Raw genomic sequence first — 139,762 nt, forward strand, 5'->3', positions numbered from 1 at the left:
CATCCCAAAATTTTCATACATCTATCTTGAAAGAGAATTATCATAAACATCAAATGCGGAAGATAGAATTGAACCTAACATCTTAACATGAATCATAATTCAATTATTACATCCTCGTTAACCATAAATAACATTATACATCATTATTCCTCAAAACGTTCAGAATTCAAAGTAGTAGAACTTAAATACATGAGCTACATAACATACATTCAATTCATCATGCACTTTGCTAAGTGCCATTTCTTGCCCCTTCATCCTCGTTTCTGCTACAATCTCCATCTAGAACATTTAAATATTCTAGGGATAAAGCCCAAATTAGATGATGAATCATCTAAGTAAGGGAACAAAACATTTAATGCACGTGTATGAATGCAATGCACATAACATCATTACTCTTATGTTTGGGTCGATCACACCCAACTGTTACCCGTCATTTTTTCAGTCTCCATGCCAGACCGAGGTTTATGGGTGCACCATTGGAAAAGCAACAGCACCAGTCCCTAATCCCAAACCCATGCAACGTATGACCGTCAATCTCATTGTGCTCATATGCATATTATATTATCAAAAAATGTAAATGCACTCTACATGATGCATAGCATACCAAAACATGACAATATGATAACAAAATGCTTACATGAAACTGAGTTTTTTGGGTTGAACCACTTACCTTTTTAAGCTTATCGGCTACATCGAGATTCTTGCCTTGCCTCGAAATACGCGCATCATCTCGATTTACGTAACAATCTCAAAATTCGCATAAGTCACTTCAACTTAAGTCTCAAAGTACCCTAATCATCATATTTATTTAAATAAGCATTAAAACCTATTTTTCCATAATTTCTTGCATTTTCTTTATTTTTCTTCCTTTTTTCCTCAATAAATCTAAATTAAATATTTCACTATAAAAATTCATAAAATAACATTCCTAAATTTCTAAAATTTTTTAGGAAATTTTACTCACCTTAACTTAGCTTCTCAGGCTTCCACGATATGCGTGCCCTGACCTCGAAACACGTATAAATCCTCGATTCTCGCACAACACCTTGATTTTCTCACACTGTCTCTATTTTTGTGCACCATCTTGATTCTCATGCATTATTTTGATTTTCGTACACTACCTCGATTTTTGTGCACACCCTCAAAACGCATGCCTAAACAATTTTTCTTACCAAAATCTCCGAAATATTACTGAAACATAATTTCCTATTTTTCTAAAATTTTTTAGGATTTTTTTCCACATTTTTCTTATTTTCTTTCCTTTTTTTTCCTTTTCTTATTTTTTTTCTTTTTCTTTTATTTTCTTCTTCTTCTTCAACCTTTCTTCTTCCTCCTACAGGGCCTTCTGTGTGTGTACCAGCTCATTTACCATGCCCAGCCACCTTCGCAGCTGCTCCGCCCATTGCTGACCATCGTGATCGCCCCCAACCTCGCCAGCCACCACCATGGCCATCACTAGCCTCCTACGCGCGCTACCTAGCTTTGCCGTGCTTGCTGCTCGCGGCCATGGTCGCGCCTGGCTGCTGCAACAACAGCTTCTTGATTGCCATGGCCACACCCCTGCCTCTCCGGCCGCCACACCGGTCTTTTCGCTGGTTGACGCTACTCCGCCTTGCCGCCCTTGGCCCCTTGCTCATGCGCTATTCGCAACTGCCATGGCTGTTGCCCATTTTGGCTCCAGCTCTCTCTCTCTCTCAATTTCTCTCTTCTAAGCTTTCAGCTACTCACTCTTTGCTTCTTCTCTCTGATTCTCGCTTTCTCTTTTCTCTAATTTCTTCTTGCTTTCTTTCCTCTTCAATTTCCTCCCCTATTTATAGAGAACCCACAGTAACCTCAAGCTTGCCTTGGCCAATCACCCCGACCAAACTCTCGATCTCTTTGCAACCTTTTGGTGGAAATTACTCTCAAACGAAGAGCTAATTCTTTTGCAATTTCTCAGACAAAAATACTAAATTAAAGAGCCAACCCCACATGCAGAAATGCTTCCCATGCCTCACTAGCATGCATATACATATTATATATATATAATATATTTCACATCCCCATAATTATTCCATCTTAATTACACTTAGAAATTTCTCAAATTACAAATACACCCTTTAACGTCGAATTAATTTGCATTACGATACAATAAATCCAAAATTAATAATTCTAAACTTACTTAATAAGGATAATTTCGTCCATGTGCCATTACCTGACGTTTGTTTCATCCCAAAACCACTTTAGGATTGATCCTTATGAAAAATTGGAGCTCCTTCAGGGTTCCATTGATTTCCTAGGAGTCCCCTACAATGATTCAATTTTTCAGCCTGAATCAAAGCTGTATTTTAGCTGTACCAAAAATCGTCTCAGTTCTGATTTCTTTTAATACCATAAATCCTATCTCGAGATGCTCATCTATACCATATCTGTTTTTTTAGACAATTACACTCCAAGTCATTCCTTGTAGTCGATTCAGTATTTATAACTATAAGAATTTATACTTAAGCCCCTAATCTTTTGATAATTTCACATTTGGCTCATGTTAAAATTACTCTTGAGCCCTTTAAAAAATTTGGGCTATTATAGTTTGTATATCAATTCTTGGGTGCTAGTGTCAGCATTTTATGTGTGCATTTATGCATTTATGTAATGGCTAGGTATCGTGTTATATAACCACATGGCATGGATTGTGTGTTGTTTATATATATGAGATTGGTATGTGTTTCCATATACGGCATGATATGCATAATGTTCAGGGAAGGTCCGGTCATATCCATTTTTCGTTATTTTCATACACTTGTTGAGCCTCATCCTTCACTTTAAAAATGTGTTTTTGATAATTTTAAAAACGAATTTTTGTGAGAATTTTTTCCTGACTCTAATAGAGGCAAATTTAAAGATGAATTTAGAAAAATAATTTTTGAGACGGATTTAGAGATGGAATCAAAGATGGATTTTTTCTATCTTTGATTTTTTTTTGCTCAGAGACGGATTAAGAGACATAATTTTTTAGTCTCTAAAATCAATTATGGAAATTCCTATATGTTTTTTCTCAGCCAAAAATGGAAATTCCGTCTCGACGAATCTAATTCCATCTTTGCCATCAGATACAAAACTAATTATGTCTCTTCCCTTATTTTAGAGATGGAATTAATTCCATCTCCACCATTAGATTCCATTGAGACAGAATTAGTCTCGTCTTTGTTTGTACAAAATTAAAGAAAAAATAAAAATAATCAAAATTGAAAGCATGTGCGCAATAATAAAATAATTGATATTTTAGAATATAAATAATTAATATTTTAGAAAATAAATCATGCGCATAATAATAATTGATATTTTAGGATATAAAATAATTAATATTATAGCATATGTTGAAGCATATGAGTTCAAAAATAGAAAAATTTCCATCTCTAAACTCTATATTAAGGGTTTTTTATTATATAATAAAATAATAAATATTTTTCACATATGATAATTTAATTAATCATTGGTAGGACCAAGAGTCAGACGTAAAATTGTGATTTTATTATGGAGAGTAGAAAAGAATGGCTTAAATATAAGTTGGGTTGAATAAATAATTAATTGGGTTCATAGTCCCATGATTAAGTGAGCCATGTTAGGGTATTTGGTTATTCTAGGTTTTGGGTTCAAGTTGTGGGGGAAGTATTATTTTTTTAAAAAAAAAGAAAGAAACAAAGAAAGATATATGCACGGGTTTGAGCCTCACATCGTGTTGCGTGTGGGCTTCGTGGTAGGGCTACACGTGCGCTTGTACCACACGTGCCCGGGCCATTGTGTGTCAAACTCCTCTGTTGATGTTGTTGCACTTGTTATTAGCGATGGAATATATATTTTAATCTATCTTTAATAATAGTGATGAAATTTTTACATCTTTAAGAATTTTTTTCCTATGTAAAACCAAAATGTGATCGATTCTATAATCAATTTAGCGAAGGAATTTTTTATTTTAATGACAGATTTTTTTCATCTCTAATTACCGACAAATTTAAAAATATGTCGCTAAGTAATTAGCGATGCTCGCTTAAGTGACGGATTACTTAGTGATGGAATTTTAGGCATTTAGCGATGAGTTTTTTTTTCATCACTAAAAGTTAATTTTTTTATAGTGCTTTCCTCCACCCTCGTCTCCTTTACCTTTTTTCTCTCCCTTTCCTCAGCCATATATGTCCCAATCTAATGGGCTCAATTCAACATTGGGTAACCATCCAAGAACTTCAATGGATTTGACCAAACCTATTGTGGTAGTGGTTTTTTTGAGCCATAGGCCTGTGATAAGAAAGAGATTTTAATATATAAATCTTCAATTAAGGAGAGGTTTACCTTATAGTGATATAACTTATAAAAAAAAATAATTAGGAATTTAAGTCCATTTGACTTTAAATTTGAGTTGCATTGAGTTGAATTTATTGTTAAATGCAATAAATAGAATGTCTAATAAACTTCAATTCAACTAAAATCAAGTCACATTAGGTGTGTCAGAGGGTTCAAATTCAAAGTGTTATATGTTGGGTTGAGTTCAAATGTTTTACTAAACAATTATAAGTGAGACTTAATTTGACCAATTTACTATATAAATACTTTTATACAATTAAACTCACTTCACATCACCTTAATCCCAAACAAGACTTTAGTTGAGAATAAAAATATGCTAAAACACACCAACAGCATGACAAAAGTGGTCATCATCGTGTCACTTAATATCTTAGTTTATAATTTATTTAATTATTTGAGTCTTTATTATTTTAGTAATAAATATATTTATTTATTGCTCGTTAAAAAAGAAAAAAATTTAGAAGTATGGTTAATATCTAGTCAAACTCTTTGGTTATCGCTTGAGAATGTTACTGCGTCAACTGTTCATGGCATGCTCACATGTCTATCTATGAAAATTTAGCGGCTTAATGCATTTTTTCGTCATTGGACTAATTAAAAAAAAAAATAGTTTTAAGGACCTTTACTAAAAAATGCTCATGATTTATTCCTGGATCAAATTAATTTCTACGCTTTTCGTCCCTAACTTAACAATCGTTAAAAGAGATGTTCAATTTGCCTCTTCAGAACTGTCAAGTCACTCCTATTATCCTCGTCAACACTATCACGTCACCACACACACACACACAAATATATATACAGACACAACACACCCAACCATGGTCGCCGCCACAGTTGGGCTCCCCGACCACAGCCATAGGGAGGCTGGGTTCCCCAACCTAGTCGTGGCTGGGTCTGGGAACCCAGCGGTCAGGCAGCTGGGGATCGGGGAGCCCTGGTTTCCCCGACCCTCAACAGCCCTCTCCATCATCTCAACAGCTTAAGCCACCATCTGAGAGAGGGCGACGCTGCTCTCCCTTTCTGCCTGGCTCACTGGGTTGAAGCCAGCGGCCACGACGAAAGAATTACTGAAGTGAATGGTAAGGGAAATGGGGAGAGAAAAGAACAAGAATTGTCGCCTGTGCGTGGAGAAATTGATGATACTAATGGGTTGGGATTTCAATTGGGTGTTAGGGGAGGGTGTTGAGGAAGAAAAAGATTGGGAAAGGAGACGATGACAAATGGCAATATGTTGGGGGGCAGGGAACCTTGGGTTCCCCGACCCCCCAACCATTAGACTGCTGGGTTTCTAGACCCAGCAACGGTTGGGTTAGGGAACCTAGTTCAAGCGGCAACCATGGTTGGGTGTGTTGTGTGTATATATATATGTATGTGTGTATATATTTATATATATGGTGACGTGACAGTGCTAACAAGGATAATAAGAGTGACATGGCATGACATGGCAGTGCTGACAAGGCAAATTTAACGCATCTTTTAACGACTGCTAAGTTAGGGATGAAAAGTGTATAAATTAATTTGATTCAGGGATGAATAGTGAGCACTTTTTAGTAAAGGTCTTTAAAGTCATTTTTTTTATTAGTCTAGGAACGAAAAAATGCATTAAGCCAAATTTAGCCTATGCACACTGTTGGCTGAGCTGATGAGGCCGAGTTGCTGAGTTGATGAGTTCGAGTTGCCGAGCTGATGAGGCCGAGCTGCCGAGCTGATGGAAGGCCGAGCACCGAGTTGATAGAAGGCCGAGCTAATGGCTAAGCTAATGGCGGGCCGAGTTGCAAAATTACTAAGCTAATTATCGGCTGATTTATCCTCTGTGATTTATCTTGATTTATATTGTTGTTATATCTTATCTTTTTTTTTATTAGATTTGTTTGTATTTAAGGTTGTAATCTAGTCCTACAAAATATGAATCTAATCTCTAAAATCTAGCAAAATTCTTAGGAGAATTCTTAGGATCCATTGTATATATATTTGTGGCATTCCCAAGGGAATAAAACGAAGGGGATCATTCTCTCAAAAAGGAAGATTTCTACATGGTATCAAAGCTTGCTCTTCGATCCTAAAGCAGCCTCTATTCTATTTTTCCTTCCACACCTTGCTTCACTAATCAGTTTTATTTGTTTCTTCCGTTTGTACCCAGCTTCATCAATGGCGAATACTCAACCTAGCCCACTCTAACCGAGGCTTCTGCCACAAGTTCTCCGATCAATCTGTCTGTTCCACCTTCGAGTTCTGTAACAAATCTTTTGCAGCAACACAATTGATCATCTTCCTATACAAATTACTCACCATAAGTTGAATGGGAGTAACTCTAGAGAATGGTTTCAGTCAGTTATGTTGGTTATCAAGGGAAAAGGTAAGGCTGGTTACTTAACAGGCTCTACTTCTTCTCCACTAAGCATAACAACCACATATGGTACCTGAGAAGCCGAGAATTCCACCATAATGGCCTAATTGGTCAATTCGATGGAGCCTAGAATAGGAAGAACTTACCTATTCTATAAAACTACAAAGGAGATACGGGATTCGGTCCAATACATATACTCAAATTTGGAGAACTCATCTCAATGCTTTGAGATCAGATCTGCCATTAGGACCACACGATAAGGTAATCTAAATGTTACTGATTACTTTAATGTTTTGGTTGAACTTTGGCATGAGATGGATCTATTTTACACCATTAATTGGAAATGTTCTGCAGATAGTACAAAATATAGTAAGATGATTGAGAAGAATCGGGTGTTTGATTTCCTACATGGCCTTAACCATGATTTGGATGAAGTAAGAGGCAGAATCTTGGGTACAAAACCTCTACCTTCATTTCGAGAAGTTTTTTTCTGAGGTTCAGAGGGAGGAAAGCTGAAGAAAGGTAATGTTAAATCAGCAAGGTGAGTCCCCTTTAACTCACCAAAATTCTGTTTTAACAAGTTTTAAACAAGAAGAGAGTCAATCAAGGAATCTAGGACTGGAGAAGTAGAGGTGTGACCACTGTAAAAGGCCATTTGATCATACCAAAGAAACATGTTGGAAAATTCATGGGAAACTGGCTAATTGGAAACCAAGAGGAAAAAAGAAGAGTGGAAGGACTACCTACATTGTTGATGCACCAAAGGAAGCAGGAAACAATACCAGCCTTAATCTATCAGAGGAGCAGATTCAGACATTGTATAAGCTGTTGAATCAATGTATATCCTCTCCAAGTCCTCCTATGACAGCTACTGTTTTACAAGGTAATCCCCATTACTCTCTAAATTCTAGCAAACTCTCTGAGAATACATGGATAGTAGATACGGGTGCTTCCGACCATATGGCATGTTCAACATGTTCAATGACAGAATACACCCTGTGTGACAACTCTATAAACATTTCAATGGCTGATGGTACCACTTCTCCAACCAAAGGACATGGAACAATTTGTATTTTTGTTTTAAAACTTAAATCAGTTTTACATGTTCCTGGTTTAAGATGCAATTTATTGTCAGTCCATAAGATTACTCAAGATATGAATTGTTGTGTGACCTTATTTCCTTAATATTGCTTATTTCAGGACCAAGTATCGGGGATGATGATTGGCAATGCTAAAGCTAAGGATGGGCTTTATTATTTGACAGAGAATATGCTTTTTTCTTTTACAAATAAGGCTATTTTGACAGCCACAACGATGCCAAGATATTGTTGTGGCATAATCGTTTAGGTCACCCAAGTTTTCCTTATCTTCAATTTTTGTATCCGCATTTTTTCATCAATAAAAATCAAACTTTCTCATGTGAATAGTGTACCATTGCCAAACAATCTCGTTTTTCTCATCCAATTCAATCTTATAAGCCATCTAAACCATTCCATTTAGTTCATAGTGATATTTGGGGACCATCTAAAACTCTTAATATCTCTTGTTCTAAGTGGTTTATAACCTTTATTGATGATCATTCTAGGGCATATTGGGTGTACCTTATAAGGGAAAAATTTGAAACTTGCAACATTTTTAAGAAATTTCACAAACTCATCTTAAATATGTTTCAAACTTCTATTCAAATTCTTCATACTGATAATGGTTGAGAATATTTCTCTCATGACCTTACCAATCATCTATCCGAACATGGCATTCTATATCAAAGCACGTGTCCATACACACCACAACAAAATGGTGTGGAGAAAAGAAAAAATCGCCATCTTCTAGAAATGGCTCGCGCTATGATGTTCACCACCCATGTCCCACATTTCTATTGGGGGGAAATAGTCATTACAACTGCATATTTGATCAATAGATTTCCCTCAAAGACCCTAAAATTTTAGACCCCTCTTGCTGTCCTTTGTTTTCTCTACCCAACTGTTAACCATTTACATTCTCTTTCTCCAAATTTTTTTAGCTACACTGTGTATATTCACAATAATTAGCTTAACTGTACAAAGTAGGACCCCCAAGGCCCTTAAATGTATCTTTATTGGGTACTCCCCCTCCCAAAAGGTTTACAAATACTATAACCCTCTCAAAAGACAAGTCTTAGTCTCCACAGATGTCACATTCTATGAAGAACAATCATTTTACCCCTTACCAGTTTCAATTGCTGCATCTCCTTCCCTCCCGGATCCTACTCTTATTTCCTTTCCTTCCCTTAATGCTCATCTGCCCTTATGTTCTCAAAGGGGATAATTTAAGCCTTCAAGTTTCGATAACACAAGGGTAGATCCTTCAAGCTCTTCTTCTATTTCTCCTAATCCAATTCTTCTCAACCATCCTCTCAGCTAGAAACTACAGTCGAACCTCATTTTCCAACTCCATATTCAGCTACTAAAAATCCCCTACAAATGTATTCTAAGGGTTCAAAGGCCTATCCTAAGGGACAACAAAACCAATCATCACTTCCAGATGCTGGTCTATCAGAAAATAACACTGAGAATGAATATAATAGTAGTGATAATTTGGATTGGGCTATGCCTATTGCTCTAAGGAAAGGGGTAAGATCTTGTGTCAAGTATCCTATGTTTAATCACTTGACTTACGCTAAGTTATCCCCTCAGTACAAGGGATTTGTTGCAAGTGTTGATAGCATTGTCATGCCAAGAAATATTCAAAAGGCTGAGTGATCCTAAATGGAAAGTTGCAGCTATGGAGGACATGAGTGCCTTGGTGAAAAATAACACATGGGACATTGTTAAACTACCTTCAAATAAAAGGGTGGTTTCTTATAGATGAGTTTTCATAGTAAAACATAATGCAAATGAAAGTGTTGAAAGATACAAGGCAAGATTGGTTACACAATAATTTACTCAAACATATGGGATTGACTATGAGGAGACTTTTGCTCCTGTGGTCAAACTCAACTCAATTCGGGTATTAATTTCTCTTGATGTTAATCTTGATCGGCCTCCACTTCAATTTGATATTAAAAATATTTTTTTGAATGGTGACTTGGATGAGGAGATATATATGAGAATACCCCCAGGATTTGAACAGGAAATTGGCAGTGAAAATGTGTGCAAATTAAAGAAATCACTATATGGATTAAAGCAGTCTGTAAAGGCTTGGTTCAAGAAATTTAGTATGACTCTCAATCGCTTGGGATATAAGCAAGGGCAAGCTGACCATACCCTGTTTATAAAGTCTACAGTAGAAGGTAAAAATATCATATTGATTGTTTATGTTGATGACATTATTATGACAGGTGATGACTTACAAGAAATTGAAAATTTGAAGAAGCAATTAAAAACTAAATTTGAAGTGAAAAACCTAGGATCGAGTGATGAGATACTTCCTGGGAATGGAGGTGGCTCGGAGTAAATAAGGGTTGTTCATCTCTCAAAGGAAGTACACACTTGATTTGTTAAAGGAAACTAGGATGTTAGCATGCAGACCGGCTGGTACTCCTTTAGAAAAGGGTTGGAATGTCAAAGAAAAAGAAGACACTCTTGTTGAAAAAGAAAGGTACCAAAGGTTGGTTGGTAGACTAATTTATTTATCACTTACAAGACTAGACATAGCCTATGCAGTAAGTGTCATAAGTCAATACATGCATTCCCTTACAAAAAACATATGAATGCAATGTTCCATGTTCTAAGATACCTCAACGGAACGACTGAGAAATGGCTCATGTTCGGGAAAACTAATGACAAAAGAATTGAATGTTTTGTGGATGCTAATTTGGCTTATTCACGTGAGGATAACAGGTCAACTTCAGGTTATTACACCAAGTTATGGGGTAATGTGGTTACTTGGAGGAGCAAAAAGCAATCCGTAGTGTACGCCCTTCTTTCCCTGACGCGTTATAAATTGGGACAATTCTGGGACAATTTTTTTTTTCTTTTCAAACTTAATTCTAAACCACATCATACCTTGAATCCGTCCCAGAACTTCCAATCATTTTTTTCTCGAGAGAGAATCACTATACACATCAAATGCGGAAGCAAAGATTGAAACTTAATATCTTAACATTAATCATAAATAAATTCTTATATCTTCAACATTCCTCAAAACGTTCAGAGTCTAAAGTAGCAAGACTTAAATACAGGGGCTACACAACATACATTTCATTCTTCATGCACTCTGCTAAGTGCCACTTCATGCATCATTTAACCTCAACCTTGAATTTGCTACGATCTCCATCTGGAACGTTTGAATATTCCAAGGGCAAAATCCAAGTTAGATGATGAATCATCTAAGTAAGGGTACATAAAGCATATTTCGTGCATGAATGCAATGTCTTTCATCGTAGGTGTCAACTACACCCCTCATGCTACCTATCATTTTTACGGCCCGGTCTTTCGAAGCCTAGGTGTATGGGTGCACCCTTGGTAAAGTAGCGGTGCCAGTTCGTACTCCCTACATCCTCAAATGCAAGTGATCAATGATATTAATGTGTATTCATGCATTTCATAGTCATGTCATGTATGCAGTCTACGTGACGGATACATATCAGGGCATGTCAATATGATGAAAACATTTTCGAGGAACATAAACCAAGCATTTTCCATAAAACTATCTTTAATTGGGGAGTACCACTTACCTTCTCAAGCTTATCGGGCTTCCTCGATATCCGTGCCTTACCTCGATTTGCGTGCCAACCTAAAAATTTGCACAAGTCTCTTCAACTTACGCCTCAAAGTGTTCTAATCACTATAATTATTTAAATAAACATTAAAACCTAATTTTCCATAATTTCTAGCATTTTCTATAATTTTTTCTCTTTATTTCTTCCTATTTTTCCTTAATAAATCCAAACTAAATATTTTTAAAATATTTCCTCGAATATTTCACTATGATAATTCATCAATAATATTCTTGAATTTTTGAAATTTTCTAGGTAATTTTGCTCACCTTAACTTAGCATCTCTGACTTCCTCAGTATGCGTGCCTTGATCTCAAAACGCGTGTCGGACGATTTTTTCTGCCAAAATCTCCGGAATAATAATAAATCACCAAATCCTATTTTTTAGGATTTTTCCAAGACCTTTTCCTATTTTTCTTCTTTTTCTTTCTTTTCTTTTCTTTTTCCTTTTTTCTTATTTCTTCTCTTCTTCTCCACCTTCTTCTTCTTCCTGCTCCCGCCTACAACTCCTTCTTCTTTCTTTCTTTTTTTTTTTTCCTTTCTTTTCTTCTTCTTCCTTCTCTTCTTCTTCCCCTCCTTCTCTTTTTCCTCTGCTTCTTCTTTCTTCGTACAGCACCCGCGTGAACAGAGCATCGCGGCTGCCAGCCTTGCCGCCGCCCACGCTGGCTGCGTCTGCCGCCTCCCTCGCTACCTGCTGGCGCTTCCGCTGGCCGCACCGCGCTCGCTGCCGTGAGCTGCCATCACGGCAGCTCCCTACCTCGTGTCCAGCCGCGAAGCTCGCGACTATGGCCGCCTCCAGCTTCCCTCGAGCAGTCGCCCCTTGCCTCGGCCTCCATCGAGCCCATTGATCACCGTCGCACACCCCCAGCATCACCGCGGCTGCCCCTGCTCACTGGCTTGCCGAGCTTGCTGGAGCTCTCAACCATGGCTGCCCCTGCTTCCTTCTTCTTCATTTTTGATGGCTGCTCCTTCTAATCCTTCTCCTATTTATAGCCGATTAACCATCACCCTCGTGCCTTGCCCATTTTCTTTGGCGTGAAGAACACTCCTACTGGCAACCATCAACTATTGCGTGCCAACCTATCCAAGTCTAGCAGGGCATGGCTTATTGCAGAGAATAGGTGAAATGGCCTCATACGCATGCCCACGTACATATATAAATATATATACACTTTACATCACAATTAAAACCCCACTTTACTTGTCCATGTTGCTGGCGTGAAGATTACTCAATTCCTATACATGATTTACTCAATTCCTATACATGATTTGGCAGAGGAATGGGTTAAAGATGCAGGGAATGACCATACATACGCCTACATTTATATATTTATATATATATACATTATATATTACATTAATATATAAAAATTACACAATTAAATTCTAATTTTCTCATAATATCACTTGGGCACTTCCTAATAGCAATTATGTCCTCAAACATTTAATTAATTTGCATTATAATACCCGAAACGCAAAATTAATAACTTTAAAGTTACTCGATATAAACGATTTCGTCCTAATGTCCTCACTGGACCACCGTTTCATCTCGAAACCACTGAAGGGTTGCTCGTTATGCAAAACCGGAGCCACCCTAGGGTTCTGTTGATTTTTCGGGAGTCTCCTACAACGATTCGGTTTTACAGCCTAAATGACAGTTGTATTTTAGCTGTATCGAAAACTCTTCTCGATCCGATTTCTTTCGATACAATAAATTCTATCTCGATACGCTCATCGAGACCATATAACTTTCCTTAGATAATTTCACTCCGAGACATTCCCTGTAGTCGATTCGGTACTTATAACTGCTATCAAATCAATTTTTCGGTATTCTAAACTCATCGAAATTACGAGGCATCTTCATACAAACATGGGGTATTACATTCTCCCCTCCTTACAAAAATTTCATCCTTGAAATTTGCCACATGTCCTAAATCTCAAAATTAGAACTCTTGGGCCGACCATACTTATCAATCCCTAGACAAATACACTTGTTAACCATGCATACCTTCTACTACATAACTTGGTTCTTGGGCCACAAATCTTAACCTGAACTCTTATCCAAGTCGGTACACATATCATCGTAATGGGCCTGGAACTCTCATATCCACATCATAAATTTTCAATTTGCTTTTCACTAGGTCATCCAATCGATATCCTTAATCACGGCACTTCCCTAATTCCGATTTCCTACAACGTCATTCATCTTGAGCCAATCAATCATACTTAACACAAAAGTCCCTGATCTTGATACATCTTGACTCTTATCTCAAGGAAATATTTTTATGTCATCAAACTATTTCATGTACCCTTGGACCCAAAAACATCACAAGTATACATCATCACATATCCTTGAAACTAGCTATGCCTTACCTTAGGTCATCTCAAACTTAATCATTGCTTGATCTTTACCCAAGCTAACATATTCGAGGTTTCTTATAACTATTGTTTTCTCATTCTCGTAGATACTCATCACCTGATATAACCTTAAGTTTCTGCTAATTGACCACAATCATCTTCGAATCATGTTATGTAATTATTTTCTCCAGAAATCTTTATTAATAGATTCTATCTGTCTCCAAAGCTTCCTTCCGTAATTTAACTTTTAATATCAACCGATATCAAACAATGTCTTCCAAATTTAGCTAGCAATATTAATATCCTTGCATTGCTTGCTCATTTGTTACTTAGTCGCCAACTAATACCCATTCATCCATATATCCATAACTTAAATAACTCATTGCACTTTTCAAAGTGATCCTCAAATAACATTTTATATCATCAGATTAATCATTTGATCCTCAAATTTGTTTGAATTAATCCTCGAGTAATAACGTTTCATGTCAACTAACTTTAATCATGCTTGATCCTTAAGGCACCATCTCATGCTAATTGACTATAATCATACTTTACCATAAATAAATCATCTGATTACTTTTCTCATATCTGACCATCGGCTCTTTTGACTTCCAGTCAACCGTAACACAAGTTTACTTGCCAACTCGCAATCTCTAGACTTGCTCCCTGACTCTAATGTCTAATCGTCTTGACAATAGTGCTATCAACTTATTTGTATTATTCTAGCCTCTTAGTCCACACAATTTATGACATCATTATTATCCAATCAAAAATCTTGGGACCCTTTACTCTCAAGTATTACAATGAAGAGCGTCACACATAATCTTAATATTACCAGGGTCTACTTTACTCCTTGATTGTGCATCAACATCATAGCCTCTTGCAGTTATTTAATAATTCATCAAATTTGAGATAAAGATATCAACTCTTAATTATCACATCTTTGATAATTTACGTCCTCAATCAAGCATCCAATAACCTCAAGCTATTATTGGCAATTAAGAAATAATCTCGATAAATCTTCCGAGAGCACATTCTGACATTTCTCTTACTTCCTCAACTTTTTCACGGCTTTTCATTGACCACAAGTGCCCGTACCACATATTGACAGGCTCCTTATTTTTATAACTTGCTTACATCACTTTAGTGATCGTTTAGCTACACATCTCTCGATTTGCCCATCAGGTTTATCTAGACTAACCGTTTAGTCATACGAGTTCTATTTTCCAAAATCAAAAATCTCGGATTTCTAATCGATCTAGGCCTGCAGCTTTTCCTACTATGACTCGTTATCCTGGCACATCTGTTATTACTTGATTCTCTAAATCACGTCCAAGATTTTCACAATCTTTAAGACGACAATCTGTAACTATATTGCTAGCTAGGGTAAGCAGGTACTTTCGTCACCTACGATACTCCAATTCTTGTAGGATTTCTTCCTGAAACTCTAAAGTTTCATCACGAATCCTTAGATCCTCAATCAATTCTTTCAAGAAATTCTTCAAGAATCTCGAGCCGATTTATCTCCAAAAGCTCGAATCAGATCACAATATCTGGTTTTAATCATCTTCCAAGAACTTTGCAACGATTGCTCTCAATTCACCATTCATCATGGTGCTTTCGAGTTCTCCTCGTCGGGTTGACAACTGACAACTTTACCTGATTTCGCAGGTTACAATCTCCGTTGACTTGACTTTCCTATCATTCCTTTAGGGTCGATACGACCTATCAAGCAACTCTTTCATTTTTCAATACCCGAACTCTACGTTGAACCGAGATTGCTATTTTACTACTCATCGTCAAGGCCTTGAACTAGCCATGTTGTATTACCCGAAATCTCATTTACCGAGGATTCACTGACTCTCGCATTTCGATCTTTGGATCCCGCTGACTATTGATGCATGAGCATTCATGATCTCACTAGATACCGAGGTATTCTACTCCTTAAGCTTCGCACTGTTCGTCGTGTCACCCACTCCCAAGATGACTGTGAACCCCAGTACAATTCTTTAAATAGGACACTTAGTCTATACTCAATCCATTTCATTTCAGATTAATTCTCTGGCCTTGATCAATCACAGCTAGTGGTACATGTCGCTCCTAAACCATTGGGACTTAGACACATACAAGGTACAGACCCTACTGGGCTATCCCAGATCTTCAGCATCTGATCGTCTCCTAGGCAATCTGCTATGATGCTTTGATCGACGGGCTTCCTATACCTTATCGCAAGCCATCCATCAACCATCTGCAGGTGGCCCCTAAATCCAAATTTGTCACTGCGAACACCGAACCAGTGCTGCTAGGGTTCCTTATCCCATCTATGCGAGTCGCAACGATTGTACCATCATCACCTCATCAATATGCGCAACTCTTACGCCATCATTTGGCCATCTTCGGCCTCTTGCTTGACCCAATCTGTTGGATCCTTGATTTTTACATCTCATTTCCGAGATACTAATTGATCCTCGTAAATATTTATCATTTGATCCTAACTCTTTAGCTAAGCCATGTCACATCAGATTAATCATCTATGATTCGATCATCCACAGTAACCACAGTTATCCTATCATTTCTCGCAATGATTTCGACTAATGACCTCAAATCAACAGTCTCTAAATCTCTCGGATCCATAATCATGGTTACCGAGTCAGCCTTACACCCGAATCATATCATCGGTTCCTAACTTCAATAGTTAGATCATTGTACTAGCTTCTATCAGGCTTTTACTATTCATCGAGAATAGTAATCATATACTGCAATTGTGTTTATACGTGAATGGTACACCAAGTAAGTTCCCAGGAAAGAGAGGTGTGTCACAAATAGACACACTTAAATACCAAATCTTTCCTTAGCCAGAACTTACCTAGACATGCACTTCCACAACAAAACACTTAATCCAATAACCTCTAAGCATTTAATCGACAATCTTCGAATCTCCAAATAGGGTTTAACTCCGATATTAGCTACATTCGAGTCACTTAGGGCTTCCAATAATCTTAAACTCTGATACCAACTGTAACGCCCCGCTTTTCCGGGCGCGTTATAAATTGGGACAATTCTGGGACAATTTTTTTTTTCAAACTTAATTCTAAACCACATCATACCTCGAATTCATCCCAGAACTTCCAATGATTTTTTTCTTGAGAGAGAATCACTATACACATCAAATGCGGAAGTAAAGATCGAAACCTAATATCTTAACATTAATCATAAATAAATTCTTATATCTTCAACATTCTTCAAAACGTTCAGAGTCTAAAGTAGCAGGACTTAAATACAGGGGCTACGTAACATACATTTCATTCTTCATGCACTCTGCTAAGTGCCACTTCATGCATCATTTAACCTCAACCTCGAATCTACTACGATCTCCATCTGGAACGTTTGAATATTCCAGGGGCAAAACCCAAGTTAGATGATGAATCATCTAAGTAAAGGTACATAAAACATATTCCGTGCATGAATATAATGTCTTCCATCGTAGGTGTCAACTGCACCCCTCATGCTACCTACCATTTTTGCGGCCCCCTCTTTCGAAGCCGAGGTGTATGGGTGCACCCTTGGTAAAGTAGCGGTGCCAGTTCGTACTCCCTATGGCTCCAAATGTGAGTGATCAATGAAATTAACGTGTATTCATGTATTTCATAATCATGTCATGTATGCAGTTTACGTGATGGATACATATCAGGGCATGTCAATATGATGAAAACATTTTCGAGAAACATAAACCAAGCATTTTTCATAAAACTAACTTTAATTTGGGAGTACCACTTACCTTCTCAAGCTTATTGGGCTTCCTCGATATCCGTGTCTTGCCTCAATTTGCGTGTCAACATCAAAATTTGCACAAGTCTCTTCAACTTAAGCCTCAAAGCGTCCTAATCACCATAATTATTTAAATAAACATTAAAACTTATTTTCCCATAATTTCTGGCATTTTCTATAATTTTCTCTCTCTATTTCTTCTTATTTTTCCTTAATAAATCCAAACTAAATATTTATAAAATATTTCCTCGAATATTTCACTATGATAATTCATCAAATAATATTCTTGAATTTTTGAAATTTTCTAAGAAATTTTACTCACCTTAACTTAGCATCTCTGACTTCCTCGGTATGCGTGCCTTGATCTCGAAACGCGTGCCTGGACGATTTTTCCTGTCAAAATCTCCAGAATAATAATAAATCACCAAATCCTATTTTTTTAGGATTTTTCCAAGACCTTTTCCTATTTTTCTTCTTTTTCTTTCTTTTCTTTTCTTTTTCCCCTTTTTCTTATTTCTTCTCTTCTTCTCCACCTTCTTCTTCCTCTTACTCCCGCCTGCAACTCCTTCTTTCTTTCTTTCTTTCTTCTTCTTCTTCTTCCCCTCATTCTCTTTTTCCTTTGCTTCTTCTTTCTTCGCACAGCACCCGCGTGAACAGAGCACCGCAGCTGCCAGCCTTGCCGCTGCCCACGCTAGCCGCGTTCGTCGCCTTCCTCGCTGCCTGTTGGCGCTTCCGCCGGTCGGGACACCGGCCGCATCGTGCTCGCTGCCGTGAGCTGCCATCGTGGTAACTCCCTGCCTCGCGTCCAGCCGCGAAGCTCGTGGCTATGGTCGCCTGCAGCTTCCCTCGAGCGGTCGCCCCTTGCCTCGGCCTCCATCGAGCCCACCGATCACCGTCGCACACCCCCAGCATCACCGCGGCTGCCCTTGCTCACTGGCTTGCCGAGCTTGCTGGAGCTCTCAACCATGGCTGCCCCTGCTTCTTTCTTCTTCATTTTTGATGGCTGCTCCTTCTAATCCTTCTCCTATTTATAGCCGATTAACCATCACCCTTGTGCCTTGCCCATTTTCTTTGGCGTGAAGAACACTCCTACTGGCAGCCATCAACTATTGCGTGCCAACCTATCCAAGTCTTGTAGGGAATGGCTTATTGCAGAGAATGGGTGAAATGGCCTCATACGCACGCCCACGTACATATATAAATATATATACACTTCACATCACAATTAAAACCCCACTTTACTTGTCCATGTTGCTGGCGTGAAGATTACTCAATTCCTATACATGATTTGGCAGAGGGATGGGTTAAAGATGCAGGGAATGGCCATACATACGCCTACATTGATATATTTATATATATATACATTATATATTACATTAATATATAAAAATTACACAATTAAATTCTAATTTTCTCATAATATCACTTGGGCACTTCCTAATAGCAATTATGTCCTCAAACATTCAATTAATTTGCATTATAATACCCGACACGCAAAATTAATAACTTTAAAGTTACTCGATATAAACGATTTCGTCCTAATGTCCTCACTGGGCCACCGTTTCATCTCGAAACCACTGAAGGGTTGCTCGTTACGCAAAACCAGAGCCCCCCTAGGGTTCTGTTGATTTTTCGGGAGTCTCCTATAACGATTCGGTTTTACAGCCTAAATGACAGTTGTATTTTAGCTGTACCGAAAACTATTCCCGATCCGATTTCTTTCGATACGATAAATTCTATCTCGATACGCTCATTGAGACCATATAACTTTCCTTAGATAATTTCACTCCGAGACATTCCCTGCAGTCGATTCGGTAGTTATAACTGCTATCAAATCAATTTTTCGGTATTCTAGACTCATCGAAATTACATGGCATCTTCATACAAACATGGGGTATTACACGTAGTGGCTTGAACAGTGCCGAGACTGAATTTTGTGCTACTGCTCAAGGGACATATAATACCCAGTATTTAATATTAAGAGTATTTTCAGAAATTACGGGATCAAAATTGGTATTTACTATAGTTTCGGGCCTATGTGTAATATTCAAAATGCAACCAAAACGTGAGGGACTATGTCAAGCAAGTCAATGAAGGTAAAATTGTCCAAATAAGCAATATTTGATAAAACCAAGAGCTTCGCGAAGGTTTGAAGTCAAAAACATGTGATTAGGGGCATCAAGGTAAAAGTACAGATTTTGTAAATTATCCGAGGGAGGTTGAAACGAAGAATTTTTCAAAAATTCTTGAGGGAAATGAGAATTTTAGAACTTGTGGGCAGTCAAGGAATCAACGAGAAGTTTAGGGGCATCAAGGATTGGGAAGAAATACAATTGGAAGTTTGTTGGGGGCTAAAATGCAAAAAAATAAAAGTTTCATAGTGGGAAATCGACCGGCCGCTTTGTGGTCGTTGGCCAGCCACCTAGAGGCGTCAGGAAGGTCACCTGGGAGGTGCTAGAGTAGCTCCAGATGATGATGAAGCCATTGGCCCGAAATGGCCTTGATGCGACTGGATTTAATGGCGGAAGTGACCGCCGATTTGGCCAAACTTTTCGAAGGCCAAATCTCATGATTTAGGGCTAGTTGATTAACTTGGAAGCTAGATTTTGGGATAAGGGGATAAGAACAAGCTAGACCTGGGGTAAATTTGCGTCAAGACTGGGTATAAAAAGGGTAGATGGCCAAGACTTTAAAATCCAAATCGAGCGAAATTTCTCACGTTTTGGCTTGAATCGAGGTTCACGGATAAGAGGCTTTTGTTCTTTGAATCATAAGGATCTTTTCTGGAAAGTTTGGAGGCTTTTGGTATAGGTTTAGTGGGGTTTTGTGAAGCTCATCAGAAAAATGGGTGTTGCCATACCGAGACCTGCAACTGCCGTTTAAGGCATCTTTCGGCGACTTTTTCGACCACCTAAAGATGCCATCGAGGTCACCTCTTCAAGAGCTTCAAGGCCTTACAATTGGATTGACCATCAGAGGCTATTGTAGATCGTCGAACTCAGAGAAGAAGGCCGGAGAAGACGAAGTGCGTGGCTGCACACGCGGACTCCAGCTGCACCCACTCGCCAGAGCGTGAGGGTGCGTGATGCCCAGGTTTTCCTTGAATTTAATTCTATAATTTTTGTAAAATTATTTTAGGTGGGTTTATGCAAAAATATTTGAAAAAAATTTGGTGTTTGATGGGTGTCGAATCCAACAAATAATAAATTCTTGCTCTTAAAAATATAAATTGTGATAGTGATGAGCAAGGTAGTATCCACAGGGATTAGTTAGATCTATTCTTTTGAAAACTTAAAATAAATAGAAGAAACAATTGGGGGGTTTTGAATTTTAAAATTTAAACAATTAAAAACAAGATATTATTCTAATTTAATAAGGCAAATTAGAATGTAAAAAGATTAAAATAATTAATAGAAACGTTTCCGGTAGAAGGGATTGATCCACCAATGGTTATAACACTGATCATTGATGCCAAAATCACTAATTTTCCTTGAATACTTGACCTTAGAAAGAACAACAAGTTTTGTTCATTCAATGTTTCCTATACTTCTTAATTAATTAAAACAAGCTCTTCAATTAACCCTTACCTTCAAACAACCCTAGAACAAGCTCTCTAGAATTTAATTCAATAGTAGCATTAAACTTTGTGGAAACAAGACCAAATCTGAACAATAAACACACAAGCTCGGTTTATTTAATTCAACACATGTACTCCCTAGGAATTGAACGAAAACTTATCCATAATCATCAACCCTAGTTGCTGCTTATGCAAGAAAGACCAAACAATTACGGATTTGATATTCAAGCTAGCAATAGATCATGTATTAAGAATTGAATAGCGGTCGTCTATGCAATCAAAACACAATCATAAACATTAAAATTAGAAGATACATGAATATTCAAGAGAAAATCAGATTGCAAATAAACTCAAAAAGATCTCACAATGTTCTTCACTATGGCTTCAAAATATCCTTGTACCGAAAAACCAAAGTTTAGCCACACATAATGAGAGAAAGAACACAAAAAGAAGAGAAAAATATGAAAATGATGCTTCTTTCCCCTCTTGGATGTGCTTCTCTGCCTCTTTTTCTTCCTGGACGTCCCCCCTCTCAAGCTTGGATCAAGACTTTAAATATCCCCCAACAAAGAATCCAAATCAGCCAAGGAATTAGGGCTCCTAGACTCCCGTAAATTGTGAGCCCGTTTTGGGTTGGATAACGAGAGTTTTGGGCTTTAGACCATCTTAAGAATTGTAGTTCAGAATGTTTAGATGAATTTAGGCTTTTGAATCACTCGATTTGGACATAAGAAGCTCAAGTTATGGCCTTTTAAAGATTCCATGTTTGTGTAGAATTCTAATCCAATTAGGATTTGGCCCAGCTTTTCGGCCCTAACTTGAAGCAATATTTGGAAGCCCAAACGAATTCGGATTTGGACAAATCATACCATTCTGGAAAGCCCAAGAAGTCCTCTACAAAATCTCTGAAGACCGAATTCATGTTCTTGAACTCTAACATGTTCAAAAATCTGCAAAAAGCCCGAAACGTCAAAATATTAAAAAGCTAAAATTTTGTAAGTAAAGGCCCAATTTATTCTAACCTATCCAAAATTGCCTTAACCATAAAAATAAGTATAAATCAACACAATAAGGCATAAAGCTCACCCAAGAGACCATATGTAAGGGAAATAAATATATGAAATTATGCACTCATCAGTGTTTGGTATTTATTATGATTTTTTGAGAGGGAGAAATGTTTGAAAAATAGGGAAAAAAATAGGAAAAATTGAGGAAATTATAGAAATATTGATTTCTAAGGTTTTAATAGTGAATAGGAGACGATTGGGTTGTTTTGCAAAGACGTTTCTCTTATGTACTTGTGACATCATTTGCATATTAAACATGTGGTATATTGCATCAACTATTTTTAACTTATAAAAGAGTCGGTGCATGACGTGTGATTTTCATATCATCGGGATGTTGATTTTTGTGTTGTTGTTGGGTCCGTATGGGACGGGATGGGGTCTTCTTGAGAATGAGACAAGGTTAATCCAGGTGAACGGGTGACACGGTAGGGCACTCGAGGGATTAAGTATGTCGCGGCAAGGTCAACCCCAATGGTGTATGGAATGGATTTTCCACAGGAAGTTGAGTATGTCAGGGAGATTTCTCAAGTTAAATGTGTTGGATGTCGTTTTGTCTGTATATGCCATGCTCATATGTCTTTCATACATTATGTAAACTGTTTCATGCCATCACTTAAATGTTTTATCATCTAACCTGGGTTATGCCTCTGGAATATTCAACGTTCCAGCCAGGGACTACTGCGAGAGTGAGGATGTGGCCAGTCGAGGGCCAATGATGCTTAGTTTGATAGCCATTGCGTATTTTGGAGGCATTAGTATTTATATCAGTATTTATATGAACAGTTGTATGACAATGTTGTATCATTTGGTGGTTTTGTAATATGCATTTCGATGTGGGAACATCTTGTATGAGACTCGTGGTAGGCCATGATATTTTAATGTTAACTATTCCGATGTGTTATAATATGTCTCGTTTAGTTGTTAAGATTATTGATCTTATTAGTTAAACGGGCAAGACTGGGGTTCTCGGGATTCGTATCTGTATGTGAAGATTGTTCTTAAAATCACCGCACATGATGAACTTGAAAAAAAAAAATTCTCGAAAATACTCTTATAATGACACGCCTGCGAGGCGGGATGTTACAAGATATGTGAAGTAATTTGGCTGGAAATGATGATGGAAGACTTGGGGATATCCTTATCCCAACCAACAGAAGTTTATAGTGATAGCAAATATGCTATCAGTATTGTGAAGAATCCGGTTCAATATAACCGAATGAAACATGTAAGAATTGGCAAGAGTTTTATAAAGAGGGAAATTGAAGAAGGAGGAATCAGCTTATCCTACATTCCAACTACTAATCAAATAGCTGATATTTTCACAAAAACTGTTACAAGGCTAGGGTTCGAGTTACTAATTGACAAGTTGGGAATGACTTGTATCTATTCCTCAGTTTGAAGGGGAGTGTTGGCCGAGCTGATAGAAGGCTGAGTTGCTGAGTTGATGAGGTCGAGTTGCCGAGCTGATGGAAAGCCGAGCTAATAGAGGGTCGAGCTGCCGAGTTGATGGCGGACCGAGTTGCCGAGTTACTAAGCTTGTTATCGACTGATTTATCTTTTGTGATTTATCTTGATTTATATTGTTGTTATATCTTATCTTTCTTTTTTTATTAAATTTGTTTGTATTTAAGGTTGTTGTAATCTAGTCCTACAAAATAAGAATCTAATCTTTAAAATCTAGCAAAATTCTTAGGATCCATTATATATATTTGTGACATCCCCAAAGGAATAAGATGAAAGGGATTATTCACTCAAAAAGGGGGATTTCTACACACATGATCCCTTATTTCTCTTGAAAAAAACTTGCTAGCTACTAGTTGTAAGGGCTCCTTAATAACATCATAAATTCTAACCTCAATGAACTTATGAATTTTATAATCAGGATACAACCAGTCTCCACCTTAATAGTAAATCATCGTGTGTCCCAATCAATATACCTGTTGCATGTAATTTTGAAAGCATATGCTGATATGATTTGCTCACCCTCACCAGCCCTTTGATATTATTTTTGTAATGAAAATTATACTTTCAAAAAGTGTAATTTTTACAAGAAATTTCGGTTGGGGAAAATATTTTTTAATTTTATAACTAAATATATCTTAACATTTTATGTAACGTAATTAACTCCAAATGAAATTAATTTAAGATCTCCAATTAATATCCATATGATGCTAATGTGCAACATGAACTTGAGCAACAAAAGACACGGTCACACGGATTTTGAACAAAACATTTGGACAGGAACCAGTCACCATTACTGGTTCTCAGCCTGAATTGGCTGCAGAATACAAACAGACTCAGAGAAAAGTGGCCATTATTTTAATTTGCTCATCATCTTCTGGCAATAACATTTTTCGGGCCAGAAGCTTGTTTATTTGGTTTAATTAATTAAGCTGTTGGTGAAATTAGGCGGAAATTATATTATATGGAAGAAGAAGGTACTAAGGATGAGCCTCTCTACTTTGATCTCAACACCGGAGCAAATATCCCGGCCGTCGGCCTGGGAACATGGAAAGCTCCTCCGGGTGTGGTCGGCCAAGCCGTCATCACCGCTGTCAAGGTCTTCTCCTAATCTCAATAAATTAAATCTTGTAATTTCTTCATATTTAATTCAATATAATATTATATATTCTTTCTGAAACGAGGATTAGGGTCTTGTTTTGAATTGCGCAGGCTGGTTACAGGCATATTGACTGTGCGCCAGTGTACGAAAATGAAAAAGAGGTGATTATGTGTTTTAGTTATATATGCTCATGATGCTCGTAGAATTCGAGTTATAATTTTGAGCTTTTGTTAAATAACCATGGAAGTTTGCAGATAGGGGAGGCCTTGAAGGAGCTGTTTTCCACTGGGGTGGTGAAGCGCAACGAGATTTGGATCACATCAAAGCTATGGTACCTATTTCTTAATTAATCTTATTAATTATTAGAGCTGTTGAGCTAGCTCCTTAATATGTTTCAGTGAACAGATCATGATCTTCTTATAAATTATTCCTAAATTAGCTTAAAGCTCATCAGTTCAGTTGTTTGTTCATTAATGAATATTGACTGCAAAATCATGCATCTCCAGGTGCAGCGACCATGCACCGGGCGACGTCTCGAAGGCGTTGAGCAAGAGCCTGGAAGATCTACAACTTGACTACATCGATCTCTACCTTGTATATATATATATATATGTAGATATATATCGTACAATTTCTTCATCATCAAGAATTAAAGCGTCTCTAATGTTTCCACAGAAAAGTTGCTCGTAATTTGGTGCAGAAAATCAATAATAGTGATCATTGAATGATGAGACTATCACTTTAATAGTTTGATTCAAATGCCATTGCTGGGTTTGAGTTTATCCGTCAACCAATTTGTGCTGCATTTGTAAACTGAAGCAAATAGTTTGATGACGAATTAGAAATCTTGAGTTAAAAAGTTTCATAAATCTCAGTTATTTTCGGGACCACATATCATTGTTCTAACCATTGGTGTTCCAATACTCAGATACACTGGCCATTCCGAACGAATCCCGGGACAAAAGGGTGGGCTCCCGAGGTCATGGCTCCCCTATCTCTCCAAGAAACATGGGCTGCAATGGAGGGCTTGTACGCATCCGGCCAAGCTCGCGCCATTGGGGTGAGTAACTTCTCCACGAAGAAGCTCCAAGACCTGCTGCTGTACGCGAAGATTCCGCCGGCCGTCAACCAGGTGGAGTGCCACCCAGTCTGGCAGCAACCCGGCCTTCAAAACCTCTGCAACTCCACCGGCGTTCATCTCTCGGTAAAACTTTCCGTTTAAATTCAGATCACTTGCTACCGCCTCTTGTTAATTACTAAGATAAATGCGTTTGGCGGGCGTGGAGGCGTACTCCCCTTTGGGATCTCCAGGGTCGTGGGTGAAGGGCCAAATCTTGAAGGAACCGGTGCTGGTTGAGATCGCCGGAAAGTTAAACAAGACGCCGGCGCAGGTGGCTCTAAGGTGGGGGATTCAAAGCCGTCACAGTGTCCTTCCGAAGAGTGTAAACGAGTCAAGAATCAAGGAAAATCTCAGCCTATTTGATTGGAGCATCCCTTCAGAGCTCTTTTCCAAGTTCTCTGGCATCCACCAGGTATATATATATATATATATATTTATATATATGTATATGCGCAGTCTGATGCATATTGCAGGGGAAGAATTGGTCGCAAATAGTGAAGGTATTGCTATATGTATGGCAGCAAAGGCTTCTTCGTGGGGATTTTGCGATCCATGAGAGCTGTAGCCCCTACAAAAGCCTCGACGAGCTGTGGGATGGTGAAATTTGAGAGAATAAGTTGTATGCCGGACCCCCTTCAAGTTCTCGGCTATGAAAGCTGACCCCCTTCAAGTTCTAAATTACTTTTGTCAATCAAAATGACATATAACAATACTAGTTTGTGTGAATGCTTAAGATATTGGAATGGAAAGAGTCCCATAGATTTTATTTCCATCATTTTTATTTGTTGAGTAAATGGTTAATCTACTGTAACCTTTTGTTTGCTCTATCAAACCTTTACAAGGAAATATAGAAGGGGTATTGAAACCAAATAATGTAGGGGCAATATATATGCTTGAAAGTGGTCTGGACCAGCTGTCTCAATGATTTGAGATTGTCAAGAAATGGGAACCGATTAAGCACAAAAATATTTGTTTTGAGAGCCAGTAACTTGTCAACATCTGGGGCTGTGGCCCTATTGTCTCTCCACCGAGAAACTTCTCCATTCCAAGGTTGCCTTTGAGGTCCATGGCCGTCTAGGGATTCACAAAAATCATTCACCCATAGATGGTGAGTGGCAATTTAAAAACGGAATATAATATATTATATATATATATATATAAGTAATGGAAGTAACGAGGTTGCTCTTCGGCTCCATGACAAGTGGCTCAACCCAGATTGTTTATTTTAAGGTTTTTAAGCTTTTCTCTGTTACTTGTTTACGGGAATCCCTATTCTATTCTATTCTATTTATTTATTTATTTATTTTTACACCTTATTACTGACGTCCTCAGCTACCTCACCCCTAAAACTACATTGAAAAAATAAATCGAAAAATGTGCCCAAATGATCAGAGTGATAGGTCTAAACACCACTAATATCACTCTTAACGTCCTCCCCCAAAAGAAAATATTTTGTTTCCCCAAAAAATCGAACTCATACTAGAAATCTCCAGACAAACTTTTCAACCTACCCCTTTATCACTTGGTTATGCCCCGACCCTATCGTTCTCTTTTGGTTAGCTTATTGGTTGCTCACTTCCTTTTAACTCCTCGTTAAGTGACATTTGAGGAAACATTTCAAGTGATTTAATTTCTTTCTTAATTTTGTTTTTTTGGACACTTGGCCTTTCAAGTAATTTTAAGATTTATATATTAATATATTTCACATCAACTTTTGTTAATAAAATTTGAACAAAAAAAATAAAAAAGTGATTGAACCTTTTAAGTTTAATTAGTAGTTGTAGTGACAAAAAACAAAGTATAATGGTTAAACTTCGATAAATGCAACTTATTTTTATAAAAACCATATTATTTTAAGTTTCAAGACAATTTTATTGATTAATATTTGTTGTAAAACACGATGTATTTAATAACAACTAATAAAATAGTATATATTGTTTAAAAATAATTAAGATACATTTATTGAAGTTTAATAATTATTAGGGGTGCAAAGTTGAATTTTATTTTATGTTAAAAATAATATATGTTGAGGCCAATTTTGTGTCAAAAAAATTAGTTTAGAAAGAATGTAAGTCGTTTTGTAGTGCGCCATTACAAGAAGTCCAACTATTAATTAGTTTCAATATAAACCCGTCCAATCTCTTCACTTTCATGCCCTTAATCTCGAGCCTTCCATTGCAGGGAAACACAAAGCTGCAGATGGCTCCGGTGCCAAGAACCACCATAGACCACTTCCTCCATAAAGGGCATCCATTGATAGAGCTCCATGCCGAGACTGAGTACCACTGTGATGGCTGCAAAACCCTCGGAGATGGCGCCAGATATCGCTGCAATTCCTGCGACTTCGATCTTCACAAATACTGCGGCACCTGCCCGGCGATTCTCCCTTCGTTTATGCACACTCATTCGCTGAATCTGGTGGTCCGAAAGCCACAAGAGACCTGCCTTTTGGACCGCTTCTGAGATGTCTGCGGCGGCGAGGTGCTAGGCTTTTATATCGTTGCAAGAACTGCGACTTTGACGTGCACCCTCTTTGCACCCAGCTGCCGCAGCACCTCCGCCACGCGCTGCACCAGCTCCACCCCTTGCGGCTGCAGGAACCCTTCTTTGGTTCCAGCCGCTGCGCCGTGTGTGGTGGCGCGTGCACTCGTTGGTGCTATGGTTGTGGCCCTTGTGGTTTTGCTCTTCATCTGGAGTGTGTTCTAGTAGCACTACCACCGCCGCAGCCGCCACCTCTAGCACACTGGGCAGTCCAGCATAGTCATGGAATTACGTATCCATACGTGAACCAGGGTCAAGGAGGTGGTGCAATAGGCGAGAGCAATGGAAAAATGGTGTCTGAACTTGTAACCAAGCTAGCACTTGGAGTGCTCTCCAACATGGTATTTGGAGTGCCTGGGATGAATTTCTCTTCTTTCCTGTGATTTGTATAATTAATAGTACTTGCAGCTTTCTTTTGCAGTTCAACGTTGGAGAAGGTATCTTTGCTTCCCTTGTATTAAATGTTAAGACTTCTTGCTGCATATATGTTGATTACTTTCGATAATTAATGGAGAAATAGAAATTGCTGCAACTGCTTCTATTCTAAGTGTATCAGCTACATTAATCTTCGATGTACCCCTCCTATAGTTTGATTCTACCTAGTATGGTTTACTAGGTAGTTGTATCAAAGGGGAACATTAATGTATTTCTAGTTTGATTCTCTGGTTTAGTTCAGTGGGTAATTGTTACCATCAAATTAACTTGCTTCTTCTAGTTTAGTTCGGTGGGTAATTGTTACTATCAAATTAACTTGCTTCTTCTTGATTGTATTGTTCTCTCTCCTGGCGTTAATAACCAATAATGACTAGGAAGGAAACAAAGACCATCGATCCTTGCTCCATGTTGTTGCTTGTTTGTCTCATCATATGTTCTTTTTTCTTGAAATTAATATGTTGTTGCTTTCGTTACCTATTATTATATGTATATATTTCTTTTCATTTGGTAATGTTATGTTGCTAGTCACTCTCAAGGGGTGAATGGTTTTGTCAATCCAAGACAAGTATGGACCTCAAAGCAATGTTTTAAAAATCAAACTATACATATATATATATTATTTACCTTCATTTAAATTGGTCAAACTATATATACATATTAAAAATTAAATTAATATGTTCAATCAATCCAATTATTAATATATAGACATTCGGTGCAGTCCATGCGGCACTTGCCTTCTAACCTTACTGCTAACTTCCAAGGATGGGTGATCTTCCCCCTGATGCACCTTTCTAAATAAATTTAGATGCAGACACAGTCTATACACATTCAGAACTAGATATTCGGTGCAGTCCATATGAGACTTACCTTCTAACCTTACTACTACCTTCCAACTAAATGATGTCTTCTAATAAAAATTTTGTTTTCTAAATCACTGCACTGATTCGAACCCGATACTTTATATGAAACTCTGAGTACTTTACCACTACACCATGCCCCTACATTCTTAATTCTTATTTAATAAAATTAAGTCAAATTTAATACCAAATAAAAATTAAAACTAAAAAAAAAAAAGTCTTCAATCAATTGTTTTGTTGGAACTTCTTCTTCTTCCAAATCTAAAATCCCTATCCTCTTCCTTCTGTTCTACAATCGTATCCCTCTCTCTCTAATTATGGCCACCAACTATGTATACAATCAATTGGATATGGAGATGGGTTTATTGCATGGTTATTTTAAAAAAGTTCAAAAAATAATTTAACAAAAAATAAAATAAAATAAGAATGTACAAGTCAAAAGTTCAAAGTAGAAGTAAATTTATATTTTTTAAGACGATCACACTTGCTACGGATTTATCTTGATTTAAGAAACTTTTAAGAAATCCAAATTCCTTAATTAAGCACCCACAAGATTTGATTATCTGCTATGCGCTACTGTCGAGGGCAAAACCTGATTGGGTACGTGCGTTTGCACCGGAAGTACATCTCCGACATTTTATGTTTTGTCTCAACCTAACAGTATATTTTGACATCTCCAACATTTTAAGTACTTGCTTCAAGTTCTCGCAAACGAAAGCTGCTAGCACCATACAAATCACAGGAATGAAGAGAAATCTGTATCTTCAGGTCTTCCAAATATCATACTAGAGTAGAGACCACTCCAATTGCTACGTACCCTGGTTGCAATTCGATCGAGATCACCACTTCTCGCACCACCTCCTGGTTCACATAAGCATAGCAACCGCGCGCGGTAAGGTGTTGGAGGCCGCGATGGCAGCACCGGAGGTCCGGATGACACGAAAAAAAGGCCCATTAATGCGGCGGAAGGGAGGCCTGTGGGAAAAATCAAACAGAAATTTAATAAATGGTGAAAGTTTTTCAGAATTACCTTTTTTCACCACTTAATGAAATATAAGTAGAAATAAAAAAAAAAATCTCTAATATTGAGAAAAAAATCACATAACAAGCTCCAAAAAATATTTTATTATAATAAAGATAATTACAAATATCCTTATTGATAATGATTTTTAAGACCGACCACCATGTGCCACCTCTACAACTGAACATTGGGAATAGAACCTCGGACTTGACGATGTCGGACCTTGGGAATAAAAATTGCAAGACAATGGAGTGACGGGGCTAGGATCCCCCGGGGTGGACTCCCACGCTCAAATCAATAGAGTAAAGGAAATAGTAATAAATGTAAGAGTTGGAGAGCTTGGTTATACCTGGTGAAAACTCCTACTTTTTATAGGCGGGTCCATTATGGGATGCTTGAGATACGAGGGCACAACTCCCGAGGAACCCAGTCAAGCTAGAATGGGTCTCACGGTCAGGCCTAGATTTTTCGAACTCCGCTTTGGATTGTGGACTTGCCACGTGTCAGTCTCTCGAGCAATCCACGCGACGAGTGAGGACACTAGCGCGTAGGGGTATTATTATAATTTTAGGTAGTGCCACATCACTTGCCCCCCACTCCTTGCGCTGAGCTAAAAATCATGCTAGGTCGAGGAGTAGCTTCATTTCTGAGGCTATTTGACTGTAGATTTTTTCTGAGATGCACATAAGTGTTTTTAAGCATGAAATTAATATTTAACAACCCCATCTATTACCTTAAAATTATAAGGGGTCTTTGGTTTGAGGGAAACATTCATTATTTTGAACTTTAAAAGGGTATTTGGTTGGAGGGCTTGGATCCCTCTATATAAGCCCTAAGGCCCTACCCCTTAATTATCACTTCAAGACAAGCCCAGGCCGAGCCAGGGGTTTGGTCATGGCTGAGGAGCTTGGCCCCGCCAAGATCTAGCGAGGCCTAGCCCAGCCAAGGTTGGTTGGCCATGGCCTGGGTTTGGCTAGGCCGACCTTTGCTTGGCTGAGGAAGAAGACGCAATGCTTTTTTAAAAAAAAATAACAATACAAAAAACAGACAAGTAGCCAAAGCAATGCAAAAAGAAAAGCAAAAGAGGGAAAGAAAAACTAACCTCAAAAAGTTGGAAGCTTGTCTTGAAGTGATAATTAAGGGGTGGGGTCTTAGGGCTTATATAGAGGGATCCAAGCCCTCCAACCAAATACCCTTTAAAAGTTCAAAATAATGAATGTTTCCTTCTAACGAATGTTTCTCTCCAACCAAATATCCCTTATAATTTTAAGGTAATAGATGGGGTTGTTAAACATTAATCTCGTGCTTAAAAACACTCATGTGCATCTTGAAAAAAATCTACAGTCAAATAGCCTCAGAAATTAAGCTACTCCTCAACCCAGTATGATTTTTATCTCAGTTCAAAGAGTGTGGGGCAAGTGATGTGGCATTACCTAAAATTACAAGAATACCCCTACGCACTAGTGGCCTCGCTCGCCACGTGGATTGCCCGAGAGACTGACACATGGCAAGTCCACAATCCAAAGCGGAGTTTGAAAAATTAGGGCCGGACCGTGAGACCCGTTCCAGCTTGACTGGGGTCCTCAGGAGTCGTGTCAGCTTATCTCGGGCACCCCATAACGGACCCGCCTATAAAAAGCAGGGGCCCTTACCAGGTATAACCAAGCTCTCCAACTCTTACATTTATTACTATTTGCATTTACTCTGTTGACTTGAGCATCGGAGTCCATCCCGGGAGATCCTAGTTCCGTCACTCCATTGTCTTATAGTTTCTATCCTCAAGGTCCGACATCGCCAAGTTTGAGATTCTATTCCGAGATCCAGTTATAGAGATGACACGTGATGATTGGTCCCAAAAACAATAATCACTTATACACTCTATTGAAGAATAAATGGATGCCTATGTAATATTTATATATGTAGATGAGTAAAAAGAATCAAACAAAGTTCATTTCCTATTAATTTTGGTGGGTTAACCATGCATTGGGCCAAATGGCTAATTGCATAGACTGCTAATCTTGGTCCAAAATTTTACTAGTATGGAAGAAGTGTCCTCCATGATGAGGACCCAAGTTTTAGTGCAATTTTGACTGACTTAATAAATGAATTGGGTGGTGAGATTTTAATTAGTAATGGAGGGTTTGGAGATGAATAAGGAGTCATTGAATTATATTTTTCTTAGGGTTAGATCAATTTTAAATCAAGTCAAACAGAATTGATCAGTCTAACTGCTTCTATAAGTAAACATATATATAGTTTTGTGTCAGCTAATCTTGCTATACTTGAGGGGGCATTTCAAGATTTTTTTTTGTCTCCTTCGATAATTTATCTAAGCCTATGCTTGGAGGGAAAATGAATTAAGGGCCAAAAAAATATAGTGGGGTTTTAGGGGATGAATAAGATTTATCATTTCATAACTGAGGACAACCTTGGATTCTGTTTGGAATTAATGTGTTGTGTTGTATTTTGGTTGTTGTGTTATATTATGTTGTATTGTGAAATTAATATTAATAAAGTAGTGTTTGGTAATTGGGTGTTGCGTTGTCATTATTAATGTTAAGAACAAGTACTAAATGTTTGGTTAATGTTTTATTATTGTGTTGTAGATTTGTAAAATAACTAAAAAGATACTAAAAATCAAATAATTATTTTATAAGTGACATAATCATGAGAAAAGAGAAAACTTAATAAAAGAAAATAACTTTTTAACAATTATGGGTTCTATTATTAGTTGTTGTGTTTTTTTTTTATAAAAAGTAGAGGTTCTTTGAGTTCGAGAATCTGAGTAACATAATGATTTGTTCGATATGAACAAAATGAGAGGGGGGCTATACCCCTTCTCCCAAACACCCCCTTGCACGCTAACATTGGGTAAATTCGACATGGTTAAAAGAATTAATGTGTCCTTAAATTTACCTAAAAATAATTTAACTTTAGAAGAAATAATTGTGATTTAAAAACATAACAATACTTCTACCAAATGATATTTAAAAAAAAAAATTGATAACAAGTTTAATCAGGGCCTAAGGCCTATCCCGGTACCGGTGTCTTGTGTTAGCCGTGATTGTTATATTGTGATGTGAAAATAATGTTGAGGTGATGTGAAAATAATGTTAAAAAAGTAGCTTTGGCAACCAAGTGTGCTATTATATTTATTAATGCTAAAAGAATGTAACAAGTATTTAGTCAACTTTTTTTTTTTGTTGTAGATATACATACAAAATGACAAAAAAATAAACACTAATATTCACTAAGTATTTAGATAATTATTTTAAAATAAGGCTATATTTTTTTTATATAAAATAGTTTTACGTAAAATATATTGAAGAAAAAAATATTATATTTCAAAATCTAAATAAGAATGAAAGTTAAAAACACCACTAGTATTTTTAGGTATTTGAATTTTTTGTTATTTCAATTACATTTTTAAATTATGTAATTTCAAGATAATTACATTTTTATAATTTTTATTTTTTTAATTATACTCATGAACTATGTTTAATTTATTATTTTTAACAAATTTATCGATACATGTAATTAATTTAAAATTATATAATTCATGATTTAATTAAAATAATAAAAAAATTGAGTATATAAATGAAAAAAATGTACAAATATAAGAATTAAAATATATATTTGACTCTTTGAAAATATAACAATTAAATTAATTTTGAATTTAAAAATATAATAATTTATTTAACTCATCCTAAAAAGATAATAAATAATTTAATTTCAAAAATAAAATAAAATAATTTGTTTTACGATTCTCAATTATATTCTCACTTCCACGCCTCAAACGTGAATCAATCGGCAGCTCAGTTACAATGCTTTAGGAATCGGAGATTGTCGGAGGGAGAGAGAAAACTTAAATTATAAGTGCAAGGACGGATCAGGTGAGGGAAGGCCCTTTGTACCCTGTATGGTACTCTTCTTCATCTTGCCGAAGAGTCTGTTGGAACGTCTTTCTCAACCTCTATTTTTTGTGCACATCCGATCCAAAAATGGCGTATCGGATCAATACGCCGCTCCGATGCCCTTCCGATTCGCTGCTTATCTCGCCCATACACTATCGACAAAGCCTTCGCGCACACAATCTCTTCCCTTTCTCCTTCCCTCCCGCAAAGGTACACTCTGGCCTCTTTTTCTTGGAAGCATTACGCTCCAAACCCTAATTCCGTTTTCCATTATATACTAATAATCGTCTCCACTTTTTCTTGTTTTTTTTTTTTTTTCAATTTATTATTGTTACTATAATAGATTTCTTATTCTATTACTCGGCGCCGTAGCTCCCTGTCTGTGAGGTCCCAAATGGCGACGCAAGATAAATCAGTCTCCGAGAACAGAATGTTGGTTAGTGAACGCCTGCTCTTGTTTGGTGCCCGAGAAAGTGCTGGAAAACTTTGCTGGTTTTAGTGCTTTTGGCTATTCGTGTGTTTTCTCCTTGACCAAACGGAAATTTGTTCGTGTGTTGGGTTGGGTTTCAGGTGTTTGTTCCTCCACATCCGCTGATCAAGCACTGGGTTTCAGTTCTCAGAAATGAGCATACTCCTTGCGCAATCTTTAGTGAGTGACAGTTCAAATTATCCTATCGTTGTTTTTTTTGGGAAATTCTTTCCTCACTCTCTTTCGGGTTATGCAAAATAAGCTAAAAGTTAGTACTTTCTGCAAATTGGTAACTGCATAGGGTGTTTTGGTATTTTGGTTGTGTAGTTCTGGCTGCAAACTTAGGTCAGGGCACGGTATAATGCATTCGAATGTGAAGTTGTTCCTGTTTTTCCGGTGGCGCTCAAATGAAAGTGAATTTTTTGCTGAACATAGTTGAGCAAATTTGTTTTATGATTATATTATATGGCTGTGCTATGATATGGCCATAGATGGAGATGGCTAAAGGTCTAAAATTCATGTAGCTGACCTCACCTACCGGGATTAAGACTTGTGATTGGTATTGTATTATACGGTTGTGGTATTTTTTTAAAGAGTTGTTCATTTCTACGTATGGTGCTACATCACACTTTTAGCAACCCTTTTTGCTAATGGTCATTTTGCTTTCTTATAATAGTACCAGACAGAAACTGAAAGTGAATAAGTGATGGATTTTTAAACCAGGAAATGGACAAAAGCTTCGTGCTCATGGTCATTTTGCTTGCTTATAAAGCAACCCTTTTAGTTAAGGGGGCATTTATGTTCTCATCATAGAGCCAGCAAGTGAAAGTGAATAGCTGACGGATTTTAGACTGGGAAATGAACAAAAACTTCCTGCCAATTTTAGTGTTTTTATAATGGTAGGGCCAGAAACTGAAAGTGAATAGGTGATGAATTTTTAAACTAGGAGTCGGACAAAAGCTAGCTGCCAATGAGCATTTAGCTTGGTTATAGTAGTGCCAGCTATAAACTGAATGCATAGGCAATCAATTTTTAAACCAGAAAATGGACAACATTTCCTGCTAATGGGGATGTAGCTTGCTTGTGATAGTGCCAGCCAAAAACTGAATTGAGTTGGTTATGGAAATTTACACAATTAAAGGAACAAAACTCCCTTATGAGGTATATACTGGTTGATTTTACACTTGAATTGAAATACACGTGGAGCCTCTGGATTTCAGTATTTTTTTTAATTTCATTTTGATAGTTTATGCCAAATATAATTAGAAGAACCACAATTTATATATTGTGTTAATCTTTCAGAAAATTATTTGTATGACATCAGAATTCGTAACTCTACTTAATCGTTAAGCTTATTTATTGCCTTTTTAAGCCCATTTTATTACATGCTTTGCTTCCATGTGGAGCAACTAGGATAGGATCTTTCTTGTTAATGTTTCACTACTTGTGGATTGAAATCTTTTTGTTTTGGACCAAGAAACTCCAAACCTGGAACCCGAAATGACTGAATGCATATGATGAGTATTTTAATTGTATGCAATGCTGATATTTACAAAATGAATCCATGATACGAGGCTAGTAGGTGTTGGTTCATTGGATGGATAACTGGTTTTTAGATCTAGATGGTGTGGAACTGTAGAAATATGGAAGAATTGAAGACAGAGAAGAAACTGTGGGAAGAAGAAGAGAAGAGGATCAGATAGAGGGAGGGAGGGGGAGAGAGAGAGGGAGGGAGGGATGGAGATCCATTTATATTAAGTACCAATCAAAAGCATCATCTTTGATAATTTATGGAACTATGATTAACCATATAAAATAAATAAAATCTAAAAAAAATAAGATAAATAACTAAATTCCCTATCATAATTACCCTAACTATAATTATCCTAACAAAATAAATAAAAGTCATAAAAACTAAAATCAAAATTCCAAATTTCAAATAAAATCTAATTCAATAGAACAGCCAGAAAATTGAGAAGATTAAAGAAAAAAGAGAAGAAATTTGAGGAAGAAGAAGAGAACAAAGAAAGGAAGACCCAGGAGAGAAATCAAGGAAAGAAAATAATCAATTGTATTCAAATCATCAACGCATGAAGTTTTTTATTACATCATATGCTGATTTATAGGTTAAAATCCTAACTAAAAGATAGTTACTTTAATAACAATTATCGTAACAATTTCATGCATAATAGTAGAAATATAGTAGAAAAAGTTAAAGAGAAAGAGAGGAGATTCAGGAAAAATAAGAGGAGAAGAAGTTCAAAAGAGAAGAAGACCCAAGAGAGAGGGTCCACAATAACAACTCCTTTTTTTTTATTGTAAAATGGTAAAAAATCAAAATAAATAAATAAGCACACTTAAGTGTGCCTTGTCCCTTAAAAAAGTGGGCCCTTTTAGTGCTTAAGCTGTGCCATTTCATTTGCACTTTGCTTTGACAAGAAAAAGCACTACAACTGCACTTTGCGCTTAAGCTTACTTAAGCATGCTTTTAACAACACTGGACATAGTTTGCTTCAATTCCTTTATATTAGAATGTGAAAGTGTATTTAATTTTGCTTGACTGGACTTGTGTAAGTCTCCTGTAGCACCACTGCAACACTGTTTTGTTCCCCTTTTTTGAAAATTAATTTCTAAAAATCTATTGCTTGTGTTTTGGCTGTTCTAAGATTTCTATTTCATTTCATAGTATTGCCTTTTATTACTCCTTGCAACTTTAAGTTTTTTTTCTTAGTAATATATGAATTTATTTGTTTTAATTGTTATAGGAAATGCGATGGCTGAGTTAGGGAGGTTGCTTATGTATGAAGCATCACGAGATTGGCTTGTAAGGTCACTACATTATGCTTGTTTGATTTTCTAACATATAATAGATACAGATTAAAATGGTCTATTGTTGGAGGTAGTACAAATTCAGCAAATATGGACCAAGAAATGTGTCATAATATTGATAAATAGATATAGCTGGAGTTGAAGAATCTAGATTTAATATTAGAAGAAAAGGAGGCAATGCAACAACTGGAACATCAGCTTAACTTCTAGTTCATGACCAGTTTTGGTTGAAGAAGTCAATTAGATGGCACTAACGAGGAAGGTGATGAGAACTATAACTGTAATGATGATGATGACTTTCTTAGTCTCAGCTAAATCATTGAAAATGAATTAAAGGCCTCTCTTTTGTTCTGTTTTTGCATGAATTTTTGTCTTTATGGTATTATGTAGTAATTTAGTTGTGGGTATTATATTATCTCTATATTTTTCTAACATTTGTGTTTTGTTTCAAATGAGCCACGGATGCACTTTGCGCTTTGTGCTTAAGCTCTAGAAGACCTTTGAGCTTGAGTGCACTTAGAGCCTTTAAAAACACTAACTTGAAATTTACTGGCATTGAGGATTTGGTTGAAGGACGCATAGATACTAAAACTAAAGCAAATTTGGGTAGCTTACGAGACTTATTGCCTATAGCATGTCCTCTTTTATGTGCTTATATAATTGAAGCAGAACGATCAAAAGAAAGATAGTTCTGATACCTATTGATGCAGAACCCCAAAGAATAACACATGAATAAACTAAAACTCACAATCTGAACTCAAAATCAATTCTCAAATTAATATCAATAATAAAAGTATACTTTCAGTTACATCCTAAACAACTATATATAGGCAACTAATAGATATAATCTTACTCTAATTAGGATTATAATAGACATAATCCCAATTTAATTAAGATTCGAGTGGAACCTAATAATTGAAGGATAAACAAACAGAACTGAGAAACAAAAGAAATTTAGGAAATAAACAAAAGAAAAAAATAATACTAATTCCTATTTCTATGACTCGAATAAGATTTTCCTAAATATCTACTTCTTTTGTTCTGCATCAGTAATATTTCTGACTCATGTTTGTATGGTTTTACTGCTGGCAGCCTATCATAACAGGGGAGATCCAATCACCAATGGGTGTTGCGCCCGTCGAATTTATTGATCCCAGGGAACCTGTGGCGGTTAGTATACAAATGAACCTCTGTTTCTACTTTTTACACTGTACCTCTTTTGTATTAGATTTGTCTGAATTAATTAATTCCTTATCTTACAAACTATTCATGAACAGGAAAGCTTTTTTATATGCAGTCTCATAATTCCTGGAATACACTTCTTGCAAGCTATTTAGGAATTGATTTTTTTTTTCTTTTAAAATTAATGAATGTGATCTTTGTTCAAATATATATTATCCTGGAAGAATTTAACTTTTTTGTGGCCATCACGGATTCACTGGTTCTTTAGCTTTTCAGGTTATTCCTATCTTGAGAGCTGGTCTTGCTCTAGCAGAACATGCATCATCAATTTTACCTGCATTGAAAACTTACCATCTGGGTAAGATTGGTTTCTGCATTTGTGAATTTAGTGTACTTTAAGGGCTGACTTTCTATACAACCTTTCTTTTAGTTGTGAATGTGAACAATCATATAGAAATTTTACTTAAAAACCTATATCTTTAAGAGTTTTTGAAGGGCTAGTATTTTTCTCATGCGGATTGTACTCAAAAGATTATACACCAAATGATCATGTTGATATACTCATTACTTCTATTTAATAAATTTGCTTATATATATGTATATGCAACAACATATCAAACCTTAATCTCACTAGGTAGAGTTGACAACATAAATTCTAGCTCTCTAATTATCTCTATCTATTATCATATCTTCTTTAAGATCTTTATAACTCACATTGTACCTAAAAGTAGTTTTTCTTAGATCTTCTACCTATTTTTTGCTAAAGGTTTATTTCATTGTATCTACTACTCACAAGAGCTTTGTCTGCTTCTCATATGATTAAATTATCTTAATTATGTCTCATGCCTCTTTTTTTCAACCTTATTATGACTAACCTCATTTTTTAAATTGTCCTTTCTTAAATGGTTGCATATCTATCATAGCATCCTCATTTACATTATACTTGTATTTTGCACATGTTAGTGTTTTGCTACCCAATATTATATACACGCTTTTCCATCTTAACCATTCTTTCTTAATTCTATGGATCTTCATTAATTTCTTCATCTTTTTGAATGATTATTCTAAAATATATAAACGGATCTTTTTATTAAGATGACTTGATTGATCTTCAAGTTTACCATAACATCATCCACACATATTTTTACTAAACTTACATTTCATATATTCAGTTCTCAACCTAAAATCTCTATACTCTGAAGTGTTCCTTCATATCTCGATCTTAGTATTCATGCCTTCTGTTGTCTAATCAACCAAGGCAATGCCATCTACTAGTAGCATACATCAAGCCAACTTTGCTTGGATGTATTTATCAAGTTTATTTGTTACTAAAACAAAGAGATAAGGGCTCAATATAGATCCTTGATATAAACCAATTCTAATTGCAAAAGTCTCATTATCTCCTCCACATGTTTTGACACATGTTCTTCTCCATGACACATGCCTTCGGTAAACTATATATAAGCAATTTCACACGCATTTCTTCTCTAATACCCTTCATAAGACTTTTCTAGAGAATTTGAGATTAGTTTTTTTTTTTTTTCTAAATCTATTAAAACCATATGTAGTCCTTTTGTTTCTAAATCTTTCCATCATGCATCTCAACAAGTATATAGTTTCCATTACTGACTTATTAGCCATACAAATTGGTTTGGCACCCTTGCCTTTTGTCAATGACACTATTCTTGGTTTGGCACCCTTGCCTCCAGTCAATCACACTATCTTAAATTTTCATAGTGTGGCTCATTAGCTTGATTTCTCTGTAATTTTCACAACATTGAATATCTTCTTTATTTTTATAAATAGGCACCAAGTGCTCTTCAATTCGTTAGACATCCTCTTTGATTTAAGAACCACATTTAATAGGTTTAGTAACTACAAGGTGCTTGCTTTTTTCTCCCATGCCTTTCCATGCTTCTACTAGTATATATCATCCTGTCTTACTGCTTTACCAGTCTTCTTTTTTGTAACTTGTTTCACTTCTTTTGGGAAATATGCCTATAGAACACATAATATTTTTCAGAATTAGTTAAATGCCCAACAACAACAACAACACATCCAGCCTTTATCCCACTGTGTGGGGTCGGCTACATGAATTCTAGACTTTCATGTATTTCTGTCTTTTGTCATATCTTCATTGATGTGTATACATTTCATATCAAATTTTAATGTTTTTTCCAAAGTCTTCTAAGATCTGCCTCTACCTCTTTTTTTGACTAATTGTTCCATTTCATCCACTCTCCTCACAGGAGCGTCTCTTGGTCTTCTTTTCACATGACCAAACCATCTTAGTCTAGTCTCTCTCATCTTCTCCTCTATTGGCACTGCTCCTACCTTATTACGAATAACTTCATTTCTAATTTTATCTTTTTTTGTATGGCCGCACATCCATCTTAACATCCTCATCTCCGCTACGCTCGTCTTTCGCTTATGCTAGTATTTGACTGCCCAACATTTTGAGTCGTACAACAAAACTGGTCTTATAGCTGTCCTATAGAATTTTCCTTTCAGTTTTAATGGGATTTTACCATCACATAACACTCCCGATGCATTTCTCCATTTTATCCAACATGCCTTAATTCTATGTGTGACATCCTCGTGAATTTCTCCATCTTTTTGAATCACTGATCCCAAATATCTAAAATGATCTTTTCTTTCTAAGATTTGGTCTTCCAATTTTATTATAACATCCTCCACTCTTGTATTCTTACTAAATTTATATTCCATATATTCTGTTTTCTTTTTGCTTAATTTAAATCCCTTATATTCTAAATTGTTTCTCCATAACTCAAGTTTAGTGTTCACTCATTCTTTTGTTTCATCCACCAACACTATGTCGTCTGCAAAAAGCATACACCATGGCACCTCTGTCTGAATATTTTTAGTGAGTTCATCCATTTCTAAAGCAAATAAGTATGGACTTAGTGCAGAACCTTAATGCAATCCTATTGTAATTAGTTAAATGCCCAAATATAATATTTGTTTCTTTACATTCATTGAATAGCTTTGAAAAATATTCCTTTTATCTCTCCTTGATTTCCCCTTCATTTACCGGTACCTTTTGGTCTTGGAACTTTTATATGCTTCACTTGGCTCAAGTCTCTTTTTCTTTTTTCTATTGCATTAGCCATCATATACCACTTTTTCTGTCATTTGTGTCAGATCAGTTGTATAACTTTGATATGCATTTGATCTTGCTTCATTGACAGCCTTCTTCGTATCCCTTTTTCCTAAAATATACATATTTTAATTTTCTTCATTAGGGCATGTATGCCAAGTCTTATAGTTTGCTTTATATATGTGTATATGTTATGCTCATTGCAACCACATTTAGCTGGTCCAATTTATTTATACTAACCCCTTTTGGAGATTCATTAAGAGCTGAGGTAATTGGCTGTATTTATGTTTTTGCAAATTAAGGGATCAGCAGAAACGAGGAGACACTTCAGCCAACTGTATATTTAAACAAGTAAGAATATCCAGTATAGACCATTGAGATTTTTCCATTTACTGTTTATTTTATTGGCCTTTGCCCCAAACATATTTTCTTGTGCTTTTCTTATTATCTTTGCTGTTGCATGAATCCAGTGCCATGAAAGACCATTATGCTTTATTTCTGTTTTTAATTCTCTTCCTTCCACTAGATTTCTTGTTACTTGGCTTGTCATGCAATCACGCCAAAAATCATCTACCTGGCCAATGGAAACCATTTTTTCTGGGTTGCTCTTTCTGTTATCTATTTTCTTAATTAAAGATAGGCATTTTTTATAATCTTGGGTGTGTCCGTACATACTCAACTTTGTTTCTTTTGTGAAGTTTTTAAATATATCTTAATGAACAGATGTGCCTAAATGTTTTTGCTTACACCTTCACCATACCAGGAATCATTTTTTAGTTAAAAATTGTCCCCACCCCCTAAAGGTATCCCTAACTCACAAGGCTCCCTATTTTTGCCATTTTGTGAGAACTGGGCAAGCGTAATTTTTATAGCAGCCCCCCTTGCTTTTTTGAAAGGTAAGCTGTTTCCATGATTCAAATGCTTGACCTTCCAATTACAAAGCAACATTAATGTTGCTTCCAAGGTCCAGGCAACACCCCCCCCCCCCCCCCCCCCACCCCCCCCAAAAAAAAAAAAAAAAAGAAAAAAATAAAACACCCCTCACACAAGGACACATTAAAAAAAAAAAGAAAGAGAAGAGGGAGGGAGGGAAAAAACCTGCAAAATTCTTAATTCTCATCATAGCCTACCCTATTCATTAAACTTTCTGCATCAGCCAAGCAGTACCCTGAGAGTCTTTATATGTTTAATTTTCTTGTTTCCATCTCAATCAACTAAAGAACTTATCAAGCAACAGGCTCACCTGTTTACTGTTTCACCTGCCTGGGCATCCTGTTTTGTAGATTACCTGAAAGTTTTCCTGAAGGATCCAGAGTTTTTGTTATCGACCCAATGCTGGCAACAGGTATTCTTGCTATGGCTTGAGCTCCTATTCACATGCTTAATATGTTTTTCTGCATTGTAGTTCTCCATTTTTGTTTTGCTTCACATATTGAGAAACCTCTTTTAAGTTGTGTGGTACTAGTTCTGCTACCTTTTCCAATTGTTGTTATAAGTCGAGATAGATTCTTGCTCTTTAGTGAGGTACATGTTTCAATTTTTTATCAACTCTTATTCTTTTCTGCAATTGAATTGGCTATAGACAAACCTTGCACTTCTAGAATTAAATTCAAAGAAAAGTTGAATGTGGTTTTCTCCATGTAGATGCTCATCTTGACGTTTGTTTGTATGGTGGTCCCATATGGACGAACATGCGAGCGCTTTTATATGGCATTTGTAGCTTAAATTGCATATGATTTTTCTGTTATTTAATGTTAGATAAAAAATTAGATCCGGCTTTTGTCAACTTTATATTTATTATCTTTTACTGTAAAATTGTAAATATGTTAGGTGGTACAATAGTTGCGGCGCTTGACCTGATAAAGGAACGTGGGGTTGACAACAAGCACATTAAAGTGGTTAGTAGACATCCCCTTAAGCTCATGTTGCAATCGGTTGTGTTGAGACAATTGCAATTTGCTGGAGTCCCATCCAGGCAGTGTGAAATTTGAAATTTGATTCCTCTTACAGACAGGATATCAGATATAATTGCTATAGGGGATGAGAATTGCCTTCCAACCGCATTTCTAATCTCAAACTTGGAAACATCACCTTATCTCTGTCCAGACGGTGGCCATATATTGCCTTTTCTTTTCACCTTTACAATCCGCGAAGTGACAATATAAACTGTGTTATATGACACAGGTATCTGCTGTTGCCGCTCCTCCAGCTCTTCAAAAGCTCAGTGACAAGTTCCCTGGGTAATACATTTCTAGTTGACATCTTTATTGAAGATAATATGGAATTGCATCTCTCAGCTTTTTTGCTTCTCTGGTCATATGATTTTCCAGGCTTCATGTATATACCGGAACCATTGACCCAACCGTCAACGAGAAAGGGTAAGCTAAATACGTCGTGCTGTTCTTGGATGAAAAAGAATCGCCTCCTGGGGTTCGTCTAGGCTAGTATTTAAACCCCGGATTCTTTGTGATTTTTGGCAGGTTTATAATTCCTGGACTCGGAGATGCAGGAGACCGAAGCTTTGGTACATAGATCTGCTAAATTATATGCCTATCCAAAGCCCCTTGTATTTGTCACACATCTTCAATTTTTGACAGTATAAGCTTTTCGCATTATTGAGTAGTAGGATGGTTATGCGTTCTGTTCCTCTTCCGAACAAGAAATTGTTTTAGCAGCGATCTGCTTTCTGGTTGATTTTTGTTCAGGAACTACTAATTAATATGGTAATGGATGTAATGAACTTGTTCCTTCATGGTGGTCTGTTCTAGCTGGGTTGAGAATTCTTCTTTGGGAAGCTCCCTGAAGTAACGTCTTGGGTGCTTTTCTTTGTAATTTATAATAATCAATAAGTTTAAGTTAAATCATTCTATAAAACGATTTTATATAACATGCATTTCAGTCTCAATAGAAATATATTCAATATAACAGAGCAGAGGACGTTGAATTTGAGTCGAGTTTATAACTGTTACATACTTCTCCACAAAGATGGACCTCCAAATCCAATTGCTGAAAGGTCAAAACCTGCAGTGGGTTATGTCTGAAGGCAGTTTTATTTTTTAGTTGTACTAATTGATATATAACAACGAAAAACATCGGAGCATCTCTAAATTCTGTCATAAAATGGCTCAGAAGAAATTTTAAAACAGATATATATAAAGCATATAAATAACGAAAACACTAACTGGACTTTGTCATGATTTGAAAATTTTAAATTACTTGCGTGGAATAACATTAACGGTTAACTGATAAGAATAAAATCAGAGGGGGAGGCGTGAGCCCACCCCCACCATGAGAACATTTCTCATGATTTATTACGCCACTGCCATCAAGATTTAATATATATATATATATATATACATATATTTATATCAAATACTGACTTCACATATAGAAATTCTGCCGATACTGTCACACGCCGCTGCCGCCGCCGCCTCCTCCTCCTCCTCCGCCGCCGCCGCCTCCTCCTCCGCCATCGAAGCCCCCACCGCCGCCGCCTCCTCCTCCGCCATCGAAGCCCCCACCGCCTCCGAATGTTGACATGCCATGTTCACCGTGGTGATGGTGATGGTGGTGGTGGAAGCTGCCGCCGCCGCCGCCGCCGCCGCCATCGAAGCCCCCATCGTCTCCGAATGTTGACATGCCATGTTCACCGTGGTGGTGGTGGTGGTCGTGGTGGAAGCTGCCGCCGCCGCCGATCCCACCGTTTCTACCTCCAGTGCAACGGGTGATGATACCGATCGAAAGCACAAGGACAAATAATATTATAAAAATTATCAAGAAAATCTTGAAAGCAGTTTCCATTGCCTCTCCTGTGCTTTTAATCTTGAAGAAGCATATCCATTATGCACAGATATAAGAGAGAGATATGTAAATAGACAAATGTGCATATATATACAAGGAGACATTCAACCACGTTAGCTTTGAATATGTACGTGGTAAAGGCAGTATGGATTAAGCTACCTTGATCAAGACCTGTTCTTGTCTCTTCCTTTTGAATATTCTAAGGTACAAGCAGCCATATGGAACTTACCACGATAGGGGTGTTTGGCGGCTTGCTCTGGCTGGACGGTTTGACCGTTTATAAGTTGGTGTAGTGAATTTAAGCTACCCAACTTATTTATTATAAATGTTTGGCAGGATGATTTGATCGTTTATAGTTGGTGTAGTAGCTTTAAGCTACTTATTTATTATAAATGTTTGGCAGAATGATTTGATCGTTTATAAGTTGGTGCAGTAATTTAAGTTATCTAATTTATTTATTATAAATGTTTAACTTTAGTGAAGAGCGTTTAAGCTATATAAGTTAAATGTTCATACATTAGCTTTTTACAAAAATTTTCACTCATCAACTTTTAAAAAAAATTATTATTGAATAAATTGAGTTGATTGAGTAAATGACCATTTTACTCTCAATTATTTTCAACAATTTCTAGCCATTGCCCTTTTTCTTCAACACTTTACCTCCTGCCGTGCCATTGTCACCCAAACTTTTCTGGCCATTACTGTCGCTTCCGCTGTCCACCATCACCCCCAACTTTTTCGGTCGTCACCGTCGACCCCATCATCCATCTCCACAGCTTTTTCGACCATCGTCCGCCATCACCCTCGTCTCCTCTGTTATCCCCACCGTCTGTTGTCGCTCCCATCGTCCGCCATCGCCCTTGTCTCCTTCGTTATCCCCACCGTCTGTTGTCACTCCCATTGTTCGCACTCGCCCTCGTCTCCTCTGCCCTCACCGTCCATTCGTCCATCCATCTCCTCCACATTCTGTGTATGTATATATATGTAACAGTGTGTATGTATGTATAACAGTAATTTTAACATATATATATTGTATTAATTAATTTTAACATACATATACATTTATATAATAGTAATTTATAATTAATTTTATTAAAAATAAATATTTCATGTATTTTTTTTTGTATTATTACATTTGTATTTTCATCTTTTTATCATATTTTGATAACTTATTAGTTATTTCAAACCAAACACATAATTATTAACTAATAGGTTAAAAACACATTTAGTCAAATATGTTATCAGTTTAAACGCTTCTTAACTTAAATGTTATTAAATAACTTAAACACTAACATTTTTTAAGATGGCTTTTAAGCTTTTCTACTTAAAAAATTGTGAAATTTTTTAAAATTGATTAGTATTTATATTGATAATGTGTTTTGATAAATATATTTTAAGTTATTATTTATGTAGTTATGTGTTTGATATGAAAAAAATTGATAAACTATTAGAACTTAATAAAAAAAACTAAAATTGACATGTTACTAAATAATATAATAAAAATATTATTTTTAATAAAAATAAATTATAAATTGATATCCAATTGATAAAAATTTTACCATTAGATGTTGATAAATTATATACAATTATTAAAAATTATATATATTTTTTATAAAAATATTAAATATATATATATATATATTGAATGAATGCCATCGAAGGTGCATGCAAACTCTTAGCGGCAAATATAAGAACACAAATTGGTTTTTAAAACTTTTTCAAAAATCATAAATAAATAGTGAAAACGGATCACTTATTTTATGATACACTGATAACAACTATATGCATATAAAACAAAACTATATAATATCAAATTGTTATAAACGATAAATGATACCTCAGGCTCAAAGAGCATGACGGTTGATTTTGTTGCACATTTGACCCAAACTATTCGATCTCTCAATTGAGCTCTCGCGATCCCATTGCGTACTGACTCACCCACCTGCTTCCCGAACCAGTTTCTCGTCAGCTCCGGTACATGTCCTTAGCTAACCAATCCACCCCTACAAACACAAAGGATCGAGTTAGTCCATCCGTAGGCCGCCCTAGAACCCTTTGTTGGACCCATGTTAGGACCATTTCAACAAAGATGACTAAGAGTTGGGATCGTTCCTCTAAAAGAGGTTGTCCATCCCATGGACCTAAAGCGAGATATCACAAAGGGGTTGAGATTGTAAATCTGTCACTGACAACTCTTGCTAAATAGTTGTCGGAAGCTTGTCGGAAACCCTAATCGCTGAATCGATGACAACTTTAGCCATCACAGCTACTAGTATCGCCAAAAACCCCAACCGTTGTACCGACGATAACTTTTTCCATCACAACAATTGGGATTGCCAAAAATCCTAATCATTGTACCGACGACAACTCTGACCATCACAGTTGTTGGGATAGCCGAAGAACGAATCACAACTATCATGAGCCACCTGTAACTACTCACTCACAGCTGCCAGCAACTTTTGTGGTGCCGGAGATGCTGTATTCGACTGCCTGCATTGGTCTCTTGCAATGGCCACGGCAAACAACTTCGTTGGATCAATATGTTACTATCCATTCTTCTGACTACAAATATTTTTGGCCATGAGCTTCTGCCTATCCCTGGAGTGTTCGACACTGCAACTCCTTGCAATTGATTTTCTTCTCCACACCAAAAGATCCAATTGATTGAGAAGAAAATCGTACACTGCTTTAATCTATTGTCAGAACAATGCTACCTCCTTCAAATATATATCCAATATATATTAAGTCGAGAAAGAGAAGGAGCCTTGTGTGTGCCTGCTATTGAACTTATATGTATCATATATATATATATATCTTTGGTGGAATAGACAAACAGAACGGAGGAGAAAGAAGACATAACACGGAGAAGCGTTGGAAATCGGGCGAGGAAGGATGCACGCACAGGAGAAATTAATTGGAAGATTGGGGCTACACGTGCGCCCAACACACTTCAGTTTAACGAGGCTACCCGATTGTTTTTTTTTGAAAAGAGTAAGGCTATTCATCTTCCAGAGCCAACCCTACTATAAGGCTAGATATGCAGCTTCCTAACACCCCCCTCCCCCCCCCCCCCCCCCCCCCCCCAATTTTGAAAGGCCTTACTTTTCAAATTTTATATTTTTTATATATTTTTTATTTTTTAATCATAAATACTTTATTAAAAATGTAAATTCAAAATTTTATTTTTTATATATTTTTTCTGTGTTCGGTAACTTTGATTTTTTTTTACTTTAATTTTTATTTTTGGGTGTATAAGATATGTTTTTTAAGTTTTTGTATTCTTGTGTGGGTAGTTTTTTGAATTTAATTTGTTGATTATTGTGTCATGATTATTGATTAACAGCTAAGTTAGTTGTCTTTTTTATTTTTTTATTTTTCAACCAACATGTATTTTCAACCATTTTTATTTAATATAGGTGATTTGAGATGGAGTTTAATATAAATTTATAATACATTTTTCATGAGTTTAATGTAAATTTTAAAAAAAATTATTAGGTTATTTTTAATATTTAATTAAATTACTCATCTAATTTATAAATAATAATTGTAATGATTGAATTAATGTAGATCTACCAATAATATTTTTTTATCCATAGTATGAATTTGATATTGAATACAAATTTAGTAAAATTAAACGATGTTTTCAATTTTTATTTTAAAAAAATTAATAAATAAAAATAAAAAATGACATCAATTATGTAATTGATTGAAATAAAAAATTAATAAATTTTATAGTGGATTGAAGTTCATTTTTTTTTAATTTAATGAAATAATGAATTTTTCTTGAAAAAATATATATTATTTATTCTTTTATAAAAAAAAATTAATGTATCTTAAAAAGCCTTAAATTTCTTTTTCCGCCTAGAGCCCTCAAATTGGTTGAGCCGGCTCTGTCATCTTCAATAAAGATGAATAACAATAATATGCCTGCCTATATAAAAGTGTTTGTTTGAAAAAAAATAAAATGATGTTCAATAAATTTTATTTTTTATAATTTTTAAATAAATATATAATACCAATTAAATATTTCTACTCACATCACCACTATTTATCTTTGACATAACTCTTTTCAAAATATATTAACATTAATATATCTATATAATATCAATTGCTCCTCTGCAGCCATGCACCCGCCCCAATTTTCAATTCCAATTTTGAGGCCACTGCGCACCATTCGCCTCTAAAGCCAACTGCGCCATGTCCCTTTCCTTTCAGTTCAATTTTCTTTTTGTCAAACCAATTGACATGCCTCCCGAGAACCACTCCTCCAATTTTAATCTTTGACATTTCAATATCAAATAATCTGTTGGTTTTATTTAATTAATTCTTCTAGTATAATATAATATATATAATAATTATATACAAAAATTAATTACACATTGAGAATAATTCTCATAATTAATATCCCACTAAAAATATCAATAACCCTTAAAAATGGAAGAACAATCAATGAACTCGGATTCACTAATCTAGGGCATTAGCTACTTATAGTGTGATTTTTTAAATTCATAGTCATGTAACAATCAGGACATATTAACTCTTGATGTCAATCAAACACTTCGATCTACTAATAAGATCTCCCCAAAGCATCCCAAAAAATCCTAAGTATCCTCTAATCAGAACTCAGGATGATCCTAGCTAACATCCCGACCGAGTGAAAGTCATGGATTACTTAAAGTTATAGAACTCAATAACTATGTCTGATCCAGTGTAAGATGATCGAAATGATGTATCGAAACTCTTTCGACATCAGAAACTCTCTGTGATTGTACGTACCTTGGCCAAGCACTCCTACAATCACTGATCGATCGAGATCACATAGGATGTTCACTCTCATCCAATGAAAGACAATGATCCCATTAGCAAGCATCTGCTTTCATACACCACTACACAAAGACCACACAGAGAATATCCCCACATCTCACATCAGATGGTTTCGTCTAACGACAAATTCCTGACACTAGTGCACAAGACAACTATATCATTTCCGGTCAAAAGACCAAATACACAATCGAGAACCAACAGATCATTAATCCTCAAAGCCATGCGATCTGTCACATGTGTCACATTCAGTGGATATTTTACCAACACTCACCCACATGCTTACTATATGCATCTCATGTAATGTGACATGTGACTCACCACCCTATCTCATTGGTATCTCATGGCTAATGATGATAATAAGTCATGTGTCGGTCCAATAATTAATAAATCATATTCCACTCCTAATAAATTTGAAAATCAAAAATATCTTTAAGAAATCTTAAACTAAAGATTCTCATTACAGTATTCTTAAATCTTAAGAATAGGATCACTATAAGAAAATCTAGGAATTCATTTATATATAAATGGAAATGTATAAATGAAAATATGGCCATTTAGATAACAAGCAAGATTATATTATTAGGTCCAACACTTATACTAGACGTCATTTAAATTTAGCATTAGAGCACTAACATCAATAGTCTCCAACTTACACTAATGCTAATTTACATAACATTCTATCGAATCGTCGCTTGGTATAGCATACCTATATTCTCAATATGGCAATTCAGTTGTCACTGTATTATAACTTTAAACAGTAGATCCACAAAGTTCTCTGATACAACTCTTTGCACTCGCAGGTCCTATTATCTCTAAGATAATAGCATATCTTACATGTTGGGACAAAATAGTTATTTTTGCTTAATTTGTTAATGGTAAAGAAGATATATATTATTTTTGAAAACACATTAGTGGTCAGTAGTTAAAAATTAGAGCTGGTGTGTGAAATTTACCTTGAATTTAAGTATGAACCAATTATGATTGAGTCTTAAATTTTGAATTCATTTAATGAAAAAGGGAACCAAACTAATTAAAATAAACTATAGTTTAATTCGACAAAAAATATTTAAAAAATAACATCCAAACAAGTTAACCAAAACCAAAACTGCAACTGTGCAACCAATACCAGAAGAAGCCAACAATGCTTAGAGGCTGTTTGGCTTACCCTTTTTTAGTAGAGTTTCAAGTGAGGTAGTTGTTAGTATAAAAGTTATGTAGTGTTTAAGTTGATAATGTGTTTGGAAAAATATATTTTTAAGTTGTCAATTAATAGTTATGTGTTTGGTTTGTAAAAGCTAATAAGTTGTTAAAATTTAACAAAAAAATTAAAATAGACATGATGCTAAATAATACAAATAAAATTTATAAAAATTTTATTTTTTATAAAAAATTTATAAATTAATTTCTAAATGTTAGATAAATTATATATATTTATTAAAAAGTATATTACTACAATATATATTACATCTTTTATTTTTTTCTTAAAAAATATTACCATGAATATAAATATACAATATATATGTATATACAATATATATATACTCACTAGTTGCAGTCGATTGGGGAAGAGGAGGCGACAGTGATGGAGGGTTGACGGGCACTGGGTGACTGCGGGCGACGGCGAGTGATGGATCTGAAGCAGAAAAGAGGGAACCTGAAGAAGATGATGGGAGAAGAGAGCTTCTGAGGGTAGAATGGTAGTTTTCTCGGTCAACTTAGCAGCTTTTTTTGCCAAAGCTGGGGGTACCAGCTTCTCCAAAACGCTGTTATAACAGTGTTTCAGCCATATAGCATTTAAGCAATTATTCAAGCCAAACATTTAACTGACAGAAGTTACATAGCTTATATGCTGCTTGTATAGCTTATAAGCGGTCAAACCACTAAGCCAAACAGTCTCTGAGTTGATCTCCTTCACCACCAACGACAATCAAAGGCTCTCTAGAGTCTAGATGTTGATCGTTGTTTGTCATTTGACACTGACAAACCGCCACTCCCGCAACCACCCCTACCACCTCCAAATTAAACTGCAGCCATCACTGCTTCCAAAGCCGCCGCCGCCATCTACGCCAGAACCACCACTTTCCAAGCCCTCGCCGCCTATTACTCTTACTCCAGTATCATAGCAGGTTGCGAATGTTCGCATGGCATGTCCCCCAGTGTCATGGCGGCGACGATGGAAGTCGCCGCCTACATAACCACCAGCAAATCTACAGATGGTGCAAGCAATAAAAGATCGTAAATGCATGCACAAAGAATAATATAAAAATATCAAATATATCTTGAATCCAGTTTCCATTTGTTAGTTGATTGAGAAAAATTATGTTGAAATCTCAACCATTGCTGTGGTTGTTTTAATAATTTTATATTAAAAATAATTCAAATTATACTCAAGAATTTTTGAGAAAATATTTTGTTTAACAAATAATCATTTTTGACAAACCCGCCATTATAATTCAATCTATATAGCCACGGTCAATGTAGATGTATTAGCTAGGGTTGTAAATAAGTCGAATTTGAGTTGGAATTGTTACTTGGGTGGATTTGAATTAATTATTTTGGAACTAAAATTTAGCCCCATTATTTGATAAAAATTACGCATGTACCCACAATTTATTAGAAATGATAGATATTCCTTCATCATTATAAAATATTTTGTCCGATACTAACCATATGACCATTAATTTTTTTTTTTAAACACAAAAATTTCATTTCCCTCCCTCATTCCCCTTTAATTTCTTTATATATATATACATATTTACAAAAGTTACTAGTAGTGAATTATTTGGTTTATATATTTTAGTTTATAAGTTTTTATATATACATTATTAAGATTGACTATTTTCAGTTCGCATCGCACTTGTCTTTTATGGTTCAGATTAGAAAATGTTTTAAATACCTCTTAATATATAAAGTGTATGAGAATAAAAAGTAATTAATAATATTTAAAATATTTCATAGCTTGAAATACAAAAAATAAATATAGTTCGAACTGAAAGTTGTTTTATTCTTTATACATTTAGGTTGCATTTATATATATTTAACTTTATATTTTATGCATAGGAAGTATATTTATTTATATATTTAGGTTTTAGTTACTTTAACTAAATATATTTTTATATATTAAATTTTCAAATATTTATATAGTTATATTTGTATATAATTATATTTTTTACATAAATATTTTTATTTAATTTCTATATTTTTGTAATTACAACAATTATTTTTAATTTTTTGAGACGAATTACATATCAATCTCACATTTCAAATGATACTTTTTCTTATCAAAACTCGTCTCAAATCTAAAATAGATTATGTTATTGCACAATTACAAAAATAAATTTTTAGATGGAAAATTGTCAATGGATGACCCATGGGTGGTTTATCCGAGCGATGAATGACTCATGGGTGGCGTATCCGAGCGATAGATGATTCACTCGGGGGATGAATGACTCATTCGGGCAATGAATGAGCTGTTGGAAAGAAAATTGGTTAGGGGCGCGGGTGAGAATCTCTCCATTGACACTCCATTGCTTAAGTCAGACTCTCGTAGAAGTGAAATGCTTTAAGGCAAAAAGTAAGTATAAGTATCAGAGTTTGCATACCGAATGAGGGGAAAATACCCTTTATTTATAGCGATGGAAGGGGCAGCCATGTGTCGAGTGGCTTGATCTCCTTGGCAAGAATAATCTCGAAGAGGTTTGATTGAGTCTCGCGGGAGTAGTTTTGGCTAATTCTCTTAGAAGTGCAGGAATGCGGACATGTAGGCACTCGGACGCGATCGTGATATTTCGGGTGACCCTCATTCGAGGTGTGCGCGAGCAAGGGAAATGACATGGGTGCGGAAAAAGGCAAGCATGGATAGACAAGTGTGCGTGCGCAAATGTGGGGCACCCGGGGCCATGCACGAACATGGGGCCATCCGTACGGGCACGCCGTGGGCGGCCACAAGCTCTAAGGCACGACACCTTGAGTGGCTGTCACTCGAGTGTGGTTTTCTCCATGTAGATGCTCATCTTGACGTTTGTTTGTATGGTGCTCCCATACAAGGCCAGATCTTTCATGAGGCCCATGAGATAATTGCCTCAAGGCCCATGAAAATCTGGTTATTTATGGGGCCTATAAATTGGAAACCCCCCTTTTGGTAAGGGCCTAGCTGCCCACGATCTACACCCTCCCTCTGTAAGCTTCGCGTTCGCCCCTGCCTTCTTTCGCTCTTTGTCACTCCCTCTGTCGCCCTCATCATCGTCGCCTCACCCTTACCGTCGATGGCTTGCCCTCGCTCTTGCCTTTCGCTGGTCTGTCACTCGCGCCTCTCTGCTCCGTCGCCCTCGCCGGGCTTGCCCTCACTTTCTCACCAAACTCGCCTCTTGCTGTTGTGTTTGGTCGGCGGTTGCTCGACGCTCGTCGCTCACTCTCGTGGCCGGTCACCGGTGGCTCGCTCATACTGCCTTGCTCTTCGTCGCTCACTGCCTCAGATTCAGTCTTTGTCTTTGAAGCAGATTTGCTTCTCAGAAGCCCTAACTCCAGAATCTAAATCTACTTAGCTTCATTCAACTTTTAGCGGTTAGTTTCTCCTTCATTTCATTTCGTTTATAAAATAAAATTATGATACATTCGGAGATTTGGATTATTGGATAGCTTGCCTATGTCTATTTTATTGATGTTGGTTGAAACTGACAAAAGAAAATTTAATTTTATTGATGTCTTCATTTTGTTTATATACCTGATAACTGTTTGTTTTCTTCTTAGAAAATAGAACTAGAGTCTAAAGATGTCTTGTTCATTTTATTCTTCTTATTATTATTACAACTCTAGATATAGAAATTAAGTTTAAAATTATTATCGCTTACGTGTGTCGCTGATTGGAGATGTTGTTTATTGAGAAAAAAATGCTCGAACAACTTGATTATGTAAACTTAATTGATATTTTTGCCTCTAAAACTGTGTAGTTTTTAATTGATAATTTAGAAAATTTTTAATTTTATTCTTTGATAGTATAAATATTTGTTTATTTTTTTGTCTTATTATGAAAAAATAAAATTTAAGTGTACTTTATAATTCGGGGGCCTATTTTTATATTTCGCCTCAGGGCCCCCGAATCTCAGGTACGACATTGATCCCATATGGATGAGCATCTGTGCTCTTTTATATGGCATTAGTAGCTTAAATTGCATATGATTCATCTGTTATTTAATGTTAGATACAAAATTAGATCGGCTTTTGTCAACTTTATATTTATTATCTCTTACTGTAAATATGTTAGGTGGTACAATAGTTGCGGCGCTTGACCTGATAAAGGAACGCGGGGTTGACAACAAGCACATTAAAGTGGTTAGTAGACATCCCCTTAAGCTCATGTTGCAATCGGTTGTGTTGAGACAATTGCAATTTGCTGGAGTCCCATCCAGGCAGTGTGAAATTTGAAATTTGATTCCTGTTACAGACAGGATATCAGATATAATTGCTATAGGGGATGAGAATTGCCTTTCAACCGCATTTCTAATCTCAAACTTGGAAACATCACCTTATCTGTGTCCAGACGGTGTCCATATTGCATTTTCTTTTCACCTTTACAGTCCGCAAAGTGACAATATAAACTGTGTTATATGACACAGGTATCTGCTGTTGCCGCTCCTCCAGCTCTTCAAAAGCTCAGTGACAAGTTCCCTGGGTAATACATTTCTAGTTGACATCTTTATTGAAGATAATATGGAATTGCATCTCTCAGCTTTTTTGCTTTCCTGGTCATATGATTTTCCAGGCTTCATGTATATACCGGAACCATTGACCCAACCGTCAACGAGAAAGGGTAAGTTAAATACGTGGTGCTGTTCTTGATGAAAAAGAATCGCCTCCTGGGGTTCGTCTAGGCTAGTGTTTAAACCCCGGATTCTTTGTGATTTTTGTCAGGTTTATAATTCCTGGACTTGGAGATGCAGGCAGGAGACCGAAGCTTTGGTACATAGATCTGCTAAATTATATGCCTATCCAAAGCCCCTTGTATTGTCACACATCTTCAATTTTGACAGTTTAAGCTTCGGGTATTATTGAGTAGTAGGATGGTTATGCCTTCTGTCCGTCTTCCGAACAAGAAATTGTTTTAGCAGCGATCTGCTTTCTGGTTGATTTTTGTTCATAAACTACTAATTAATATGGCAATGGATGTATTGAACTCGTTCCTTCATGGTTGTCTGTTCTAGCTGGTTTGATAATTCTTCTTTGGGAAGCTCCCTGAAGTAACGTCTCTGGTGCTTTTCTTTGTAATTTATAATAATCAATAAGTTAAATCATTCTATAAAAAAGAATTTATATAACATGCACTTCGGTCTCAATAGAAATATATTCAATATAACAGAGCAGAAGACGTTGAATTTGAGTCGAGCTTATGAACTGTTAACATATTTTTCGTCTGAACTGAATTGATATTAACACACTGAATATTTTCTCCACAAAGATTGACCTCCAAATCCAATTGCTGAAAGGTCAAAACCTGCAGTGGGTTATGTCTGAAGGCAGTTTTATTTTTTAGCAGTACTAATTGATATATAACAACAAAAAAACACCGGAGCATCTCTAAATTCTGTCATAAAATGGCCTAGAAGAAATTTCAAAATAGACATATAACGCATATAAGTAACGAAAGTACTAACTTGGCTTTGTCATGATTTGAAATTATTATGTTAGTTGCTAAACGTTTAGCTGATAGGAATAAAATTATTATAAATGTTTTAACTTTAACAAAGGAGTTTAAGTTATGTAGATTAAATGTTCATACATCAACATTTTACAAAAGTTTTCATTCATCAACTTTTGAAAAAAATTGTTATTAAATAAGTTAAGTTGACCGAATAAATGACCATTTTATCCTTAATCTTTTCAACAATTTCTGCCCATTGCCCTTCTTTCTCAACGCGTTGCCTCTCGCCCACCATTGTCGCCCCAGCTTTTCCTGTCGTCGCAATCGACCCCACTATCCACCATCGCCCCAACCTTTTCGGCCATCGCCCGTTGCCCCCATTGTTCGCCATTGCCCTCGTCTCTTTCGTTGTCCCACCATCTACCCTCGCCGTCCGTTTGTCCATCCATCTCCTCCTCCTCCTCTCTCTCTCTCTCTATATATATATATATCTATATATATATATAACAGTGTGTATGTATATATAATAGTAATTTTAACATATATATACATATATATTGTATTAATATATTTTTAATTAATTTTAACATATATATACATTTATATAACAGTAATTTATAATTAATTTTATTAAAAATAAATATTTTATATATTTTTTTTGTATTATTCAATAACATGTCTATTTTCATTTTTTTTTATCATATTTTGATAGTTTATCAGTTATTTCAAACCAAATACATAACTATTAACTAATAGCTTAAAACCACATTTAGCCAAACATGTTATTAGTTTAAATGCTATCTAACTTAAACGCTATTAAATAACTTAAATACTACCATTTTTTAAGATGGCTTTTAAGCTTTTCTACTTAAAAAATTGTGAAAAATTTTAAAATTGATTAGTATTATATTGATAATGTATTTTGATAAATATATTTTAAGTTATTATTTATGTAGTTATGTGTTTGATTTAAAAAAATTGATAAACTATTAGACTTTAATAAAAAAAAACTAAAATTGACATGTTACTAAATAATATAATAAAAATAAATTATAAATTAATATCCAATTGATAAAATTTTTACCATTAGATCTTGATAAATTATATACAATTACTAAAAATTATATATGTTTTTATAAAAATATTAAATATATATATTGAGATATTAAAAGATATATGTCTATATATAATATATATACATTGAAGGAATGCCATCGAAGGTGCATGCAAACTCTTAGCGACAGATATAAGATCACAAATTGATTTTTATAACTTTTTCAAAAATCATAAACAAACAATGAAAACGGATCACTTATTGCATGATACAGTGATAACAACCATATACATATAAAACAAAATCATACAATAGAAATTGCAGTAAACGATAAATGATACCTCAGGCTCAAAGAGCATGACGGTTGTTTTTGTTGCACATGTGACCCAAACTATTCGGTCCCTTGGTTGAGCTCCCACGATCCCATCGCGTACCGATTCACCAACTTGCTTCTCGAACTAGCTTCTCGTCAGCTCCGGTACTTTTCCTTAGTTGACAAATCCACCTCCCCAAACATAGAGAACCAAGTCAGTCCACTCGTAAGTCGCCCTAGAACCCTCCGTTGGACTTGTGCTAGGACCATCTCAAAAAAGGTGACTGAGAGTTGGGATCGTTCCTCTAAAAGAGGTTGTCCATCCCATGAACCTAAAGCGGGATATCACAAAGGGGCTAAGATTGTAAATCCACCACCTACAACTCTTGCCAAACAGCTGTCAGAAGCTCGTCGGAAACCCCAATCGCTGTACCGATGACAACTTTAGCTATCACAGCTACTAGTATTGCTAGAAACCCCAACCACTATACCGACGATAACTTTTGCCATCACAACTATTGGGATCGCCGAAAACCCTAACTGTTGTATTGACGAGAACTCTGACCATCACAGTTACTGGGATAGCCGAAGAACGAATCACGATTGTCATGAGTTGCCCGTAACTACCCACTCACAGCTGCCAACAACTTTTGTCGTGCTGGAGATGCTGTATTCGGCTGCCTGCATTGGTCTCTTGTAATGGCCACGGCGAACAACTTTGTTGGATCAATATGTTACTATCTATTCTTCTGACTATAAATATTTCTGGGCATGAGCTTCTGCCCATCCCTTGAGTGTTCGATGATTGAAACTCCTTGCAATCGATTTTCTTCTCCACACCAAAAGATCCAATCGATTGAGGAGAAAATCGTACACCGCTTGTGAGACCCCTACTCGGATACCCCAGTCAAGTCGAAAAACCCGAGTGAGAGCCCACAAAGCGTAAAGATAATAGAAAAGAAACTACCCTAACCTATCATGCATGCTCATCTAGGATCACCTATGTTGAAGTAGAAGGTACGACATCGAAAGCATAACACACATCCTAAGCATGCATACACAAAAAAATCCAGTCACACGGTTACGTGGCATGTACATATACAAAACTGTGCCAAGTACTCAAAGGCTAAACATACATGGCACTAAATCACAAGATATACACCAAACCAGGATCTACTAGGACTGCCTTGTACAACATCTAACGTGATAGCTCAAAGATTGCTAGCCTCGCCCCCATACTTAGCCTTGCCCTTACTTGGAATGAAGAGAAGCAAGAGTGAGTCACGAGACTTAGCAAACATATAAGAAATTAAAGGCTGCCAAGAGTAAGAAAGCTAGAGATTTCTCGTACCCAAGTGAAAAACTCACACAAAACATGACAACCAACCATACATCACATGTCCATGAATCTCATGACAAATATACAAAAATGCGACATAATAAAATATGCACATATTGGTCCTTGGGGTCCATATAAGACACTCGGCACCCAAGTCTCTATCACAAACCTGTCACTGCCCTAAAAGGCAAAATAAATAACTGACTGAGCCAAAGCTCTCTCAGGCTGGAGTGATTGGAACCCAGAGTGGCGCGTACAAATTTGGTAAACAAGCTGCATCCGTAAATCAGGCATGTCAACTGCAACTACAAAGTCATCTATTTGGCATGTCAGCTGCGTCCATAAACCCGTCACAACACACCCACACATCGCCAGTAACCACGCAATGCACATATATAATGCCATGGCATATGAGCATAAATGTTAATTCATAGCCCCCATAAAACCATGCATCAAACCTTGCTCGCCCATATAGGAAATCACATATAATGTCGTGCTTGTGTCTAACTATGATGTAAAGGCATAATGAGCATAAATAATGATATATAACCCCCATAAAACCATGCATCAAGCCCTTCTCGCCTCTCTAGGAAGACACATCTAATGGAATATGCCTGTGGCCAAGCACACTAGTCAAACCCCTAAATGCATATCCCAAACCTCTGCATGCATTCATCATGACAAAATACTAAAATTAAAATACAAAGACCACATGCCATAGACTCTTGGCTACTCATCACAACCCTGCACCGTCCAAGTTGGAATCTATTCCATAATAAACCTAGCTTCATTTCATGAAGGAAATGAAGAGTGAGCAAACTCTCCTGAGCCATTTTGAAGACTTAATATATCATCCAGATTAATCTTCAAAAGACATAAAAGTCATCAAAAAGGAAATCCCCCAAAGTCACCTAAACAAGGATCGAACCTACACGGAGAAAACCAACAAATGATAAGCCTATAATCCTCGATTAACAAGTCTATAATCCTCAAATAACAAACCTATAAACCTCAAATAACTAGCTTATCAAAACTCCAAGTATATCAATATATCTGAATGCTTAGGAGAGGTATCCGAATACATCTCACCAAGTTGCAAGGGTATCTGGGTAGCTTAGCCTATATCCAAATTGAGATAGAAAAATCACAAAGGGGATATTCGAATGCCTCACTACATATCCAGATACCACACATAATTAACAACCTCTTATCCGAATACTCCCATACCATATTCGGATACCTGCATGCCACAAACCCATATATTTGAATGTATCTCCTCTTATTCTAATATTAAGCTACAAATCAACATCTCAGCAAGGAATCCTCAAATAAAAATCCATTTGTAACTATTATCCTCAAATAAATATTCAAATAACAAGATTACAGTGAGAAGATCTTCAATAAATTCTCATTTAACAAGCTTATCTCCTCGAATGAAAACCATATGTAACTTTCAGTGAGGAGATCCTCAATAATTATCAAATAAATCCTCAACTATCAATAACCCTTAATGTTGATCCCTTAGGGTATGGTCACTCAAGAGCGGCCGGGGAGAGGGGGGCTGAATTGAGTGATTAAAATTTTTCTCAATTTTAATAAATATTCTCGATTAATGATTTTATTGAAAAATATATATTCGATAAATATAATAAATTATATTTGAGATTAATAATAAATGTAAGCCATAAGATATAAAAAAAAAATGCAATGAGGCACGAGACAATTTATAGTGGTTTGGTGTCTTCACATACACTTAGTTCACTCTTCCAAAGTCTAACCACCATTGGGGTTCCACTAAAATATTTTTACTAAGATTTCCACACTAGTTTATCTTGAAAATTAGATACACACCTAGATTATAATGAGTTCTAAGAAAACCACCAATATCAAGATTTTCTCCCTACCTTACATTGGAAACTAGATTCACCTAGATTTTAACAGTTTTAGAAAATCTATACAATCCACGATGATAAGTTTGGGGGGTATTTATAAGCATTTTAACCACTAAAGAAAGGGTTAATATGAAGTTTGAAATTGAAAAAATGTTTAAGTTTTCTCAAACAATAAGAAAACATATGTCACCTTTAATTCAAAATAAATTTACTTTTTGCATGAGAAATCAAGATTTGAAAATTCAAATATAAATTTTTGAAACATAAATGATTAAAACAAGAAAACATGTTTAAAAGAAATCTCTTTTAATTCAAAATAAATTTAATTTTTGTATAAGTAAGAGAAAACACGTTTAAAAACAATTCTCCTTTAATTCAAAATTTGAAAATTCAAATATAACCTTTTGAGACATAAATGATTAAAACAAGAAAACATGTCTAAAAGGAAATCTTTTTTAATTCAAAATAAATTTACTTTTTGCATGAGTAAGAGAAAACATTTATATCATAAAAATATTTTTGGTAATCATCAAAACTTAATTAATATGAGCAAGTTGGCTCAACACTTAAGAATGAAAGAACAGCCAACCAACTCCGATTCACTAATCTAGGGCATTACCTAATTAGGGTGTGATTTTCTAAATTCACAGCCATGTAACAATCATGACATGTCAACTCTTAACGCTAATCAAATACTTCGATCTACTGAGAGGATCTCCCCAAAGCATCCCGAAATATCCTAAGTATCCTATAATTAGAACTTAGGAGAATCTTAACATCCCGATCGAGTAAGAGTTGTGGACTAATTAAACTCATAAAACTCAATAACTATGCCTGATCCAGTCTAAGATGATCGAAATGATGTATCGAAACTCTTTCGACATCAGAAACTCTCTATGATTGTACGTACCTTGACCAAGCACTCCTACAATCACCGACCGACCGAGTCGCATAGAATGTTCCCCCCCATCCAACGAAAGACAGTGGATCCCATTAGCGAGCATTTGCCTTCATATACCATTGCATAAAGACCACACAGAGAATATCCCCACCTCTCACACCGGATGGTTTCGTTTAACAACAAATCCGTGACACTAGTGCATAAGATAACTCTATCGCTTTTAGTCAAAAGATCAAAGACACAATCAAGAACCAACAGATCATTAATCCTCAAAGCCATGTGATTTGTTAGATGCGTCACATTCAGTTGATATTTTACCAACACTCACCCACATGCTTACTATATGCATTTCATGCAATGTGGTATGTAACTCACCACCCTATCTCATTGGTATCTCATGCCTAATGATGATAGTAGCTCATGTGTCGGTCCATTAATTAATAAATCATATTCAACTTCTGATAAATTTGAAAATCGAAAATACCTTTAAGAAATCCTAAACTAAAGATTCTCGTCACATCATTCTTAAATCTTAAGAATATGATCACTATAAGAAAATCTAGGGATTCATTTTCATATAAAAATGGAAATGTATAAATGAAGATATGACCATTTAGATAACAAGCAAGATTATATTATTAGGCCCAACACTTATACTAGACGTTATTTAAATCTAGCATTAGAGCACTAACATCAAAAATCTCCAATTTGCACTAATGCTAATTTACATAACACTCTACTGAATCGTCGCTTCGTATATCATACCTATATTCTCAATATGGCAATTCAGCTGTCACTATATTATAACTTTAGGCAGTAGATGTGTGATTTATGTACAATTAATTCGAACAAGTGCACCCTAGTCAAATATGCGTATAGTGATAAAAAGAGTGTTGATTCCACAAGGACTAGATCACGATACCAAAACAGTTTTAATTAGCCAAGTTGAATTAATTAATTAATTGGATAAATAAAAAAAAATAGAAAACTCAATTCTTTGGAAGAAAGATTAATTAATGAATGCACTAGGGTTTAGATTTCATTTAATCTGGGTTATGTAATTATCTATTCAACTGGATTCAAAACCAAAAATACCTTTACAATATTTTATAATTATTTGCATGTGATAGTGGATTTTCCTCAATTAATTAATAACCTTTCTCAAGTCATATTAATCATTTATTAATTCAATTTTACTGTTAGATTTATGAGCAGATATCAACGAAAAAAATAAACATTAAGTTCTTTGGAAACTTCTAATCTCGAAAGGGGATTTGACTTACTAAGCTTCCTCAATTCTCACACATGAGCTAATCATTTCTCGATCTCATAGTCAAGCATGTGATTCATATTGTCTATGGATCTAATTTATAACAATCCTTTAGTCAATCATGCATAAATCATTAAATTATTAAAATGTGACCAATCCTTTAAAGCATTAAACACAACAATATAAAATCCTCATACAAATAATAATCAGATTTTGAATCAAATTAAACAAATAATCACCTACTTCCAAAATTAAAATCAATCCAAATCCTAGTTAAAATAAATTAACTAGACATTATTAAAATAAAAATAAAACATAAATTAAAAAAAAAAAGAAGTTCCCTGCCAGATCTATTTCAGATCTGGGTGTGGCTGTTGTTGGGCGTGAAGGCGGTGCTGCTTCCTCCAATCTTCAATATTAATTTTCGCCCTTGCACTGCTGCTTTTGCTTCCTCGCCTTGCGACTTTTGTCGCTTCTCACCGTGCACCTCCGAGCCAATCCCAATTCTCACAGTGCGCCGCAGAAAGCCACCACTTTGATTCCTTATATAATTTTTTATATAGACTCATGGCCCTAGGCTTCCAATTTGGACTCCGTGCGCTGCTTCAATTCTTCCTCAATATGGACATCACTTTTTACATTATAATAATAATATAATATTCTATATATAATATAATCAATATCTTATAATATATCTTAATATAGCATATATCTTATATTAATATCTTATAATATATTATATATAAATGTGCACATGGCATGCATTAGTACACGTTCATGCCACATTAGTATAATATATAATATATATAAATAACATAATATAATATAATATACATAAATAATATAGTATATTATTAATTTTAAAATTAACTTTATAATATCATTTTTTTATGTCCAAATCTTCAATTAATGTCCTTTGTTGGGTTCCGACAAAAAATGATTAAAATAATATAAAATCCATATAAACACATATTTATATAGAAAAAATAACATAAGGTTAAGACAAAAATTAGGTAAAAATATGTAAACAATTAAGTCCTAAAAGTTCTCTGATACAACTCTTTGCACTTGCACGTCTCTTGTCCTATTATCTCTACGATAATAGCATATCTTAGATGTTGGGACAAAATAGTTATTTTTGCTTAATTTGTTAATGGTAAGGAAGATATATATTATTTTTGAAAACACATAAGTGGTTAGTAAATAAAAATTAGAGGTGGTGTGTGAAATTTACCTTGAATTTGAATTCATTTAACAAAAAACGGAACCAAACTAATTAAAATCAAGTATAGTTTAATTCAAAAAATATATATTTAAAAAATAACATCTAAACAAGTTAACCAAAATCGAAACTACAACTGTGCAACCAATACTAGAAGAAGCTAACAATGCTGAGTTGATCTCCTTCACCGCCGATGACAATCAAAGGCTCTCTAGAGTCTAGATGCTGATCTTTGTTTCTCATTTGACATTGTGACAAACCGCCACTCCCGCAACCACGTCCACCACCTCCAAAACTACAACTATCATAGCCTCCAAAGATGTTGCCACCATCTACCCTAGAACCACCGCCTTCAAAGCCCTCGCCACCCATTACTCCAGTATCATAGCGGGTTGCTGATATTTCACTCTTAGTAATAAAATAGTTTTGATAATGACTATATGAAAAATCAATTTCTACTATGTGGATTATATGAATGAGAAAATGAATTTTTAGTATATAAGCTTTGAAGCAAGATATGAAATCTTATAGAAGAAATATTGAGTATGGTTGAGAGTGATTTGTTTCAAAATATACTTTTGATAATCTCAACTTGCTTTTAAGATAATCAAAAAGAGTTTCTAACAGAATCAATTAAGGATGTATTAAAAATTCAAGATTTTCTATAGAATAGTCGACTATCAGGATCTTTCTGTCGACTATGCTTCAAAATAGTCGACTGTTTTTAATGTTCTGTCGACTATTTAAGCATCTGTCGACTATTTCAGCAACTGTCGACTATCGAGTAAAAATAGTCGACTATGCATTTTGATCTGTCGACTATTTTTGTTCATGAAATTAAAAAATTTCTTCACATTTTAGCATCTGTCGACTATTCAAGTATGTCTGTCGACTATTGGATTTTTGTATTAAAAATAGTCGACTATCAGTATATGTCTGTCGACTATTCTTAGTTTTTCTTGTAAAAATAGTTGACTAATCTTTTCTTCTGTCGACTATTATGTTTCACAGATTTTATAACGGCTAGTTTTTGGTGCATTAAATGCTCGCCAACCACCCACAACGGTCCAAATTTCAAACATACCCACCATCAACTATAAATAGGTGGTTGAAGATGCATTAAAGGCTGCTGAGAAACTATTGAATATCTTGAACGATCGTGCCTTAACTATTACATCGACTTTTACATCTTTTCTCTCTGTACTCTCATTTAAGAGGCTTTGATATATACTGTTCTATTTCTTTTAAGCCTCGTTTATTCATTTAAAGAGAGAAATCTGTAACTAAGAGTTGTACTCTTAGATTCTCTAATTCATTGTTTGTATTTCTTCTTAGCAGTAGCTAGAGGGCCCATTAAATTGGGAGGTTGTACATTGCCTAGTTAAGGACTAGAGGACCTACTCATATTGAGTAGGGGGTTGATAGTGATATTGGTTTTAAAAATCCTTAGTGGATAACTAAGGTAGTGGATTAAGTTTGGAAGGCTGAACCACTATAAATCTGTGTCTTCACTGCTCTTCATACTTTCTCCTTTAAGCTTGCATCGTTGCACTTTTGACTTTGTGTAATCTTCAATAAGACTACATCATTATTCCTCTTTACAAAAAAAAAAAAAAAAAAAATACTTTCACTCCAAAAGAAATTTTTTTTTACCAATTCACCCCCCCTCTTGGTGGATATCACATCAACTCAATCCTATTAGTTGCGAATGTTGACATGGCATGTCCCCCAGTGTCATGGCGGCGGCGGCGAAAGCTGCCGCCTACATAATCACCTACAAATCTACAGATGGTGCAAGCAGTGATGATAAAAGATTGTAAATGCATGCATAAAGAATAATATAAAAATATCAAATATATCCTTAATCCAGTTTTCATTTGTTAGTTGATTGAGAAAAATTATGTTGAATTCTCAACCCATTGTGTGGTTGTTTTAATAATTTTATATTAAAAATAATTCAAATTATACTCAAGAATTTTTGAAAAAATATTTTGTTTAACAAATAATAATTTTTGACAAATCTCCCATTATAATTCAATCTATATAGCCATGGTCAATGTAGATGTATTAGCGTTTTAAATGAGTCCAATTGGAGTTAGAATTATTAGACTTGGGTGGATTTGAATTAATTAATTTGAAACTAAAATTTAACCCCATTATTTGATAAAAATTACGCATGCACCCATAATTTATTAGAAATGATAGACTCCTTCACCATTATAAAATACTTTTTTCGGTACTAACCATACGACCGTTATTTTTTTTTTTAAAAACACAAAAATGTCATTTGCCTCCCTCATTCCTCTTTAATTTCTTCTTTTTGTATAATATATATATATACACACACATATTTACAAAAATTACTAGTAGTGAATTATTTGGTTTATATATTTTAGTTTATAAGTTTTTATACATTATTGAGATTGACTATTTTCACTTCGCATTGCACTTGTTTTTTACGGTTCAGATTATAAAATGTTTTAAATGCCCTTAATATATAAAGTGTATGAGAATAAAAAGTAATTAAGAATATTTAAAATATTTCATAGCTTGGAATACAAAAAATAAATATAGTACCAAGTGAAAGTAGTTTTATTCTTTATACATTTAGGTTGCATTTATATATATTTAACTTTATATTTTATGCATAGGAAGTATATTTATTTATATATATTTTGGTTTTATTTGCTTTAAATAAATATATTTTAATAGATTAAATTTTCAAATATATATAGTTATATTTGTATATAACTATATTTTCTACATAAATATTTTTATTTAATTTCTATATTTTTGTAATTACAACAATTATTTTTAATTTTTTGAGAGGGATTACATATCTATCTCACATTTCAAATGACAATTTTTCTTATCAAAACTCGTCTCAAATCTAAAATGGATTATGTTGTTGATAGAAAATTGCCAATAGATGACTCACGCGTGGCTTATCCGAGTGATGGATGATTCACATGTGGCATATCCAAGAGATGGATAACTCACTCGGGGGATGGATGACTCCTTCAAGCGATAGATGACCTGTTGAAAAGAAAATCGATTAGGGGCACGCGGATGAGAATCCCCACGCAGACCCTCTAATGCTTAAGTTAGACTCTTGTAGAAGTGAAATTGTGGGACCCCCACTCGGATACCCCAGCTAAGTCGAATAACCCGAGCAAAAGCCCACGAGGGGTAGAGAAAATAGAAAAGAAATTAAACTACCCTGACCTGCCATGCATGCTCAACTAGGATCATCTAAACTCATACCGAAGAAATAATGGCGGAAGCATAACTCACATTCTAGGCATGCATATAAAAGATAATCAGTCACAAGGTTACATGGTATATACATATACACTTACGAAACCGTGCTAAGTACTTAAAAACTAAACATTCATGGCACAAAATCACAAGATATACACCAAACCAGGATCTATTAGGACTGCCTTGCACATCACCTATTGGGATAGCTCAAAAACTGCTAGCCTCACCCCCATACTTAGTCTTGCCCTTACTTGGAATGAAGAGAAGCAAAAGTGAGTTACAAGACTCAGCAAGCATATAAGAAAGGAAAGGCTGATAAGAGTATGGAAGCTAAAAAAATCTCGCACCCAAGTGCAAAACTCATGCAAAACATGACAACCCACCATACATTACATGTCCATGAACCTCATGATAGATAAATAAATACGTCGCATAATAAAATATGCATATATTGGTCCTTGGGGCCCACATAAGACACACATGACCCAAATCCCTATCACAAACCTGTTGCTACCCTGAAAGGCAAAATAAATAATTCACTGGGCCAAAGTTTTCTTGGGCTGGCGCGACCAGAACCCGGAGCGACAAACTAACGCGTCTGTAATCATATCGCAAGACAACTGATCATAAAATCTAGCACGCCAGCTGTGTCTGTAAACCCATCACAACACACCTACACGACGCTAGTAACCATGCAATTAATGCATATATATAATGCAATGGCATATGAGCATAAATGTTGATACATAGCCCCCATATAACCAAGCATCAAGCCTTGCTTGCTCATATAGGAAATCACATACAATGCAATGTTCGTGTCTAAATATAATGCAGATGCATAATGATCATAAACAATGATACATAGCTCCCATAAAATCATGCATCAAGCCTTGCTCGCCCCACGAGAAAGACACATCTAACGCAATATGCTCGTGGCTAAGCACACCAGTCACATGCAACCCCCAAATGCATATCCCGAGCCCCTGCATGCATATGAATTGACGATATACTAGAAATAAAAGAATACACATGCAATTATCCAGATTAATCCTCGAAAGACATAAGAGTCATCAAAGAGGAAATCTCCCAATAAGTCACTTGTAAGTCTCCATTGACGCAATCAAATCAACCCCAAACTGATAATCACCAAATTAAGAAACCATGGATCAGCCATTGCACTCGAGTTCATCTCTCTTTAGTTAACTTTCTTTTAACGCAACCCATTTATCAAAATAAATATATAAATATAGATATAAATATAAATATAAATATATATATATATATACTTATATGACTCACCATGCAAACTAAACTCGTCCTTCTACGAGCCTAACACAGATAATTTCATATATAAATATATATATATATATATACTTATATGACTCACTCTATTAACAAAGGTCTCCACCATCTCTACAAGATTTTTCAGTACTCACCCTATTAATAAAGTCTCGACCCATGAATATATATATATAAATCCCAACCTTCAACTACTTAACCCAAAGCATACATATGTTTCTTGGCCACATATATATATAAACCTGCATAGCAGAGAGTCCCACCATTAGATTCTCAACCCCATATATGCATGACCCAACTTTCGACCACTTAACTCAAACATTCTTATGCTTCTCAGCCATGCATGTCTATATATATGTAAATACATGTATTTATATATATAGATATCTATATCACGCATAGCAAAAAACCCACATCTCAGCTCAAGCTAAAATCCAAGGCATACACATCTGGCTAACCCCCAAGAGAAATGAAAAGGAAAAAAAAGGAAGATGGAAGTTTGCCCGAAATGAACTTGTCGGAAGCTAGGTTGAACCTCTCTTTCTTTTCCTCTTCTTCTTCTTCTTCTTCTTCTTCTGCTCTCTGTCGAACGCTCTCTGTCTGCAAGATAATTAATTCCCTATTGTCTCCACACTCACTATTATATATAATAGAGACAGATGGAAATGAGAGATTATACGTGGCAAGAAATGAGGAAAATTCCTGACATTCCTCTTGAAAAGTCGCATCTAGAATGAGAAAAGATGGCCTAGGTGTTGCTGAAAGTAGAGGATATCCAGATGTGAGAGGTATTAGATGAAAAATGGAAGTTCTAGCATATTCGACACACATATGTATTCTAGGCATAACTCTCTCGTTCAAGCTTCGATTGAGGTGATTGAAGATGATATGGAAATAAATGAGAAAGATCTACAACTTTCATGTTTTGAGTTTTTTTTAGATTTGAACTAAATTGAGGTCAAAATTTGGCTACAATGGAAAACCGAAATTCTGAAACATGGGGTATCCGAATGCAAAAGCTTATATCCGAATATTAACAAATCATATCTGAATGCTACAGTCCCATATTCAGACATTACTCACAAAAACTCAAAGAAACATCCAGATATGCCTCATTCCATCTAGATATCACTCACAAAAATTTAAAGAAGCCATCCGAATGAGCTATTGTAGAATCCAGATATCACTCACATACTCTAGGCTCAATTTCAATTTTGACTTCTTGTATCCGGATGTGTCACCCTGCATTCGGATGTTATTCACAAAAATTTAAAGAGATATTCGAACACGCCCCACTCCATCGGGAGGCCTATATCCAGATGCCTCACCACCACATCCGGATATCCCAAGCTCTTATTCGAATATAAATTAAATTCATCTGGATACTTCAAACATATACACAACACTTAATTAATAAACGCAAAAAATAACATATTACACCTCACGACTAACCCATACAACCTCAAGACAAAATAAAATAGTGTATCACTAAATCGAGTCGTTATAGAAATGCTTGAAGGCAAAGAGTGAGTGCGATTATCAGAGTTTGTGTACTGAATGAGGGGAAGATACCCCTTATTTATAGCGATGGGAGGGGCAACCATGTGTCAAGTGGCCTGATCTCCTCGACAAGAATCTCGAGAGGGTTTTGATCGAGTCTCGCTAGGTAGTTTTGACCGATTCTATCGGAGGTACAAGAGTGCGGACATGTAGGCACTCGAACATGATCGTGGTACTTCGGGTGACACTCATTCGAGGGTGTACGCTGGCGCGAGTAATGACACGGACGTAGGCGAATGTGAGTGCAAGAGGACAAGTGTGCGTGCGTGGGCCCTTGCACGCAGGGCCATAGGTGCATGGGGTTGTGCGTGCGATCACGCCATAGGGCGGCCACGACCTCTAAGGCACGACACCCCGAGTGGCTATCACTCGAGGGTGCCTTACCCTTAAGTGATCTCACTCGGGGGCTAGGCTTTGAGCGAGGGGGCCCTCTACCAACCTGCCTGGTGGTGTGTGGCCAGATGCTGGGGGCCGATCCTTGTCCACTCCCGTCGAGTGGCCCTTAGGGGTGGCGGCCCCCAGGTGACCCCCCCTATCACCCATCCCATGGCTGGCTTGCCATGTGGCGACTTGATGATATGCCACGTGGTACTTCTTCCTTTTGAATATTTTTTTATTCTTTTCCTTATTACTGTAATACCCCATGTTCATATAAAGTTGCCACATAATTTCGATGAGTTTAGAATACCAAAAAATTGGCTTAATAGTAATTATAAGTACCGAATCGACTGCAGGGAATGACTCGAAGTGAAATTGTCTAAGGAAAATAATATGGTTTCGATAAGCGTTCCGAGATAGGATTTATAGTATTGAAAGAAATTGGATCGAAAACGATTTTCGGTACAGCTAAATTGCAACTACTATTTAGGCTACAAAATCGAATTGTTGTAGGAGGCTCCCGAAAAGTTAACGGAACCCTAGGGGGGCTCCGATTTTATGTAATGAGGAACCTTTCAGTGATTTTGGGATGAAACAACAGCCCGGTAAGGACATCAGGGCGAATCGTCCTTTTCGACTAAGTTTCAAGTTATTAATTTTATGTTTTTGGTATCGTAATGTCAATTAATTTAGTGTTGGAGAATATTATTGCAATTAGAGAATTATTCTAATGAATTTAGGATAAAATTTGAGGTTTAAATATATAAATTTACTGTTAGTATAATATAATATATATAGTTATATATGTGTATGTACATTGTAGTGTATCGCCTCTGCAAATTCATTGGCCACGCCCTGCAAATCCATCCCCATGCCCTGTAAATCAGCCATGCTTTTGCATCCGTGATTTGCGCAAATTGGAAGAAAATGGCAGCAAGATTTATGGGGATTTCTGTTTATGTGATGTGCGTGATATATATGTATATATTCTTGCATGTGTGTGCGCGAGTAAGGCAGCCATCCCTTTGCAATCTTCGAGCCATGCCCTGCAAATTGAACGTGGGTTGAAGTGTCTTAGACGCATTAAGGGACGACCAGCCAACGAGGAGAGGCAGAGGATCGCTTATAAATAGAGGGAGAAGAGAAGGGAGGAAAGTAAGAAATGGGAATGGAAGTCGCGGCCGAGAGAGAGAGCGAGGGTCGAGAGTTCGCCAGAGAGAGAACTTGGTCGTGAGGATGGCGGGAGGCAATCGACACCAGCAAACGGCCATAGCCGCAAGCTCCAAGCGGCCATGGCCGATGCGCAGCAAGTAGGGTAGTATTGGGGAGGCCGGTTGCGGTAGCTAGTAGGGGTCATGCGATGGCCCACGAGGCGAGTGGCGCAAAGGAAATCTGCCGGAGAGGCCGAAGAAGGCCAGAATGGCGGCAAGCTCGCTGCGGCAGCCATGGTCAAGAGCTCGCAGCAGCTGGGCGAGGAGGCTGCCATGATGGCGGCTCACAGTTGCGGGCATAAAGCAGCCGGCGACGACGGTGGTGGCCGTTGGGGCGATCGTGATGGCCAGCGGAGCTAGGCTGTGCGTGGGCATGGCCGTCGCGAAGAAGAAGGAACAGAGGAGTTGCAAGTGCGGTGCAGAAGAAGAAGAAGAAGAAGAAAGAAAATAAAATAAAATAAAAGGAAAGAAAAGAAAAAAATAGGAAAATGAAGAGAAAAATTTCAAAACAAATCCCAGAAAATAGGAAATTATGTTTCGGTAATATCTCGGAGATTTTGGCGAGAAAAATGGCTCGGGCACGCTTTTTAAGGATATGGCACGCATATCGAGGAAGTCAGAGATGCTAAGTTAAGGTAAGTAAAATTTCTTAAAAAATTTTAGAAATTCAAGAATATTATTTTATGAATTTTCGTAGTGAAATATTTAAGAAAATATTTTAGAAATATTTAGTTTGGATTTATTGAGGAAAAATAGAGAGAAAAATAAAGAAAATACAAGAAATTATGAAAAAATAAGTTTTAATATTTATATGGTGATTAGGATACTTTGAGGATTAAATCAAAGTGACTTGTGCGAATTTTGAGGTTAGCACGCAAATCGAGGCGATACACGCATTTTGAAGCAATGCACAAATATCGAGGTAGCCTTATAAGCTTGAAAAGGTAAGTGGTACTTTCCAACTGAATTTAGTTTTATGGAAAATGTTTGGTTTGTAAGTGATTTATGTTTATCGAAAATATTTTCATCATATTGACATGCTCAAATATGTATTCATCACGTAGACTGCATACATGACATGCTATGAAATGCATATGTACACTTTGATATCATCGATCACGCGCATTGTGGCCGTAGGGAGTACGAACTGGCACCGTTACTTTACCAAGGGACCCCGGCTTCAAAAGAAGTGGCCGCAAAAATGGTAGGTAGCATGAGGGGTGTAGTTGACACCTACGATAAGTAAGACATTGCATTCATGTACGAAATATGTTTTCTGTACCCTTACTTAGATGATTTATCATCTAACTTGAATGTTGCCCCTAGAATATTCAAACGTTCTAGATGGAGATTGTAGCAGATATAAGGATAAATGAGGCATGAAATGACACTTAGCAAAGTGCATGAGGAATGAAATGTATGTTATGTAGCCAATATATTTAAATTCTGAACGTTTTAAGAAATGTTGAAGATGTAAGAATTTATTTTCAAAGTTAAGATATCAGGTTTCGATCATTGCTTCCGCATTTGATGTGTATAATGATTCTCTTTCGAGATTAATGTATGAAATTCTGGGACGGACTCGAGGTATGATGTGAGTTAGAATTAGATTGAAAGAAAAAAAAAATTATTATTCTGGAATTATCCTAAGTTATAACGCGCTAGAGAAAGCAGGGGCGTTACAATTACTCTGATATTTTGTCAGATATAACAATTGATCTCTACTCTTTTTGTTAGATATCCCGAGAGGAAGAGTATTCCGCTTGCGTTGTTACCCTATTTTCAAGACGCCATCTTCATTTTGAAAAAAAAATTCTGTATCTATCTCCTCCGTTTTCACGTCTCTAATAGTTATCTTTTACGCAATGTCTTTTAGGGTCACTATAAAAAGAAACCTTGGCCCTCCATTTGTCCATTGCTCCAGCCACTCTCCCATAAGAATCCTCTCAAAGTACCTCGACATTCCAAATTTCTGCACGGTATAATTCCCTATTTTGCCATTTTGTGAGAACTGGGCTAGGGTAATTTTTATAGCAGCCCCCCTTGCTTTTTTGAAAGGTAAGCTGTTTCCATGATTCAAATGCTTGACTTTCCAATTACAAAGTAACATTAATGTTGCTTCCAAGGGCACCCCCCGCCCCCCCAAAAAAAATAACACACCCCCACACAAAAAAAAAAAAAAAAAAACAAAGAAAGAAAGAGGGAGGGAGGGAAACAGCCTGCAAAATTCTTAATTCTCATCATAGCCTACCCTATTCATTAAACTTTCTGCATCAGCCAAGCAGTACCCTGAGAGTCTTTATATGTTTAATTTTCTTGTTTCCATCTCAATCAACTAAAGAACTTATCAAGCAACAGGCTCACCTGTTTACTGTTTCACCTGCCTGGGCATCCTGTTTTGTAGATTACCTGAAAGTTTTCCTGAAGGATCCAGAGTTTTTGTCATCGACCCAATGCTGGCAACAGGTATTCTTGCTATGGCTTGAGCTCCTATTCACATGCTTAATATGTTTTTCTGCATTGTAGTTCTCCATTTCTTGTTTTGCTTCACATATTGAGAAACCTCTTTTAAGTTGTGTGGTACTAGTTCCACTACTTTTTCCAGTTGTTGTTATAAGTCGAGATAGATCATTGCTCTTTAGTGAGGTACATGTTTCAATTTTTTATCAACTATTGTTCTTTTCTGCAATTGAATTGGCTATCGACAAACCTTGCACTTTTAGAATTAAATCCAAAGAAAAGTTGAATGTGGTTTTCTCCATGTAGATGCTCATCTTGACGTTTGTTTGTATGGTGGTCCCATATGGACGAACATGTGAGCTCTTTTATATGGCATTAGTAGCTTAAATTGCATATGATTCATCTGTTATTTAATGTTAGATATAAAATTAGAACGGCTTTTGTCAACTTTATATTTATTATCTCTTACTGTAAATATGTTAGGTGGTACAATAGTTGCGGCGCTTGACCTGATAAAGGAACGCGGGGTTGATAACAAGCACATTAAAGTGGTTAGTAGACATCCCCTTAAGCTCATGTTCCAATCGGTTGCGTTGAGACAATTGCAATTTGCTGGAGTCCCATCCTGGCAGAGTGAAATTTGAAATTTGATTCCTCTTACAGACAGGATATCAGATATAATTGCTATAGGGGATGAGAATTGCCTTTCAACCGCATTTCTAATCTCAAACTTGGAAACATGACCTTATATGTGTCCAGACGGTAACCATATTGCATTTTCTTTTCACCTTTACAGTCCGCGAAGTGACAATATAAACTGTGTTATATGACACAGGTATCTGCTGTTGCCGGTCCTCCAGCTCTTCAAAAGCTCAGTAACAAGTTCCCTGGGTAATACATTTCTAGTTGACATCTTTATTGAAGATAATATGGAATTGCATCTCTCAGCTTTTTTGCTTTTCTGGTCATATGATTTTCCAGGCTTCATGTATATACCGGAACCATTGACCCAACCGTCAACGAGAAAGGGTAAGCTAAATACGTCGTGCTGTTCTTGATGAAAAAGAATCGCCTCCTGGGGTTCGTCTAGGCTAGTATTTAAACCCCGGATTCTTTGTGATTTTTGTCAGGTTTATAATTCCTGGACTCGGAGATGCAGGAGACCGAAGCTTTGGTACATAGATCTGCTAAATTATATGCCTATCCAAAGCCCCTTGTATTTGTCACACATCTTCAATTTTTGACAGTATAAGCTTTTCGCATTATTGAGTAGTAGGATGGTTATGCGTTCTGTTCCTCTTCCGAACAAGAAATTGTTTTAGCAGCGATCTGCTTTCTGGTTGATTTTTGTTCAGGAACTACTAATTAATATGGTAATGGATGTAATGAACTTGTTCCTTCATGGTTGTCTGTTCTAGCTGGGTTGAGAATTCTTCTTTGGGAAGCTCCCTGAAGTAACGTCTTGGGTGCTTTTCTTTGTAATTTATAATAATCAATAAGTTTAAGTTAAATCATTCTATAAAACGATTTTATATAACATGCATTTCAGTCTCAATAGAAATATATTCAATATAACAGAGCAGAGGACGTTGAATTTGAGTCGAGTTTATAACTGTTACATATTTCTCCACAAAGATGGACCTCCAAATCCAATTGCTGAAAGGTCAAAACCTGCAGTGGGTTATGTCTGAAGGCAGTTTTATTTTTTAGTTGTACTAATTGATATATAACAACGAAAAACATCGGAGCATCTCTAAATTCTGTCATAAAATGGCTCAGAAGAAATTTTAAAACAGATATATATAAAGCATATAAATAACGAAAACACTAACTGGACTTTGTCATGATTTGAAAATTTTAAATTACTTGCGTGGAATAACATTAACGGTTAACTGATAAGAATAAAATCAGAGGGGGAGGCGTGAGCCCACCCCCACCATGAGAACATTTCTCATGATTTATTACGCCACTGCCATCAAGATTTAATATATATATATATATATACATATATTTATATCAAATACTGACTTCACATATAGAAATTCTGCCGATACTGTCACACGCCGCTGCCGCCGCCTCCTCCTCCTGCTCCTCCGCCGCCGCCGCCGCCGCAGCCGCCTCCTCCTCCTCCTCCTCCTCCTCCGCCATCGAAGCCCGCACCGCCTCCGAATGTTGACATGCCATGTTCACCGTGGTGGTGGCGGTGGTGGTGGAAGCCGCCGCCGCCGCCGCCGCCGCCGATCCCACCGTATCTACCTCCGGTGCAACGGGTGATGATACCGATCGAAAGCACAAGGACAAATAATATTATAAAAATTATCAAGAAAATCTTGAAAGCAGTTTCCATTGCCTCTCCTGTGCTTTTAATCTTGAAGAAGCATATCCATCATGCACAGATATAAGAGAGAGATATGTAAATAGACAAATGTGCGTATATATACAAGGAGACATTCAACCACGTTATCTTTGAATTTGTACGTGGTAAAAGCAGTATGGATTAAGCTATCTGGATCAAGACCTGCTCTTGTCTCTTCCTTTTGAATATTCTAAGGTACAAGCAGCCATATTGAACTTACCACGCTAGGGGTGTTTGGCGGCTTCCTTTTGGCTGGACGGTTTGACCGTTTATAAGCTAATTTTAAGCTACCCAACTTATTTATAATAAATGTTTGGCAGGATGATTTGATCATTTATAAGTTGGTGCAGTAGTTTTAAGCCACCTAACTTATTTATTATAAATGTTTGGCAGAATAATTTGACCGATTATAAGTTGGTATAGTAACTTTAAGTTACCTAACTTATTTATTATAAATATTTAACTTTAACAAAGAACGTTTAACGTTTAAGTTATATAGATTAAATGTTCATACATCAGCTTTTTACAAAAGTTTTCACTCATAAACTTTTGAAAAAAATTGTTATTAAATAAACTGAATTGACCGAATAAATGATCATTTTACCTTCAATCTTTTTAACAATTTCTATCCATTGCCCTTCTTCTTCAACTCTCTGCCTCCCGCCTACCATTGTCGCCCCAATTTTTCTGGCTATTGCCGTAGCTTTCGCTGTCCACCATCACCCCTAGCTTTTTCGGTCGTTGTCGTCAACCCCATAGTTTGCCATTGCCCTAGCTTTTTCGGCCATCGCTCGTCGCCCCCATCGTCTGCCATCACCCTCGTCTCCTCCGTTGTCCCCACTGTCTGTTGTCGCCCCCACCATCTGCCCTCGCCGTCCATTCGTCCATCCATCTCCTCCACATTTTCTCTCTCTCTCTCTCTCCCTATATATATATATATATATAACAGTGTGTATACATATACAATAGTAATTTTAACATATATATACATATTTATTGTATTAATTAATTTTAGCATACGTATACATTTATATAATAGTAATTTATAATTTATTTTATTAAGAATAAATATTTCATGTATTTTTTTATATTATTCAATAACATGTATATTTTCGTCTTTTTATCATATTCTAATAGCTTATCAGTTATTTCAAACCAAAAACATAATTATTAACTAATAGGTTAAAAGCATATTTAGTCAAACATGTTATTAGTTTAAACGCTATCTAATTTAAATGTTATTAAATAACTTAAATACTACCATTTTTTAAGATGGCTTTTAAGCATTTCTACTCAAAAAATTGTGAAATTTTTTTAAATTGATTAGTATTTATATTGATAATGTGTTTTGATAAATATATTTTAATTTATTATTTATGTAGTTATGTGTTTGATTTGAAAAAAATTGATAAACTATTAGAACTTAATAAAAAAAAACTAAAATTGACATGCTACTAAATAATATAATAAAAATATTATTTTTTAATAAAAATAAATTATAAATTAATATCCAATTGATAAAATTTTTATCATTAGATGTTGATAAATTATATATAATTATTAAAAATTATATATATATTTTAAAAATATTAAATATATATGTTGAGACATTAAAATATATATGTTAAATATATATATATATATATATTGAGTGAATGCCATCCAAGGTGCATGCAAACTCTTAGCAGCAGATGAAAGAACAGAAATTGGCTTTTAAAACTTTTTCAAAAACCATAAACAAACAGGGAAAACGGATCACTTATTGCATGATACAGTGATAGCAACCATATGCATATAAAACAAAACCATATAATATGAAATTGTAATAAACGATAAATGATACCTCAAGCTCAAAAAGCATGACTGTTGCTTTTGTTGCACATTTGACTCAAACTATTCGATCTCTAAGTTGAGATCCCGTGATCCCATCGCGTACTGACTCACTGACCTGCTTCCCGAACCAACTTCTCGTTAGCTCCTGGTACATGTCCTTAGCTGACCAATCCATCATTACAAACATAGAAGACCAAGTTAGTCCACCCGTAGGCCGCCCTAGAACCCTCCGTTGGACTCGTGCTAGACCATCTCAACAAAGGTGACTGAGAGTTGGGATGGTTCCTCAAAAAAGGTTGTCCATCCCATGGACCTAAAGCGGGATATCACAAAGGGGCTGAGATTGTAAATCCACCATCGATAACTCTTGCTAAACAGTTGTCGAAAGCTTGTCGAAAACTCCAATCGCTGAACTGATGACAACTTTAGCCATCACAGCTACTAGTATCGCTAGAAACCCCAACCATTGTATCGACGATAACTTTTGCAATCACAACTGTTGGAATCGCCAAAACCTTAACCATTGAACTGATGACAACTCTAACCGTCACAGTTGTTGGGATAGTCGAAGAACGAATCACGACTGTCATGAGTTGCCTGTAACTACCCACTCACAACTGCCAGCAACTTTTGTCGCACCGAATATGCTATATTCGGTTGCCTGCATTTGTCTCTTGCAATGGCCACGGCTAGCAACTTTGTTGGATCAATATGTTACTATCCATTCTTCTGACTATAAATGTTTTTAGCCATGAGCTTTTGCCCATCCCTGGAGTGTTCGACGACTGCAACTCCTTACAATCAATTTTCTTCTCCACACCAAAAGATCCAATCAACTAAGAAGAAAATCGTACACTGTTTTAATCAATCGTTGGCACAATGCTCCCTCATTCAAATATATATCCAATATATATTAAGCCGAGAGAAAAGAGGAGCTTTGTGCGTGCTTGTTGTTGAACTTATATGTATCACACATATATATATATATATATATCCTTGGTGGAATAGACTAACAGAACAGAGGAAAAAGAAGACATAACACGGAGAGGCGCTTGAAATCAGGCGAGGGACGACGCACGCACGGGAAAAATTAATTGGAAGATTGGGACTACACGTGCGCCCAACGCACTTCAGTTAAAGGGGTTACCCGATTGTCTTTTTTCAAAATGGTAAAGTTATTTATCTTCAATAGAGATGAACAACAGTAATATGCCAGACCATATAAAAGTGTTTGCCTAAAGAAAATAAAATGACGCTCAATAAATTTTATTTTTTAGATTTTTTAAATAACTATATAATACCAATTAAACATTTCTACTCACATCACCACTATTTATCTTTGACATAACTATTTTCAAAATATATTATCATTAATATATCTATATAATATCACATATTATATATATATATATGTATTTATAGAATTGCTCCTCGGCAGCCATGCACCCGCCCCAATTTTCAATTCCACTTTTGCAGGCCACTGCGCACCATTCGCCTCTGCAGCCCACTGCGCCATGTCCCTTTCTTTTCAGTTCAATTTTCCTTTTGTGAATCCGATTGACATGCCTCTCGAGAACCACTCCTCCAATTTTAATCTTTGACATTTCAATATCAAATAATCTGTTTGTTTTATTTAATTAAATTTTCTAGTATAATATAATATATATATAATAATTATATACAAAAATTAATTATACATTGAGAATAATTCTCATAATTAAGATCCCACTAAAAATATCAATAACCCTTAAAAATGGAAGAACAGTCAACCAACTCGAATTCACTAATTTAGGGCATTACCTACTTAGGGTGTGATTTCTTAAATTCACAACCATGTAATAATCAAGATATGCCAACTCTTAATGCCAATCAAACACTTCGATCTATTAAGAGGATCTCCTCAAAGTATCTTGAAAAATCCTAAGTATCCTCTAATCAGAACTCAAGACGATCCTAACATTTTAACTGAGTGAGAGTCATGGATTGATTAAACTCATAGAACTCAATAACTATGTCTAATCTAGTCTAAGATAATTGAAATGATGTATTGAAACTCTTTTGACATCAGAAACTCTTTGTGATTGTACATACCTTGGCCAAGCACTCTTATAATCACCGACCGACTGAGATCACATAGGATTTTCACTCTCATCCAATGAAAGATAGTGGATCCCATTAGCAAGTATCCGCCTTCATACACCACTATACAAAGACCACATAGAGAATATTCTCTCATCTCACATCAAATGATTTCGTTCAACAATAAATCCCTGACACTAGTGCACAAGACAACTCTATCACTTCCGATCAAAAGACCAAAGACAATCAATAACCAATAGATCATTAATCCTCAAAGTCATGCAATTTGTCACATGCGTCACATTCAGTGGATATTTCACCAACACTCACCCACATGCTTACTACATGCATTTCATGTAATGTGGCATGTGACTTACCACCTTATCTCATTGGTATCTCATGCCTAACGATGATAAAAGCTCATGTGTCGGTCCATTAATTAATAAATCATATTCCACTCCTGATAAATTTAAAAATCGAAAATACTTTTAATAAATTCTAAACTAAATATTCTCATCACATTATTCTTAAATCTTAAGAATAGAATCACTATAAGAAAATCTAGAGATTCCTTTATATATAAATGGAAAGGTATAAATGAAGATATGACCATTTAGATTACAAGCAAGATTATATTATTAGATTCAACACTTATACTAAACGTCATTTAAATCTAGTATTAAAGCACTAACATCAATAATTTCCAACTTACACTAATACTAATTTACATACAATTCTAACAAATCGTTGCTTGGTATATCATACCTATATTCTCAATATGACAATTCAGTTGTCACTATATTATAATTTTGGACAATAGATCCACAAAGTTCTCTTATATAACTCTTTGCACTCACACGTCTCACGTCTTATTATCTCTAAGATAATGGCATATCTTAGATGTTGGGACAAAATAGTTTTTTTTGCTTAATTTATTAATGGTAAAGAAGATATATATTATTTTTGAAAGCACATAAGTGGTCAGTAGATAAAAATTAGAGATGGTGTGTGAAATTTACCTTGAATTTAAGTATGAACTAATTATGATTGAGTCTTAAATTTTGAATTCATTTAACGGAAAAGGAACCAAACTAATTAAAATCAAGTATAGTTTAATTCAACAAAAAATATTTAAAAAATAACATCCAAACAAGTTAACCAAAACCGAAACTGCAACTGTGCAACCAATACAAGAAGAAGCCAACAATTAAAAGCAACTACGAATAACTACCAGTGAATATAAGTTACAATGCAAGACCGACAAATGCAATTAAACTTTCTAAATATAATATAATAAAATATAATTAAACCAAGAACTGCAACAACAGCAATGAAACGAGGCTTTGTATGTTATGTTGCAGAAAGCAAGCTCTTTTTGAGCCTTTGAGGTTTGTATATGGGCTTGGGCCTCTTTTTTTGGAAAGGACTGGACCAGTCCAAGTTGCAACCACTTTCTCCTTCAACCATCACGTATAGAATCCCCTTTACCATTCAATCAGCAAAATAATCCCCTTTCTTCTTCAATCTTATAAATAACTTTATAATTTTGGTCAATTCATGCAAATTCAAGCAGATTGCTAGGTTAAATTAACTAAAGAAGGCACCTCTAATTTCACAAAAAAAATGATCACGCCACTATGATTCCTGCTTTTGCTACCATCATCGGCCTTCAACAATGCTGAGTTGATCTGCTTCACTGCCGATGACAATCAAAGGGCTCTCTAGATGCTTATCTTTGTTTGTCATTTGACTCTGTGACAAACCGCCGCTCTCACAACCACCCCTACCACCTCCAAATTGCAGCCATCACTGCCTCCAAAATCGCCGCCGCCGCCATCTACTCCAGAACCACCGCCTTTAAAGTCCTCGCCGCCCATTACTCCAGTATCATAGCTGGTTGCAAATGTTGGCAGGACATGTCCACCAGTGTCATGACGGCGGCGGCCGAAGTCGCCGCCTACATAACCACCAACAATTCTATAGATGGTACAAGCGGTGATGATAAAATATCGTAAATACATGCACAAAGAATAATATAAAATATCAAATATATCTTAATCCAATTTCCATTTGCTAGTTGATTGAGAAAAATTATGTTGAAATCTCAACCCATTGCTGTGGTTATTTTAATAATTTTATATTAAAAATAATTCAAATTATACTCAAGAATTTTTGAGAAAATATTTTGTTTAACAAATAATCATTTTTGACAAACCTGCCATTATAATTCAATCTATATAGCCATGGTCAACGTAGATGTATTAGGGTTACAAATGAGTCGAAATAGAGTTAGAATTGTTAGACTTGGGTGGATTTGAATTAATTATTTTGAAACTAAAATTTAAACCCATTATTCGATGAAAATTATGCATGTATCCATAATTTATTAGAAATGATAGAGATTCCTTCACCAGTATAATTTTTTTTCCATACTAACCATATGACTGTTAATTTTTTTTTAAATACAAAAATGTAATTTCCCTCCCTCATTCCCCTTTAATTTCTTCTTTTTGTATATATATATATATATACACACACACATATTTACAAAACTTACTAGTAGTGAATTATTTGGTTTATATATTTTAGTTTATAAGTTCTTATACATTATTGAGATTGACTATTTCCAGTTCGCATTGCACTTTTTTTTTACGATTCAGATTATAAAATATTTTAAATGCACCTTCATATATAAAGCGTATGAGAATAAAAAGTAATTAATAATATTTAAAATATTTCATAGTTTGAAATACAACAAATAAATATAGTTCGAACTGAAAGTTGTTTTATTCTTTATACATTTAGGTTGCATTTATATGTATTTAACTTTATATTTTATGCATAGGAAGTATATTTATTTATATATTTAGGTTTTATTTACTTTAAATAAATATATTTTTATAGATTAAATTTTCAAATATATATATAGTTATATTTTTATAAAATTATATTTTCTACATAAATATTTTTATTTAATTTCTATATTTTTTGTAATTACAACAATTATTTTTAATTTTTTGAGAGGGATTACATATCTATTTCACATTTCAGATGATACTTTTTCTTATCAAAATTGATCTCAAATCTAAAATGATTTATATTATTACACGGTTATAATAATAAATTTTTAGATGAAAAACTGCCAATGGATGACTCACGTGTGACTTATTCGAGAGATGGATGACTCATGGATAGTGTATCCTAGCGATAGATGACTTACTTGGGGGATGAATGACTCATTTGGACGATGGATGATCTACTAGAAAGAAAATTGGTTTAGGGGCACAGATGAGAATCCCCGTGCGAACCCTTCGATACTTAAGTCAGACTCTCGTAGAAGTGAAATGGTTGAAGGCAAAAAATGAGTACGAGTATCAGATTTTGCATACTGAATGAAGGGAAAAGACCCCTTATTTATAGCGATGGGTGGGGCAGTCATGTGTCGAGTGACCCGATCTCATCGGCAAGAATCTCAAAGAAGTTTTGACTAAGTCTTGCGGGGGTAGTTTTGGCCGATTCTCTTAGAGGTGCGAGAATGCGAACATGTAGGTACTTGGACGCGATCGTGGTATTTTGGGTGACCCTCATTTGGGGGTGTGCGCGGGTGCGGGCAATGACATAGGTGTGGAAGAAGACGAGCATGGGCAGACAAGTGTGCTGATTGAGTCTAGCGGGGGTAGTTTTGGCCGATTCTCTCAGAGGTGCGGGAATGCGGACATGTAAGTACTCGGACGTGATCGTGGTATTTTGGGTGACCTCATTTGGGGGTGTGCGCGGGTACAGGCAATGACATGGGCGTGGAAGAAGATGAGCACAGGCGGACAAATGTGCTGACTGAGTCTCGCAGGGGTAGTTTTGGCCGATTCTCTCCAGAGTCAGCCCTATAGTAAGGCCAACAAAGTGGCCGCCTGGGGCCCCCAAATTAGGAGGGCCCCAAATTTTAAAAATTTGTTATTTATATATATTTTTATTTTTTAATAATAAATATTTTATTAAAAAATTAAATACAAAATACAATTTGATGAAAATATCAATGATGATAAAACAAAATCTGTTGAAAAATCCTTTAGAGTTGATTATTTTATGTGTACGATTTATCAAGTCATTTCTTCACTTTGAAATAGATTTGAGTAATTTGGAATATATGAAAAAAAATTTAGATTTTTATGCAATTTTAAGAAATTAAAATCAATGAATGAAGATGTTTTAAAAGGATATTGTTTCAATCTTAAAAATGTTCTTAAATTTGATGGACTTTCTAATATAGATGGTTTAGACTTATTTTTAGAATTAAGAGTGTTAAGAGAAACTTTTTAAGAGGAAAAAAATAAAACATTGAAAATTCTTCACTACATCAAAATAGTTGATTATTTTTCAAATGCATATATTGTTGTTTATAGAATATTATTCACAATTCCAGTTTCAGTGGCTTCTACTGTAAAAAAAATTTCAAAATTGAAATTAATAAAGTCATATTTGAGGTCAAGTATGTCGCAAGAAATATTAAATAGATTAGCTATATTATCCATTGAACATGGTTTATTAGATAAACTTAATTATGGATATTTAATCAACGATTTTGTATCTCAAAAGGCAATAAAAATTAATTTTACATAAAATTGAATATAGTTCAATGCATATTTGTGGAATAAAATTTGCTCTTTATTGGTGAGCTTTACCTTTTTAATGTTATCAGTTAATGCTTTATTTTTTTTTTCTTCTATAGAAAAATCAGGAATGTATAGTTTTTTGCTTAAGTTGCACCGACCTTTTTAGAGTTTTAAGAAAAAATTAGTTATGTTTTTTTTCTTTGTTTATTGTAGTAGGTTTTTAACATTTTTTAATCTTTGAAATATTATATTTTAGTTAAAAATTCACTATCATTAAGAAATTATCAGATTTTGTAGTTGATTGAACTTCAATTTTTTTTTAATCTAATGAAATGATAAATTTTTTTAGTAAAAAATATATTATTTATTTTTTTATAAAAAAATTAATACTTTTAAGAAAGTCTTGATGAATTATTTTGCCTAGAGCCCCAAATTAGTTGGGCCGGCTTTGATTCTCTCATAGGTGCGGGAATGTGGACATAGTACTCGGACGCGATTGTGGTATTTTGGGTGACCCTCATTTGGGGGTGTGCGCGGGAGTGGGCAATGACATGGGCGTGGAAGAAGACGAGCACGGGCGGACAAGTGTGCGTGCATGCATTTGTGGGGCACGCGGGGCCATGCATGAAGGGCCGCGGGTGCACGGGGCCGTCCGCGCAGGCACGCCGTGGGCGGCCACACGCGCTAAGGCACGGCACCCTGAGTGGCTGTCACTCGGGTGTGGTTTTCTCCATGTAGATGCTCATCTTGACGTTTGTTTGTATGGTGGTCCCATATGGACGAACATGTGAGCTCTTTTATGTGGCATTAGTAGCTTAAATTGCATATGATTCATCTGTTATTTAATGTTAGATATAAAATTAGATCGGCTTTTGTCAACTTTATATTTATTATCTCTTACTGTAAATATGATATGTTAGGTGGTACAATAGTTGCGGCGCTTGACCTGATAAAGGAACGTGGGGTTGACAACAAGCACATTAAAGTGGTTAGTAGACATCCCCTTAAGCTCATGTTGCAATCGGTTGCGTTGAGACAATTGCAATTTGCTGGAGTCCCATCCTGGCAGAGTGAAATTTGAAATTTGATTCGTCTTACAGACAGGATATCAGATATAATTGCTATAGGGGATGACAATTGCCTTTCAACCGCATTTCTAATCTCAAACTTGGAAACATCACTTTATCTGTCCAGACGGTGTCCATATTGCATTTTCTTTTCACCTTTACAGTCCGCAAAGTGACAATATAAACTGTGTTATATGACACAGGTATCTGCTGTTGCCGCTCCTCCAGCTCTTCAAAAGCTCAGTGACAAGTTCCCTGGGTAATACATTTCTAGTTGACATCTTTATTGAAGAAAATATGGAATTGCATCTCTCAGCTTTTTTGCTTTTCTGGTCATATGATTTTCCAGGCTTCATGTATATACCGGAACCATTGACCCAACCGTCAACGAGAAAGGGTAAGTTAAATACGTCATGCTGTTTTTGATGAAAAAGAATCGCCTCCTGGGGTTCGTCTAGGCTAGTATTTAAACCCCGGATTCTTTGTGATTTTTGTCAGGTTTACAATTCCTGGACTCGGAGATGCAGGAGACCGAAGCTTTGGTACATAGATCTGCTAAATTATGTGCCTATCCAAAGCCCCTTGTATTGTCACACATCTTCAATTTTGACCGTTTAAGCTTCGGGCATTATTGAGTAGTAGGATGCATGGTTATGCCTTCTGTCCCTCTTCCGAACAAGAAATTGTTTTAGCAGCGATCTGCTTTCTGGTTGATTTTTGTTCATGAACTACTAATTAATATGGTAATGGATGTAATGAACTTGTTCTTTCATGGTTGTCTGTTCTAGCTGGGTTGATAATTCTTCTTTGGGAAGCTCCCTGAAGTAACGTCTTTGGTGCTTTTCTTTGTAATTTATAACAATCAATAAGTTTAAGTTAAATCATTCTATAAAAGGATTTTATATAACATGCACTCACTACAAGAAGAAGTGGTATTTCCGACAAAATTTTCCCGACGGTTTGAGCAAGTGTCGGGAAAACAGCACAATCCCTGACGGTTTAATAAATCGCCGGGGATTTAACACAATAGCTGGTGGTTTTCAAAATCGCCGGTTATGCCATACACATCTCCGGCGGTTTTTATAAACCGTTGGTGATGTTAACCCATCCCCGGCGATTTTAGAATTGCCGGTGATTTAGATACATCCCCGGCAGTTTGAAAACCGCCGGGGATACGACTTATATATAATTCCCTCCGCCCGCGCCCAAATTTTTCCCTCACCCTTTCTCTTCTAAAATTCCCCTTTGCAAACCCTAACCTTCTCTCACTCGCGCCTCGCTGTGTCTCTCTCGCTCGCTCTCGCTATTGCATTTCGCTCGCCCTCGCCCTCGCCCTCGCCCTCGCCCTCGCCCTCGCTCACTCACTCTCAGTCTCTCTCGCTCTCGTCCTCGCCCTCGCTTGCTCACTCTCAGTCGTGCTCGCCCTCGCTGCCTCACTCTCAGTAGCGCTCGCCCTCGCTGCCTGACTGCCTCTCGATCGCTCTTGCTTCTCTCTCTCTGACTGTTATTTCACATCTATCATTTTCAGTCATTTCATTTCCTCTAGCTTCACTATCTCTTTCTCTCTCTGTTTCCAGTCATTTAATTTCCTCTCCCAGCGATCTCTAGCACCGACAAAGCCCGAGAACTCCGCCTATGAACATTTCCGACGAGGACGTGACAAGATTTGATCTTCGCCTCAGGTATCCATTTGGATTTCTCGGATTGTTCATTTGAAATTACAGAAATTACTCGATGTTTTATCATCGAACTGTTATGCTATTTGAGAAATTACTTGATGTTGTATCTCTGATTCGGTTTTCTCGATGTCATTTTCTCGTTGAATTGTTTATGCTATTGAGAAATTACTTATTCATTTGGACACTGTAAATTTAAATTACAATTGAACTATTTATGCTATTTGAGAAATTACTAGATGTTATTGAACTGTTTATATAACAATTAAATGGTTGGAAATAATTGATTAGTGAGAAATACTAGTTATTATATAAAATATCTTTTCATTATTACACATTTTTATAACATATATTCGTAATTCACATAAAATCAAATATTTGACACATCTAATTAGAGAATACTTAATTAAAGCAGTAATGTTATTTGAATTGGAACCTAGATTTGAAAATGCGAGAGAGAGAGACCTTGGAAGTTATATATTAAGTATTCATGATTGCCTTTCTCGCTTGTCTTTGGTTCAGACAGGCAATTGTGTGTTTGTCTCGGACGTATGCTGGTTTTGTTTCCTAAGAAAGAAAAAGAATTGATAACGAGAGGGTAAGATGCTCTCTTTTTGTTCAGTTTCATGGGGAAGAAGAGGGCTAAGTGATTAGTGTGTGAATTTGCCTGTTGCTCAGTGTGCCTCTTGTACACTCTGAGCAGCCACAAACCATATAAATATATATAGATGCTGTTAATTAGGTCTATTAGAGTGATCAGTTGGGATAGTGTTAAATATTAATTAATTTTAATAATAGCTAATTAAGCAAAGACGAAAACCACCACACAAATAGTGGCATGCTGCTTAATTAGCTAGCATTAGCATGCAAGTGTTAATTAACCTTTTCAAAAGGACAAAGCCTTAAGTTTCCCCATAAATTCATATAAAACTTGTGATGTTTCTTTCTTTCGCTGATCATGTGAAGTTATCATGTGATGGACCCCGATTTGCTAATCCTTACTATGATGCCATTTACTTGGTTGGAAGTTTTTATGAAAGGGACCACTCTAATTTCTGTGCACTAGTAAGCAACACTAGGGGGGTGTAAGTGAATAATTCACTGCTCTGTTGTCCCTCCATTTATATTTGGAGATATGCTGTTTTAAAGCCTTCCTGGTACATATCGGGTTACACAGGGAGGACCAGTGAACAGTGGCACAGAAATTTTATCTTATGTTGTTTTCCCTTCATAACGATATATATAGATTTCACATCAACTAGGCTGCATGTTTTGTGTTAGGCAGCTGTTTTCAGAAGATAAGAGTGCATTTAGCTTGTTTGATGTATCTAGAGTTGCTTTTAGACGTGTCTTTGGTTTTTTGGCATGTTTGATGTCTTTATCTTGTCAGCTCTTTTCATGCATTTGCTACTTGTATCAAAAGAATGGTATATTTATGTGCATTAATTCTTCTAATCTGTATCTAGGCTGAGCAAAGGGCTCGAGAAGAAAGTGAGAGGCTGAGGCAACAGGAGCGTGAACAAATTGCAGAGAAAAGGAGAAGGGATTTGGTTTGTATATTCTTATTTATACTATGCATCTCTATTCTGAAGTTCAGGATGAGTTTTTCTCTGTGAAGAACTTTGCTGATTTCTCTTATTCAATCTATTGATATCACTGCTTGTTTTTAATACCAGACTCTTAGGGCTCGTGTTGCCGCAAAGGCAGAGGAAAAGAGATTGGAGTTGCTGTTCCTTCGGTGGAGTGGGCACCAAAGAAAACTTGGCAACTTTTTAAGGTCCAACTTTTCAGTATGATTGTATGCCATGTTTAGTTGTTTCCTCACTATGTCTGAAATGGTGAATTGTGATGTTGAGCTTTATTTTTCTTATCATCTTACCGAGTTCTTTGCGCCACAGGTTATCTCTAATTTTGGTCCCACGTATCCATATTCACAATTTTATTGAGACCAAGATAAGTTTCTTTTTCATGTGCATAGAGTTGAGGCAGATGGATGACTGGAAGTTTCCTGCTCTGCAGGACTGTAGGTTGGCCTATGTGGCATTTTGTATGTTCATGATTCACCTTTTCATTTTTTTGTGGGCTTGTTTCTTGCAGGACTAAGGTAGAGCCTCCTGTATACTACTCATTTGCCAAGCCAATGGATGAGGATGTGGCATTGGCGGAGCAGCGGAAGGAACAGGTGAATTTCTATCCTCGTTAATACAGTTTGGCTTCATGAAAACACTGAAAACTATCCTCGTTAATACACGTTAGCGTAACACGTTAGCAGTATAAATATAAGTTAAGCTTGGCCTAATCTCTGATTAGCCTTAGTCATATGAAAAGCTTGAATTATCTGCTATCCACTTTTAAGACCTTAATGTTTGGGGTGATCAATGGCTGGTTGCATATTTGAATTGGACATCTTTTTCTTAATTTCTGTGCTTATGCTTATGAAGTATTTATATAGTTGTACTTCTATTTGTGAATTGGGACGTTCTATTATGATGCTAGTTGGGCAGCTTGGTTGACTGCATTTCCACCTTCCTCCCTGCTAGGCTGTTTCTGGCTCTTTTATTTTTTTTTTTGTTCATTTAAGATAAAAATCTAGTGATTTCTTCAAGTGTTATCACAAATATCTAATTTTTTTTTCCAGTTTAAGCTGTTAAGTGTTTGTGTTTAGCCATTATAGTTTTATTGAAGTGGGGATTGGTGAAATAGAACTGTTCATAATGTCAAATAATCTATTCTTCGTTCACCAATCTAGCTTGCTGCATCAACTAACAAAGAATATATTTAAAAAAAAGGGGTTGATCTTTTGTCGGCGGTTGTGAAAACCACCGGCAATTTTATTACTTTGTTATTTAACTTTGCCTGCGATTTTTTAACAGCCGACAATAACTTTTCCGGTGGTTGTGAAAACTGCCGACAATTTTATTACTTTGTTATTTGACTTTGCGGCGGTTAAAAAATCGCTGGCAATAACTTTCCCGACGGTTTTTTAATCGTCGAAAAAAGTAAAAACTTTGCTGACGGTTTATAAATACCGCCGGTAAATAGTATTTTTCGGCGGTTTTCAACCGTCGGAAAGCTTTTCCGACGGAGGTATTTCCGACGGTTATAATTATCGCAGGTAAAACTTTTACCGACAATTTTTTTACTTTTTCCGACGATTTTTTCACCGCCCGAAAAAATCAAAAGTCCTGTAGTGACTTCAGTCTCAATAGAAATATATTCAATATAACAGAGCAGAGGACGTTGAATTTGAGTCAAGCTTATGAACTGTTACATATTTTTCGTCTGAACTAAATAGATATTAGCACAATGAATATTTTCAACACAAAGATGGACCTCCAAATCCATTTGCTGAAAGGTCAAAAACTGCAGTGGGTTATGTCTGAAGGCAGTTTTATTTTTTAGAAGTACTAATTGATACAAAACAATAAAAAACACGAAGCATCTCTAAGGGCTTGTTTGAGAGCACATATTTTTTATAGAATCATGTATAATTATTATATATATTTTTTATAAAAACAATCAAATATCTTTTAACTTTTGTATGAAAAAGTTGTGTATGATATAAACATTTAAAGTTTCTTTTTATGAAATTTATTTTTGAAAGGAGAAGGGTGATTTTTGTTTTTTAGACAATCATTATTTATAATTAAATTTTAGATAATGCAATCAAACACATTCTAAATTCTATTATAAAATAGCTCAAAAAAATTTCAAAACAGATATATAATACATATAAATAACAAAAATATTAACTTGGCTTTATCATGATTCGAAATTATTAGGTTCTTCGTGTGAAACACCATAAAGTTTATCTGATAAAAATAAAATCAGGCGAGGCGTGAGCCCACCGCCTCCATGCATGAGAACATTTCTCATGATTCATTACGCCACTGCCATCAAGATTTAATATATATATATATATATATATATATCAAATACTGACTTCTCATATAGAAATTTTGCCGATACTGTCACACGTCGCCTCCGTCTCCGCCTCCGATCTTTGACATGCCATGCTCGTCGTTGTGGTGGTAGCCGCCGTGGATCCCACCGGATCTAGCTCTGGCGCAACGGATGATGGCACTGATCAAAACCACAAGGACAAAAAATATTAACCAACCTATCCATAACATCCTTAAAGTGTAAACGTTCATTGCCTCTCCTGTGCTTTTAAACTTGAAGAAGCACATCCATTATGCACAGATATAAGAGATATATATAAGGAGACATTCAACCACGTTATCTTTGAATTTGTACGTGGCAAAAGAAGTATGGATTAAGCTATCTCGATCAAGGCCTGGTCTTGTCTCCTCCTTTTCAATATTCTAAGGTACAAGCAGCCAAAAGTTGGGCGTGTTTGGTTGCACAATTTTTCCATGGAAAATGTTTGATTGCACAATTTTTTCCATACTAATTTCTATCCAAATTCTAAGTTTTGTATTATTTGATTAACTAATTTTTTCATAAAAAATATTTTCTCACTTTGGCTCAAATGACCCTCATTTCTCATTTTTACTGGAATTCATTTTCCCATAAAAGGGGTTGGAATAGATTTTCCAGACAATGAGAGATAAGCGATCTCACAGAGACAGAAGAGAATAAGAGTGGGCGAGTGAGAGAAAGGGCGATCGAATGAGAGGAACTGCGAGAGGCAGCGACTGAGGGGACAATGGCGATGGCAATAGGGGAAACTCGACAGCGGCAGTGACGACGACAATGGCCATTGAAGACGGCAATGGGGGTAACAGCGGCAGCCAGTGACAGCAACCATGGGGGCAGCGGCAGCCATGGCAACCAAAAGCAAGTTGTATGTATATATATATATTTTATTTTTTAAACATTTTGTATAATATTTTTTATTTACTTTTAGACAATTTCTTGGAATTCAATTAAGCCAATCAAATACTTTCTAATGATATTTTGCTTGGAATTTAATTCGAGCTAATTCAATTCTCTGGAATTCATTTTCCTTCCACTCAAATTCTACCATTGCAATCAAACGCATCCTTGGGCTTAGTTTGACGAGACTTTTATTTTTGTAGTTTTTAAACTAGGTAGTGTTTAAGTTGGTTATAGCATTTAAATTAAGTAACGTTTAAATTGATAACGTGTTTAGATAAATGTACTTTTAACCTATTAGTTAATAGTTATATATTTGGTTTGAAAGAACTGATAAACTATTACAACTTGATAAAAAGATGAAAATATATATGTTATTAGATAATATAAAAAATATATATAATATTAATTTTTATAAATTTTTTATAAATAAATATTTAATTGATAAAATTTTATTGTTAAAAAATATATATAAAAATTTTATTGTTATAAATTAACATTGTTTTAGTATAATTATTAATAATTATACTAATACAACATTTTATTAAAATTAATATATATTATATGTTATATACAAACTAAATATATATTATTACGTGTTATGTATATATATACATATATATAGTGAAGAAGTGAAGACGAAGGCTGACATCGAAGGAAGAGGGCGCAAGAGAGAGGAGGTGAAGTAGGTGGCAGGAGATGTGGCGGCGATAGCCGGCTTGCTATGGCAGATCTGAAAGTAGAGGTGATGATAGTGGTAGCGAGACCGAGGTTGCTTGCGGCGACCAAACTGGTCTTGCGATGGCAACGAAAGAGGCGGCCTGCGACGATTGAGTTGAGCGTTGGCGATGGCTGTAATGGAGGAGGGGCGATAGCGGTAGTGGCAAAGGCAAAGGATAAGGAGAAGAGATAGTAGAGATAAGGGTGTAAATATTGAAAATATTGGAGGGCAAAATAGAAAATAATTCGGTCAACGCAATAAGCTGTTGATAGCTTTTTTTTAGAAAAGTTGGAGGCTATAAGCTTATTTCAAATACTGTTATATTAGCTGTAATATCCCATGTTCGTATGAGGTTGCCACGTAATTTCGATAAGTTTATAATACCAAAAAATTGGCTTGATAACAGTTATAAGTACCGAATAAACTGTAAGGAATGTCTCGAAGTGAAATTGTCTAAGGAAAATGATATGATTTCGATGAGCGTTTCGAGGCATAATTTATGGTATCAAAAGAAATTGCATCGAGAACGATTTTCAGTACAGCTAAAATACAGCTGCTATTTAGGTTGCAAAACCGAATCGTTGTAGGAGATTCCCGAAAAATCAACGGAACCCTAGGGGGCTCCGATTTTACGTAATATTAACCCTTCAGTGATTTCGGAATGAAACGATAACTCGATGAGGATGCTGAGGTGAAATCGACATTATCGAGTAACTTTGAAGTTATTAATTTTGTGTTTTCGGCATTGAAATGCAAATTTAATCGATGTTTGAGGGCATGGTTGCAATAAGAAAATTACCCGAGTGATATTAGATGAAATTTGAGGATTAAAAGTGTAATTTTCCTAATATATTAATCTAATATATAATCATATATATATATATGTGTGTGTGTGTGTGCGCATCGCGCGTGTATGCGTGTTTGTGAGGAAGCTTCTGGAAAGCTTTATGGCCGATGAGTGAAGGCCAAGTTTGCTAGGGTGTTGGCCAAGGCTCTTGAGGTGGTGGATTTCCTATAAATAGGGGATCATTTGAAGAGCAAATGCAAGAGAGGAATGGAAAGGAAGAAGGCAGCCACGAATGGAAGTCCATTGCCGAGAGTTGCAGCAAGATGGAAGGCGAAGGTAGCGACCAAGTGGCTAGGTGATCGAGGGAGAAGCATGGAGGCGATGCTGGAGGCCTGATGCAGCTGCAACGATAGCCGAAAGCAGCCGAGGTGGGCTGCAACAGCTTGCGACAACCATGGCCGCAAGCTCCCAACAAAACCGAACAGGTAGCGGCGACCATCAAGCGAAGCAGCAACGTCCAGCAAGGTGAGGCAGCTCGGGAGGCTCGTTGGAGGCTGGAGCGTCTGCCGGAGTGGCCGAAAGGCGGCCAAAGCCTACCGCACAGTAGCAGCGGCCATGGCCGCAAGCTGCTGCAACGAAGCAGTAGCAGCCGCGGCCAACAACGGCCGCGTGCTGCCAGCAGCAGCGCGACGAGTGCGACAATAGCCGGGGAGGCCAGCGACAATCGACGGAGGGCGGAGGCGGCTGGAGCAGGGAGCCATGTGAGGGAGTTGCAGGTCACGCAGGTGAGAGGAAGAAGAAGAGAAGAAGAAGAAGAATAAAAGAAAAAGAGAAAAAGAAAAGAAAAGGAAAAACAGGAAAAAAATGGTAAGAGAAAGAAAAAAATGTTAAAAATATCTCGAAAAATGGGAAATAGAGATTTATTAATATTCCAGGGGGTTTGGCAAGAAAGGTTCGGGCACGCGTTTCAAGGATATGACACGCATTCCGAGAAAGTCGTAGAGGCTAAGTTAAGGTAAGTAAAATTTCTTAGAAAATTTCAAAAATTCAAAAATATTATTTTATGAATTTTCGTAATGAAATATTTGAGAAAATATTTTAGAAATATTTAGTTTAGATTTATTGAGGAAAAATAGAGAGAAAAATAAAGAAAATATAATAAATTATGAAAAAATAGATTTTAATACTTATTTAAATAAATATGGTGATTAGGATACTTTGAGACTAAAGTTGAAGTGACTTGTGTGAATTTTGAGGTTGGCATGCAAATCGAGGCGATGCACGCATTTCGAGGCAAGGCATGAATATCGAGATAGCCCGATAAACTTAAAAAGGTAAATGATACTTTTCAATTAGATTTAGTTTTATGAAAAATGATTGGTGATTTATGTTTCAAACCCCGATCCTCGGGGATACTTTCATCATATTGACATGCTCTAATATGTATCTATCACGTAAACCACATACATGACATGTTATGAAATGCATATGTACACATTGATATCATTGATCACGCGTATTGTGGTCATAGGGAGTACGAACTGGCACCGTTGCTTTACCAAGGGTGCACCTATACACCCTGGTTTCGAAAGAGGCGGCCGCAAAAATGGTGAGTAGCATGAAGGGTGCAGTTGACCCCTACGATGAGTAAGACATTACATTCATGCACGAAATATGTTTTCTATACCCTTACTTAGATGATTCATCATCTAACTTGGGCTTTGCTCCTAGAATATTCAAACGTTTCAGATGGAGATTGTAGCAGATATGAGGATGAATGAGGCATGAAATGACACTTAGCAGAATACATGATGAATATAATGTACGTTATGTAGCCTATGTATTCAAGTTTTGCTACTTTGAAATCTAAATGTTTTGAGGAATGATAATGTAAGAATTAATTTATGATTAATGTTAAAATATCAGGTTCGATCTTTGCTTCCGCATTTGATGTGTATAATGATTTCTTTTGAGAAAATGAATGGGAATTCTTGAATAGATTCGAGGAATGATATGATTTAGCATTAGTTTGAAAGAAAAACAAATTTATTGTTTCGAAATTGTCTCAAGTTATAACACACCCGAGAAAGCGGGGCGTTACATTAGCGTTTAAGCTATATAGTTTTTAAGCTATGTAGAGTTGTCAAACGTGTAAGAAAAAACGCTATGTGACTTATAAGCTACATAACTAATTTATAAACGGTCAAACTGCATAGCCAAATGAGCCCTCAGGGGTGTTTGGCTTACCTTTTTTTAAGATGCCTTGTAAGTCTTTCAATTTAAAAGTTGTGTAAAGTTTTAAAATTAATTAGTATTTAAGTTGATAGCGTAAATATGTTTTAAGTTATCATTTATATAATTATATATTTAATTTGAATTCTAAATATATATATTAAAGGAATGCTATTGGAGGTGCGCACAAACTCTTATCAGCAAATGCAAGAAGACAAACCAATTTTTAAAACTTTTTCTAAAATCATAAACAAATAACGAAAATAGATTGCTTCGTGCATGACATAGTGATAACAACCATATGCATATAAAACAAAATCATACAATATGAAATTATAATAAATAGTAAATGATACCTTAAGCTCAAAGAGCATGTTGGTTGTTTCTGTTGTGCATCTAACCCAAACGCTTCAATCTCATCCCGTACTGACTCAATCATTTTATAAAAAAGATTTTATATAACATGCACTTCAGTCTCAATAGAAATATATTCAATATAATAGAGCAGAGGACGTTGAATTTGAGTCGAGCTTATGAACTGTTACATATTTTTCGTCTGAACTGAATAGATATCAACACACTGAATATTTTCTCCACAAAGATTGACCTCCAAATCCAATTGCTGAAAGGTCAAAAATTGCAGTGGGTTATGTCTGAAGGCAGTTTTATTTTTTAGTAGTACTAATTGATATATAACAAGGAAAAACATCGGAGCATCTCTAAATTCTGTCATAAAATGGTTCAGAAGAAATTTCAAAACAGATATATATAACGCATATAAATAACGAAAATACTAACTGGACTTTGTCATGATTTGAAATTATTATGTTAGTTGCTAAACGTTTAGCTGATAGGAATAAAATCAGAGGGGTAGGCGTGAGCCCACCCCCTCCATGAGAACATTTCTCAAGATTTATTACGCCACTGCCATCAAGATTTAATATATATATCTACGTATATTTATATCAAATACTGACTTCACATATAGAAATTTTGCCGATACTGTCACACGCCGCCACCTCCTCCTCCTACTCCGTCGAAACCGCCGACGCCGCCTCCTCCTCCGCCATCGAAGCCGCCACCGCCTCCGAATGTTGACATGCCATGTTCACCGTGGTGGTGGCGGTGGTGGTGGTGGAAGCTGCCGCCGCCGCCGATTCCACCGTATCTACCTCCGGTGCAACGGGTAATGATACCGATCGAAAGCACAAGGACAAATAGTATTATAAAAATTATCAAGAAAATCTTCAAAGCAGTTTCCATTGCCTCTCCTGTGCTTTTAATCTTGAAGAAGCATATCCATGATGCACAGATACAAGAGAGATATATAAATAGATGTATGTGTGTATGGAGATATTCAACCACGTTATCTTTGAATTTGTACGTGGTAAAAGCAGTATGGATTAAGCTATCTGGATCAAGACCTGCTCTTGTCTCTTCCTTTTGAATATTCTAAGGTACAAGCAGCCATATGGAACTTACCACGTTAGGGGTGTTTCGCTTACCATTTTTTAAGATGGCTTTTAAGCTTTTTTATTTAAAAAATTATGTAAAATTTTAAAGTTGATTGGTATTTATATTGATAATGTGTTTAAATAAATATATTTTAAGTTATTACTTATGTAGTGTCGACGTTCATAATTGATCGACTGTGATTCATCAGCCTGCAGTGATCATACTGATAGATTAATCACGAACACTAAGGGAAGAAACAAATATCATCAATAACAAACAGTACATAAGAGTTTTTACGTCGTTCGATCAGAATGATGCTGAGTTCACGACTGCTCTCTGATAATTTTGGCAGAGTAACAGTATTCATTTTTTCGTGTCCTTACAATGGTTTTTGACCCCCATTTATAGTGTGGGGCGTTTACAATTTACACGAAGTTCAAAGCAGTGGGCCACATCGTGAGAGACAATGTATCCTTATCATCTCCATAAAATCGAGAGAAAAAGTTCTGCACCATCTAGGATCTGGTTTACTACGGATAAGACAAGTGGACATCATCTCCGGTTATCCTGCTTTATGGTTCGTTTTGCGAGCTGATCAGGCCGGCTAGCGAGCTAGAGGCATCTCTAGGAGCTCGCTTGCTATCGCGGTTGGAGCTCGTGCCTTAGCAATTATGCGACCTCGCTGAGATGTCTTCGGCCTCAGGTCCATTGGGCTTCAAGAGGTTGCGCCCAATCATTGGACTATTCCTAGCCCAAAGCAATCCAAACAATAGCCCAAAACGGTCTAGAAAATGCCTGTAACACTAGCCCCCAGCTTGATGTGCGATCTTCAGAGCACGAGCTGATGTATGCAAGCTGGACTGGGCTATGTAAGCTATCAATCCACCTTCTAGACTTCTGCCCAATCATTTCAAATTATGTCGTTTCACGCCACACGTTTTGTCTAAGGCGCCTTTAATGCGCATGTTCCCCCTTAACTGCTTAATCATTATGTCCGTAGGCCCTATGCTCCCGCGCGTTACCATTGGATCTAGGGCAGTTCGTCAGTCTCTCCATCCAACGGTGGAATATCTCAAACTATAAAAGAGCGAGGGAATTCTTTTCCCCCCTTACCGTGTCATTTTAAAACGTTCCTTGCTTCTCCAACCTTCTTCTTCCTCTCGACTCCAAGACTCAATTGCCAACTGTTCTGAAGCTTTCCCGCCTTTCACCGTCGCTTTCCTGCTGGTTCTTCTCCTCAACCTTTGCAACAATCGATTAAGAACAGTAAGTTTCTCGTAGTTCTTTAGTTTACTTTATTACTGCCCCCATTCTTTCTGTCGATTCCATTTTCGTGCCTCACCTCCTGGCGATGGCTATGTGCCTTGTAGGGCTAGCTTTCATCTGTTTTAGGAGGTTTAATAGGCTTAGAGACTTAGTCCCCTCTGTTTTAGGTCATACCATGTTGTGAAGCGCGCGATCTAATAGGTAGGAAGTACCCTTAGGAACTTCGGTTCGTGAGGACCAGTCTGTTCTCAGCCACCTGACTCTTCTTTTTTCTTTTTTCCTTTTTATCGTAGATGTTCGCATCAAGTCAGAAGCGCCGCAATCACAGGGTAGAGGACAATGACACCTCCAGCTCTTCAGAGCACAGTGGAGGGATGCTGGCACGGACTGCGCAAGATGTGGTCTCGTCTGACTCTGAGGTCGCTGAGAGAGTTCCTCAGCATACCGACCCTGTAGTCACCCAGCAAGTTGCCGAGGAACGCGCAACTCACGAGGTCTTTAAATGTTACCCTTGGAAGCTGACGATCAGCGAGTTGAGGTCGTGTGCTTTGGAGTACCGCCTTCCTTGCGACACACGTGTAATGATACCTTCTCCCGGTGACCACGCAGCCTTTCCTCTCGCAGGGTTCGTGGCTGACAGCCCCCAACACCTAGAGTTCTGACTTAGATTTCCACTTTAGCCCTATCTCATAACCATTCTAAATGACCTGAAGCTCGCACCCTTCGAACTGACTCCCAACTCTTACACCCAAATAACTTCCCTGGCCATACTCTTCAAAAAGAATCAACTTCCTTTTCTAACCCCCAAAATCCTTAGGTACTTTTATTCTTTCAAAGGTACCAAGGATGAGTTGTATTATATGGCAACTCGTTCTTCTGACTGTAAGAAGCTCTTGGCTCAAGGGAAGGCTAAGAGCAAGTTCAATGTAGGGGACTACAAGTCGCAGTGGTTTTACATTTCCTACTTCTCGTTCCATGATCTTAATAATCTCAGTTGTGTCCTTGTACTGAGTAAGTAGTCCTTTAGTTTGCACTTGTAACAATGATTTATCTGTTATCATTGCTTATTTATGAATCTTTCTTTAATTTTGCAGACATTGCTGGCGGCAAACCCGAGATGACTATTTCCGAGGCACAAGGACTTCAAACTGCTTCAGAAGCAAAAACAGATGCGGACGACTCTGAGTTTACCGATTCTTTGCTCCGCGACTTCCAACTCGCTCCCCCTTTTGGCCTCAAAGACATTTGGAAGGAGGACATTGGAGTTCGAAGCCAGAAGAAGGTAAGGTCGGCCTTTGACGCGAACGACTTCAGCGGGAATCTGGTCAAGCAGAGTAGAGCTCGTCAAGAAGTCACGATTGGGCTCTTACCAACATTATCAGAGACAATGAAGCTTCAGCTCGAAAGACCCGGTAGGTTGACGATCTCGAGCTTGCCTGAGGTCATCCACTCATCCTCTCCTCTTACTAAGATCCAAAGGGCAGAACCTAGCGCCGAGGTGGCTGGTGAGAGTCGTGACCTTGTCGTTCTGCCTAGTCCCGATCGCGCAGTAATTGTCGCGACTTCGTTATACCCCGCTCCTGCTGACGCCTCTTCGCAGCACGAGGCGGCCGTGGCTGCAGCAAGTCATGGGAAGTCTGTGGTTTGTGAGGAGGCCTCCGTGGCTGGGAGTAAAAGAAAAGCACCTCCCACCTCGCAGGCTGTTTAACAAGCCCAGGCAGACAAAAGGAAGAAGGCAACTGCCAGGGGAACATACTTCGGCCCCCTTATCGACAGCTTAGACGGGGTCCTTGGTAACTCCACCAAGGCTCTGGACAAGAAAGAGGTGTCAGGTGATGTGCTCTCCGACTACATTACTCGTCACAGTCTTTTGGTAAGGATTTTAACTTGACCCTGCAAATCTTGTTTGTCTCTTTCTTATATACTGACCTTTCAAGGTTTATAGGTTTCCCTAGGCGTCTTCAAGCAAAAAGAAGAGAGAGCCCGAGCCGTAAAAAAAAAAAGAGTAGCTCAAGGTGCTCAGGAAGGACAAGAAGAAGCTAGAGGATAGTTTGGCCTTCTTGACCACCAAGTCCCAGAAAGCCCCGAATAAGGTCGAGGGCTTGGAAGACCGAGTGAGGGAGGCTAAAAGAGCTGAGAAGGAGGCTGAAGATGAACCAACTCGTAAAAAGAGAGTGTATGATTTGGCCTTCTCCGAATCCATTTCGAAGCTCAAAAAGGCTAAGGCGGAGCTGACTATAATGCGAAGTGACCTGGAATAGGCTCACCAACGAGCTGATGCTGCTTCTGGGAAGGATGAAGCGGCAAAGCAGAAGGTCGAGGAATGAAGGTCAATGTCAAAGTTCGAGTCACCAAGGAACGTGAGGTGGTCAAGTCTGACATTTGTAGTGCGTTTCTCTTCACTTTATGGATAGCGCATCCAGACCTCGACTTTTCTTGCTTCGACAAGGAAGCGATGACTCAATATACTGTCAATGCCGCGAATAAGGAGGTCACCAAAACCTTACTCGCCCCTGATTAGACCTGGGTTGACCTCCTTACTAAAGATGCCGACAATCCTGCTCTCCAAGATGCGGCTGCTCCGAGCTCGTATTCCCCAGGCCATTAGGACCTTTTTTTTTTCTTACTTTTCCTTGTACTTTGATTTTGAAAGCGATATACCTTTCTGATTCAATGAACTTTTGTTTCTTTGTCATTTGCTGCAAGCTGAAAGGCGAACACGAAGATTATGCATGAGTTTAAATTTAGTTAACTCAGGGACACCTTTAGCTTGCAACTGATAAATCTCATAACCAAACAATCTCGGATAATATGTTAAGTAAGATTTCGTTAGTTCGAGTCGCATGCCCAGTAGGTCATGATCATTTAAGTAAATGAGAGCAAACCTAAGCTAACATATAGTAGCTCGGTGAACGTTAAATAAAATCGCATTTCATCGTCAAGTTATATGTCCAGACAGATCGTAATTCAATCCCAGCTAACATACCATGACTTTTAAGGGCTTAGCGAGGTCAAGATGAATACCCAGGTAGGTCGTAGTCCATGACTTCCGTTAAGATGAGAGGACCCCAGCTAGTAAACCATGATTTATAAGTTTTTTAGTCAAGATGGTAGCTTAATAGTCAACAAACCATAACATTGCGGTCAAGATGAGTGGGCTCTAGTTTGCTGACCATGGCATAGGGCAAGGACTAAGACAAATGCTCAGATAAGCCACAAACCATAGCACGTAGGCCAAGTTGAATGGGCCCTACTGTAACATCCCTGATTTTGGAAATAATTAATTTATGGATTTTAAGGTGATTTATTGAGTTATATATAATTTTAAGGAAATTGATAAATTACTGAATCGACAGCAGGAAATACCTCGGGACTTGGATGTCCAAGGAAGAGGGCATAAGATTGGTGAGCATCTCGAGGTGAGACTAATAATGCTAGAAGCAGTCAGATTGGAAATAAATTTCGGAATAATTTTTGTATAAGCTTAAATGGATGTCGATACCAAATGGTCGTAGGGGACCTCCGGAAAGTTGAAAGGTCCTTAGGTGTGGTTTGATTTTGCCAGTGAGACAACCCTGAAGCATTTTCGGGTGAAATAAAGATCCTATACAGGTGCAGGGACGAAATCATCCTTTATCGAGTAAATCTTGAATTATTAATCTTAGAATTTTGATATTTTAATCTAAATAAAATTGATATTTGAGAATGTAATTGTAATGTGCAAAGGTTAAAGTGAGATTTATATGAATTTTTATTATATAATAAATTATATATATGTGTGTGCACGTGTGCAGATAAGGTTTATAGCATGCATATATACTCATGGCCAAGTCTGTGGGTGAAATCAGTGGGTGAGGAGTATTACATAATATACTAATGCATATATATATACATATATAATTTTGTGCGTGTTGCCCAAGCTTATGAGAAGCTTCATGGCCGAGAATTACTTCAAATATAATATGTATATGATGGAGTGGCGGCCAAGGCAATTGAGACTATAAATAGGAAAGGAATGGAGCTGTGACTCAATAGTGAAATCGCGAAGGAAAAGCATAAAGAAGACTCAACAGTGAGGTAAGAATATTATGGAGTTTTGATTTACTTAGATTAATTAGTTTATTTTAATTAGTTAATTAATTAGTTAGCTAAATTAATTAGTAAATTTAGATCGTGACTATTTAATTAATTACTTAGCTTTATAACCGTGATAAGGTTATTGCGGGGATGCTGCTAGTGTTTACAACAAAACAGAGTTAGTCAACAAGCGTCAAATAAATTAAGGTAAGGGTTAATACGTTTTGTGTGTAAGTTTCTCTTGCCATAGCTTGCATAAGATGTCAAGGGAGTGCCTAGGCATAGAGCAGTGGGTTTCGGACTGTTTGAGTCTTGAAATAGGGTCATGGAGGAAACCACTAGGAGCCACCTAGAGGTTGAGATATGTGCGGTGGACGGGCTTGCATACACGCTGTATTTCATTTTTATGTATGATGTCATGCTCATTAATTTACTGCATTTCATATTGCCTTTACTGAGTCTCCGGACTCACCCCCTCCACTCCCACTAACCCAACAGATGGCTCAGGATCTAAAAAAGGGAAAGCGATACTGGTGGAAGGGTCGTCGGTTGACAGTAATTACGGGCAGTAAAAATGTAGGTCATATCTTGTGACATTTGTGTAACTTAAATGTTCTGTATTTGACTATGGGAGACGACAATGAATTAAATAGTATTTGGTTTAGACCAAGTTAAGGTTCCCACTATGAGTAACTCAGTGAGTGTGAACTAGATATGCTTGACCATTGAAATATTGGGCATGTTGGTATTTATTTGTTTTATTTGAAATTGGATTTATATTTTAAGGGCCTAATTGAATTCGAGAGTCGAGTGGGTCGCTGCTTATACACTTTAAACTCGAATTTTTCGATAATCGAAGGCTAGACCCCACCTAAGGTGCCCAATATTATTTTAATATTTTATGTTGGCAGGGCATAGCTAACCTTCAAGACAGGCTGAGGTTGTAACCATAGGTTACGGTGGCACCTAGCAGGGGGGCTGGGGCGTCACACCTACCTCACAAATCATAGCCTTTTAACCCCGAATTAGGATTATTTCCTGTCTCTTAATTTAATGAAAAGCGAAAACAATAAGATCTGATAGCAATAATTGTAAGTTCAATTACTTAGCGGAGTAATATCAGCATCAACATAACATTAATCAAATTTCATGCAAAGAAAGGATGTTGCTTATTGGAAATATGGTTTGAGATACTCTGCGTTCCAAGCTCATGGGAGAATAGCTCCATCCATTTCTACCAAGTGATATGCTTTGTTACCCAGGCTTTCTTTGATAATATAAAGGCTTCCCAGTTCGAGCCTAGTGCCCCGTCACTGGCCTTGCGAGCTCCAGGAAGAATAAGGCGAAACACTAGGTCACTGACATTATAGCACCAAACTCGAACCTTCCGACTATAATACCTCGCAATCCGCTATTGGTAGATAGCCACCCTTATGCAAGCTAGCTCTCTTGCCTCCTCGAGTAAATCATGGTTTGCGGCCAGTAGCTGGTTGTTTTCCTCGGAGTTAAAGGTGGCTCTTCGTTGACTGATCACTTCATTTTTTGCAGAAATCATTGTCTCAGACCCATAGACCATAGAGAAAGGAATTTCTCCTATGGTGGTCCTAGCTGTCGTTCGATAGGCCTAAAGCACTGTTTGCAGTTCGTCTACCCAGACCCCATTTCTGGCTTCCAACTTTGTCTTTAGGATCTACTTTATTATTTTGTTGATAGCCTCGACTTGACCATTAGCTTGGGGATGATCCACGGCTGAGAAGTTCTTCTAGATTCCCAGTGATTCACAAAATTTAATGAACTGCTCGTTAGTGAACTGGGTTCCATTATCCGTGACTATTTGTTAGGGAACTCCGAATCTACAAATGATATTACTCTAAACAAACTTCTCTACTTTTGTCATGGATATCTGTGCGAGCTCTTTCGCTTCTACCCATTTAGTGAAGTAATCAACTGCCACTATAATGTACTTGCATCCACCGTGATCTGTAAGGAGTGGGCTAATTAGGTCTATGCCCCATATGGAAAAGGGTCACAGGCTATTCATCTGTTGCAGATAGGCTGGTGGAGCCCACGGTATCTTTGCTAACCTTTAGCATGCGTCAAACCTTTTTACCAGGTTCATAGAGTCTTGTTTCATTGTAGGCTAGTAGAAACCCTGACTAAGTGCTTTGAGCTAATGACAGCCCCCCAGCGTGGTTGCCACAATGACCTGCATGTATCTCCTTGAGCACTGTCTAGCAATCCAAGTTATCGAGGCATCTCAACAATGGGGCTATGAACCCCCTTTTATAGAGCATATCATTGTGAATGCAGTATCTGGCCGTGCGAGCTTGCAGTTAACGCGCCTTTACCTTATTGCTTGATAGCTTTCCCTCCTATAGGTAGTCAATAATGGGCCTCATCCATGAGCCTGGGCTTATCGCAATGGCTAATACTTCATCCTGACCTTCCGTGCTCAGTGCTGCTAGGAACTCCACTGGAATGGCTCCCAGGGAGTCCGCATCTTGGGCTGATGCCAAGCGGGCTAAAGCATCGGCGTGAGAATTCTGGTCCCTAGGTACTTGGCTCATGACTGCACTCTCACCCTGCAATTAAAACACAATAAAAAAAAATCATAATAAAACTTTTATATTTTTTTTATTTTAGTAAGAGGTTTATACTCGCCAGTGTACGAGTGCAGTTGTAGTCCAAATTTAAATTTATATTTTCTGGATGAATCCAGGTCGTCCACTGAGAGATTTATTTATGGCAAAAGAAAAAGAATGTCACACACACGCACACGCATTTGGACAAATTGACAACAAGATTTTTTATGGTTTTGTTTTTAGACAACAGATACTAGAAAATAAAGTAAGGCATAAATTGAAATAAACATTAAACGTAAAAATATGAATTTGAATAGTGCTTGAGTTAAGACAATTTCAGTACCAACCCGTTGATTCCCAAAGTTTAGCATAAAAGATTAGCAACATTAATTTAATTTCAGATATGAGGGTTTGTTATTAAATGCAATTAGAGATGATGATAGTTCTAGGTTAAGCAATCCCCATACATGATATGCGGGATTCTAATTTAAGCAACTACCATAAATCCAATTACAATTAATATACAAAACAACTAAATTAATCATCCGGGTTTGGGTATGATAGCGTTTCCAGTTCTAGTAACTCTCATACATGGCATGAAAGCTCTAAGTTAGGCTTACGCTCAAATCCAAACCTAGTGATTTTTTAATAATTAATACACACTCATACTGAAATTTAAATTAAGGTTACTTATTTAAAACGCAGCTTTCTTTGGGAATCATTGGCGTTGGACACTGTCCTTGCCTTAACCCAAGATTAGATTTAGCTACTCATCTCCATTAAATTAATTGACAGGAATTTAAATGACATAATTTAAATAACAGAATTTAAATGACAGGAATTAAAATAGAAGAAACTAACCGGCCATTTAGGCGGTAGATAATTAAAATACAAAAATTAAAATTGCAAGAATTTAAAGGCATAAACTAACCGTCCATTTAGGCGGTGAACAATTAAATGATAAGAATGAAAATTGCAAGAATTTAAAGGCATAAACTAACCGTCCATTTAGGCGGTGAATAATAAAGTAATAATAAATGACATAAGAATTTAAAAGAAGAAAGGAATGAAGTAAGATCACAAGAGAAAATACTAAAGAAAATGAGAGAGAACAAAAGCAATTCTCAAAGAGAGAATTCTAAGGAAATAACTAAACTTTTATTCAAGAATAATAATCACACTTACAAATGCAATCAAGTGATCTATTTATAGGCCACAAGGTGCAATACAAACCACATAATTTCAATTATTCAACTAAATATAATTATATCTAATGGGCACTCACACACTTAAAGTTAAATGGATTTTAGCTATAATACACACCTAATATTAAATGGATTTTAGCTAAAATACATACCTAATAAAGCACTCATAAAGTTAAATGGATTTTAGCTATAATATCCACCTAATAGTTAAATGGATTTTAGCTAAAAAACACACCTAATAAAGCTCTCACATAAAAAATAAAAATAGATTTCTATAAATTGGTTTTTAATCTTCATTAGGATTAAAAATAATCCTTGGGCCTTCTCCAAATAATATTTTCCATGGGTTGCTCAAATTGGGCCTTAATTCTTCATGGGCTTGAATTCTTCATGGACTTGATTTCTTCATGGGTTTGATTTCTTCATGGATTTGAATTCTTCATGGATTTAATTTCTTCATGGACTTGAATTCTTCATAGGCTTGAATGCTTCATGACTAAAAATAAAAAAAATAATTTAATATTATTAATAAATTATATATTATATATATGTATTACACATAGCACACATATATATTAGATCATATTATATATATAGTACATGCATGCATATAATGATGTATATGTATTATATATAATTTTATATATTATTATTATTTACTTTAGAACTTCATTTCATTTATCTTTCAATTTAAACTTGCATATAACCATAAAATATATATTAATATCTAATTTAAACCATATTTAAGATCGAAAGAAGGGTATAATTATAACAAAATTTTTACAAAATTAACCACTAATCAGCTCACCTCGCACCTCTCAAAGGTGCACATTAGATCCCGGACTATCTGGAGGTAGGCCACCATCTTCGAGCCTTTCGCCTGATATTCACCTCGTATTTGACATACCACAAGCTGAGAATCGCTGAAGATCGATAATCATCCTACTTTCACTTTTTTCGCTAGGCATAGTTGTAATATCCTAGTATTTTGAGAATAATAGTAATTAATTTTTTATGTTATTTTTGACATCAATTAGAGATTATAATTGAAAAAAATTAATGGGCTTAGAGTTAGTGAACTAAGTTGAAAAAGAAAAGACTAAGTAAATAGGTTTAAAGTTAATAGACTAGACTAAGTAAATGGGCTTAGAGTTAGTAGGCTTAAAATTAATAAATTAAATAAAAGAATAATCTATTTAAAAGAAGATTTAGTGAAAAATAATTAAGGTGACAAAATAATTAAAGATAGTGGGTGAAATAATTGAGAAATGTGGGAGACAAAGTAGGGTGTGGATAAATAATTAAATATTATGGGTGAGATTTAGTGAGAAATAATTAAGAAATGTGACAAAATAATTAAAGATAATGGGTGAAATAATTGGAAAATGTGGGAGACAAAGTAGGGTGTGGACAAATAATCAAAAATAATGGGTAAAATAATTAAGAAATATGGAAGACAAAGTAGGGTGTGGACAAATAATTAAAGATTACGAGTAAGATTTAGTAGAAAATAATTAAAAAAGTTGACAAAATAATTAAAAATAGTAGGTTACTACAATTATGTTAAGCTTAATTCAACCTCCTATAAATAGAGGAAACTTGAAAGCTTTGAGGACTTAAATCAGAAGGAGAAAGATTGAAAGAAAGATTTGAGAGTGAGAGAGAGATTTGAAAAAGAGAAAAAAAAAAAAAAGAAACATATATATATATATATATAGAGAGAGAGAGAGAGAGAGAGAAATCCTATAGACTGGGTTTAGTAGTTCATGTGAAAATTTGTGGTAGAAGGCGGCATTGGATATGCAAATTGCGGCTTCATCGCAGTATAGAAGAATACCGAATCACTCCGTGGGAAAGTGAGTTATCCACGTGGATCTAAGTCGTGACTTACTCCCTTTTCACTCATTACGGGTGGTCTCCCTCTTGAAACAACATTGAGTTTCTTTCCTTTAAGCCCCATTCTCAATGCCTCTTCGTAACAACGTCTTGCGGAATATTGCTCTCCTCTTATGCACCCAATCCCATTCGGAGTTGGGAATTTGATGGTCAGAACCTTGGTCGAGATGACCAGATTCAGGTTGTTCATTGTGGGCCTCCCCATGACAACGTTATATGCTGAAAGGCAGTCGATGACCAAGAAGTCCATCATTACTATAGCTTGGAGGTCCGAGTCCCCAATTGTAAGTCGGTGTCACCGCATCTCCAGTGAAACCATAAAGCGTCTTTGGGGAAGCCGTTAACTAATCCGACCCCAGGCCCATTTGGTCAAAATATCCTCTATACATTACATTCACCGAGCTTCCTGTGTCTACAATAATTCTTCACACTTCAACGTTGACAATTCGAGCTCGGACCATAAGAGCATCGTTATAAGGCCAGTGCACCTCTCTTGTGTCTTCTTCTATAAAAATGATGTCATCGGGGGTTGTTTTGACTTTCTTTGACGGTGTTCCCCATTCGCCATACCTGGCAAGCAAAAGGTAACCGGCCTCCCATACATAACACTCATGTGACCTATTAGAGGTTCTTAGGATATGAGGCCCATTATGAATAGTGAAGATAGTTCTTACTGCAGGCGCTCAGTCCTACTTGGGAGCTTGACGAGGCTCGGGTTGAACTGGATGCTGAGGCTGCTGATCTCCCACCCGCACCACATAATCACGCAAGTGACCTTTCCTGATCAATTCTTCAATCGCATCCTTCAATGCCCAAGACTCGAAGGTGTTGTGTCTTGCCTCGTTGTGATAGGCACAGAACTTGTCCTTGTTCCTGAATTTGTTGGGAGTCCGTATGGGATTAGGCCTCCCAAAATTTTCCTTTCCCTTCACGGCAGCGAAAATCCTATCCTATGTGTCGGACAGGACACTATAGTTCTCATAGCGACCTTGGCATGGAGGTTTCTCATTTCCATGCTCATTCCTTAATTTCTTAGCAACCTGATTATTAGGATTTCGCCCCTAGCCTCCTTTATCATTATCGCCATTGCCCTGCTTCTTGCTCTGGTTTGCGCTTCCACCTCCATCCTTTTGATTTTCGGGCTTCTTTGGACCAAAAGTTTCCTCCCATCTGATCTTCTTCGCAACTCACTCATAGAACTCACCCAGGTTCCTTATGGGGGACTTATAGATGCTCTCATAGAGCTTCCCGTCTTTTCGAAGTCCCACAGATATAGTAGTCAGAATACTCTTGTCTGAGAGGCTTTCTATATTATTGACCTCGCGCCTAAATCTCTCTATGTAGTTCTTCAAGGATTCATTGGATCTCTAAAAAATCGTAGTGAGGTGACATGTTGGGACGAGCTGCCTCCGGAGCGATTGGTATTGGTTGATGAACCTTCCCTAGCACTCCTCCCAGTTATAGATACTTCGGGGATGGAGACCTCTTAACCATATCCGAGGTATGTCCGCTAGTGTCGCAAGGAATACTCGACATTTAACTAGCGAGCTAGAGGTTTGCAGGTCCATTTGGACGTTGAAGGCATCTAAATGGTCATACGGGTCACCATCTTTATTGTACTGAGGGATGTTCGGGACCTTGAATCTGAGAGGGAGAGGCTCTAGTTCGATTTCTCTTGAGAATGGAGTCCTTTCATCGTGATCCCCCTTCCGATCATGAGCTCCATGTCGCGCCTCCAATTGTTGGACCCTTTGTCATAACTCATCCACAGTTGGGTATTGGTCCAAAGATCATCTGGGGGGAAACTGTCTTTCCCATCCACTACCTTGTTTTGGCAAATAGCGACCTCGGGGTTGATGTTGTCTCCTATTCCCAAGATCTGGCGAGTTAAAATAGGTGGCGCGACCTGGGCTAATCTTGGCCGAGCTCTTCTCTGGGCGTGGATCCCCACGTCGCCGACTCCTTTCATGGATCTCATCATGGCGATCTACATAATGATTTGCTCTCGTTCTTAGATTTGTGGGGTGTGCCTCCAGTTCCTTTCCCCGAGATCGCCATTCTTCAGATCTCCTGGACCACCAGTTTGAGGAATGCGCAAATCCAACCTGTCGTGATGTTCCTCTACCTTCCCTTTCATTTGGAACGAGTCTTTCATCCCGAGGTTGTAGGACACCTCCAGGTGGTGCGACCTCCACCCGATTTTGGACAACCTAAACCTGGGTTTGGGCCAATGCCATAACTGCATATGCGAGCTGTTTGACTGTATTCTCCAACGCTTCCTGACGTTGCTGCCAGGACTAAATCATCTCTATCCTTAGAACAGGGGTCGCAGACTAATAGGGAACCCATGAGGAGATTCCTGAGGTGGTTCCAACCAATGGGGGAACAGAAGCAGTTGCAGCGATCTTGACTGTGCCCCCTACAGGTGGAATTTCCAGCGATCGACTAACATGGTATTCGGGTTGATCGACCACCACTTCAGAAATTCTCATGTTTCTCATTCTTTCCATTGACATCGATCAAAGTGTGGCCCTCATTCTAGCGCTAAAATGTTGATCTTCAGAATTGGTCGACTGAGATTCGTCAGCCCGCAGTGATAGCACTGATAGATTAATCACGAATACGAAGGGAAGAAAGAAACATCATCAATAACAAACAGTATGCAAGAGTTTTTGCGTGATTCAGCCAGAATGATGCTTAGTCCACGACTGCTCTCTGATAGTTTTGGCAGAGTAACAATATGCATTTTTTAGTGTCCTTACAATAGTTTTTGACCCCCCATTTATAGTGTGGGATGTTTACAAATTACACAAAGTTCAAAGTAGTGGGCCACATCGTGAGGGACAATGTGACCTTATCATCTCCATAAAATTGGGAGAAAAAGTTCCGCACCATCTGGGACCTAGTTTACTATGGATAAAATAGGTGGACATCATCTCCGGTTATCTTGCTTTATGGTTCATTTTGCGAGCTAATCAAGTCAGCCAGCGAGCTAAAGACATCACTGGGTGCTCACTTGCTATCGCGGTCGGAGCTCGTGCTTTAGCAATTATGCGACCTTGCTGAGATGTCTTCAGCCTTAGATCAATTGCACTTCTAGAGGTTGGGCCCAATCATTGTACTATTCTCATCCCAAATTAGTCTAGACAATAGCCCAAAGCGGTCCAGAAAATGCCTGTAACATGTAGTTATCTGTTTGATTTTAAAAAAATTGATAAACTATTAGAATTTAATAAAAAAAACTAAAATTGACATGTTACTAAATAATATAAATAAATTAATGAAAATATTAATTTTTAATAAAAATAAATTATAAATTAATGTTCAATTGATAAAATTTTTATCATTAGATGTTGATAAATTATATTTAATTATTAAAATATATATATTTATAAAAATATTAAATATATATGTTGAAACATTAAAATATATATGTTAAATATATATATATATTGAAGGAATGCCATCGAAGGTGCACGCAAACTCTTAGCGGCAGATGTAAGAAGACAAACTAGTTTTTAAAACCTTTTCAAACACCATAAACAAACAGTACAAACGGATCACTTAACGCAAACTCTTAGCAGCAGATGTAAGAAGACAAACTGGTTTTTAAAACTTTTTCAAAATCCATTAACAAACAGTACAAAAGGATCGCTTATTGCATGATACAATGATAACAACTATATGCATATAAAACAAAACCATACAATACGGAATTTCAATAAACGATAAATGTATTTAATATCAAGAGTGTTTTCAAAAATTACGGGGTTAAAAATGGAATTTTCTATAGTTTTAGGCCAAAGTGCAAGTCAAGGAAGATAAAATTGCTCAAATAAGTAGTATTTGACAAAACCAATAGATTTGCGAAGGTTTGAGGTAAAAAACACGCGATTAAGGGCATTTAGGCAAAAGTACAGATTATGTAAACTACCCGAGAGAGGTCGAATCAATGAGTTTTTCAAAAATTCTTGAGGGAAATAAATAACTTGGAACTTGAGGGCAGTAGTGGAATTGTTAGAAAGTCTAGGGGTATCAAGGATAGGGTGGAAATGTAATTGGAAAATACTTAGGGGCAAAAGTGCAAAAAAATGGAAAAGTTATGGTATGAAAAGTTATTGCATGATACAATGGAAGAGTGTCCTAATTTTCTCATGATTTAGGGCTATTCGATGGGATTAAAGGCTAGATTTGGGGCTTATGGGATAAGAACAAGTGAGATTTGGTGGAAAATTACGTCGAAAATGGGTATAAAATGGGCTGAAGGCCGAGGGTTTCAAAAATAAATCGGCCAAAATTCCTCTAATTTTTGCTTGAATCAAGCCTTGGGGATAAGGGGATTTTGTTCTTTGGGTTGTGGGAAGCATTTTTGGAGAGTTTGGGAGAGATTGGTGTGTGTTTGATAGGGTTTCAGTGCCTTGGTCGAAAAGTTAGGCTCGCCGGAGCCGCGACCTGCAACCGCCATTTAAGGCATTTTTTGGTGATTGTTTCGGCCATTTGAAGGTACTATCAAGGTCACCTCAATGAGTACTTCAAGGCCTTATAGTCATTTGGGGCATCGGAGACCATCGCCGGCGACCTTTGACAGAGAATACAGCCTGCGCATGTGCACGCGCGAGCTTCAGCCTCACCCCCGCTCTAGCACGTGAGGCCTAGGTTTTCCCTGAAATTAATTTTATTATTTTTTTAAAATTATTTTATGAGGGTTTATGCAAAAATATTTGGAGAAATTAGGTGTTTGGTATTTATTATGAATTTTAGAAGGAAATAAATGTTCAAAAAATTGGAAATTATGGAAAAAATAGAAATTTTGATTTCTAGAGTCATAATGGTAAACAAAAAACGATTGTACTGTGTGAAGGAAGGATTGCATGATTTTTTAGGTACGGCACGCTTTTTGAGGCAAAATTGGTCTTTTCTGAATTAAGATGAGTGATTTGATTCCAATCTTACCCTTGTTTGAAAGTGTGTTGGTGTGTGTGTAGTGGGTTCAGGTGAGCGGTTTTACCCTCCCGAGCTTAGGTTACATGTGTTGAACCAGTTCCAACAAGCGATTATACCCTATAGAACTTGTGATGGATCGTGTAGGCATTTTACTTATGTATTTGTGGCATCATATGCATATTGAACATGTGGTATATTGCATCAACTATTTTTACTTGTAAAATAGTCGATGCATGGCGTGTGATTTTTCATGTCATCGGGGTATTGATTTTCATGTCGTTGTTATGTCCGTGGGGGACGAGATGGGGTCTTCTTAAGAATGGGGCAAAGGTTAATCTCAGTGATCGGGTGACACGATAGGGCACTCGAGGATTAAGTATGTCACGGCAAGGTCAACCGCAAAGGTGTGTGGAATGGATTTTCCACAGGAAGTTGAGTATGCCAGGGAGATTTCTCAAGTTATATGTGTTGCATGTTGTTATGGTATGTATCATGCCATCACTTAGATGTTTTATCATCTAATTTGGGTTATGCCCCTTGAACATTCAACATTCTAGCCAAGGACTACTGCGACGGAGAGGATGTGGCCAGTTGAGGGCCAATAGTGTTTAGTATGATAGTCGTTGTATCATTTTGAGCCGATAGTATTTGTTTGGTATATGTATGAACGGTTATATAATAATGTTGTTATCATTTGATAGTTTTGTAATACGTATTTTAGTGTGGGAACACCTTGTATGAAACTCGTGGTAGGCCATGATATTTTGATGTTATTTAATCCATTGTGTTATACTATTTCTCGTTTAGTTTAAGATTATTGATCTTGTTAGTTAAACGGGCGAGATTGGGGTTCTTGGAATCTTATCTACATGTGAAGATTGTTCTTGAAATCACCACGGGTGTTGGCCATCGTATGTGTCGGGTATGTTATCTGCATGTGAAAATTGTTCTTAATGCACCGCGCGTGATGGACTTGGAAAAAAAAAAAAAGATTCCCGGGAATTGTCTTATAGTGACGTAAGGCGGGGTGTTACAATAAATGATACCTCAAGCTCAAAGAGCATGACGGTTACTTTTGTTGTGCATCTAACCCAAACTCTTCAGTCTCTCGGTTGAGCTCATGCGATCCCATCGTATAACGACTCACCAACCTGCTTCCCGAACTAGCTCCTCATCAGCTCCGATACGTGTCCTTAGTTGACCAAGCCACCCCCACCAGTATAACAGACCAAGTCAGTCCACCCGTAGGCTGCCCTGGAACCCTTTGTTGGACTCGTGCTAGAACCATCTCAACAAAGGTGATTGATCGCTAGGATCGTTCCTCTAAAAAAGGTTGTCTATGCCATGGACCTAAAGCAAGATATCACAAAGGGACTGCGACTATAAGTCCACTACCGACAACTTTTACCAAACAACTGCCGAAAGCTCATCGAAAACCCTAACCATTGTACCGATAACAACTTTAGCCATCATAGCTTTTGGTACCGCCGGAAACCCCAACCGTTGTACCGATGACAACTTTTTTCATCACAACTGTTGGGACTATTAGAAACCCCAACCATTATATCGACGATAACTATTACCATCACAACTGTTGGGACTGCTGAAGAATGAACCACGACCACCACGAGCTGTCTGCAACTACCCACTCACAGCTACCAACAACTTTTGGGGCCTCAGAGATGCTGTATTCAACTACCTGCATTGGTCTATTGCATTGTGTAACATCCTTGAACTTGGGGGAAAAAAATAAATAATTAATAAGTGATTTGGTGCATTGAAGGTAATTTATGAGTATATTTGTTTTTTAGGAAAGTAATTTTAAATCTAATGTGTTTTGAATAAGGGAAGTAAATAAGAAATTATGAAATTTCTTGGGTTGAGTACGAAGTGGGAAAAATTGAGCACTTAATTGATATAAAATTAGATTAGGTAAGATAAAGCAATAAGGGAACTTGTAGCCTAATGATTGGAAGTGCAAGTGTGCATGGAATATTGGAAAGTTCAAGCCTTGGGACGTGCAAGATGCTGGAAATATTGGAATATTAATAAGGAACAACCAAAGAACAAGTTAAATACAACAAATGCAAGCAAGGACATGAAGGGGCTTTAAGCCAAGCTGGTTGTGCACTCACATGAGCTTCTCTTAGGCCATGGGTTCAATCCAGGAATGGGAAAATTTTTTGAAGGCAAATTTTGGGGAAGAAAGCTAGAATTTTCTAGCAAATTGATGGAGCAAAACAAAGTCGTTTCAATGTCAAATTGAAGCCCAAGAAGCTGCCAAGTTGCAACCACGCATCAACAGCAATTGACCTTAATTTTGGCTTCTGCTAGCTGCCAATTTCCCCTTCATTTCACGGCTTCCATACCCTCCTTGTGTAGCCAATTTACAGCCACGTAAGGGAGCAGTGGCCAAGGTAATTATTAGCCTAGAAATTGAGGATAAAAACCATGGATTTTGGGAGAAAACAGGGGACGGCCAAGCCTATAAATAAGCAACTCGACCATAGGAAGAAAGCATAAGGTGAATGAGTAGTCCATGAGAGGAAGAGTTCAACAAAAAGGTATGAATATTTAAGAGTTCTGATTTATTAGATTAATTAAGTTTATTTTGATTAGTTAATTAATTAGTTAGCTAAATTAAATTGGTAGATAATATTTAAAATTAGTTAAATTAGTAAATTTAATTCATAATTAAATTACTTAGTCTTATGTATATATATAATTGTGATAAGGGTGTTACGAGTACGCTACCAGTTTGTACAACAAAATAGGGTTGGTCACCGAGTAGCAAATAATTCAAGGTAAGGGTCTAATTGTTATGTGTAAATTACTCTTCTCATGACTTGCATAAAATGTTGAGAAAGTGCCTAGGCATGGGGTAGTGGATTTCGGACCGTGAGAGTGCTAGGACGAGGTCATAGAGGAAACCACTAGGGACCACCTAGAGCCTGAGATAGGTGCGGTGGACAGACTTGTATGCGCACTACACTTCATTTTTATCTATGATGTCATACTCATTAATTTACTACATTGCATATTGTCTTTACTGAGTTCCCGGACTTACCCCATTCACTCCCACTAACCCAACAGATGGCTTGGGGTCTAAGAAAGGGAAAGCAGTAGTGGTGGAAGAGTCGCCGATTAACAGTGATTGTGAGCAATGAGGATGTGGGTTATGTACGTGTCGTTTATGTAAATTATATATGCTTTGTACTTGACTACAAAAGATGGCTATCATTTAAATAAAATTTGCTTTGGATCAAGTTAAGGTTTTTGCTATGAGTAATTCAGAGTATGTGATATGCTTAATTGTTAAAGTATTCTATTGAGCATGTTGATAATCAATTTTATTTTTATTTTAAAGGTCTAGTCGGGTAAATTTTCGCTGCTTATGTACTCGAATCCAAATACTCGACAGTCGGAGGCAGCGAACCTTGGACCCCACCCAGAGCGCCCATAATATTTTAATACTTTATGATATCGGGGTATAGTCGTCCTTTGAAATAAGCCGAGATTATAACCACGAGTTACGGTGACACCTAATAGTAGGGCCAGGGCGTCACACATTGGCCATGACAAACACCTTCTTCGAATCCGCATGTTGCCGTCCATTCTCCTGAGTATAAATATTTTTGGCCATAAGCTTTTGTCCACCCTAGAACCTTCGACAATTGCAACTCTATACAATCAGTTTTCTTCTCCACACCAAAAGATCCAATTGACAGAGGAGAAAATTGTACACCGCTATCGCCGGCACACTGCTCCCTCCTTCAAATATATATCCAATATATATTAAGCCGAGAGAGAGAAGGAGCCTTGTGCCCGCCTACTATTGAACTTATATGTATCATATATATATATATATATATACCTTCGGTGGAATGGGCGAACAGAACGGAGGAGAAAGAAGACAGAACACAGAGACGCGCTGGAAATCGGGCGAGGGACGACGCACGCACAAGAGAAATTAATTGAAAGATTGGGACTACACGTGCGCCCAACGCACTTCAGTTAAAGGGGCTACTCGGTTGCCTTTTTCAAAAGGATAATGTTATTTATTTTTAATATTGATAAATATAATGACTTATATAAAAGTGTTTGTCTAAAAAAAAAATAAAATGACATTAAATAAATTTTATTTTTTATATTTTTTAAATAAATATATAATATTAATTAAAATATTTTCTCATAAACTATCACATCACTATTATTTATATCTCACATCACTCTTTTCAAAATATATTAACATTAATATATTTATATAATATATCACATATTATATGTATATATATATATATTTATACAATTGCTTCTCAGCAGCCATGCACCCGCCCCAATTTTCCTTTCCAATTTTGCAGGCCACTGCACACCAGTCGCCTCTGCAGCCCACTGCGCCATGTCCCATTTCCTATCAGTTCAATTTTCCTTTTGTCATGCCTCTAGAGAACCACTCCTCCAATTTTAATCTTGGACTTTTCAACATCAAATAATCACTTTGCTTTATTTAATTAATTTTTTATAGTATAATATAATATATGTATAATAATTCTATATAAAATTTTATATAAAAATTATTTGCACAATGAAAATAATTCTTATAATTAATTATCTCACTAAAAATATCAGTAACTCTTATTGATGGAAGAACAGCCAACCAATTCAGATTCACTAATTCTGAGTATTACCTACTTAGGGTGTGACTTTCTAAATTCATAGTCATGTAACAATTAGGACACGTCAACTCTTAACGTCGATTAAACACTTCGATCTATTAAAAGGATCTTCCCAAAGCATCTCGAAAGAACTCAGGACATTCCTTAAATCCCAACTAAATGAGAGTCATTGACTGATTAAACTCATAAAATTCGATAACTATGTCTGATCTAGTCTAGGGTGATTGAAATGATGTATCAGAACTCTTTCGACATTAAAAAGTCTCTCTAATTGTACATGCCTTGGCCAAGTACTCCTACAATGCTATTCGGCCAGAAGTAGTACCCGAAGAAGTGCCACCCCCAGAAGAGAATTACAATTTCACCCCTTATCCAATTGACAGAAATACCCCTATTCAAATTTGAGTCCTTCCCTCGCTCCGACGCTCAATCTCTGACTCCCTTCTATCTTCTCTCTCAGTTGCTCTCTCTCTGTGTCTTCTCTCTTGTTCGACCCTAGCCATCGCGAAGTCTCTCACTGTTCTCACTACCTTCTCTCTTACTTGCTCTCTCTTGTTCTCTCTAAATCGACCTCCCCCATCACTCAAAACTAAACTGGCCGTAGTGCGACCCGTCTTCTCGGATCGAAGAAGGGTCATCGTCTTTTGCCCGTACGATTTCATCTCCGGCCCTCTCTCGACTCCATTGGCTCCGATCTAAAAGGAGGGAGGTAAGTCTTTTAGACATTTTAGTCATGAGCACACATCCATCCTATATACGTATATACGCATTTTCTAGCTTTGGCCGAGACTTTAATGTTAGATCTAGGGAGATTGTGCCGTTGGATCTTGCTGGTTTTAGGGTATGTTGGTCGATGGGCCTTTGGGTGTCTGGTGGTTGCCTATGATCACTGGAAACCACCGGCCACCGTGGCTGGTGGCGACTGACAGTCCGCATTTGGGTTGCGACGTCTTTGTATCTAATGTGTTAGACATTGTTTCTATTGAGTTAGACCACATTTTGTGTCTAAAAGACTTTAGTCATCAAATACAAAGATTATTCAAATGTGATGATGGGTTGCGAATTCATCTTTAGCACACATCAGATACAAATATGACTAAAATGAGCAGGGTTGCGACTTTAGCACACATCAGATACAAAGATGACTAAAATGTGTGCTGATGACTAAAATGTCTTTAGCACACATGAATAATCTAACATTGTTTCTATTGTTGGTTTCCATTGTTTCTATTTCTCTGTATATATTCATGTACCATATTATACTTCTAATAAAGTATTGATTTTCTATAATTTTTTTAATTTGATTGTAGGCAATCAATTCTAATTTAGGAGATGAAGGAAAGCCCCAATGAGTAACATAGGTATGTATGAGAAAATTAGTGATTTAAAACAAGAAAAACAAAATGTTTATGCAAATTATATAGGTAACATTGTATTCTCTTATGCGTGTGCCTTGTTTGATCTAGTGAATCATAGTGTGCTTCCGGAATTAGCCGAAGATAATGAGGAAAATTGCCAAGATAATGAGGGTCCTCCGTTAAATGACGAAGTATCAGGAGAATACAATGATCTTGTCCCTAAGGTTGGAATGAAATTCAATTATGAGAATGAAATTTATGAATTTTACAAACAATATGCTTACCATGTGGGTTTTCCAATAAAAAAAAGGAATTCGAAGAAGGGTGAGGATGGGGTCGTAAGATATGTGACTTATGCATGTAGTCGAGAGGGCAAAAGAACTAGTCAAGCTAGCACTTCTTTGAAGCCTCAACCAACAATTCGAATAGGGTGTAAAGCTAAGATCACAGCCATATTAGTTGTTTTAGGAACATGGCAAATAAGCACCATCCATCTTGAGCATAACCATGAAACAAGTCCAAGCAAATCTAGGTTGTATAAATGTAATAGACAGTTGAACGATCAGGTGAAGCGACAACTTCAAGTTAATGATATAGCTGGAATCTCGCTACAGAAAAGTTATAACTCAGCTGTTGTTGAGGCTGGTGGGTATGAGAATCTGACATTTGTGGAAAAAGATTGTAGAAATTATATTGATAAGGTGAGAAAGTTAAGACTTGGGGAAGGAGATGCTATTGCTATTCAAGCGTATTTTTCTAAAATGCAAGCCCTTTGTCCGGGTTTCTACTTTAGTGTCGACTTGGATGAAGAGTATCAATTGAGGAATGTATTTTGGGCGGATAATAGATGTAGACAAGCGTATAAGGAATTTGGCGATGTTGTGACATTCGACACCACATACCTGACCAATAGGTACGACATGCCATTTGCTCCATTTGTTGGTGTAAATCACCATGGGCAGTCGACACTATTTGGATGTGGTCTACTTTCGAACGAGGACACTAGGACTTTTGTGTGGCTATTTAGTACATGGCTTCAGTGCATGGAGGATCAAGCTCCCACTGGAATAATCACTGACCAGGATAGGGCTATGCAAAACGCAATTGAGATAGTTTTCCCTAACACGAAGCACAGGTGGTGTTTGTGGCATATACTAAAGAAGTTGCCTGAAAAGTTTGGGAACCATAGTTACGAGGCTTCAATTCTTTCGGCTGTACATGATGTTGTGTATGAATCACATAGTCCTGAAGTATTCGAGCAAGGTTGGAGTTTAATGATTAAGAAATATGCACTGCATGACAACGATTGGTTGTCTGGACTATACACACAAAGAGCCCGTTGGGTGCCATGTTTCTTGAAAACTAGTTTTTGGGCAGGAATGTCAACAACCCAGCGGAGTGAGAGCATGAATGCATTTTTTGATGGTTATGTACACTCAAAAACTTCATTGAAGCAATTTGTTGAACAATATGAGCGTGCATTGAGGTCTAAAGTTGAAAAGGAGTTTCAGGCAGACGTTAAGTCATTTTCTCAGATGGTCCCATGCGCATCGAGATATCCCATGGAGAAACAATTTCAAGAAGTATACACAATCTCAAAATTCAAGGAGTTTCAGAATGAGTTCACAGGGAAGATGTATTGCGAGGTTGTGTCTATCGAGGAGGGGTCGCTTGGTACGAGGTACAAGGTGCGCGAAGATATCATATTTGACGAAAGATTCAAGGAGAGAAAATTTTCAGTTGATATTGACAAAGAGAAATGCAATTTTATTTGTAGTTGTCATATGTTTGAGTTTAGGGGAATAATATGCAGACATATGGTCACAGTATTGATTCGAGATGGTATCAGATCACTTCCTGACAAGTATATCTTAAGGCGGTGGAGGAGAGATCTCAGTAGATCCTACACGAGAGTAAAGATTAATTATAACGGTTGGATTAGTACGCCTAGTCAGTTAAGATACGATAAGCTGTGCAGTGTGTTTGCAAAGATTGCAGACTTGGTTGCAGATGATGAAGATAGTACCCGGGAAACTATGGAGTGGATGGAATCTCAATTGGCTGCATTGAGGAAATCTAATACGAAGCCTAGTTGTGGTAGTAATATACATGTTGAAGATAGTGTGCAAGAACAATTTCCTGATTCTGGAGAGGCAGCTACAGCTTCAAGCGTGCAAATTTTGGATCCAAGATGCTCGCAGACAAAGGGAGCCCCTAGGAAGCTTCGCAATAAGGGTCCATTGGAAACGAGTTCTAAGAAAGCGAAGAAGGTGCCATTGGAAAGGAGTTCCAAAAAAGCGAAGGTATGCTATAATTTTTTGTTTAATTATCTAATAATGTAGTGTTCAAATTTCCAATTGTAATGGTCGTTACTTTCGTTTGATGTCTAGGTGGGATCCTCGAAAGTAAACGAAGGCAATGCTCCGATGCAAAACATTATTCAAGACAATCAAGTATTTAGTGAAGGATTTACACAAGGACAATATCACGATTTGGCATCATTCTCATGCTCAGAATTAATGGTAAGTACTTGGATGATATTTGGGTAATAATCTAAGTTGTCATTTTTTAAATTTTTGGACTTTCGTTTAGGTTATATTCTAGTGCTTGCTTTTTTCTTTTGCAGGCTTCTTTTGGTACAGCTCAACCCTTCATGCCAATGTACGTGCCCCATCCACAACCCGATGACAACCCACCAGATGTTTGAGGCATGTGTAACCCTTTTAGTGTTGAAACTGGATGTGGTCTACTGTTTTTTACATGTTAATATATACGAACTGCAATGGTTTTACCTCTCACTTGAGAGGAGAATTTTTGTGTTTAGTGTTTTACTTTCATAGTTTACTCTCATATTTTGTGTTTTCACGCTTGCAGGCAAAGAAGCACATGGAATTTGTTTGTCGAATGAAGCACTACATTACCATGCCTCTCTTCATAGATAGGACAGCCAAGGCAATTTTTAAATTTTCTCTGTAAAACCTATTGACTTGGAATTAGATGTTGTTGCTTATGAGACAGGATGTGTCTTAGCATTGTCCTTCATGAAAAGTAGATTTGTATTCAGGTGAAACGTTATGAGCAACTTCCAGCCTCTCAAACATGCTACATTGTGGTATAGCTGAAACTTTGTGCCTTTATTGAGCAGAGTAGTTAAAAAGGATGCAGGTTCTCAAGTTCAAGTAGATGGAAGAAGGCTTGGTTCAAGTTGTATTGAGCTTCTATAAAATGGTTGTGCTAATTGTCACCCTTTATTATTGTTAGGGCAGATTTACTATGCTAGACTTGTTTGTATGATTATGGATCATTTACCCCATCGTGATGCTTAGCATCATAGTTTAATGACATAGCCTGCCTTTTGTTCCCTATTATTTTCCATGTTGATATGCAAAGATCATCCAAGTGTCTGCGTATTTATGGAATGATGCATTGAAAGAAAAAATAAAGTCACATTGTTCTTTATGTGTTTGCCATAACAGCTGGATTTGATACTGTATTGGATTTGAGAAAATATTGTCACACTGCATGATATGGTAATTGCACAGAGGAAACATTGTAAGATATGCGCATTAGGTCCCCTCCTCTCTACACAGATGCTCAAGTTTGTTTTAGATCCATAGAAAATCAACTCTTTCCTAAAATTAAAAGGGGAAAAAAAAAAAAGAAACGCTCACAAAGAAACAAAGAAAGGAGAGAAAAATAAATAAAAAGATGCAACCCCACTCACACAGAAGATAAGCCTGGACATTGTTAAGTTTGTAATTTCAATTCAATTCTTCTCCATCCAAGCTGCTGGACTTGATGCGAGAATTCTGGAATGTTGGCATTTGGTAGATATATCTTTCTTTACATCATGTCCATGGATTTTTTGAAATCAAGTGCAAGATATATCTTTGGCTATTCATTCTTCCATACCTTAGATGGTGAGAAAGATGTACATACACGTACATAAAGGTGATGGATACGAATACAAACATATCTTCAAATATCATTGATATGAAAATACTAACAACAAACACAATCATTAATTTAGGTACTATACACAAGTACATAATTACATCAAAGCAAAATACCTAAATCTACTTCCATCATTTTTCATCACCCATAAACTGAATAAAAAACAAGCCAATCCTAACACTATCATACCTTTAACAAACCTTTTGTCTTTTGTTTTATACTCTTGAAGTTTCATTTTTAATTTTATATTTTCTTGTACAATAGAGCTAAGCTCTATCTGAAGCTTCAATAACTTTTCTTTTTTCCTTAAAGTCTTTTTTTGAAAAATCTTGACTTGTTCTTCTAAAGCTTTCCCCTTATCGAACAATACTCCACATAATATTTTCTCACGCGCTGTGCGTTCATCATCGATCCATTGAAACCATCTGCAATCATCATCCTGTCCATCAAATCATCCAACAATTAATTTCATTTATATTAACGACTTATACATTTATAAGAGAATAAATTACCTTCCAAAACCGACATCTCAAGAATTTTCTTCCAGGATTACTCTTAGTCCATGATGTGTAGCACTTTACAGATACACCGTGCTTACACACAATTGTCTGATGCGAACTACATGAGTTAATTGAAGCTTCTTCCATTTCTAAAATAGAAGCCATAAATCCTGAGATAGTAAATTTCTTAAACAAAACAAATAAAGTTTATCAAATAGAGCCATAACAAATAAAATTTATATTCTTAAACAAAACAATATGCTCAGATCAAATAGAGGACCAAACAATGGTTAAATTGAAAACAATAAATTAAAGAACCATAACAAATAGTAGTCGCACTCAGACTTCTCAATACAAAATAATAAATTCTAGTCAAACAATGGTTAATCAAATAGAGCACCAAACTGTCTTTTTTTTTTAAAAAAAATTATTATTACTAAAGGAACAAACCTAACTAATTATACAATTTCAGTTGGAACATGGGTCAATTGAAAACTAAGACATGGATCATACAATTTCAACACTTCCATTCCTGGATTCCTCACCCAGTGACCCAAAAAATATTGCCAGAGAATAAATAATTCAACACTTCCATTCATGGATCCAAGATGCTAAAAAAGATGATACATGAATCACAGAAATAAATGAATCACAAAGATGCCGAGTATCCAAAATAAATCACAAAGATTATGTATGCCTAGTATCCAAAATAAATCACAAAGATGCTCCATAAATCACGATTAAACTTTCAAAAAACCCAAATTGCGCATATATACATATATATCATGGATGTATGTCGGAAATCATTACTGATAAAACTAAAAGACTTACCTTCGTGTAGATCTGGGCCACTTATACCATGAAAATATGCTCGGATCAAAGATCAAACGGTTAGATCAAAGATCAGAATGCTTGAGATACAACGAAAGATGTTGCAGAAGGAGGCAAGGAAGCTATTTCAATGGAGAGGGAGATAGAGGGTCGTTTCAGTGCGGGCGACAGTGAGAGAAGCAACGGCCAGTAGGCAGAGAAAGACCAATGGCTAACAGGGAGAGGGTCGTGGAGAGGGTCGTTTCAGCGCTAGCCCGAGAGGGATGGAAGACACGGCCGGCAGGGAGAGAAAGACCTACGACCGACAAGGAGAGAGACACTGATAGCCAGTAAGGTGAGGGGAGGCAAGGAAGCAGGGAGAGGGAGACCGAGGGCTTGGCAAGAAAAAGGGAAAGGAGATGGAGGGGTCGTTCTGAGAAAGGAGGAGGAGAGGGTCGAAGAAGGCCGAAAATTTTGAAATACATGATTTTGAGCCACAAATCATATCGCGAGATTCCCCAATATTTTGGCCTAAAAATATCGCGATATTTTTCGATATTCTGGCGGTGGCACTTCTTCGAGCACTACTTCTGGCCGAATAGCATTACACATTTTCCTTTCCAATTTTGCAGGCCACTGCGCACCAGTCGCCTCTGCAGCCCACTGCGCCATGTCCCATTTCCTATCAGTTCAATTTTCCTTTTGTCATGCCTCTAGAGAACCACTCCTCCAATTTTAATCTTGGACTTTTCAACATCAAATAATCACTTTGCTTTATTTAATTAATTTTTTATAGTATAATATATTATATGTATAATAATTCTATATAAAATATTATATAAAAATTATTTGCACAATGAAAATAATTCTTATAATTAATTATCTCACTAAAAATATCAGTAACTCTTATTGATGGAAGAACAGCCAACCAATTCAGATTCACTAATTCTGAGTATTACCTACTTAGGGTGTGACTTTCTAAATTCATAGTCATGTAACAATTAGGACACGTCAACTCTTAACGTCGATTAAACACTTCGATCTATTAAAAGGATCTTCCCAAAGCATCTCGAAAGAACTCAGGACATTCCTTACATCCCAACTAAATGAGAGTCATTGACTGATTAAACTCATAAAACTCGATAACTATGTCTGATCTAGTCTAGGGTGATTGAAATGATGTATCAGAACTCTTTCGACATTAAAAAGTCTCTCTAATTGTACATGCCTTGGCCAAGTACTCCTACAATCACCGACAGACTGATATTGCATAGGATCTTCGTCCTCACCCAATGAAAGATAGTGAATCCTATTAGCGAGCATCTATCTTCATACATCACTGCACAAAGACCACATAGAGAGTATCCCCACCTCTTACACTGGATAGTTTTGTTCAACGAAAAATTCCTGACACTAGTGTACAAGACAACTCTGTCACTTCCAATCAAATGACCAAATACACAATTAAGAACCAACAACAAATCATTAATCCTTTAACCCATGTGATTTGTCGCATGCGTCGCATTCAGTGGATGTTCTACCAATACCCACCCATATATTTATTATATGCATCTCATGTAATGTGATATGTGACTCACTACCCCATCTCATTGGTATCTCATGCCCAACAATAATAGTAGCCCATATGTCAGTCCACTAATTAATAAATCATAGTCCACTCCTGATAAATTTGAGAATCGAGAATACCTTTAAGAAATCTTGAACTAAAAATTATCGTCATATATTCTTAACTCTTAAGAATATGATCACTACAAGAAAATCTAGGGACTGATTCATATTTAAATAGAAAGCTATGAATGAAGATATAATCATTTAGATAACAAGTAAGATTATATTATTAGGTCCAACATTTATACTAAACGTCATCTAAATCTAATATTAGAGCACTAACATTAATAATCTCTCTTTGTACTAATGCTAATTTACATGACACTCACCAAATCATTGCTTGATATATCATACCATTTTCTCAAGATGGCAATCCAGCTGTCACTCTATCATAGCTTTAGGTAGTATATCTGTAAAGTTCTCTGATACAACTATTTGCACCCGTACATCTCACGTAGGAATGACAATTGCAACCGAAATCGTGGAGAACCGAATCAAAATCAAACCAATCAACGCGGTTAAAAACTGTTTGACTGGGTAATAGTTTGGTTTGGGGAAAAACCGAACACTATTTCAATTGATATGGTTTGGTTATGGTTTTTACTAAATCTAAATCAAAACTCGAACCGAATGTGTGGGTAATCGAATCGAATATACATATATATACAATAGATATTTATTTATTTAATATATATTATATATACACATAATATATATTGACTAATGCATTACAAATATATAAAATATTTAACATTTATAAAATAATTAACAAATAAAAATAAAACCTAATCTTAAATTATTTTATTTTTATCAATCAAATAATTATATCCAAGAAGTTTGAAGTTAATTTGTAACTTTATGCAAGAAAAATTTAACTTTATTAGGATTTATCTTTGTTTGTTGTGGAGTTATCAAAAAATTTTATGAATGTTATTTGTAAGAGTTTGTCTTTGTTTGTTGGTATGGATCAAACTAAAAAAATTATAGTTAAAATCGAAATCGAATTGTTTGGTTATGATTTTTAATTTTTAAAACCAATGTGTAATAGTTTGATTTTAATTTTAGTAGTTTAAGTTTGGTTTGATTATAGTTTTGACAAAAACTGAAACCAAACCGAATCATTGCTAACCCTAATCTCACGATGTCTTATCTCTAAAAGAATAGCATATCTTAGATGTTGGGATAAAATTGTTATTTTTGCTTAATTTGTTAATGGTAAAGAAGATATATATTATTTTTGAAAACAGATAAGTGGTCAGTAGAAAAACATTAGAGGTGATGTGTGAAATTTACCTTGAATTTAATTATGAACCAATTATGATTGAGTCTTAAATTTTAAACTCATTTAACCGAAAAGGGAACCAAACTAATTAAAATCATGTACAGTTTAATTCAACAAAAAAATATTTAAAAAATAAACATCCAAACAAGTTAACCAAAACCGAAACTGCAACTGTGCAACCAATACAAGAAGAAGCCAACAATTAAGAGCAACTACAAATAAATACCGGTCTGAATATAAGTTAAAATGCAAGACCGACAATGCAATTAAAGTTTCTAAATATATAATATAATATAATTAAACCAAAAACTGGAACAATAACAATGAAACAAAGGCAGTGCAAGGCTTTGTATGTTATGTTGCAGAATGCAAGTTCTGTTTGAGCCTTTGACGTTTGTATATGGGCTTGGGCCTCTCTTTTTTTTGAAAGGAATGGACCGGTCCAAGTTCCAACCGCCTTCTCCTTCAGCCAGTACGTAAAGAATCCCTGGCCTTTACCATTCAATCAGCAAAATACCCCCTTTCTTCTTCAATCTTATAAATAACTTTATAATTTTGGTCAATTCATGCAAATTCAAGCAGATTGCTAGGTTAAATTAACTAAAGAAGACACCTCTAGTTTCACTAAAAAATGAATCACGCCACTATGACTCCTGCCTTCGCTACCATCATCGTCTTTCAACAATGCTGAGTTGATTTCCTTCACCGCCAATGACAATCAAAGGCTCTCTAGATGCTGATCATTGTTTGTCATTTGACACTCTGACAAACCGCCGCTCTCGCAACCACCTCCACAACTGCCGCCATCACTGCCTCCAAAGTCGCCGCCGCCATCTACGCTAGAACCACTGCCTTCAAAGCCCTCGCTGCCCATTACGTACTCCAGTATCATGGCTGGTTGCGAATGTTGGCCACAGTCAATGTAGATGCATTAAGGTTGTAAATGAGTAGAATTAGAGTTAGAATTGTTAGACTTGGGTGGATTTGAATTAATTATTTTGAAACTAAAATTTAACCCTATTATTATTTGATGAAAATTACGCATGTACCCATAATTTATTTGAAATGATAGAGACTCCTTCACCATTATAAAATACTTTTTCCGGTACTAATTTCTTTTTTTTTTTAATTCGAAAATATCATTTCCCTCCCTCATTCCTCTTTAATTTCTTCTTTTTGTATATATATATATATATATATACACACATACATTTACAAAAATTACTAATAGTGAATTATTTGGTTTATATATTTTAGTTTATAAGTTTGTATACATTATTGAGATAGACTATTTTCAGTTCGCATTGCACTTGTTTTTTACGGTTCAGATTATAAAAATTTTTAAATGTCCCTTAATATATAAAGTGTATGAGAATAAAAATTAATTAAGAATATTTAAAATATTTCATAGCTTGGAATACAAAAAATAAATATAGTTCAAATTGAAAGTAGTTTTATTCTTTTTACATTTAGGTTGAATTTATATATATTTAACTTTATATTTTATGCATAGGAAGTATATTTATTTATATATATGTAGGTTTTATTTACTTTAAATAAATATATTTTTATAGATTAAATTTATAAATATATATAGTTATATTTGTATATAACTATATTTTCTACATAAATATTTTTATTTAATTTCTATATTTTTGTAATTACAACAATTATTTTTAATTTTTTGAGAGGAATTACATATCTATCTCACATTTGAGACGATACTTTTTTTTATCAAAATTCGTCTCAAATCTAAAATGGGTTACATATTTGTCTCAAAAATCATTCCACTCTTGAGACGAATATGAAATACATCTTAACATCCGTTTTAAATATTATTTTCTTATATTTAAGATATATAGAAAATCTGTTTCAAAATTTGTCTCAAATTTGATATGAATACTTATCTTTTCTCAAATAATTCTAAATTTGAGATAAACATTTTTCGTGTCAATATTCATCCAAAATTCGAGATAAAAAATTTTCCTACAAAAATTTGCTTAAAATTAGAGACAATTTTATTTCTGTTTCAAAACTAAGACAATCTCAAAATTCGTCACAAATTTAAGATAAAAAAGAAATCTATCTACAATTTTGTCTATTCATAAATTCTCACTAATTTTAGACTACTTTTCAATCTCAAAATTCATTTAAATTTTGAGAAGCAAACAAACCATTTCAAAATTTATCTCAAATTTAAGACGGATAATGATCTATTTAAAAAAATATATATATGTCAAATCTAAGATAGATACTTTTTAGTGTCAAAATTTCTCTCAATATCCATCACAAATATGAGAGGAATTCTTTTTTTTTTTTTTCAAAATTCATCTCAATTCCATGACAAATAGACTGTTTTCATCTCAATTCATCTCAATTCTTTATTTTTTATGTTAAAATTTACCTCAACACTTTCAAATAAAAAAAAAACTAAATATTTGTCCCAAATAGACTGTTTTCCCTTGTAACGACAGACGTGGGCTCTTCCTATGCTTTATTATAAGGAAGAAATCAAATTTTTGCTTGGTTTTCAAATTTATTCTAAAGTTACAATTTTGTCAATTCATCTTCTAATTTTGGAATATGTTACCATGTTATATTAATATTAAACTTTTGTTAATGCAATAATAATACAATATTTTGATTGTTAATTAGGTGTGCTTTTAGATGGTTGATACTGCTAACTATATATTCAAAGAGCCACAAGAAAGCATGCTATAATTTGTGGTTGAGGTATGATCTTAAAGAAAGTTTGGCAACAACATTAAGGGTGCGTTTGATAGAGTTGGAAAACGAGAGTAAAATTTCAATTTTATGAAATTCTAATTCTCACCTCAACTCGTAGGAATTCCAATTCCTTGATTTCAAGAAAAATATTCACTTTTTGATTAGGAGTGTTCAAAAAAATCGGTGCACCACGAAAATCGGCCAAACCAAACCAATTCGATCGATTTTTTTTTTTTTTTTTGCGGTCGAAAATGGTTTAGATTCTGTCCAAACCGCGCGATTTGCAGTTCGGTTTTAAACCGAACCACCCAAGAAAATAAAAAAAAATTATAAAAAAATTATTATTATAAAAATCTAATAATTGGCAGCCCATCCTATTTATTTTTTACACTATTTTATCTTTATTTTTTGTTCCTATTTATTTACATTTAATTGTCTTTATTTATCAATATTTGTGTCTTTATTTATCATTTTTAAATATTTTTTTTAGTAATTTTAAATAGCATTTCAAACCGTGGTAAACCGCACCAAACCAGACCGCAGTCTGGTTTGGTTGAAAAACCGCACTAGCGATTTGGCGTGCTGAAAATGATTCAGACCGGCCAAACCGCACCGCAAACACCCCTATGTTTGATAGAATTTTCTGAAACTTAAATGAAAAATGAATTCCACTCTTATTTTTCATGTCTATCAAACGCACCCTAATTGTAACAAATTTTAAAAAATAGGAGTTGAAAACTTCTCTTTTTTGTTATTTACCCTAAAATTTATAAACTAGTTTTGGTGTTTATCTCTTCCAATTTCACACTGAAATTAAAAACCTCATATGATTCTTTGATTAGAAACTAAGTAGTACCCATTAATGTATGTTAGGTATAATATATAAAATTATATATATTGTATTCAATATATTATTAGATATCTAAAATTAATGTTTGATATCCGGATTAATTAGTGGTGGGATAAAATTAAAGAATAATGTAAACTAATTAATGATAGAATGAATTTATATTATGTCACGTTTGGTAAAAGTGTATTACTTGAGATTAACAATCTTATGTTTGGTGTATGAGATTATAAATGAGGTATTACTTGGCATTAAATTACCAAATTATCTTTTGCTAAAATATTATTCAAAAATTAACATCTAAAGCAATTTTTGTAATAATTTTATAATAGGATAAGATCAATAAAAGAAACCGAATAGTCCTCCTGTAACTCAGATTCTAGTGGGTCCGAATAATCCCTTAACGTAAGGGGCTCTCTCTCTCTCTCTCTCGGTTTTTTTTTTGGGGGGGGGGGGGGGAGGGGGGAATAACGGAATATTCCATTTCCCATGTTGCTTGTTTAATGCTGGAAGAAAAAGAGGAGTTTCTTCAATCGCATACGTTTCTTCTTCTTCTTCTTCTTCAATAGCCAAGTTGTTACAGCTACCACTCATCAAACCAACTGGATATCACAAACTCACAAAAATGAAATTTAAAGAAGAAAAAACTTCCTTTACGCTTCCAACCCAATAGAATTTTCTTCTTACTTTCGATTTCCCTTTGGTTAGAGACAAGATCGAATAGAAAACATGTCGACCGGCAGGGCCTATGCATCAGAACAGCAGTGTGCTTCAAACAACTCAAAACAATATATATACCAACTTAATTAATTTCCAAATTCTTGATTCAGCAGTACAAAACAAAGCAAACAAATCTGTATATGTAAAATAAAACCTATATATGTTTGCTACATGAAATTAATCACGCCATTATTCTATACAACGATATACGAATACCCATCACATCAAAGGCGGCAAATGAATGAATTTGAGAAGGAAATTAAAATTGAGAAGGCGACTAGAGTGGAGAGGAGAGAAGTCACAGACCTGCTTATATAGCAGAGGTGGCTGATGATTCATTGGAAGTGGTGATTGCAGTTCCTTCAGACACCGGAATAACCGGCATCACACGAGCAGGCGCCGCTGGGCGGGGTGGAGTCTCCGTGGGGGCGAGGCTTGGTGGTGAGGCAGCAACACATAAGAGCCAATAGAAGAATCAAACACCAAGCTGAGGCCAAGGCCTGTGCCCAACTCTGGTAATTACTTCCCATTTTTTGTATCTGCAGCTAACTTTTCCTTTTGATTTTGCATAAGAGTAAAACCAACCCCCTTCAATTTCAATTTCTCTCATCGTCTTCAGACTCCCTTACTCTGCTTATTTCAAGCATGAGAGAGAGAGAGAGAGAGAGATTACAGCTAGAATATTATTTATATATATATGCATGTATGCATACAGAGAGGGAGGGGGAGAAGAAGTAGAGGTTCACATGGGCTGAGCTTGAAAGCGGCCGAATCAACATGGGCCAGCCTGTGGAACTGTGGGCAACTGCAGAGGCAAAAAGCCTGTGTCCTCGAAAGCCTAATGATTTTTTTTTTCTCTTTTTTGATCACTTTAATTTTATATTTGTGTACTTTCGTTTTAATTAAAAAAAAAAAGTTAAAGGAGTGTTTGGATTTAAAGCTAGAGTACAGACTACAATAGCCATTTGATTCTACTGGATGTTTGTAGACTGATAGGATCCACCGCATTTTGTAGAACAATCCCGAGTTCAAATAATAGTAGTACATATTACATAGAACTTGAGGAGCAACCGAACCATTTCTGGGAAAATCTCAATAGAAAGACAATTTAACGAAAATGGGATATTATCTAACCAAATAATCAGCCACTAATACTATCAAGAACAAAAGTTGCCTCTAGGGCATAAGTTAAGTGGTGGGTAAGTGACTGAGATTAGTACTAATAAGTCACGAGTCTGATACTCAATTTAGATAAGAGTCAAAGATTCGTCTACGATTTATCTCTTTTGTTAAAATTGAAAATACAAGTGGTTAGAGGTCACGTAAGAACGATAATCTCAAAAATAAAAGTATAAAAGATCAATTTATGAGATCAAAGTGCATCGAGAGAAAGTAAAGGATTTTATAATTTAATAATTGCTTTTAAATGCCAAAGCGTATAACCCAATTATTACACCAGCACCTTACTAGTAAGGAAGGTGGGGAGGAAATGTATCATTCCCAATCCACCAATAAAGGTTACGTTCATTCGCTTTTTATCTTTTTTATTATACACTTTCTTCATTTCATAACTTCTCTTTTTCACTCTCTTAGGTGACTCTCACTTTATCCAAAAAAAAAAGAAGACTAGGGAATGGGAGTTGTCGTAAAGCAACCTTTTCGTTATTATATTGAGTCATGGTTCAATTATCTGCTCTCTCATTTTAGTGCAATGACACCAAGCGCCAGTATACATAACGGAAATGTTATTTAAATATTAAGTTTGATAGTTTGATTGATATTTTATATTTATATTAATATGGTACAAAGTATAAGTTATTAATACAAAATATAATCATAAATGTTAAATTTAAATGTCTAAATAATATCCTCTAGTAGACTTATTGTATTTCGCTGATCTTGTCTAATTTGCATTAGCATAGTATTCAATTTTTCGGTTGCCGCATTTTATGAATACCTTGTATACCTTTAATATATCTAAATATATGATTCAATACACCTAGATGCCTTTGCGCAGAAACATGCATAAACTAACTTACAGCACTAACACTAAAGGCAATATCCAGCCTTGTGAGTAGAGATGGCAAACGGGCCAGCCCGGCCCGCCACCAAGTGGCCCGCGAGGCCAAGCGAGCCTAGCCAAATCGGCCAGCTTAAAAACGAGCCAGCAGATTGCTGGCCCTAGCCCGGCCCTACACGGGCCCGCGGGCCAAACGGGCCAGCCCAGCCCGCCCAGATTTTTTTTTTTTTTCTGTTTGATACCATTTTTGGCCATTTAGCCCACTTTGACTACGTGGCCCACTTCCGTTTACCTACTTCCTTCTTTAGTTGCAGGCCAATTCCCTTACACCTGCCATTCTCAAAGTTGTAATGCATTATATCAGAAGTTACAAAATAGACAAATAATTTTACAGATATTTAAAATAATTAAAATTAAATTAAATAAGAAAATAGCAGCCACCGCAACTAAAATGCTGCAAGGTTACACATTGTATCAAAGAAAGTGGTATGTGGCAGTAAACTGATAAAGCAATCCAATCACTAAACATTCAACTATCTAACCAGAGAAGCAATTAAAATTACTACTACATGAGCATACAAATTCCAGATGAAGAAAAATAACATGCTCAAAGAGCCATTTCTGGAGGCTAAATTACAAATAAGAAGAAAAAAAATAATTAAAAATTATGCCTCTAATCTTCATCCTCTTCATCAACAACAACATTTGAGTCTTGTTTAGAAAGTCTTATATCATCAATGCTTGACTCCTCCTCCTCATCATCATCTATAATAAAAAATTACATATGTTAATTATTTATCATATAAGAGAAATGTTTAATGTTATGTTAAATCCCAAATATTAGAAAGTTTAAAAAAAATTACCTCCAAAACCAAGCAACATTTTATGTTAAAACTTGAACTTACCTTTAGCTAGGCAACAGCAGGCAGGCAACGTAAGAGCAAGGGCGAGCAGCAGCAGGCAGTGAGAGAGAGAGGACGAGGGGCGAGACTGAGAGCGAGGGGCGCGGGCGACAGAGGACGAGCGAGGGCGACTGAGGGGCGAGGACGGCGAGACGAGGGGCGCGAGCGAAGGAGAGGGCGAGGGCGATGGCGAGGGCGACAGAGGGCGAAGGCGAGACAGAGAGTGAGGCCGAGGGCGAGACAGAAGGCGAGAGGCAAGGCTGAGAGCGAGGGGTGCGAGCTGTTTGGGGGGGGGGTGTGGCCGATTAGCAGGCCGGGCCAAATCGGCCCGGCCTTAAATGGGCCAGCAAAATGCTGGCCCTAGCCCGGTGTCGGGCCAAACCCATTTTGCCATCTTTACTTGTGAGAGAAAGATAGATCAATTTACTTACCAGTCTTTGGTATCTAACCTTATCCACAATATAATCAATTTATGTGCTCCTTGATTTTCAATTTTGTTCCAAATGAGTGCTTGCAGCTCTGTAGACTATTTTCACAGTTTTAGTGAGAAGGTCTAGACTATATTTTCTCTGAGTTATGAAAATACCTCTTTTACTCCTTGCTACTGTTAGAAAACATGATCTGATCATACGCAACGAAAAATAAAATTTGATTTTATTGGTATCACATTTTTCAAATCTTACGGTTAAATCGAAAATACAAAAGGGAAAAAGTTATCTCGAAACGAAATCTGATTTTGTAGTTGATAACCCGCCTGATATCTCCCACGTGTGAGATGCCGAGTTGGTCCACCCGAAACCGTTAAGACTTCAATAGACTTGAGAGAAAAAGGGACACGGAAATTTTCTCTAAAATTTCCGTTTTTGATCCAACGGATTGATTCAACGGATTCTGGGTTTAATGTTATATTTATAAACAAGAAACCCTAAAACCCTAAGTGCTAATTGGGCTGGGCTTTAGGTGCTAGCAAAAAAGCCCAATCCAAATTAATAATTAAATAAATAATCATATTGCTTATTTAATTATTCTTATTTCTTAAATAATTGCACTTATAATTTAGTAATTCCATAATTACTAAATTTGCCCCTTTTTCTTTTAAAACGATTTCTATTGAGTGGGACTTTCTGGGTTCACAATTAAATTGGCAACGAAAATTAATCAATTATTAATTCTCGTAAAATATGAGTGACATCTAGCAATATGTCATGATTACCCAATTTAATGTGAAGCGGGAATGTGAACCTTACACTACGGTGCCCCTGCAATACAGTCCCTCTATCATATTATATCCTGACGAGATATGAGATCACGCTCAGTAGGTCAAATCTCTCGATCTCATCGTATGACCAAATCCAATAATCACACTTGACTAATATGACACAACCTTTACGGAATTCAAATTCCGTCGTCATATTACCTCGGTTAAGGATTTATCGTCAAGTGACTACTGGATCGCATAGGATATCCTCCTCGTATATCTCGAGGTGATAGATTCCATGTCTGATGCACACATACCTCGTGTGTCACTGAACTAGGCACATAGATACGTACGGCTATCCCTGATTAGGACAGTCATGTAATATCGCTGATATCCTAATCCACTAACACACAGATATCCATGTCATCTCAAGTCTAAAGACTAATGCAAATCCGTAGTTAATATTGAATCATTGACCCGTGAGATAAAACCCATGTAATTCAATATTAATAGTCCCGTTCAGTAAACTCGTTCCTTTAACGAGCACCCACTCGTCTTCCTTCTGTATTTTATACAGAGTGGTACGAGACCCACCAATCTTGTCTTTCGGTATCTTATACCGAACAAAGAGGAAGACGATGTGTCGGCCTTTGCGAGTTACTAATTATCCAAATTAGGAACTTTATGGCCAGGAACATATTTATAGTATAACGTATTGTGGATTATCCGTCTCGATTATTCTTAACAATTAAGAATGGTATCCACTCCTTATTATACTAAAGGATATTTATATGTTCAATTCAAATCATATTGCAAATTAAATTAAACATAAAACTTGCCATTAAATAAAGTTTAAAGAATTACAAGATTAAGCCCTATTGTGTCACTACAACTGGTCTTAAGGGCTTATATCTAACAGCTACTTTCATACCTAGAAAGTATTTAAGTGTTCCAAGGTCTTTAACTTTAAACTCAACTTATAAACACCCTTTTAGTTATTGAATTCCTAAACCATCGTCACATGTAAGAATCATATTATCTACATATATTATTAAAATAGATTTTCTCATATTTTTTGTTTGGTTCTATTGATACCAAAAATTTCATAATTGTATTAAATTTTGTAAACCATATCCTGATAGAGTTGTAACCTGGGAGCCAATCATAAGAGTTGTGAGTTGGCTACATTTCTAATTAATCTTGGATATATTTTAATTAATATCAGTATTTCTCTTTTAATACGTGGCAATACGTTCATCTTTGTATTTTACTATTTAGATTAATCCCAAAGAATGTAGCAATGTCAATCGAGTTATGATGAGATCATACTAATGAGATCAAATGACCGATGCTCCATTCTTAAACTATTCCTAGTCATAGGATTATAAGGTGGGGCCTCTATAATATATCATCAAAACCAGTACGCACTATGCATGCTCGTAAGGAGAGTAGTTAATCTCATTAACTACTTGTGTGGTGACACTAATACAAGTGTGTAGGTGTTCATTTGTGAATGAGTTCACTGAATGACCTAACTTGAGAACACTCATATGGAAAATCTTACTAAATGTCAATCGGGAGTTCTATGTGGCGACAAGTGCTAATAATCTCTTTTCCTAAGGTACCACAGTTATCTTGTGTGAGGAGTGTCATGCTTTGATGCCATTGTACGGGGTCCAGCAAGATGGGTCCCTAATAGGATGGTTATTGAGTATGATTTGAATCATACGAAGGTAGGTGAGTACGCAAGATAAAATCTATTGACCTTAGTAAGATTTAAAAGGTATATGCCCTATGTGAATGATGAAGTCACAACTCAAGGAGTCGTTGGCCAACGCAGATAGTTAAGAATTAATAAGAGTTATTAATTCGACTATATGAGTTGTGGACTT

General features: G+C 36.3%; 4 protein-coding genes and 1 long non-coding RNA gene across 18 annotated transcripts; all 5 read left to right on the plus strand.

Annotated features, from left to right (window-relative positions):
• Positions 1-24,576: 24,576 nt before the first annotated feature.
• On the plus strand, positions 24,577-26,442 carry LOC127789142 (NADPH-dependent aldo-keto reductase, chloroplastic-like). The gene is made up of 7 exons (XM_052317942.1): positions 24,577-24,711; positions 24,825-24,875; positions 24,969-25,045; positions 25,221-25,308; positions 25,643-25,918; positions 26,001-26,246; positions 26,356-26,442. Exons 1-7 carry the CDS (start codon positions 24,577-24,579, stop codon positions 26,440-26,442), a joined length of 960 nt encoding a protein of 319 aa, XP_052173902.1.
• Positions 26,443-27,972: 1,530 nt separating this feature from the next.
• LOC127789130 (uncharacterized) lies at positions 27,973-29,063 on the plus strand. The gene is given in 2 exon segments (XM_052317918.1): positions 27,973-28,322; positions 28,325-29,063. Coding segments are annotated over 2 exon segments (771 nt in total). The 5' UTR covers positions 27,973-27,985; the 3' UTR covers positions 28,759-29,063.
• A 5,422-nt stretch (positions 29,064-34,485) lies between these two features.
• On the plus strand, positions 34,486-88,180 carry LOC127788635 (uracil phosphoribosyltransferase). 14 transcript variants are annotated; one of them, XM_052317154.1, is made up of 12 exons: positions 34,486-34,812; positions 34,946-35,038; positions 35,173-35,251; positions 37,837-37,895; positions 38,993-39,070; positions 39,359-39,440; positions 42,503-42,551; positions 75,567-75,628; positions 87,421-87,488; positions 87,771-87,826; positions 87,917-87,964; positions 88,066-88,180. In XM_052317154.1, the coding sequence occupies exons 1-12, from the start codon at positions 34,690-34,692 to the stop codon at positions 88,115-88,117; spliced, it is 849 nt and encodes a 282-aa protein (XP_052173114.1). In that variant the 5' UTR covers positions 34,486-34,689; the 3' UTR covers positions 88,118-88,180. The 14 variants fall into 14 exon arrangements, with proteins under 14 accessions (XP_052173114.1, XP_052173113.1, XP_052173110.1 ...); XM_052317153.1 differs by lacking the exons at positions 75,567-75,628; positions 87,421-87,488; positions 87,771-87,826 and adding exons at positions 43,484-43,545; positions 56,089-56,156; positions 56,441-56,496 and having other exon boundaries at positions 34,487-34,812; positions 88,066-88,132; XM_052317150.1 differs by lacking the exon at positions 75,567-75,628 and adding an exon at positions 43,484-43,545 and having other exon boundaries at positions 34,487-34,812; positions 88,066-88,132.
• Positions 88,181-90,607: 2,427 nt separating this feature from the next.
• LOC127789103 (uncharacterized) lies at positions 90,608-91,380 on the plus strand. The gene is made up of 3 exons (XR_008020498.1): positions 90,608-90,793; positions 90,920-91,020; positions 91,142-91,380. It is a non-coding gene; the product is annotated as an uncharacterized LOC127789103 (long non-coding RNA).
• Positions 91,381-121,271: 29,891 nt separating this feature from the next.
• On the plus strand, positions 121,272-124,399 carry LOC127788036 (protein FAR1-RELATED SEQUENCE 5-like). Its single transcript, XM_052316158.1, has 6 exons — positions 121,272-121,284; positions 121,390-123,584; positions 123,672-123,803; positions 123,908-123,982; positions 124,156-124,233; positions 124,346-124,399. Exons 1-6 carry the CDS (start codon positions 121,272-121,274, stop codon positions 124,397-124,399), a joined length of 2,547 nt encoding a protein of 848 aa, XP_052172118.1.
• The last annotated feature ends 15,363 nt before the right edge of the window (positions 124,400-139,762 follow it).

Source organism: Diospyros lotus, chromosome 13, assembly GCF_014633365.1.
Source record: "Diospyros lotus cultivar Yz01 chromosome 13, ASM1463336v1, whole genome shotgun sequence".
NCBI classification, from domain to species: Eukaryota; Viridiplantae; Streptophyta; class Magnoliopsida; order Ericales; family Ebenaceae; genus Diospyros; species Diospyros lotus.

Excerpts from the sequence above, each read along its gene's own strand:
- LOC127789142 (XM_052317942.1), top strand. The coding sequence starts at position 24,577 with ATGGAAGAAGAAGGTACTAAGGATGAGCCTCTCTACTTTGATCTCAAC. Across the intron at positions 25,046-25,220 it reads TGGATCACATCAAAGCTATG|GTGCAGCGACCATGCACCGG; the intron begins GTACCTATTTCT and ends ATGCATCTCCAG. Across the intron at positions 26,247-26,355 it reads AGTTCTCTGGCATCCACCAG|CAAAGGCTTCTTCGTGGGGA; the intron begins GTATATATATAT and ends TATGTATGGCAG.
- LOC127788635 (XM_052317154.1), top strand. The coding sequence starts at position 34,690 with ATGGCGTATCGGATCAATACGCCGCTCCGATGCCCTTCCGATTCGCTG. Across the intron at positions 39,071-39,358 it reads ATCCCAGGGAACCTGTGGCG|GTTATTCCTATCTTGAGAGC; the intron begins GTTAGTATACAA and ends TTAGCTTTTCAG. Across the intron at positions 87,965-88,065 it reads CCAACCGTCAACGAGAAAGG|GTTTACAATTCCTGGACTCG; the intron begins GTAAGTTAAATA and ends GATTTTTGTCAG.
- LOC127788036 (XM_052316158.1), top strand. Across the intron at positions 123,585-123,671 it reads GGAGTTCCAAAAAAGCGAAG|GTGGGATCCTCGAAAGTAAA; the intron begins GTATGCTATAAT and ends TTTGATGTCTAG. Across the intron at positions 123,983-124,155 it reads CCGATGACAACCCACCAGAT|GCAAAGAAGCACATGGAATT; the intron begins GTTTGAGGCATG and ends TCACGCTTGCAG.